The sequence below is a fragment of the Mytilus galloprovincialis genome, chromosome 1, assembly GCF_965363235.1.
Source record: "Mytilus galloprovincialis chromosome 1, xbMytGall1.hap1.1, whole genome shotgun sequence".
In the NCBI taxonomy this organism is placed as follows: Eukaryota; Metazoa; Mollusca; class Bivalvia; order Mytilida; family Mytilidae; genus Mytilus; species Mytilus galloprovincialis.
In genome coordinates this window covers 35,876,716-35,994,983 of record NC_134838.1, presented here as the reverse complement: position 1 = coordinate 35,994,983, position 118,268 = coordinate 35,876,716, and the positions used below count along the sequence as shown (strand labels likewise).

At 31.1% G+C, this 118,268-nt stretch overlaps 1 protein-coding gene across 1 annotated transcript; it reads left to right on the top strand.

Moving 5' to 3' along the window:
* The first annotated feature begins 13,191 nt into the window (after nucleotides 1-13,191).
* Nucleotides 13,192-85,040, top strand: LOC143072966 (G-protein coupled receptor 54-like). The gene is made up of 6 exons (XM_076248157.1): nucleotides 13,192-13,966; nucleotides 69,982-70,105; nucleotides 74,308-74,528; nucleotides 80,767-80,890; nucleotides 82,617-82,742; nucleotides 84,248-85,040. Exons 1-6 carry the CDS (start codon nucleotides 13,557-13,559, stop codon nucleotides 84,524-84,526), a joined length of 1,284 nt encoding a protein of 427 aa, XP_076104272.1. The 5' UTR covers nucleotides 13,192-13,556; the 3' UTR covers nucleotides 84,527-85,040.
* Nucleotides 85,041-118,268: the final 33,228 nt, after the last annotated feature.

Sequence of the window (118,268 nt, the reverse complement as noted above, 5' to 3'; positions counted from 1 at the left end):
TTCTAGTATTTATATATATATAACGTGAATTTTCCCATTTACTTGTATACTTGGCAAACATATACCAGCGATAACAACTTCTGGCCTCTCAATCCAACTTTTGATTTTATCAATGGTAAAAAAACCAAATTATACTGTAGAACTTACATGTTTCAAAGTCATACTGAAAAATTATTATCTTTATTGACTCCAAATCGATTTTCTATGTTTTTGATCATCAAATAGTTTCAAATGGAACGTTATTATGAGCGTCATTTCAATTAAACACTACACAACCGAGGACAGGTCGTAATGCATTCGTTCGTCGTAATATTTAAGTGCATATAGGTCATTATCGAAGTAAAATAATACACCACGTACAATATTTTTTTTTATAAACAATTGGTGTACATTTGAGTCCTGGGTATATTATTTCAGCAATTTCCTTTTAAAATAATTTCTATATTAAAGATAAGGGTATCTATACGTACAACTCTCTTTAACGAAACAAATAGGTAAGTTTTCTTGCAGTTAACGACATTGCTAGAATTATATGATTTTTAAAGGTGTAATACCACCAAATCATGGTACGTCACATCCGGTTGTATACGAAAGTAGGTCCAAACAAATATTCCCTTGCATTTGACAGTTGTAGGTAATTAATCCTACATTTTATTGCACTAAAACCATTTCTGTGTCATAAACATATGTCTTGGGTATTTCAAAACACCATTATTTTTTATTTGGGATTTCTATAGAAAATTTTGTAATCTTGAGGTTACATGGTGATTAAACCTTGTACACAGATAAAATAAGGGGAGAAATTTGATTGCTTAACTTCCAATGATGTTTATTTTCTTATATGCAATGAAGTGTTATGTGAATTTTTTTCTATAGAACTATAGAAATCAATGGTGGTATTACACCTTAAAAAGCTCATAAAATGTCATAAACTCGAATAATAAGTTTGTTCTGATTTTTTTTTCTTTAACTGCAAATTTTGGAAAACTGATTTTTAGTTTTTAGAAACATATGTTTCGAAGGCTTTCAGTGTTTATAGATTTTGCTCCTATGAGATGTAATCCACAAATTGCATAAAAATGTTCAGGGAAATAATTAACGCTTACTGATTTATCTTATTCTTATTATAGCTGTACTTACATTCTTACTTTTAACGTTGATTACTGAATTAATAAAGGTAACAGTAGTATACCGTTGTTCGAAATTCATAAATCGTTTTAGGAAAAAAATGAATCCGGGTTATAAACTAAAACTGAGGAAACACATCAAATATAAGAAGAGAACAACTACACAACAGAAACAATAAAATGCAACACACACAGAAACGAACTGAATTTGTTGTTTTTGTGTTACATATCTTTCAATACTTGACCTTGTTTTGCAGATATGAATTCAATTAATTAAAGATGTATAACGTGAGGGTACACAAATTGCACCTTATTTGACAGTTTTTCATCGACGTTTTTTTATGCTCCAAACAAAAGTTTCCATTCTGAGTTTATTTTGTAGATGTATCCTAAATAACTATATAGTTATACCGATTTAATTTTGAATCCATATTGAATCATACAAAAATAGGTCTGAATTGACCTCCAAACGATCCATGAATCTGTAATGGGGAGTACCTAAATTGCATCCATGCTTAAATTCACATCCTTAAAAATCGTATAACAGATAGTTTGTTCTAATTCTTCAAATATTTAGAACAATTTTATATTAATTTCATGCTTACTATTTCTTTTTTTTTAAGAAATGGATGCTTGTAACATATTTTATTTGCTATTTTTTTGTGAACGTCACATGACGACGTTTCCGTAGATTTTACTTTAGCAGTAAATACTTTATCTGTTGAGATATACTGTGAACGTTTTGTTCATATTGAAATATATTTACTTATGCTTAAAACGTGTATAATGTCAAGTCATGCAAATACAAATACAAATATTTTAGTCTCAAATCAAACTTATAAGATTTCCGCAGCTGTATTTGTTCAGCAGGTGCAATTTGGGTACTGTGACGTTAAGTTACATATCTTAAATACTAAAACAGAACTACTTTTTGGGTAAATATCTATAGTTTAAGTGTCTTTTATACGCCTCCTCGAGAGGATATGCAAGATAATAGATTGAAAACAAACTGACGCTACAATGGCAAAAAAACGTAAAACAACAAAAAGAACATTGTTCATTCGGATACAAATGACAGCTTGTCACACCTCTGTGAACAAAGGTTCTAGCTGCAGACTTCCCTAAAATAAATATTTTTCTTAGAAATCTATTTACAAGCCAGCAATGTTTCATGCACTAGAGATGTATGTTGGATTTTACTTCAATAAAACATGGTATCGAAATGAATATCCACGTGGTATCTGATTGTGCCGCACCTGAATCCCGTCCAGAGGTAGACATCATGGTATATATAAAGATCATTACCCTGTACCAGTCTCGACATTGGGTGCCGTTTGTCGTATTTTACTTCTCTATGTCCTTTTAGGGAAAATTTACTTTGTAACGGACAGTCTGTTGAATGTATTTAGAACTTCAAAACTCGTGGAAGAAAATGAAATTGACATATTTTATGGAGATCAATTTATTCCGTCTATCTTATGTGTGTGTTTCTTAGAAAATTGCTTGTATAACCACATTTCCGTTTTTTTCCTAATGAAACGTTAATTTTGCGTTTGGTTAACACTGCGACGCAATACATATTAAAATCAAACAGACTGCAAAATATATAAAATCAACATCAAATTATTAATGATATTTATGGCAAAGTTTTTTTCATGAAACCAAATCTTTTAGAGGGTATTCTCGCTGTTCCAAGTTTCATTAGAAGAGTCACAATAAACAGGGGGAAATCCTCAAAACATTCAAATGTTTATCGCAGTGATGTTCACATGGCTTCTTAAATAAGATTGATCTATAAAGATTTAATAATTGAACATTTAAAGTAAACTACAATGTTAAAAATGAAAACAACACGTAATGAAATGTATGCGTCCGAAGCGCGTTTCTGGATTTACCTTTATCAGGAGAGATGAAAGCCCAATTTTGAAAAGTTTTAATTACTAGGAGGTAAGTTCAAAATCTCGTCTGCTGAAATTATATCATGGAAAAAATATTCATATGCAAACCTTGCATTTCAATAAATGTTGTCAGTACATAGACCGAATATACATAGGCATATGAGAGTACTATTCCTTTTATTGTCATGGGTGATTTAAAACACTTTAACTTTCTTTTATGAAGCAATTTTATGAAGAGAAAAATCTAACATCGTTGTAGTGTTTAAGACGCTTGATAACAGCCAAACAATGTAGATATAATTCATCTCAATAACAGCCCAACAATGTGTAAATTTGCGGAGTCAAATGTTTTGTTCTTCTTTTGCCGGGACTCGAACTCATGCAACTGAGATGTCGTGGCACAAAATCGCTCTGCACGATGGGACCTGCGATCAATTGCTTAATCGACTACGATAACCAGTTTCCATACCAAAAATTGGTCATCTTTCTATTTCCCGACATCAATAAAAACTGGCCGTAATAATATATCAAATGGTGCTGAAAGAGGCATTATAAGTATTATCGGGTTTTCTACACTTTGATATCGTTAAATATCAGCCGCGAGCCACAATGTGAACCTTTTTGGCGAGTCAGCGTAGCGAACGAGCTAAAAAGTTTCACATTGTGTCGAGCGGCTAATATTTTACGATATCTATGCGAAGAAAACCCGATTATCTTTTTATCGTTCTATTACTGGTCGTTTCTTTCTCCATAAGACAGTTTTACGCTTAACAAAAGCAAGCTTGATAACGTCTCCTCTCGCATTGTGACGTCGCTGATAACTTCTCCTCTCACATTGTGACGTCGCTGATAATGCCTGGTCTCGTTTTGAAGTCTTGATACGAAAATTACGGAGCAACAGAGCAGGGTGATATAGGCGGAGGGAAGAACGATAATACCATCAATCAATCAATCGATACGTTCGAAATCAAATGTGAGTCGACTATTACAGTATTATACCCCGTATATATCCTGATAACATTTTAATCTTGACCATCTAATGTATTGATATTAAAATATTGTTAACATTTTGATAAATCGTTAGCTGATATTACAAACAAAGAGAGACAAAAGATACCAAAAGGGACGTTCAAACTATTTCATTCTATAGAGCTTGGTTTAATTATACTTTTTAGATTTCTAAATTTTAATAGCGGCCCTTCGTTTCGGCAAATCAGTACTACGCAGGAAAATCTGTGTACTTTATTGTTTTGAAATGATTCATACCGATTAATACAGGTAGGCAATACCACAATACAATTATATAATAGTTTGTTTATCATGAATGAAGCAAAGTGACTCATCTTGTCTTTGAAATTTATTTTGTTTGTTTTGTAGAATTATCCTAGATCGTGTAGATATACTTATCTTTACTATAAACAAACACTAAATCAAACTGAAATATTTCATATGCTGTTTTACTTTTGTAAGATTTGTTATACATTAGATCTATTTTTTAATTGTTTTATTTTTTTATGTCTGTGCAGGAGATTTGCTTCCGAGTATCTACGTTATGCAATATAATGTTTCTTTCATTGATATCATGCATCAAATTTGTTTTCTTTGGGGCGCAAATGTTAAATCTTATTTACTGTATATACATAAATAATAAAGATACTGTTATTAAATATAAGGTTAAACGTCTCTTAATAACAACAAAAACAAATTTAAAAAGACAAACAGTCTTACTGACAGATCGATGAAACATAATCAATTTGATGAAAAAAGTAATTAAAATCATTCTTAGGAGAAATGAGGACAAATAAAAGAATACGAAAGATAGATAGAGGAAGGATGTATACGGACATAAAACTCTTAAAACAAGTCTCATAAAAAATACTTGATAATAAGTACTCAAATTTATAAATCATAAAAACAGTATTTTTATTTTCTAAGACAGAACAATGTACAGCGCACTTCCAAAAAAGGCAGAATAACACAAAAAGTGTTTCAGATATACTAAGAACATATAAAAATCTTAGGGTGGTCTAACGAAATGTCGAGTTTTATTTCTAGAGAACATGTATGTATGAAAAGTAAAAATTAAAATTGGATTTGAACATTATATTTGTTTTGTTTGCATTTTGAGGTTATCACAAGTCTTGTTCTATGATACTAAATCAGTAGACCTGAACATAGTCTTTGTGTTTTGTTTCTCAATCTCTCAAAATAATAAAAAAAAAACCATGGCTGTATTTACAAATATGTATTTATAGTACTCTTTTGGGTTACTTTTAATATGTACTAGAACACACCCGCGAAATCGCGGGCATATACAGCTTGTGAACTGTTGTAGGATGAAGTTTGTAAAAGATAATTATGTATCATGGAGAATTTCAGAAAAGGTATCAGAAGCCCTCTCCCTTTTTCCAAAGTTCGATATTTGTTTCCTTTCTGTTAAATTCAACTATTTTCGTGTTTCTGGCCTCAGACCACAATTAGTCTCCTCCTTTGCTACAATGCATCTTTTGGTAAAAGTCAAATTAAATTAAAAATTTGCACCGCTTCAAACAAAATAAATGTAACTACTTATATATAGACCATTATTAGTCTAATAAAAAGCTTCTAGGACAATCGGATCCATCAGTGCTTTTTTTCTTTTGAGAGCCTTATTAACATGCCAATGGTAGGATATGAATCTTTTATAAATGACTAAGACCGACTTAGGCTAATTTGAGGGGTGGTCGGAGGAGTCCTGATCCCGAAACCCCGGTCTTAAAAACATGAAATCCCGAGATGCAGAATTTAAAGAAATTCATATCCCGAAATACCGAAATCGAAAAATATATTCCCGGATCCCGTATTGATCAATCCCTAGATCCCGAGCTTAAAAACACCCGATCCCGAAGTCCCGAAAAAGGTCCTGCCTCCCTCTAGTCTCTACCCTACTTTCATTTTTTCCAAATCACTACTTTCACTTTCAACAATATATTTTTATGCCCCATTTATGTGCATTTTATTTTCTAGTCTACATCCGTGCGTTCGTTCGTGACGTCCGTCCGTCTGTCCCGCTTCATGTTAAAGTTTTTGGTCAAGGTAGTTTTTGATGAAGATGAAGTCCAATCAACTCAAAACTTAGTAAATATAGTGCCGAAGTGGCATCTGTGTACTATTGATACATTCTTGTTTCCACATGTTTTACTTATTTTAATATATAGGCAACTGGTATGACCCCTTAAATAGTAAATATTTCAAAGAAAATAGTAGACAGAATACAGAGAGGATCTATTATATATTAAAGAAGCATAATGGCAGTTTACATGTAGATAAAACGTGTAAAATAATTGTCCTCTCTAAGGAGGTATAATAGTTGTGGTTCTTGCGATCTAAAAATCACGATATGGAGAACGCTCTGATTGGCTTATTTATTTTTCGATTTTTGTTATATATCATACGATTGGTTGTTTTAAACTGGAAATCTTATCTATGACTAAAAGTCAGTCTGATAACGGAATCAATATGCGGATTCCTTTTTTGTCGTTTTTCTCAAAAAATAACTCAATCTGAAAAATCATGAGAATGGATGACAAATGCGACTATGCATGTTACCTATAGAACACAGAGGCATGGTGATTAATTAATCGTGAAAGGAAGAGAAGCGACACACAAAATGAGGTCTTCTCGTTTAATAGTATAGATATATATAACGCAAAACTTTCCACAAACAAATGAAAAAGATAACCATTTTTACGAAACTTCACCTCTAATTCCGTTTGTTTTTGTTATCAATGGTTAAACAAACAACTTATACTGAAGAACTCATCTGTTTCAAAGTCAAACTGAAATTGTGACACTCTGGCTGACTATAGATTATCACGCTTGGTGGTGTATAGTAGGAAACGCGGAACTTGGTAAATGCATCAAGCCCCCATGAATTATTTCTATTCTAAAAGGACAAATACGGCAATTCATTTATTATCTCGAATCACTCGAAGGCGGCTTTCTATGTTTTTGAGCATCAACTAGTTTTAAAGGAAATGTTATACTGGACGTCATTTCAATTAAACACGTCAAAATTTCAGATGCCGCAATGTATTCATTCTTCGTACTATTTAATTGCAAAATGGTCATAATCGAAGTAAAATGATGCACCACCTACAATGGATTTCTTTATATATATCTTTGATATATTTACTATAAACATAAAACATGTTAAACAATTAAAAACTGTAAAGGAATAAGCAATTAGAAAAATTTGAAACATGTTCTGAAGAAAAGAACAAATGCATTTATGTCAACTCTAGATAAATCCAGACGAATAAAAAAAGTTCGAAAGTCACGTAAAAGTGCTGACATTAATTCCTCGGCTTAGTACGGATGTATGAAGGAGATTTAATGCAAATTAGGCTAAGCTTAGCCGTATAAACTTCGAAAATTAATCAAGATAACAATTATGTGGAACCATATTCAGCAGCAAATGATCAGTAAGTTAAAACCATGGCAACATTGCATGCGGATCTTATTTCTTCCTTGACTGTAAAAGGACATAACTCGCAAACTCGAAAGCAGTTTATTTTCAGTCACACAGTATTACACAGGAATTTCGGTGTGCATACCTTTGCTTTTTCATGGTTTTAAACTATTTGCATTTCATATTGCTTATTTCATATAGGCAACACAATTATATACATTGTTAGTTTACTTTGAGTTGAAAGAGTCATTTAGCCTCTGACGTATTCTTATGTTGTGGCTTAATAACAGAACGTAAAGATATAATTGTACAGACACTAAATCAAACTGAAACATTTCATATGCTATTTTTTGTAAGATGTTCTAAATTACATCTACTCATCACTGTATAAATATTTTTTTATGAATGTGTAGCGGGTGGATTTTTAGTAGCTACAATATGCAATAGCGTGTTGCTCCCAGCGATATCATATATCAAATCAGGTTTTCCTTACTATATATGAATATGTTTATTTAAGTTATGTACACACCGGTATGTAAACATTGCCATGTGTATTTGTTTGTAATTATACACTTGTTGAAAGTAAATAGTACGTTGAATATTTTTCATTGGTCGAGTTAGAACTGACATTAATATTTTAATCAGGTCAATTCTAATATTTTGTGCTATACTTTTGGCGGTTTTATGAATTTAGAATATTGTCAATCGAGGTTTGCTTTTGGTGCAGTAAACTATTCCACTCTCCTACCTGACTTAATGAATTTTTGTTGTGTTATTTTTATGTAAATATCAATGTGTGTACGAACAGAATCTTTTATTTGATTCATAATATGCATTTGCGTACATAATGAAATTTGTTTTTATTTTTCTAGATTATGTTTGTTACCTACAGTGGCATAGGTAGACAGTAAAAAATGCACATTTGGTATATTGAATTTGTCTTTAAAACTAAAGCTTTGCTTTGCTGCAGACTATCATGCTGGCTGATCCCATACAAAGGTGTTGAGTTATGTTTGTAAATAATTTATGTTCGCTTAAAGTTATGAATTAGAACATAAAAATAAATAATGTAGATACTGTTATTAAATCTACGGTTAAACGTCTCTTTTTATGACAATATTTTTAACTTTTTTAACGATCAATGCATTTGAATGGGGAAATATAGTTGGAAATCCATCCTGGATCCGCCTCCTGTTAACATCTGTAAAAATAATTCATTTTAGTTTTGTTGGGGTGTTATTTGGAAAACCTCTTGATTTCTGTATGTCCTTTCCGTCTTTTTTAAAAATATGTTTTAATGTTATCAGTGTTGTGTCCCTTTGCATCTACCATGTTATAAACATATTAGGATACGGTTTGGAAAGTTCAATTTCCGTGATATTAAACCTATCAAAGGTCTTTGATAAACACTTAAGATGGTTGTTTGAGATGTGACAATATGTTTTTTTACTGACATATTCGTTTAACCGATATTAAGAACGAAAGAGAATTCTCTATATAAACAAATATCTATTCAAAGTATTCTCTTGGGTTTCTTCTAGTATTTATATACAAAACGCGAATTTTTCAGTTTGCAAATATATTTGGCCACCATATACCAGAGATAACCATTTTCCCGCCTCTCAATCCAATTTCTGATGTTATCAATGGTATAAAAGCCAAATTATACTGTACAGCTCACACGTTTCAAAGTCAAACCGAAAATTTATTATCTTTAATGACTGCAAAGGGGGTTTCTATGTCTTTGAGAATCAACTAGTTTTGAATGGAACGTGATTATAAGTGTCATTTCAATAAACACCTCAAAATCTAACATGTCACAATGTATTCATTATTCGTACTATTTTAGTGCAGAATGGTTATAATCGAAGTAGATTGATGAAGCAAGTGCCATGTTTTTCTTCGATATATTTACTACATACATGAAACATATTAAACAATGAACAAAATATAAAAGAATAAGCAAATAGAGACTTTTGAAACATATTCTGAACAAAAGAACAAATTAGTTTATGTGAACTCTAAATAACTCCAGACTAATAAAAAAGTACAAAAGTCACGTAAAAGTGCTGACATTAATTCCTCGGATTAGTACGGATGTATGAAGGAGATTTTATGCAAATTAGGCTAAGCTTAGCCGTTTTAACATCGAAAATTAATCAAGATAACAATTATTTGGAACCTTATTCAGATAGAAGCAAATGATAAGTAAGTTAAAACCATGGCAACATTGCATGCGGATCTTATTCCTTCCTTGACTGTAAAATATTTTTTAACCAAATAAATGTGATGTGACATCAAAATGTTTATGCTTTTTTAAATGATGCAATTTGATAAATTTTGTTTGACCAACGTGTCAAGCTATATAATGTGATGTCGAAAAATCTAGTGATTTTAACACCTGAAGAAAAAGATAAATTTTACGACCCAACACGACATTCCGCTTGTCATTGGATTGTAGAAAGACACAATTTTTAAAGTTGCAGATAATGAGTATTTGTGAGCTACATTTAAGTAGTGCGTATACTTCCCGAAATGTCAAAAGGTAGTAAGTACTTTCTTTAAAAATGTATTTTAGTTTCTTTTGTACAATTTGGAAATTAGTATGGCGTTCATTATCACTGAACTAGTATATATTTGTTTAGGGGCCAGCTGAAGGACGCCTCCGGGTGCGGGAATTTCTCGCTACATTGAAGACCTGTTGGTGACCTTCTGCTGTTGTTTTTTTCTATGGTCGGGTTGTTGTCTCTTTGGCACATTCCCAATTTCCATTCTCAATTTTATTTATTAAATAATTGAGCAACACATCTATGTAAAGCGCCATTTTCCCTGTTATTACTACTTGAAAAAATCACATTCTATGACTTTTTTTGCTGCCAATCTATTGTCCAAAATATATAACCGAAAAGATTTTTTTCACATTTCGATACTTGAAATATATATCAAACTATTAGAGAACGAATTACACAATTAATTTCAAAAATATTTATTCTAATGGCCTGAATGGTCCATAAACACCAAAAGTTTTCTTTTAAATCCTGTGACATCGCTAGCAAAAATGAAAATATTCAATGTCTTCATTATTGCAAAAAGGCAATCGTATAACACCAATCTTGTTATTTGTTATCTTTCAATGATATTGAGATGGGACATTAGCTGTCAAATACATGTTCACGGATGCAACAATTGAAAACCCTTATATAGAAGTTCCGTGAATTCCAATTCCTTCTATCGAGGAAACCTTGATAAACAATGCGAACGCCAGCAAATCGTATTAACAGACATTTTATTTTTCAACGGCAGGTAAATAAAGTAAAATTGGAACCATCTCGTTTTGTCTTTCAGTTGAGTCACCCTATATCGAACTCATAATTCTATAATAATAATTATTCATGTTATTTTTTATTCTTTTTATATTTAGAGAAAACTAACAGCGAGACAAACGACACAGATGGTTCCTATAGAACAGTATTAACCAGTTAAATATATGTTAAATGATAAAATGGGAAAATGAAGAAATTTGGATGATTTGATATATATAAGTAAATTATAAAAGCTCTATAGAGTTCATATTCTCTGTAAGTCTATGTTTATATAAAACACTCTACTTAAATAATAATGGAATACTTCCGTATGTACTATGAATATAAAACGATAAACAACTAATTTTCATTACATTATGATAATTTTTAACTAACTGTGCGAAAAACTACGTTGTAAATGTCATTAGCCACAAACAAATTTGTAAAATATGATTGGAATTAAAAACGATTTATACACGAATAACCTTGTTGCAGTTCATTATCAAAGTTAACTAGTAATGGGGATATCGAATGTTCAAATACATTTCATTGAGATTTATAATACGATTCTGCCACAAGGCTGTAAAAAAGTGATGCATTACAGACAGCAAGTTACATTGCGAGGAAATGAAATGGATTATAAAGTCATCGAGTATATAGTTTAAGTTCTACTTGATTTACAATATTCCATATTCGTAAACGAATCCATTAATCTTTTAAATCAAGCGTTTGGGCTCATTTTTTATAGATAAAACTTATCACGAGTAACCTGAGAACGAAAACTCAAAAACAACCTCATAGTTAAAGAATAATTCATAATACGGAAGTATTTTGTTACTCTATTATTGCTTAATTGATAATTTTCAGCACGTTTCTATCTGTTTGATCAAGTTATTCATAATGATATTTTTTCGTTAACAGTTTTGTCAAACCGTTCAATTCCAGAGCAGTCTTTAATGTGCCTGTATATAGTGTATGAAAAGATCCGTGTAATCTAAATTAAGTATCAGCATGAGGGTTTTTCTGTCGTATGCCGTCGATCTGCAATAAATTGTAGAAGATTTCACGAAAGGGTAGATTCAAATATCATAAGTAGCAAAAACATACATCATAATCAATAAAACAATTATCCACAATCTAAATTTAAGCTCAGAAAAACTCACCAAATGAAATTAAAATTGACCGCAATTATTCTTAAGGTTTCCAGTTTAAATTTAATGCAGAAACTCTCATTCATCAACCGACGTGGCTACGATCACTAAAATAAACCATAAGGGTTAAATGAAAATAATTGTTTAATAGCTTGAAAATCATAACTTCATTCCACCATACCATAAAAACCATGCTAGAGGAACGCTTTTATGACTGATTGGCATAATATAAACGCAGTAGTTCAGACTGACTATATGTGTTAAATTCAAAATAAAAATAGAGAAAATTGGGAATGAAAGCCTACGATACACAGCTCCACCAGAGACCAAACGACATTAACATTATCAACTATAGGTCACCGTACGGCCTCTTACTATGATTAAAAGCTATAAAAGACCCGGAAATGACCAACTAGAAAATCTAAAGGTCTGACTTATGGACAAAATAAAAAAACAAAAATGATATACCACAACAAACGACAGGTTCCTTACTTTGGATGGTTGCAGGTGTAGAGAATATTACACTCTACGTTCAAATGAAAAAGTACAATAGCCTTTAAGAGGGTCTGTATTTGATGTGAGTTGGGTGACCGTTATGGCATAACTGTTTCACAGGTAATATCGAATATGTTCCTTACGTCGTAACTACAATCCCCTTCCCTTTTATGAATGTGACCTACCGAATTAAACTATTAACCAGATTTGTTATTACATGAGCAACACGACGGGTGCAACATGTGGAGCACAATCTGCGTACCCTTCCGGAGCACCTGAGATCACCCCTAGTTTATTTTCGATTTATGAGGTTGACTGTCCTTCTGGTATCTTTCGTCCCTCTTTTACAGATGTAAGACAAGGAATTATTAACCATTCTCGTATTCTTTTAAATTGCAATAAAAATGTCGTTTACCAACTTTTTGTAACAATGAAATTTCCTTTTTTCTACATTTTTGAATATTTGCCACAAACAGAATTTTTATTCATAATGTTTTAACATTCTCAAATGTCTGTTTTTCTGCTAGGTAATATATTAATCTCTGTAACTATGTGGTATGAATATTTTGACTAATATCGTGGAGGATCATTCAACTTTGAAGAAATCCTTTCACTATTTTGGAAAACCATATTTAAACGACGGACGCAAATTATTGAAAGCATTGCTTGTGTTATATGTGCCTAAAAATAATCTAATCATGAATTTTCTGTGTATCCAAAAAAAGTAAACCGTTATTTATTCACCTGTCGTGTGTGAAATTTATATTGAAACGCTGAAATGATTTCTGTTAATTATATTTTATAAGTTATATTTGTTGCATATTAACGTTAAACTCTTCTTTTGATATAAGTCGATCTCAGTATAGAAAATTTATATTGGATATCCTTAAAGATAACTTTGTTTTCCCGTGAAAATAACTAATACAGGGAATCAATAGGAATCCATCAGTTCTTACTTAGCTGTTCATTGGACAATTTCTGGAACACTAGAATAAGCATCTGTCTTAAGTTAAACATTTATTAAAGCAGATCGGAAACGAATCCATGAAGAAAGAAAGTATGTAAGATATTCATCTCAACTTATAAAGTTTATTTTATTTGATATAAGGACTTTACAATAGTTTTAACTAAAAATGGCTAATAATTCGTTGATGGATTTTAAATATATCAACTTTTCATCTGAAATGTTGTTTGAGTATGATGGAGACATAGAAAATTTGAGAAAGCCATGGGTACGTGATGCTCATTTTATACCCACGGTAACTATATACAGTGTTGCTTTCCTTGTCGGATTAATAGGGAATGCATTGGTTATTTTTGCTGTATTTGGAGACAGAAAGTCTAGAAGTGTCACGAAAAACTTCATGGTTAGTTTAGCTGTGGCTGATATACTTTTTCTTTTGGTGTGTGTTCCTTATCAAACGATAGGATATACTATAAATAACTGGTCACTAGGATCCGTTATATGTAAACTTGTTGGATTTGTGGAGATGTTAACAGCCATGGCGTCCATCCTCAATCTATCATCTGTAAGTGTTGAAAGGTAAGTTCGTTTCATTTTTTTTACTCTAGATTATATTAAATTTTACGTTTTGTTTTGTTTTAAAGTTCATATTTATATTAAAGTATGTTCGTGTAATTAAATTTGATGCAACGTGCATACGATTTAATCAAAGGAGGTAAACGCCCAAAGCTCAGTCATCCAGCACTAACAAGTCTGAATGCTTTTACAGTCTGTATAAATGACTTCAAGTCTATATTTTTGAATGAATGAATGAATATTTTATTGTTTGAATACTATATGCATACGACATTGATATCATAAATGCAGATTGTATACAACATATGGTTCAGCTTAAAGTAAATAACAAGTAATGCATGCAATCATTTAATTGTTCGGTCGGTTTACTTGAACACATATTTTTTCAACCTTACGTGGTCATTTGGAGGAGATTTCTGGTAGATGAGATTTTGTAATAAAACATTGTTTTGACTACTTTCTGCTGTCTACGTATAACCTCTGATCATTATTGCTAAGCTGCTTAAGATATAAATCGGAAATGGTAATGTTATTCTCTTGATGTTATATAAGGTAGCAGTCCAATGATATTCATGTATTTATTCGTTATTGAAATTTAATAAATAATAAACGATCGACCTTCACTACATATGACGTATAATTGATTTCAAGTGGAGGGGTACTCCTTTCATCGGACTCGATAATTTCTACAGAAGTATTGTGTTTGAAGTTAACTTTCAGATTCAATATGTTTGTATTATTATTTTTATATCGAAGATCTATTAATGTAAGAATTGAATACTGTTTTCAAAATTTATAAAAAATGAAAACGCTTCTGTTGCTGAATTCATACAAAATATAAAGGTTGCATATGCTATCATTTCATACGAAGTAAAGGAAGAAAAAACAGAATGCGATTCAAGTCAATTTGTATTCATTCAAATGTTTGTTTACGCCTCATTACAAAAGAAACAATCAAGCTACAGACAAAAGAACTATAAATACTTGATGACCGATAACAATGCATAAACAAAATTGAAAATTTGTATTGACATATCTGCTTAAATGAATTCTCCAGATATATAAGCGAACTAAATTGTGTGTGTCTGTAAAAATAGAAAAATAAATATATAGAAATTAAGGATACTATCGGCTTAATTACATAAACTGTAGAAACATTAATTTTCGTGGGGTTAAAATGTGGTTTTGTCTCTATATAAGATTTCATTGGGATTTAATTTCGTTGTTTAAAAATAAAAGGAACTGAAATTATATGTAACTTAAATTTTATTGTTTTTTGGGGGTTTTAATTTTGTGGATATATTCTTCCCACGAAATAAACGAAATTAAATCCTCCACGAAAATTTTTGCTGTTCTTACTTGAGTAATGTATGCAGTTCAACAGTATTACAATAGAATTATAATCTAAGGATGTTTCTTTGCTACGGGTGATCTATGAATACCATTAATAGCATAACCGTGCAGGACTTGAACTAACTAAGATTTTCCCATAGAGATACTGTGTGTAGGGTAGTTTATGTATATCACTTGAAGTTAATATGCCGGAGTTTCTTTATCATTAGTTTCGTCTTGGAAAAACGTTAACACTCATAGCTGTATCATATGGGCCCCGAAGGGTTACAGAAGTACGGTATGTGTATACAACATCTTATATAAGATACGTTTAAAATTGAACAGAAAATTAAAATACAAACAAAGAACATCATTCTTATTCTTTTTTCTTAAGAAGTTTGAAGATGTTATATAGTTCATTGTGTCTGTTCAAGTCTAGAGCCTACAATCTAGTGGTTGTCAATAGTTGATGTCTGTCATATTTGATTTTCGTTTACTATTTTCTCATAAATCTTTGTTTTTTCTTGTTTGAATTGATTCACATTTTGTCATGCATAACTGACTTTACGTTATTGGTTTTTGCTCATTGTTGTATAGTGACGTATAGTATTCTTCTTCCACGTCATTAGACTCATTGGCATTCATACCACATCTTTTTCCTTTGTATTTATTTGGTATTGACCAAATATAGGAGTATATGATACTGTGTAAAATCTCAACGGAAACATGAGAAATTATCAGATTTATATTTATATTGCATATTTTAAATCTAAGATACAATTGTCAAAGAATTCTGCATTTACCAATAATTGTCAGCAAATGGATTTAATTCTTTTCCCTAAATCAAAGATCTCAAATAGTACGTGAAACTTAATCTGGATGATTTGACTTTTTTTTTAAACTTTGAAGCAATCTCAAATTAAATATCCATCAATTGACTATCAAGGCATAGACTCACTCAAAACAACAATATATGTTTAATTAAAGGAAGTTAAGTTAAATTTAAGATAAAATGGAATCGATCATCCTTTAAAATTAATCCTTTAGCATTTTTCTGCCGACAACAAAGGGAGTAATTGAGTAATGGAAGTGAAAGTCAGTTTGACATGGAATATATATTTATATCAAATTAATCCGTGCAGAAATTTAATAACTCTGTCGCAGAAGAATACAGATACATTAAAGTAATATATTATACAATGCATCATCGTCATGATCTTTGAGGTAGGACTTGGATATAACGATATGGTCGTTTAGACTACTCCTGTCTGTCAGCATCATCAATGCTGAATTGAAGTTCTTGTAGATATACTAGATATTAAAGTATAGATTATCGTGCTGATTCTGATTTCCTCCCATTCCTTAGACTGTTTACACATCAATATTTTTCTTGATAACAAATTGAATATGGTTACAATCTTTGTCATTATAATATATACAATCAAATATCAATTACAATCAATCCGATTTCAATTATGTGTTTTATTTCTATCTTGCAGGGTAAAACATTTGTATAGGTATCTTATAACACTTAGTCTGGATGAAAGTGACAATTTTTTCTTACATACATTTTATGAATATTAAAACTTACTCTACGTGCTGAATATTTTTTTAAAAAATCAGAACCAAAAATCTTAAGTACATATTAAAGAAACACTCATACACGTATCTTTATTAACATATTTTAGTTTTAACCTACACATTATCGTGAATGTAAGACTTGTAAAAGAACCAGACAAACCTAATTGACAACAGTTTACATATTTGCTTTGTAAATGACATTTGAAATACAAATGCTTTTTTCAAATCTCAAATAATTAGAATGAAACCCTACTTGAATCAAGATTCCGTGAGCACTAAGTAAAATGCAATCCTTGAATTACTGCACTGGCGCTCACTTGATTTAAAAACGTTTCTGCTAACATGTGAATATTATGTTCAGTATCAATAAACAATTAGGTACACGTCGATGAGACAGTAACTCAATAACACAAGTTCATCAATAGGATAAAAGTCAGCGTTTGTTTGTTAATACAGTTAGAACTAATGTAACTAGAACGAGATCTCTTTTATATATTGCTTCTTGAATTACACAAAGTTCCTTACAAAGAATTGTCCTCCACTAAGTGCTTTGAGAAACATAAAACTTTGGACGGATCCCTTGACAGAAGATTCAAAAGTAAGATCCAGAGTGACAGTCTATCTTAAACTAATTTATTTCAAGAAATATTTTCAATTCTCGCAATTGTTTTAAATGACATTGTAGTAGTTTTTGAGAAACTAAATCATTAACATTTTTTTTAGCGGGATAGGTCTTGTTTTTCATTCATCACCTTAATTGTTGTAACTATATATATGTTAAATATATGTTTACCAGTTACCCGTCTTTATTAACAATTCTAAGCTAGTTCAAGATTGTACCATCATGTAACACGATTCAGTTTATTGCACGTTAACGTCCTTTTAAGGATTTCAAAGTAACGTTTCTTTATTTGTTAATTAACTGTAATGGCAAAAACAACAGGACATGTATTGAATTTACAATTATTGGACAGATAAATGCTGTATTATTGATATTTTTGTTTCTTTTGTAATCACAACGAAGTATTGAATTCCTGTCTTTATCAAGCACTACATTCTTTTAATGATGCTGTGATTATCTTGAATATCAAGAAGCATTGACTTTCGATATGGAACGAATCTGATCTCCGCAAAGTAAAAAAAGCAAGACATTATTTAATTAGTTATCATAATTAATTTAAAATGTTACTCTTCAATAGCTGTCACTTGATGACACTTAAGAGCTAAATGCTTTATCTTAATTCTGTTTACGACACTTTTCAACTTGTCCTATCAATCCCAAGTTCCTAATCAACATTTTCTTTAAATGTTGATTGTTATTCAATATGTATCTGAGACTTATACAAGCTGTTGATATTCTATTTTAAATGCTTAGACGCTTGCATTTAAGGAATTCGATAAGAGAAAACAAAAATTTGTTTAACAATTATGCAAGACTGTGGAATGGAAATGAAACAAAAGCAAATCAACCCAACCCATTCACATGTTTTAATATTGTAAAATAAATGGATACACAAAACACGAGGGGACATTATAAACTCATAGTTGTAGGTAAAACGGACAACACCAAAACCAAAAGCGAAATACAAAGAAAAAACAAGAAAAATCCACAAATCTCTACACAGGAAACTAAAGACTGAGCAAAACGAACACCACAAAAACTCACAAAAAGGTGACACCACGTGGTTAACTATTATAATCCGTAATGTTGGTCAGGCAAGTACAAATTCAGTTATACTTATACTTCTTATTCGACTACGTTACAATCGAGGAAAAAGGGAAGGACTTGAGATTAATTTTAATGGAACATATCAGTGATATCAGTATCATCTGTGATACTGAGTATAGTTTGTCAACTGTTCAATCCACCATTTTTTTTTACGAAAATATTATGTACCAAGTCAGGAATAGGATAGTTGTTGTCAAATTGTCTTTTTATATGTATGTTGGTGTTTATTTTTGTTGCATTTTAGTATTTCTGTTGTGCTGTTGTTTCCTCTTATAGTTGGTATGTTAACCTGATTTAGTTTGAAAACCGGATTTGTCTCGACTAATCGATTTATGACTATTGAACAGCGGTATGCTACTGTTGCTTTTATTGTCTACATATCGTCTAAAATCATTAAGAACTGATTCCAATACCAAACCTCGGCCAATACGATATTTCCACACTCGACATTAATAGTACTTAAACATACATTTATTAACAAAACTAAGTTAAGTCGTATGTTTCATCCCCCATTATATTTTATGGAACCCGGTAACCCTCAAGCTCTTTCATGTCCCAGGTATGGTCCGACCGACAAAATTGCCAGTGATCAATTTGGTAGACAGTCAAATTCAAAGTCAAATTCAAATATAACGTTAAATCCGATGCCTCGTACAATCATACATGATGTTTCGCATATGCTTCGTAATTTGTAAAGCAGCAATTAAATTTCATAATTTATTTCTGTATAGATTAAAAAACGCGATAGAACAAGCTTATATTTAGGAAGAAAACAAGTAATTGAAAAAAAGGGTATTAACCGAAAAACCGAACTGAAAGGAAAATTCAAATCGGAAAATCCCTTATCAAATTGAAAAATCAAAAGCTCATAAACATCAAACGAATGAAAAAAAAAACACTGTCATATCCCTGACTGGTATAGTCATTTCCTTATTTATACAATGGTGGATTAAACATTGTTTTATAGCTAGCCAATCTTCTTACATGTATAAAAAATATATTAAAAATAGGGGAACCTCAGTCATGTTTACGTCCACTTTTGTGTATCATCATAACGTTTTCCATTCATGTCTAAATAGGACTTCTACATAATATAGGATTCATAAGATGTGCAAGTTTTCCTTATTTTATTCAAAAACTATAGTATCTTGATTTCTTTCTTATTCTTTAATTTTGTTTTCTACTACATTACCCGTTTAAGATTTAAGAAATTCCCGAGTTGAAATATTGGAAGCTAGGTCACAGACTAATAATTATTTAATAATAACGGGTAGAGTGTTCTAAGAGCTTTATATTTAGTGATCGCTAAAGGCTGTAATCTCTGAGTTTTTTTTTCTCCATGGGTACACAGGCTTCCTGAAACAATAAAACATGTACGTCAAAATATAGTCGCTGAAAATGGCATTTAATATAAACAAAAACGAAACAAAAAGAACAAATATCATCGAATTTTGGACTTAACAGAAGATAAATAACTTAACCCAATTTCACTCTAGATAAATTTGAAATTAACAAGATTTTGATTACATAATATTATTTGACTCAATATGTATTTGGAATTAGCATGAATATAATAGTTTTATTTTAATTTCTTTACATAATTTGACTCAATATGAGTTTAACATGAATAAAGGGCTATATTGGGTATATCTCCACGACCCAACTACCAAACACCACTATAATACAAATCACATGTATGTCCACATAATATCTTTTACAATGCAAATGTTATAATTTGTCAGTATCAAAATGTGAAAAGCTAATTGTTTCCTTATGTCTATCCACTGATAGAAATTAAATTGGATCTTTTCCCATCTCAATGAAAGTTAAATATCTTGTGTAACTGGATCGGCAGTTGTGATCTTAAAATAGCGATGACGAATTTTAATTTAATGGATTTTAGATTACTGTCATTTACTTAATTCAGTATAATAGATTTATTCATTTTATTATTGGAACACTGCTATATTTCAGATTTTCATAGGGAATTTCTTTGCTTTAAAAAATCTACTGCAAATGATTTTATTATGGAAATTATAAATACATACCATTCTGAACATGCCATTAGAGGTTTTTACATGTAACCATTTAAATGACATTAAAAATACTGGAATAAAATTAAAAGCATATAAAATCGAATTAGTACAGGATGGGTATGAGTGGGTTAAGTAATAACATTTAAACTTGATTTCCGGAATAACTAATGCCCTTTACGATGATTTGTTTTTATTAAAGTACTTTTAAAGCTTCAGTTTCCATGCACTATTATTTTCAGGTTACAATATATTATAATCCTGGTTCCTTTGATAAATATTTACTTGGCAGACATACTTGTGATGAGCTGAATGCAGGTCATTTTGTCTTTCATTTTCTTTATTTTTTCAAGACTGGTGCAGTTTTCGTTTAAGATGGCCAATGAATTAATTTTGACTAACTTCTCTCAGACCGAGTCTTTTTCAGTACATCTACTTAAAACGTGAAAAGAAGATAAGTAAATGCCACAGTAGTATATTGGTGTTCAAAAGTTATCAATAGATTGAAAGAAAACAAATCCGGGTTACAAAGCTAAAGAGAACATATACTATAAGAGAAAAACAAAAAAACAACAGGAACAACAGGAACACACAAGTCTAACAAAATAAACCCCAACATACATACAAACAAATTATTTGATAACAACTGCCATATTCCTTACTGTGTAAAGGACATTTTAAAACAAATTGTGGGTTGAACCTGGCTTAATGGCTATTCAAACCTCCCGCTTTATGACCTGTTAAGAGTTGTCATTAACTTATTTTAAAGTTAAATGTTATTTTGAAATTTGTATTTTTTTAAGAGAACACATAAAAACAGAAACAATGTTATCTGAAAGTCAGCTTAAAAATTCAATGTGAAATTATTGTCAACAAACAATCAAACCAAAAAAACCTAAAACTCAAAAGACATCTAGTCTGAGCCTAATATACTATCTTCAATAGTCATGGGTAGTTTTCTCATTGATGTATATCCCACATATTTATTATTTTTATTTTCAAATGTCATACTTTGCATCAAAAAGTATTTTTCATGATACCACATATCCATTTTTTTTTAGGAAAGGCGACAAATTGTCAAAATAGTTTAGGGAAAGGGTATTTTTAATTTGCCAAAATGTACCAAACTACAATTGAAGAAAAGGCGAAATACATAATTACTCTTTCCGCGTAAAAGTGTACATTAAAACAAAAAACACACCAACATCAATAACGTAAACACAAACTTTTTTCCTTGTCAAGACATGCTAATCAAACACACGTTTGTCTAGTACCCCAGACTTTGATACCGATTCTTGAAGGATTTATAATGGTTAGTAACCCATAATAGTAACGTCTATGTAATATTAAATTTGCTAGATAAGATAAAGACGGTAATTGCAATTTTCACAATAATGCTTTAGCACATTTAAATTGCAACATTAATTATCACGTGCAAGCAGCATGCAATGTATGATGTTATATAAACAGCAGAAAACACAATTAACACGATAAACACTTTGTTAATGAAAAAGACAATATATATAACTACATTAATATGATAATTCTCAGTTTTCAACTTTCACACAAAAAACATTAAATTGTAAATATCTCTTTTTGTTTGAACTTATAGTAGATCTTGTTTAGCTGATAAATGTTGGTGTTTTAGTTTCTTTAAAAGAAAACAAAAATGCCGAAATTGATTCAAGTCAATAACTCCTATAAAAATCAATTGATGGTATCATCATATAAATAATATAGAAGATCTCATTTCGGTGATTAGTTTGTGCTGTTTACGATCATCTGCGTTTAGAACTGTTTTCATCATGACAAGCAAACACGTTATATTGGTATTAAAATAATCGACATTTTAAGGTTAATAGCTATTTCAATCCACCGATTAATGGTTTCGGTCATATTGTTTAAACAATAAACATATTGTTTCAGTTTTACCCTTTTTTGTTGTTGTTTTCAATGCCATTTTTAAGGACTGCTTTTGGGCTACTTCGTGGTGGCGATATTTTATTGGTGGAAGAAGCCGGAGTGCCCTGAGAAACCACCGAACTTCGATAGAAAACATGAGAATCCTAATCAATACACATAGGAGTCGAATACACCTGCACGAGCGGGATTTAAACTTCATTGTTGTCTGTACAGGGGTAACTACTAAGACCACTCGGCCAACGATGTCCCTTTAGTTTATCGGAAAAGTAGTTTATATTTAAATGCTAAAAGTTTAATAGGTTTACAATTTCTATATTAACCCTTTTAATTTTGAAGACAATAAGAAAACAATCTCTGCTTTACTGTTTCAAATCGTTATTTAAGAACACTACCTCTTTTCTTATGTTGTGAAGAACCACACTGATGCTAAATCAAAAATATACTGCCGATGATATAATAAAAATGCTGGACTTTTTGATCGAGTTTGGAGGATTGATATTCTAACAGACAATCAGTTTCAAACGGGTACTGATTGTGCACTCCTACTGGCCAACTTGTTTTTATATTCGCACGAAGCAGAATAATGTTCCGAACCTTAAAATAGACAAAACAAAAGCTCATTGCGAAATTATTCAATTTAACTTTCAGATATATTGCTGATGTCCTTTCACTGAATAACTCATATTTCAGTCAGTAATTACATCCGATATATCCCTCTGAACTTGAAATTAAGGATACTACTTATATTAGAAAGACTGCTTTATGCCATAATCTTTTCCTACTATTGATGCAGAGGGACGACTATTTCCTTTATAAGAATTTAAGTTAGAATTAAACGGGAGGGATTGTACCTGATATTCATATGATGAAGACATAATCTTTCAATCAGTTTAATTGAGGTCTGGAGCTGGCATGTCAGTTAACTGCTAGTAGTCTGTTGTTATTTATGTATTATTGTCATTTTATTTATTTTCTTTTGTTACATCTTTTGACATCAGACTCGGACTTCTCTTGAACTGAATTTTAATGTGCGTATTGTTATTCTTTTACTTTTCTACATTGGCTAGAGGTATAGGGGGAGGGTTGAGATCTCATAAACATGTTTAACCCCGCCGCAATTTTGCGCCTGTCCCAAGTCAGGAGCCTCTGGCCTTTGTTAGTCTTGTATGATTTTAAATTTTGGTTTCTTGTGTATAATTCGGAGTTTAGTATGGCGTCCATTGTCACTGTACTATTATGCATATTTTAGGGGCCGGCTGAGGGACACCTACGGGTGCGGGAATTCTCGCTGCATTGAAGACCCATTGGTTGCCTTCGGCTGTTGTTTGCTCTATGGTCGGGTGGTTGTCGCTTTGACATATTCACCATTTCCTTTCTCAATTTTAAGTAACATCGATAATGAATTATTCACTTGCAAATGAATTATTCGACCTAATTGAATCGGTATTCATGTGAACTTCAATTTGATACCTTAGCTAGAGATGAATTACTCATGATTTATGCGTGTTCAGTTATTAAAAGAAAAGAATCTCAACTTTAAAAGTGAAACAAAGGTTGAATAATTTCATCCACAAAAAATCATTCAGGTTAACCCGAAAATTATCTTATTTGTTTTAAGCTGTAACAAGAAAGAATACAGACTAAGAAAAATACAATTACACAAGGTCGCTATCCATCTAGATATGAGTTTATGTTTATATCGTGTTATTTGACCGTCGTTAGTTATCAGAGGTCATCTCAATAGTTGATTAGCCTGGACTAAAATAAAAATGTATATGCATTGTTAACTGTTTCCTTAAGATTTATTATAATTTGGATATGTGTTTCAAGTATGCTTTAAATCATATATGAGAATTGGATTCAAATCGGTGAACATGATTTTGACAGCTAGTGTCCCTTTAAGGTTATAATGGAATAACTTGCTTTTAACATTTTTATCTATCTTTTAGTGTAATACCATCAATGCATAGTCACCTCGGTTACATACGAAAAAGGGTCGATCTAAATTTCCCTTTAAACTTGACAATTGTATGTAATAAATCTTACATTTTATGGCAAAACAAAAATTGTGGGTTATAAAGGTTTATCTTTGGTATTTCAAAGCACCATTTTTTTTATTTGCGTATTTTATAGAATATTTTGAAAACTTGAGGTTACATGGTAACTTAAGCTTGTCTAAAAGATAGAAAAGAGGTGAACATTTGATTGGTTAACTTCGAGTGATGGTTACTTTCTTACATACAAAAAACTATCATGTGAAATTTTGTTTAAGGTACTGAGCAGAATAAACTTTACTCGTGTCAAGAATTTCTTTATTTAAAACAGAGATGATATTTGTGCAAATTTAACATAGGCTAATAGAGGGAAATCAATGGTGGTATTATACCTAATTTTGGAAGCTACATAAACATCTTTGACCTTGTAAGTACTCTCATTTGTAAAAATTTCTTGAGTGAAATATTACTAGATGAGATTGCAGGGTTCTTGAAGCTTGTACACATGTAGACAAGAGGTGAACACTTGATTGGTTAACTTCTTGTTATGGTTATTTTCTTAGATGCAATGACATATGATGTGAAATTTTGTTTAAGGTACTGGATAGGATAAACCTTGCTCATGTTAAGTATATCTTTATTTGAAACAAAGATAAATTCTATACTTTTGTTTTGAAATTTAACAGATTAGGCCTATTATAGATGACCAAATTGTTTGAAATTTCTCACGTTGTTGAAGGCTTTAACCTTATATATAAATGCTGTTAACCGCTCAACAAGACTCTGAGTGACAGTATTCTCAATAGCAGTCATACAACATCTCCCTATTTTATAGTGTTTATTTTAATTTGTTAATTGAATTTGAATTCTACGGCGTTGATTTCAATAGTCAAAACATAGAAATGATTTGATTTAAAAAAAATTATATTATATTTAAGTTTCCTTTTTCTAAATGAGACACATGTGACATATAGTTAATTAGAACTACAACAAACTCCTCGGTCTTAATGAAATTTCATTATTTTCAGCAGAATTGTTAGTAATTAAGTTTGGTATATATCGAACATACTGAACGTTTTATATTTATCTTATAGTTTGGAAGCCAAACTTTAATGATTCTCAGATGCAAGAAAGATTTAAACATGTGTAATTTGATATCAACTATTCGTGCTAAACCGAAGGTTTTAAATTAAACAACAAATTCAACGTTACAAAATACCTTGGGCACTCTTTCATTCCTTTTTGTAAGTTTTGCCAATTCATAACGAGTGTGATTTCTTAAATTGCTAGATTTACGTGCTCTCTAATATACACGCAAAATCCTTCTTCTAGGCTCAGGTGAATTAACAATCAAATGACAAAAAAATGTCCTTTAGCCATTCGTCCTTTTTTTTTGAAGTTTCACGAAAAATAAAAATAAAGTTTGCCTGGTTTAGTTGATTATTTTTTTACCAATTTATTTGCGTAAGAAACTGCCAAAGGCAATGTAACACTTCATAATGTGCCAATAAATTATCTTGTACTTTTGCAGTGGTCGATGAACTTACATCACTTTCGCACGAAACGGAAGTCCCTTACACTTTGAAAAAAATTCTATGCAGACATTATTTCTCGACAAACTTCTATTCTACTTATTACACATTATGAACCATCAACAAGGAATTTTCCCATCACAATGTTTAACACCTGTAGCGATGTGAAAAGATTAAACGTTTAGAACTGTTTTTAGCCTGGCGAACATTTAAAAAAAATGAATCTTATTTCAAATTATCTTGCAAATCATTTCTTTTGTTTTGAAGATGAATTGTGCCATTAGATGGTATTTCAGATAGGGAACATAATAGAGCTTACCATACAATATGGTTCTAACGATGTCCTTTTTAATAGTGTTATATGTAATTACAATAAATTTCCTTATTCCTTATATGTACAGTGAAAGAAAGCATACTGTTGTAGAAATCAGAAAGCATATATTTTGTTCGTATCAAAAGACTGACTTGATATGGCATTAACTTTCATTCACGATTTATCTTGGCATTTTAAAGCTATTGTTGATAGAAATCCAATTAATTTCCCATCGATCAGTATTCTAGACCACAATGACGATTTCCTTAAGCTTAAAACTGATCAATATAAACATTTACAGATTAATTGTAAGTGCACATCAGTTAGATAAAAAAATATCAACTAGACAAAAGCATGCCAACGACAAACATGACTAGGGGACGACCTTTTTAATGTTGGAAAGAAAAAAATGAAAGGAAATATTGGTGCGAGTAGATTTTTTCTGGATTGATCATTTGCTTCTGTATGTTGCTACGCATGCCTTTTCACTTAATTACACATTTCTGTTCTCAACTATCCTGATTTACATATTGCGCATAATATTTCTTTCTCTCAAGTCATTTGGTACCGTTAATTTTATTACTACCACTGGGTCGATGCCTCTTCTGGTGGACTATTAGTCCCCGAGGGTATCACCAGCCCAGTAGCCAGTACTTCGGTACTGGCATGAAAATACGTTTTTTTTTATGTTATTAAATTTGCTGTTACAAAATGATTGAAATTATTATAAATTAAGGAATGTATCTCCTTCATGCAAAGCTCTAATTCCTTCCACAGATTTGGCTATACTTTTTGGAACTTTTTGGATTATAGCTCTTCATCTTTTATATAAGCTTTGGTTTTCGAATATTTTGGCCACGACCATCACTGAAGAGACATATATTGTCGAAATGCGCATCTGGTGCAAGAAAATTTGTACCGTTAATTTTATCATTAGTTTCGGTACTCACCAAAGTATTTAAGTGTTTCTTTTTTAAAATCCATCCCCTCCCCGTTCCGAAAATAAAATGGTCGTCGCTTTAAGCTTTTTGCACTACATGTATAATTCAATGACAAACCAGTTTTACTAAATTGCATGTGATTCTTAAACTCATGTTTATTCTACCCACCACCCTTGGATTATTTATTATCTATATGTAGGAATCTATTCTATTTGTATTTTGAGGTCAATGAAAAAGGGCAAAGATACAAATGGACAGCAAATCGGTTAAAACAACAACGAAGATAAGACAAACAATGGTGACCCAACGTGCATGTTTGTACATAATATTTCAATCATTTATTCAATCAGCTATAAGACTAATCATTAGGGCTACAAACTTACGTTTTGTAATAACAAATGCAGAATTCATATACTGCGCAATAGAGTAATGAGCTACCTCAACCCAGACATTGTACTTTGTACATACAAAATAATCAACTTAATGTCTTGTCTAAAGTGAACTCGACGTTGGAAGTTAAAATTATATAAAATGAAAGGATATAGATCTTACCATTATTGTTTAATCTGCTTGTACTATTGTCGTCCTATAACGATAACTTCCTTTGTGGCGATTTTTTTAATTATTATTAGCGCATTTTGTGATGTCCAAAAATGAAGAACAAATTGCAATAAGGTGTACTGTAATAAGAAATTATCTAATTGTAATGATAAAAAGTAAAATAACAGAAATACCGAACTCCGAGTCAAATTCGAAACGGAAAGCCCCTAATCAAATAGAAAAGTCATAAGGTCAAACACATCAAAACGAATGGATAGTAACTGTCATATTCCTGACATGGTACAGGCATTTTCTATGTAGATAAACTCGTCATAGATACTAGGTCCAAATTGTATATTTACGCCAGACGCGCGTTTCATGTACAAAAAACTCAAAAGTAACGCTCGACTCCAACAAAGTTTAAAAGGACAAATAAAGTACGAAGTTAAAGAGCATTGAGGACAAAAATTCTTACAAGTTTTGCCAAATACAGCTAAAGTAATCTATTCCTGAAGTAGAAAGCCTTAGTATTTCAAAAATTGAAAAGTTTTGTAAACAGTTCATTTATAAATATAATCATATGAATTATCAATGATAATTCATGTCAGCACAAAAATAATGACTTCTGGGCTGGTGATACCCTTGGGGAATTTAAACTCCACCAGCATTGGCATCGAACCATTGATTGTAAATAAACTCATCATAGATACCAGGATTACATTTTGTATTTACGCCAGACGCGCGTACGTTAAAAATAATCGCTTAAACCTGGTTTAATAGCTAGATAAACCCTTCACTTGTATGACAGTTGTAAAAAATATCTATTATATTGACAACACTGTGCGGATAAAAGGACATAATAGGTATAAATATCAAAACTATGGAAAAAAAAACAGTGAAAAGGCTTACACACAAAGCAAAAATGAAAGACAAAAATACAAACATTTACAATAGCACAATTATATAATGACGGGATGTACCAAGCCACGTCAAATGGATATATTTAATATTTTTAAAAGAGAAATAAAAGAACACTATAACACGTAATCAAGATGATAACGATGTAATACAAATTAAACTTCACAATCATCGTGTATTATTTGTGCAGTTACTGTGTATAATTATCAACGAGGTCTTTGTATCTTCCGATGAATTTTCAAAAAGGGTTTTGTCTCACCTTTAGATACCTTGACAGGAGAAAAGATGTATCAAAGAGAACATTCGTTTGCTCTCATTAGATTATCAGGTCACATTCGTTTGCTCTCATTAGATTATCAGGTCATAGTAACAGGAAACTGAAAGTGTATTATATTGATGTTGATAACAAAAGATGGAGCAAAATAAAACCTAAAAGCAAAAGTAAAGAATATTTGTTGAACTCAGTTTCTCTGGAAGGTTAGTTCCTGCTCAACCAAGACACCTGTCATGTTGCTTTTGACAAGTGAAAATCCGCTCATCAGTTGCGTTCGTTGATTTCTCAATCAAAGTAACAGTAAAGTGATTAAGACTTCATTAAAACTCTTTCAACTCTCTAAAGATCATGCTCTATTTTAAATCTGGCAGATATTCATAATTAAATAGTATACAATGATGCCAAGGTTAATTATGTTGTCAGCTTGGAGAATTCAATTAAAATCCATGGCAATTACAAGATCAAAGTTTGGAAGAAAATCGTATTTGGTTTGTTCATCTATTTATTCTTCTAATAGATTTCGAAAAAAGCAGAACACTTAAAGCCAAAAAGGACAGAAAAACATCAAAGATAGAACATTTACCATATTAAAAAACAACTAAATTCGAAACCTAAAGTAATCTGAATACTTTAGTATTACCCAGATAGGTTTTTACTACTTAAACAAAAAGTACTACCGGTTTGCATGTTTGTTTATACTTTATTTATAAAGACAGTGACTATGATCAAATGTATTTAAAGACCTCGAAATCAATTTAAAATTATCTGTTCATAGCCAGGGTTTTGAACTATTACTATTGTTGAAATTGAAAAAGAAAAAATACACAGTTTTGATTTTGTTTTGATAATGTATTGTGACATCTTATGATTAATTGCCAAAAATGATGTTTAAAGAAGTTACTATACGCTTTTTTCTAATGATATTCATTGTCTATGATAAGTAAAAAGTAAAATCACAAAAATACTTAACTCCGAGGAATATTCAATCGGAAAGTCCCTAATCACATGGCAAAATCAAATGACAAAACACATTAAAAACAAATGGACAACAACTGTCATTTTCCTGACTTGGTACAGGCATTTTCAAATGTAGAAAATGGTGGATAGTGTCATTCGTAATTTCTAGGGAAGGCAACCAGTATTCCAGTACTCGGGTCCTCGTGATCGCTTATTAATCTTGCTTTCATTCCCCCCTGACCTTAGTTCCCTTTGCAATATCCTTAGTAATACTAATAAAAATAAATATTTATTCACAATGTAAATTCGTTTATCCTAACTTCTATGTGTTATAGCTTCGTCTTAGTTTTATCTATCATCGCAAAACGTGTTTTAGCAGTACCAGCCTGTTCCTTTCGAGAGATTTTTCATGTGCAGGACTTATTGTAACAAAATTTAGAAACATCTTTTATTTGAAGTTGTGGGTACAAAAACAAAATCAAAGTGCCCTTCGATGAACCTTAGGCAATTAACTGATTAGAGACATTTGTAACGGTGTTTGTACACTTACATGAATTAATAACTCTCAAGCCATAAACTTGGTATTATCTATATAGTTACAACTTGTCTTTGATCGTTAATCAAGACTTCTTTTTAAACGGTATCTGTATGAGATATGCATTTAATGTAATAAAGGTTTATTTGAAATTTTATTATTGTTTAATTTATAATTAAATATCGTTTTAAATAAGTAATTTGAAGATCAATATTTTTTTGACAAATTATGAGACAAGTCGTAATATAAAAAATACTTACTCAACGCGAACAGCTTACACAGAGTGTCTAACAAGCCGGATTGTATGAACATTTCGATGGTTTTATTGTCATGTTTCTGATTTTGTTCGTGAACACACAAACAACCATTGCTATTATGATAGATTACTTTTTAGAAATGGTTGTGCGTTATTCATTGTTTGATTTACACAAAAATGACTACCGATACACATAACCAAGAATCAAATTATATTTTGTAGTTATTCAGCTTGAGTTTTGCAACAATATGTAGGTCTTTCGTTAAGATGTCTAGCGATGTCATCATATAATAATTCAGTTTTAGTAAGGTAATAACCAAATACCACATTCCAACAAAAATCGAAACTTTTCACTGGCCGCTAAAGATTTATCCGAGTACTCGAATACTCGCGAGTATCATGACCGAGTTCCCGAGTATTATATTTCAGATTTTTTTTGACATCCTTAGTAATTTTAGTATCTAAAAAAGTCGGTAGAATATCGAAATCATATACTTTATATATATATAAAGACACATTTGACATTCCATTAAAGTGTCAATATCTTGACATGTCTAAGCCTACCTTGTCAGTTATGTGTTGACAAGAAGCCTCTCGGTCTTGGATCTCGATCAGTTACGATATTTTCGAGGTCAATATATCAATATGATAAAGAAATAGTTTAAGTGCAGTAAAACTCGTTATCGACAATAAGGATAACATTTTGATCGCCAATCGCGGAGTGAAATTTTTTATCACAAAAGTAGCAGGACATTTATCTCGTCCAGCTTTAATGCAGCTTTGATTTATTGTCTTCGAGGAAATTAATTTTGATCTTTTGATATTAATTGATACGATAGTTGTTATAGTACAATAAAAATATGAATGACGTATTTATAGTATTTTTCATAGACATTTACGTGACACAGCGATCGTATCTTTTCGACTTGTATGTGTTTATTAGTGTCCTGAATTTGATACTTGTTATTTGGTGAAGCTATACAACTTCAAAACTTTGGTCGAGATCATCAGTTACAACGAACACATGACTGACTGAGTGGAATCTTTATTCTGATAAGTAAAGTGTCGTTTCCCAACTGCAATATGTAATTTTTCACATTATAAACGGTTACAGTTTTGAGAATGTCTACAGAGTTTTGTCTTTATAGAGGTATACATGATTGCTCTGGTGTTCGTATAATTGAGCTTTAATATTGAACATGTGGAAAAAAACATTCTTACACTATACTGATAACTTGATAATTACCATAGATTAGCTATCTTTTATCATCAATTTCGACGACTCTATCTTATAAATGATATAAAAATCAAGATAGATAAGTATTGCTTGTTTTTATTTTTCAACAAAACTTTGACTTTGACTTTGAATGAGTTGTTTTATCTTTCTAGTAAAATATATTTTCTAAACGAAGAGCTTCAAAATGTCTTCTACGCACTTTACGAAAGATAACATCCTTTTAAGTGCTTGAATTGCAATTTTTTGTCTAACTACGGTGTTGATACATTATTCTGTGGGGTAGAAAGCCCCAAGTGATCCGAATTATTCAACATTTTATAAACAATCACTTGGAGAAATAGTAGTTATATACATGTATCTCGATATCAAACCTACCGTTGGAAATATCATTATGAGCTGAAATGCCCATTTATGCATAAATATCAGGAAAGTGTAACACTTCTAATGAGATGATTAGAATTAATGGCACTTGTAATTTAAGTGGTAATATTCCTGTGAGTTAAGTAATCACAGTTGAAAAACAGAAGTGAAACATATGTAGGTGTTTACGCAATTAAAGGCAAATTATATTAATGATAATGTATTTTCCCTTATGATTTGTTAAAACTTAGTTCATATTATATACTTATACTGCTTACATCCTCGTATACTTTATATCTTGTGAAAAATTGTTTCAATTGCAATCATACAACATATAAATTTTATATCAAAGATCTACCGACAAGAGCTTTAACATTTTTTGAACTGTTTTATAGAAAACAACGATGATGAGCCAAATGAAACACTTTAATAATTATATGCTGTTTGACGTATCAGTAAAATATGGGGTCAGATATCTTTTATTTTAAACAAAAAGATCAGTATTAGTGTGACATTTATTATTTCAAAAAAATACTATTTTTCTCTGAACTTTGTACTGAATTTGGTGTTTAAACATATATGATTCGAGCGTCACCGGTGAGTCTTGTGTAGTCAAAACGCGCGTCTGGCGTACAACATTATAGGCCTGGTACCTTTGATAAATATATATACATTTGGTATCGATGCCACCGTTTTATCCCCAACGAAATCACCAGGTGACTTTTCAGCATATCAGTGTTAACATGAAAAACCAATGGAATGATCATTGTTATAAACTGGCTGTTTTCGAAACTATAATTTATGGAAATGCTAAGGATTGCTTACTCTCGGTACATATCACAGTAGCTGATTTTGACATGACTTTGACGCATTTTTGTTCCTCAATGTTTTTCTTCAACTTTGTACTTTATTAGGCCTTTTAACTTTTTAATTCAAGACTCACTGATGAGTCTTGTGGAGACGAAACACACGTCTTGCATACAAACTTATAAGCCTAATACCTTTGATTAATATTCTATCAGACCATTGTTAATACATCATTATCCACAAACCTTTGATGAGGCAGATATTTCGCAAATAAGATAAATGTCTCTTTAGTTTGACTGGAGGCAAACACATTTCCAGATTCAAACTAATTTATGAGGCAGATATTTCGCAAATAAGATAAATGTCTTTTTAGTTTGACTGGAGGCAAACACATTTCCAGATTCAAACTAATTTATCAAATTTTGAAACAGCCAATCTAAAAGATCACAATAACCGAATTTTTATGCTAGTATCGTAGTATTGGCTACTCGGCTTGTTTTCACGTACACTTGTTTGAACAAATGAGTGAATGGACCGATTTTGTTCTTTCCTGACTGTGCAGACTGGGTGCAGACTCGTTAACCGGGTAATGTATGCATAATAGGTGAATGCTCTACACACCTGGTATCGATGAATTTAGAATTCATGACATTCCCTGAATTTTTGTTTTTACATTAATATATTTGTATCTTTGTAATAGATTTGTTAGAGTTGACGTTCGGTGGTTAACTTCTGGTGACTTTAATTATTCATATCATAATGTTGTATGTATGACGCGATGGTTGTATTATCCTGTCAGTTTTATGAAAAGCATTGATGATTTATTAGGGAAAAACGTTAACAGCTTCCTAAAAACACTTGAATACACTTAAAATGGTTTTATTTAAACACTGTCATGTAAAAAGTAAGTTCTGTGGTAATAGACGACACAAACGTGATAAACATTCCTAGGAAATTAAATCAGGAGTGCATTATAAACATTAAGATACGGTAGTGTTGAGAAACTCTTGGGATATAAAACAAATAAATAAAGAGCAGAGTATTACGTTGGATGGAGATTTGATGCAGTTGCCGGAATTTGTAACTTTACATAGTCGTCAATTCTGGAATTGTCTTATATGCCTTTAACCTCATATTACATTATGATTACAACATAATAGATTGCGTTTTATTTATTTTAAGCGTAGTTTCATGCAGACAGAAAATTGGCTTATACATGTAAGGCAAGATATGACAAAGTATTTAAAAAAATAGCTTTATCTACGATATCAAAAAAAAAGTAAATTTGACATTTAAAGTGGATTCTTAAAGAATGTTTCAACGTAGATATCGTTTTTACAATCTAGGTATCAAAAGGTTATAAGCAATACCTGCCAAAATTTATTTGATATTTATAAAATCGTCAGTTATCATTTCAATTTAAAGACACATGCGATTCATGATCTGTCAATCATTGTGGCTTTGTCTACAAAATGATGTTGCAATAGTTATTGTATCGTCACAGTGAAACAATATCACGGAATGTTTTGCAATCTTACTTTATATGGATAACTCCCTTATTATAAGTCGTTGTTTTATTTTAAAGCTTATTTTTAACTCTCAATTAATTGTTTATTTCATTTGTTACCTGTCAAAACCAAGTCGATACCTAAATTCTCATCAAAGATACCAGGCTTATAATTTAGTAAGCTAGACGCATGTTTCGTCTAAATAAAACTCATTAGTTGTGCCAAATCAAAATCTTAACAGGAAATACATTTCAGACGCACAATAGCATAAGTGGTATTATGTCTGGAGTAAATGGTCAAATGATTTTCTCACCTTAGTCGACAGTAAATAGACGACTTCAAAAGACAAGACGGATTTCGACCAAGATCTACGATTATATTAGAAATGTTCTCAAGAGTAGGTAAAACGCAACAAAATAAACATTGGGTTAACTTAAATATCAATGATAAAAAGAAAATTCAATTTATTTCAACAATATATTTTATGATTATAACCATTGTTAAAGCGACTCATTGCAATAAACCATATCGTATAATATAAATACTATTTGATAGAAAGCATTGTGTTTTTAAACAGGAAAATTAGATTTCAGCACTCTTTTTATGAAACACAGGAAAACTGATTTAGATTACAAATAGTTTGGAGTTAAGGTTTGATTTTGAACACGGTTTTTGTAATTAATCAAATGTTGATGAATTGTCAATGTTAAATATGAATGATATTGGATAATATGATTGTAAAAGTTTGATTGCATCATATGTCTAAGATTAAGATGAATAAAGAAAATAAAGAATGAAAAAAAATATATAAAATATAAAATAAAATGACGTTTCAGAACTCGAACCATATAAACAAAAACTTGGTGTATTAAGATTATCAGAAAGACTCAAAATTATCGTATCAATTGTGAGTTTTCATTAATAACTTTAACGTTAACAATGAAATAATAAGAAAAGGACAGAATGAAAACCAACTGTTTACATGGCAGAACGATTATGTTTAATATGGTATAAGGTACACGTCGTCTCTAATGAAATGAAAGATACCAAAGGGACAATCAATTACCGTTGTAACGTCGAAAAGCAAAACAAAAGTCACAAGCTATACAGAAAATTAAAAAGAAAACAAAACGAACCATCCTGAAAACCGAAATGAACTCATGTGCTCCCGGCGAGTCTGCACTAGTGACACTCTCAAATATTGGTCACTTTTTTGACCGAAGAACTATTGTTTTTCTTCTGACACAATAATCTATATTTTTAATAGGTTTGTCAAAACAAGAAGTATACCAGAGGAAAAGGTACATGGTTTTGTGTCAAGCCATCGTGACCACTCTTCGTGACAAGTAATTGAATTTTACTGTTGAGTATAAGAAGCTCATGTGGTCTTACATGATGCTTATTATTAAGTAAACAAACAAGTTATTTATGTATACGAAGAGTAACTTTTCTCATAAATTCCAACCTTGCATATCAATAATCTGTACCTATCACCACTTCAAAGATTTTATAACTATCCATAACACTTAATAGTCTCTCATCGGGTAAATTATAAGATACTATGAACTTCTTGAAAAAAAAATTAGATGGGATAAAAAGTGACTTTAAATTTTAAAAAAATACGGTATTATTAAATCGTTCTATCATATAACACGAATATAAAAAAATCAATTGTGTCCAGATGGTGGCCGATCGAGTCACTTAAAAACACAAAGTGAGTAAAAAAATATCAATCTAAAATCAACTTAAGTTGGTAAAACTAGTCGTCTTGCTGTTGGTTAGTATTTAATATATGTTTTCTCGAATGTTTTAACTTAACATAACTGATATAAATAGATTTTGTTTATGAAAAACACACATGTGATACAATATTGTTTGTCCTTCAGATAACAATAATCTAACAAGGTTACCAGACAGAAAAATCAAATTTTATATCTGGTGTAATAAAATTAGTGCCGTTAATGTTATAACATGATAAATTTGAGGCAAACACTCTCTCAAATAGTAAAAGAGAAATAAAACATTGGTTTTATCTTTCTCGTGTTAGTATTGGATCGCAAATATAACTAATTGCTATATATTCTGGGAATAATAGCATCACAGCAAAATATATCACCTTCATTTAATTCATTTAACGAAGAAAAAAGGCAAATCAGCTTATAAACAATTAAAAAAAAAAACAGAACAATGATGTGTTGATTTGTAGTCTTATATATAGTTATCGTTCGGTGCAAAAACCGAAACGAAAATGATGTTTACTTCTAAAATCTACATATATGTTGACTTTCTGAAACAAAAACATAACAAGTAAATATGATTTTGAGATAAAAAAAAATCTTAGTCGGACATAATAATACCACATTGATGTGATTAGGGACTTCCGATTAAATTTTCCTCTGAGTTCACTATTTTTGTGATTTTACTTTGTACTATTGACCAGTACCCTTGCAAAAACAAAAATTATATTGTATCATCCATTTGAAAATCTATACAGACAGTAGGACACTTTCCGTCATTCACTTTTTTCTAAAACAAATTTGCAAAGAGAAGGAAACATTCCCTTAAAAAGGCTATAGTTGTATACCGCTGTTCTCAAGTCATACATCAATTTAACTGAAACAAATCCGGGTCACCAATGGAAATCGAGGAAAACACATGAAATATAAGAGGGAAACAACGGAGCAACAGAAACACTGAACGACTACAAAAAAAAAAAAAAAAAAAAAAAAAAAAAAAAAAAAAAAAACCAACAAAAATCAGCATACATAGAAAGGGGCTATTTGATAACAACTGCCATATTCTTGGTACAGGACATTTCAGGAAAAAAAAAGGTTGAACCTTGTTTTATAGCTAGCCAAAACCTGCTGCTTATACGGCAATGTTGAAAACAACAATGTTTCGTGATAAGAAGACCGTACAAACAAACGCAAATACAGAAAGAGACACAAAAGATACCAAAAGGACATTAAAACTCATTAGACAAAAATAAATTGACAATTCTATATGTGAAAATGGAAATCTCAATAGATTGAAAGAAAAATAAGAAAATTACAATACACAAAACACATAAAGAAAAAAATTTGTTTTATCAATCCACATTTCACAATATTAAAAATATACGAAATATGGTTTTGTCAATCAAATCCCCGCCAGGCAGTATATAAATATGAAGGTTATTCATTGAATTCGTTTCGAATTTATTATTATTGTATAGCAATATAATATTTCCCATAACGTAACCAAAAGTTAGCGTGCAATAAATTCTAATATTGCACTAGTGCAATAAATCTTCAAAATTCATGACGTCATCAACGTTTAAATCTTTACTTTCAAATATTATATTGCTATACAATAAAGGGTTATTGCATGAATATTAGGGAATATTGTCCCTCGTAGAACATATATTGCACTCGCAAGCTCGTGCAATATAAAGTTCTACTCGGGACAATATTCCCCAATATTCATGCAATAACCCTATATTACCGGGTGCAAACAGAAATGAAATGAGAAGAAGTTAGAATCACATAAAGACAATTTTTATTTTATAACTAATGGCATGCCTCAGGTGAAACAAAAGTCGTTAGATTACATTAATAAAGATGCTTGACACAGTTGTTTTGAGAAGAAATCAATTAGGTAAAAAACATTTTTTTTTACGAAAAAGACTCAATCTAACAATATTTATGACACTAGAAAAAACAGTAACAAAATATCGCTGAAAGATCTTTGATCCAAGAAATAAATTTTAAACGTTGACTGTTTAGACATTTTTTATGCAGTTAATAAATCAGCTTGCAAAAGAGTTATTTATGATGATGAAAAATTCATAATTCATGGCATACTCGGATTGCTTATCAATAAATAAAGATGCCGTTAAGATGACACTTTTAAAAACACATATGTCTTGCAAGAAAAGACCTGACCTCAAAATTAAGATTTTGCTAAAGAATTACTTTTCATTTCATTTCTGTAATCAATTTTAGTATTCCATGCTTAAATGTTCAATTGTAAAATTCTTATTTTTCCCTCAACAATCGAATTTTCAAACCCTGAAACAGACTGCGGTAGTGGCTTTCATCATTGTTGAAGGCTGTACGGTGACTTATAGTTGTTAATCTCTGTGTCATTTGTTTTTTTCTGAAAAGTTGTCTCATTGGCAATCACACCACATCGTCTTTTATGTTAATACATATTGTGACCTTAACAGTGAAATATTACCATTCCCTCATAAAAAATATGATACCAAAAGACGATACGAACACATAGATCGCCAATGTCGATACAGCAAATACAAAAGATTCAGATTATATAATAAGATAACACACCTAAGATGCAACTACAGCTATGTCTTTTCTATATTAAGAAAAAGCAACATAAGTAAAGATCTACGTCATAAATCACTTGGTAATTGAAAGTATTTTTTACGAAAATGGTCAAAGTAGTTGAACTTCGTATAAACATTAGTCATTTGCATCGGAAATGTATTTACCACCGGTGTTTATTTTTCTAAATGAAAATATCAATTTCACACTGTTAAAGATCCAATTAACACATGTATGCATAATTTCCTAGTCTTGAAAAAATAAACAGAGAAAGTTATGTCGTTTGCATTATGGTCCTGAAACAATTGATTTACCACTGTTCATGCTGTGTGAGGGCATTTGATTTTGTCACAGTTCAGGTAAAAATCAAATAACAATACTACTAAATTCTCCAGAATGGAATGATTTTTTATTAATAATGTTACACATTACTTGTTATAAACAAAACCATTCAAATGATCTGTAAAATTGAGATTTCGTTTGACTTCTTAAGAGGCAGAGACACAAATATCAGATAGTGGATTCTTTCGAGAATTGAGACATGTTTATACAAACGATTCTTTTTTGTGTTATTTTAATGAATTACATTGACATGTGTTTTTCGCCAAATTTAAGCAAATTTTGTCTTTATTCTGTATATGGAAAAACCCTCTTCAATCTAGTTATATTGTTATCATTTCATTTCAACTTAACAAAATATAGCTGTTTATTTCAAGTATATTTCAACTGACTGAAGATTTTACCAAACTGCTCTAATAGAGTGTATAAGTAGTATATGTATGTGTTGCTCATGTAGGTTTAACTCTGTGATGATATTTTTTTTTGATATTTTAGGTTTCTAATCGATTCAGTTATTTATATGGATATATATCATACAAGGAATGATATGAAATCTTAAATTTCCCGGTTTTTGTTTAACCAAAAAAAGAAAAAAAGAAAAGAGAAAATAACCTTACTATTCATACATCTGATCATTCAGAAATCAAGGTTTACTCTGATAGTAAAGATGAAATGGTAATCAATTATCATATCATTTGATTAAAAAGTAATCCTTCGATGAATTATCAATAAGTTAATTCATGTACTTTACCTGTAAAGACACTTTTTTGTCTTGATTGTTCAAATGCAGTTTTCGATCATCTTGTTTTGCAGAAGCATACAATAATTCATTTTCTCTTTGATTGTTTCTTTTAAACACAATGCAATTGTGTATCCAATAAATGGATATATTGAAAACAACATTAAAAGAAATGTCTATTTAAGGTGGTACCTAACACTACAGGGAGATAACTCTGTAAAATCAGCAGAACGTTTTAATGACGTTGTGTTGTTAAGGGAATATTAAGCTTCTCAATGATCAAAATAAGTGTTTGTCAAATTGCTATATAACCAGTGTAATTTTTCTGATTAAACGGTTGGGTCAAATTTTTTGAAAATTTTATATTTTTATCATACTAGGGTCAAAGTAAATATTTTGTCAAAATTTAAAGAAAAATAAACGAGCCAAATTAATTTTAGTTAAGGTGTTCGGTACCACCTTAAAAGTAAATAACGAAAAGTCTAATATTCTGAACATAATCTCAAGTAAAGTCGACAAATAGAATATAGAGAGTTGTTGCAAATTCAAGCCAAGCTTATTTTTAAAGTTCATAATGTCAGTTAATCTATTCGTGTCCTGGTAGTTATAAACGTGACAGATTTTCTCACATAATTGCAGCTTTTTAGACATTGCTTGTAAGATGCAAAATAAATGAGTAGTGGTGACAAGAAATGTACAATCCAACACCAGCAATAAGTTTTCATCCACGTTGAGTCAAACTGTCACAGCTTATTCGTGTTGGATAAACTTCAATGAAACAACAATGACTTTTAGATTAGTAAAATACGTGACAGAATTTGCTTTTATAATTCGTTCTTATTTTCCGTATGATTCTCGAAATCACTTAATTATTTACTTGCTACCTGAAACTAATTTACACTTGTTGGGTTCTGCTTTCACTTCTACTTTAAATATAAAAATAAGAAGATGTGGTACATGTATGTTCGCGAAATAAGACAACTCAACACAAGACGTCCAAATGACTATGATTTCAAATATAGGTCAAAGATATTAACCTGATAGTTTGGATGTAGAAAGAGCGTTTCATCTACAAAATACTCATCAATGAAACTCGAACGAAAAGGGTTAGAAGTTCAAATCAAGTACGAAGTTGAACAGCATTGCTGAACGACAATTCCGAAAGATTTGCCAAATACAGCTGAGGTAATCCTTTCCAGGGATTGATATCGAAATTCGATGAAAATACATAGTCATTTAGTCTGGCTCCTTTTAGTAAAATGCAATATTCATAGAATAATACGTTTTTTGGTACAGGAATAATAAATGCATATAAATCTTTATTTCGAATAATCATTACAATTACATCAACTAAATAGAAGAATTTAAAAGCTTTTTAAGTGCCTACTTGGTTAATTGAGGTTTTATATGGATAAATATTTAAATATTAACTACGTGTGTGTGGATTGAATTCGGAATGGATGACAACTTAATTAGATTGAACATGCACTTTCCAAGTTTAAAACACTCATAAATACATGTGCAAAACCACCAATTACAGTTCAATGCTTTTTGTCGATTTAATGTATTTTAGAAAGCATAGCAATACATTTGTTCTTATCGTTCAAGAATTGTGTTAGGAATGCGTTACTGCACTATTATCTGAAAGATCTGAATTAAGAGAAGAAGAAAAATTCGAAATAATTGTCGAAATTTATTGTAAGATGTTGAAAATCAGACGCTTATTAGCGTATATAAATGTATTTTTTTTATGAATGAATGTAAGTGTGAGTATGGCAATCGGTTAGAGAGAGAGATCAAATTCAGGAAATCACAAAGGGACTTTCTAAGTAAATAGCTAAGACAAACTTATTACATTGTTTATGTTCAAATTTCATTGGTTATTGCTACGTAATTACAATGTCCGGATTAGCTTGCGTGCTTTTCTGTTATGTATAATGAAAAATGTAAACAATTGGTTTATTACAAAGCATTTTTTTCAATAAGGTGTAGGTAGCTTAGAACCAAATTATACTTACCAAATACATATATTTGCATTTAGTAATTAATGAAATAAACGTTTATGTTAATACCACTTTATACATGCGCCCATTATTTCATTCAGCAACTAAACGGTTGAATACTATTACTTAATACAACCGGATTGCATTGATTCAATAACAGTTAGAATTATGTATTATACACAATACTGATCTCTTCTATTTTTGATTGTGATTATTTACGAATATTTATTTGTATGACCATCACAACGCGTTCAACATGTGGAAAATAATCACATCAGCCAACAAGGGCACATATTACCGCCAGTTTTTCTTTTGTGGGTTTTTTATGCAGTGTTTTGTATACTAGTGTTTTTTCTTTCGTCAGTTTTCAACGGTGTTGTTGGTCTCTACTCGACCTACCAGTTTAAATTGTCTCTTTGATATCTTGTGCTTTTTGTTATGTAGAAGAATAAGATAATGAGAATGATCTCGTTCGCTTTCCGACAGAAAACAATTATGTGCACATTCTGTTAAAATCATTATCTTTTTTAAACTTTGTTTTTGATTTAGTCGTACAACTGTTTTAATCGGAGCACCATTAATGAGACGGATGTAGACAAGACGCGCGACTGGTATACATAATTATAAGTATGGTATCTCTGGTATGAGTTTGCTTCACAATTTCATTTACACACACAAGTCCTTGTATAAGCCATTTCTGCAATATATCACTACAATCATATTAAAAAATCACTTGTAATTGACAATTATACATTTTTCATATCATAACCTAACTTAAGTTTTTGCTGACTTTTTAAAAACTTCCAGCCAAATTTATTTTGCAAATTATAGAACCAATAAGCAGTCAATGATTATGAAGGTGACATAATGACGCTTATGATCATGAAAGTGATAGATTGGCGTCATTTTTATTTCTCAAGGTCATGTACAATCACACATGGGATGAAAAAGGATCGAAATCGTATGAAGACAGCAATATCGTGGATAAAACATAACATGTCTTAGGTAAAATTATAGATTCCAGAATATTCAGAATTTGTTGGATGTAAATCGAATACGGAATGTCAAAAAAGATGATTCCAAAAGAAAACCCCTTGTAAAGGAGAGGAAGACAAAAACTGCCAATATCGGTGACAAAATCAACTGGGTTAAACTGATAACGATTTTCTATTGAACGAGTGTTTATATGAATTGACTAATGCGAACTTGTGTTGTGCTCCGCTGCCAATACAACAGCAATATTTATTATAATGAAACATTTGATAACTTGTAATATGCATGAACAAATCAGTGCCGTTTGATTATTTTATAGTTAAGAATTAAACTCATGAGTAAAATTCATTTATTTAGAATAAAAATATCACTTTATCATAAAGACTTTTGGGAAAAGGCCATATCTATTTTCATACTGAAATGCTCAATTGTATAATTACGAATCTCGTAATAAAACATTAAATGAAATGAATTGTAAACAGTATTTATTACAATTCCTTCAAACAACAGCAGGATTTGAGTGATGGAACCAAAAACCTTGTATTTCCATGGTAACATAGCTGACAGCAAATAAATCATTGTCCATGCTTCCCTGGCATTGGAATATAAACAATGCAAAGTGAGAAATTTAAAATAAATATAAATTAGTTCAGGTTATGTAAGGAGATTGCTGACAGCAATTCACAGTGCACGATATTCAATATAAAATCAATGGAATATAGTTAAAGGGCTCAGTTTTTGTTCATTTGGAAATTGTAATTATTTTGATGAAACTATTTAATTCATTGAATCTCCTATGGCATAATAAATTAACGCCAACAATGTTAACCACAAGTGCTTTTCATATCTTTTATTTCTGTGAAGATATAATTTCACGCTATGTTAAAGATTCATTAAACATCACCCGATATCTGCTCCTGTTTCCGTTTGGTAAAACGTTGTTCACACTAGTAACCCGAATTTAACTTGATCGGACAAAAACGTGTTAACGCTATTTAAATGAGATTGATCGTTATTTGATAAAGATTGACAAAAATTAAAAAATATATTTAATTCATTTCAATTCATATCAATTCATTTTAACGCCAGTCAAATAGATTTCTCTGCAGTCGATCAATTGAAATCAAGTTAGTGGTTAGTTGCGTCAAACTAATAGGCCACGCCCCTGTTAAGCTATTTCAAACATGCATTAATTCGTTTTAAACATGGATGAGACCCGGACTTTTTACAGGTAAATCACTCAAGCAAAACGACCTCGATGTATCTATCGTTTGGGCAGAATCAGTTTTTTGTTTCAAACTTTAAATGCATACAGTCTTAGTAAAGTCACATGTTTCACAATTTAAACAAGCGAATGAATAATAGGGCGCCCGAATAATACACGTGACATGTTCATATATATAAGGAATTATAATAAAAAACATTAAAATATATATGCACACGCGGTTTAAAAATGCAAAACTTGTGAATCTGTTGAAAATAAAATAGTTAGATATATAACATGATTTTAATTTGCTCAAATGCACTAGATCTTTATCGCATATATACATGCGTTTCAAAAATTGCCAAATTCTATGAAAACTCGTGGCATGTAGGTTACGTGTGGTCCTTTGCAACTATTTACAAAACTTTTTGTATTCCTGTATATTTACCGTTTCTCTTTTTTCTGTTTTACTATAATAATTCTTTATTCCGTAAGAAAATATACAGCTCATAGGATCAAATACATACACAAATTATACAGTTTACTGTATTGTACTCGTATGTAAATGTAGACACGGAAAACTACACAGAAATTATTTATTGTGTACATAATTTAAATCGATGTATTTCATATTTTCGGTATTGACTGTAAAAAGAGCTTAAGTGCAGTATGAGTAAAATACAGAATTAACTCTACCTTTTTTATACTTCTTTATTTTAGAGGTAAGCTGCTGGCCATGTTTCACTTATTCTGTCGCAAATCATTTACTTCAAGATTCAGATTCAGATTCAATATTTTATTAAAGTCTCACCACATACAATTACATATATTTACACAATAAAATATTCATACAGGTACGTAAAACATACATGTATAACAACAAACTTTAAATTCACATTGTATGTGCCAATCTTAAAAGATTTATGAGAGACTGTATAACCAATATTATTTAAAAAACAATAAAATATCGTACATTTTATATATATTATATATTTGCTTATGAATACCATTAAAATACAGCATAATCAATTATATAAAAAACCATTCCTTCTGATTAAAATACTATAGCAGGTTCTGGCGACACTGTCAAAAACTTTATCATTATTGAATAAAAAAAATAATTTTTCATTATCTGATAAAATGTTAAAATCCACATTAGAATTTGAAACTTCATAAAACAATATATGTCTAAGATCTTCATATAGTGGACATTTCAATAAAACATGTAGTTCATCTTCAATACTATCATTACAATAAAAACATGTTCTTTCGTGTATTTCTTTTCTTTCATATCTACCCGTTTCTATTCTAAGGGGAGCAACTCCGCATCTAAACTTAGCAAAAGAACTTCTAAATTTAAGTGGCATTTTATACTTTAAGTAAGGTTCAGTACAATAATCATGTTTAAATAACTTATAAGTTCTTAATTTATTACCTTGAGCATACGCAGATACTCTATTACTCCATTCTATTTTATATTTATCAAACATTATTGTTTCTAATTGTACAATAATACTCTTATTTAATACATTAGTTTCATAGTTACAATAATTATCAAAATTATGATTTAACCAATCAATTAAATTCTGAAAGAAGTTGATTTGTTCTCTGTACGAATACATGAAATATTTCTCACTGAACGTTATGTTTGCAATCGATGATCAAATACAAATCTACAGTATTTATATGAAAGAGACTTAATGATATATTTTTATATTATTATTCTACATATATTTGAAGGATCGAAATAATCAGTTCTACAAATGGATGTTATTTAAAGACTTAACATTTTACAATTATCAAGTGCATCCATGAAATTTTTATCGACGCACCAAACTTTTCCCTTTCATCGTGCATAGCTCATTTTCCGATTCACTTAAGATTTCTAACGATCTTCTTACTTGTTCATTGCATTCTAAAATTAAAATCCTACACAAATTGCAAAAACTTTTATTCTCCGGCTAGACTGCGTAAAAGATCAATATTGCTTTGTTTGTGTATACACAATGTTTTGAAGGCCGATATCCAGTTTGGCTAAAAAATAATTAATTTGCGCCACAAGTTAATTACGCGAATTCTTTTTTTTTTTTTTGTATCACTTTATCATAAAAACTGCAACATTCATTTGCGCCAATAAAACAATCATTTAATTGTGCAAATATTATAGACTTGTTTTCAAATGTTTCTTCTTAGAGCACTGAGGAGGTCCTTTTCGGTATTTACATGTAGGTTCAGAATTCGCAAACTGAAAGGGCCTCCTTAGTGGACTTAGACTGACAAAAAAAGTGCACAATGGACCTGATGGAAAGATAGAATTGACACAAACAACATGGCATACGGAAGGAGAAGTACATAATTTCGAATTTTAGTAATTATAAAGTTATTTAACAGTAGAAGTAAGTATTCTAATGTTACATGTACGTGTAAATATGTTAATAGTTTGGGCAATAGTTTCGAGGTAAATATGACACAATTAATAAAATTAAGAATGGAAATGGGGAATGTGTCAAGTTCCATTTATTGGCGCAATTAATATTATAAAACAGAAGAGATGAGCGCTATTCAAACGTTTACAATATGACAAATTACACCTAACTGTTTTCACAAATCAGTATTTTTTTCGCCCGGGGATATACACCTGCCAGTAATCTAACTTCAGTAACTTTACAATACCCAGCCGTGTCATTTCCGTATATTGTACATGTAGATATCACGTGTTATACATGTATATTATTAATCGAATATTTTTAAGAATTTGTGATTCGTTAAAACTTGATAACATGTACATTTGTATTTACTCAGATTGCACGCCAATACTGTAAGGTTAAGCTTTTCGTAGGTCAAAAACATCATATTGCACAGGGCATACAGCATGTTACTTAAAAAACATTCTAGAAATCCCCAATTTTACATTGTTCATGCAATAGTTGTTGATTAATAATATAACAATTGTAGCCTTTAGTAGAAAATTCACTATAATTTCACTTTTTTTAAATGACAACTTGTAATTACCGGAAGATTTGCAGATATTGACACCTGTGCGTTTGGATTAGCATTAAAATGTTCCTGTATTTTTATAAGAAATACTTTATAACACAATCTTGGACTTGTACAAGTATATATATGCATCTATAAGTCCAAGCATGTGCATACAATAATGCATGTATGTATACGCATGAGTTTCTCGCTACATTGAAGACCTGTTATATAGGCCTTCCTCTTTTGTCTGCTCTATAGTCGGGTTTTTGTCTCTTTTACACATTCCCCATTTCCATTCTCAATTTTTGTAATATACGACGCTATATTGGGGAGCGTCTAAACACCACCTCGGCCGCCTTGGTGCACTGTCAGTCTAAGCTCAAGAAACTGCACTAAGCCCATGATGGGATGGTGCTATGAATGTAAAAAAGATACCATCGGACGCTGTTTTTCATGAAGATAATGTATCTGATTTTTTTAGTCATTAGAAATTGTAGTTAAGTCGTAATTTGATTTTTTCCGGTACGTCTAAACACTGCTAAGGACTCCTTAGTGGACTAAGGACTATACAATGCCACTAAGGACTAGAAGGAGTGTTGTTATGTGTATTATTTTTACAAATTATGTTAGAGATCGATATTTAATGCATAAATTTCAAATTTTATAGAAAAATAATCATAAATAAACAAGATATTCAACATTATTTAGGCACATGCCCGTTTTTCTCTGATATGCATGATGGTATACATGATGTCACGTGACTTAGAGTGAACGTGTTGAATTTAGTGCTCTTACAAAAGTTTGCAATTTACGAGTATTTTAGTGCATAATAAGTGATTTTTGTGAAGAAAAGTATATACAATATACTCCAGATACATTTGTGAAGAACAATCAATAGTAAATAGCAGTTTAATGATAGAAATGGATCAGTATACACAATACTCAGTGTGTGGAGTTAATGGAGCGAGTCCGGCATTCTTACAGGAAAATGTAAACAATCAATTGTCAAGTAATTCATCGATGTATCAACACAATGGTCATGTGAGTAGTGAACTATTTAACAATACACAAAGAAAAAGAAATTTGTCATTTCAAGACGCATATTACATAGAAAATTCAAGTGACAATAAAAGAATGAAACCGACAATTTCGAGCGCACCCATGATTAACGAGACGTCCCAAAATAGAATAGAGACCTTGATCTTACAATTGTCAACAAACTTATGTGATGTGAGTCAAAAACTAGAACGTCGCATAGATGAAATGGAGAATAATTTTGAACGTAAAATTACAGAAAAACTGTCAGAGAAAATCTCGGAAATGATCGACACAAAATTAAAACAGAAAATCGACACTGTGCGAGATGAGGTTAAAACCGATATGATAGCAATGCAAGATAAAATACAAGCGCTGGAAAAAACGATGAAGGAAACAAACACTGTAAAAACTGAAAGTAACAACAGAAATAAATTTGTCATCAGAAATCTCATATACGACCAGACAGAAAAAGATAACAATGTCGTCACAATTAACAAGGTACAAGGACTTCTTAAGGACGGGTTAGAACTTCAGGACATAACACTTAAATCAGTGCACCGAAAAGAAACAAGAGGCCAACACCCTGGCATTGTTATTGTTGAAACGAACAGTTATGATGATAAATCTAAAATTATGAAGAACAAACGCAAATTGAAAACTGTGAAGAAATACGAAAATATTTACATAGACAATGATCAGTCATATGAAACAAGAAACTTACAAGCCAGTTTCAGGACAGTTCTGAGAGAAATGGGTAAGGAGAAAGATTATAAGATAGTTGGCAACCGTCTCGTCAAGAAACAACAATAGGAGTTACTGCGGCTTGGAGTTTGGAACGCACGGGGATGGTCACTGAAGACAAACGACAACTCGCAGTTCCGGAAACTGGTACTGGAGTATTCAAATTGTGATGTGTTTGCCGTCACGGAGACCTTTTTACGTCGTGACGAAAATTTGGAAATAAATGGTTTTAAATTTTATGGAAATAACAGAAAAAATCTTAACAGAAATGCTATTAGGGGATCCGGTGGAGTAGGATTACTAGTGAAATTAGACCTGTTAGAAAATTTTGATTGCGATATTTTGAGTTCAGAATATGAAGGAGTATTATGGATTAAACTTAATTCTAAAGTGAACGATGTATGCTTCTGTATAGCAGTTTGCTATCTGCCACCTGCAGAATCAACTAGGTCACTGGAATCGGATGTATTTTTTCAAAATTTGTTGAAGGATATATATACATACCAAAATATGGGTAAAATTATGATATGTGGTGATTTTAATTCCCGTGTTGGATATAACTTAGATTACATTGAAGGAGTAGATTTAATTAAACCCCGAACAGTTGTTGATGCTACTGAAAATCATCAAGGAGATGTTTTTATTAATTTTCTATGTGATGTAAATTTCGCCATGCTAAATGGCCGTTTTAATGATAGTGATTTTACATGTATTTCTGGATCTGGTAGATCCGTAGTGGATTATATATGTGTGCCTTATGAAGATACCGAGTCTATTTTAGATTTTAAAATTATGTCAATGTCAGATTTAATCGCTGAAATTGGTTACGTCCCGGAGAAAATACCAGATCATTCTCTTTTATACTGTGATATACACGTGCCTATGTGTGATGCTAAATATAACGAGAAATCAGATCACGCGTTCAATCAACGTCGGAAATATAAAGTGTCAGATATTCCAAATGATTTTTTAAAAACCGAAGAGATTTCAAGTAAAGTGCACGAAACCATCCGTAATATTGAAAATTCGATGAGGATTACAAAAGATGTTCAAAATGCATACGACAACTTTCAATCGCTTATTATTTGTGAAATGAATAACAGGTTACCAAGTATTAATTATTCAAACGGAAATATGAAACAGAAAAAGTCTCTATACAAGCCGTACTGGAATGAAACTTTAAGCCGACAATGGGGTCAAGCGTGTATAGCTGAAAAAAAGTGGTTAAAAAGTAAAGGATCGAATTCAGCGAAACGTTATCTAAAAGAGGCATTCTGCGCAGAAAGGAAAGCGTTTGACCGTATCAATCGTAAATTCAAACGTCGGTACCAGCAAGAGGAACGTCAAAAATTAGAAGATAAACTTTACTCCTCGAATCAACGTGACTTTTGGCGATCGATAGGTAAAGTGGGAATACATAATGAACGCTCGAAATGCATTCCGTGTGCAATTGTTGATGATAACGGGGTTGTTCAGACAGATAAAGCAGCTGTTCTTGACCGGTGGAAATATGACTTTAAAACTCTGTTCTCGTCCGACAATACAGCTCAACTACCTACAGATAGCGATAACGTTAACACTGAAAGAGACGTATCTGAATTAAATGCGCCAATTACAAGAGATGAAGTATTACAGGCCGTGATCAGTGCAAAAGACAGAAAAGCGACAGGAATCGATGACATTCCGGCCGAAGTGTTGAAGAATGAAGTATCTGTAGACTTACTTTTCGAAATTATAAGTGGATGCTTTCGTATGGGAAAAGTACCATCCCAATGGACAATGGGTGTTATAAATCCGATATTGAAGCCGAATGCAGATGATAATCGGAATCCGTTAAATTATCGCGGAATCACATTAATTTCAGTACCATGCAAGATTTATTGTATTATATTAAATCTAAGACTCAGTCAATGGCTAGAAGAAAATGACTGTTTATGTGACGAACAGAACGGGTTCCGGAAAGGAAGAAGCTGTGAGGAACATATTCACTCCTTATTTTTGACTCTAAACGACCGAAAGATATCGCGTAAATCAACATTTGCGTGTTTCATAGACATGAAAAAGGCTTTCGACACGGTAGACCGTATATTACTCTGGTATAAGTTACAAGCGTTGGGCATCCGTGGTGAATTCTTAAGTGCAGTTCAATCTCTTTATACAGATGTACAATGTACTGTACGGGTTAACAGTGACAATACCCCGTGGTTTGACGTTTCTAGCGGTGTGAAACAGGGCTGTATACTGTCTCCCACGTTGTTTTCTATTTTCATAAACGATTTAGCCAGCAAAATCAACGATCTTAAATGTGGTTTACAGATGGACAACTCTATGCTTAGTATTTTATTATATGCAGACGACATAGTGTTGCTGGCTCCTGATGAAATTAGTTTACAGCGAATGATGGATACGGTCACCGAATGGTGTGAAAATTGGAAGTTAACTATAAATGGTCATAAGACAAAAGTTGTCCATTTCAGACCTTCTACAATGACAATCTCAAGAAGTACATTTTCTTGTGGTGGACAATCGATACAGTTCACAGACTCGTACAAATATCTAGGTGTGTGGCTTGATGAGCATATAACGTTTCAAAAGAATGCAAAAGAGCTCGCAAAGTCAGCTAGTCGAGCTCTTGGAGCGGTATATGGAAAAGTGATATCAGCCGGTGGTGTGACCCACAGTGTATTTAATAAACTTTATTCAACTATGGTAGAGCCTATACTCCTCTACGGAAGTGGAATTTGGGGCTTTAAAAACTTTAGCCAAATCTCGACCGTGCAGAATAAAGCATGCAAACTCTTCTTGGGTGTAGGAAAACACACTTCGAATATAGCGACGCGCGGAGATATGGGCTGGACCTCGACCAAGACTAAACTAAGAAAATCGTGTGTACGCTTACTATGTAAACTTTATAGACTTGATGAGAATCGACTCCTAAGTAAGATTTGGAGATGGTCATCCAGAAGAAGAAAAGGTTGGACTTTTGAGGTGAATAAAATTGTGGACAAGGTGGACAGTAATATTGTTGTACAGGACATTGGCGTTTCTGTGAACAATGCAATGCAAGTGGTCCATGAAAAACTCATCAACTTGGACAATGTAGAATGGCGAAATGAACTTTTAAATGATAAAGGCAACCAAGTAAATGGAAACAAACTTCGTACCTATCGACTTTATAAAGACAATGTTAATGTTGAAACATATACCAGAATAAACATTCCAAAATATCAGAGACGATGCATGGCAATGTTTCGCGCTGGCTCGTTACCGCTAGCCCTGGAGACCGGGCGTTACTCCAGGCCGCCTACTCCGCTTGAACATAGACTTTGTAGATACTGTGAACTAGATGAAATAGAAACAGAAAAACATTTTCTAATGACATGTCCATTATATTCAGATTTGAGATATGACTTTTTACTTGAATGCGTTAAATATATTGAAAATTTTAACAGTATGAGTTTAAATGATCAATTTGTTAATATCATGAACTGCGAAGAAATACAGCAATATTTTTGTAAGAGTCTGCATAAATTCTTTTTACGTCGAAAACTTTTCACTTTTAACTAGTGTTAAAACAAGATTAAGGTCAACCTGATTTTTTCTTTAATTTTAATTTATAACTTTATACTGAAGTATTTTTATTTAATGGATTGCAATTTTATTAACTGTGATAGATCTAGTAACATTATTTTACTTTATTTTTATTCATTACTTTTTAATCGCCAAGTTTATTTTGTTTTTACTTAACAGATAACGTATTTGTAAATTAGTGTTAATACAGATTTTTATAAGAATTTAGTGTAAATATAGAGTTTTAAAAGTGTCTCATAAGTCAATTTTATGGCTGGGTATTGATTGAATGTTTTATGTGATGATATGTATATTGTGTACTTTATTATGACAATCAATATGTGACACTATAATAAAATAAATTTATCTTTATCTTATCTTATCTTATCTATGCCGAAAATCAATGAACCGTTTGACACTGGCCAATAACATAACAACTGATTAAACAATCATAATCTTTTTATTTAGTAATAAACAATAGTGTTGAAAAGATTTATGCTTAATATTTATAATTATATGTTATTCTTATCAAAAATGATTAAAAGGACAAATGATTTTGTTTTTGTTTTATTTCTTTTCCAACAAAGTTATTTGCCATAGGTGCACGACTTTGATGTGTGCCAACTAAATGACTGATAAGTTGAAGGGTGGTTAGCTTGCTATGTAAGAGAAACGGAGACAAAAAGAATAGATATATTTATAAGTGTTTTGATTTATTTTGATTTCGACAAAGATGCGTGTATATACAAATGGTTTCAGTAAAAAAAATACGATTGAATTGAGAGAAAAAAATTCATGTGGCGTCCTTGGGTTTATCATAACAACTTAGCTTTCAAACAGTTTGATATCTGTTTACAAAGGCTTCATGCGGTACTTATTTGTGTGTATATGTTCGATTTTTTTTTCTAAAAGTATAAAAGAAGTTGAAAAAATCATTTCCAGATTTTTAGTCAGATTTAGTTCATTTTCAAATATATAACAAAGACATTTTTTTTTTAAATGTTCCACAGTTTTTAGTGCATTATTCACGAAAAAATTTCAGTATGTGTTAATTTAGAGCTAAAATTATAATTTTGACAGAGAAAGAGATTTCTTCGTATGAACGCCTTGAAAACATGTCTTTACCCCATGATGTGTAAACAGTGTATATAAAGTGCGAATCCAGCTAGTTCATTTTTACTGTCATATGCGGGTATGTCTATTGTAGAATAAAGGATCATGGGAAAACTGTATTTGTTTACGTTTTAAAAATACCACGCTTATACCCCAACGCGACCCACTAATCTATACTCTTCTCTGACTCATATTAAGCCCATTATAAATATATTAAAAAAAGGGTGTTTTTTTATCCCTTTTTATCCCGTCTCGTTTCGGTTTGAGCCATAGATAGATAAGATGTCTTATGTGACAATGAGACAACTCTCCATTCGAGTCACAATTTATAAAAGTATACCTTTAACGTCAAAATACGGTCTTCAACATGGAGACTTGGCTCACACCGAACCGGGCAAGTTATAAAGGGCCCCAGTGTAAAACCTTTTAAACGGGAAAACCAACGATTCAATCTATATCAAGATGTACGTAATTAGTGGTGAAGTGTCATGGAAATGGATAAAAAAAACAAGGAAGGATATGGAAATGGATAAAAAAAAACAAGGATAAAGATCCCTATACGATTTATAAGAAATTAAATGGAATACATTTGAAATAAATGTTATTTCTATTGAATTTATTTAGAGTGTTTTAAAACCAAACTTTCCTCCGTAAGTTAAATTTTATCAAATCCGTCTCTTACTTTATCTATATTTGTTTCTGCAAGTCGGCTAAATTAAGGCTTTACAGCTAATTTCCTAATGCATGTAAAGCAAAACTTTGGTTGACTTGCTTGCTAAGTTTGTATATTTTTTTATACAAACTTTGTAAATAAGATTGACATCTTTAAACCATATGTATCGGCATAGTTTAACCTGTATTTATATAATTATTATATTTGAATTAAATTGGGTGGTATCATAATGATTGTACAAAAAAAAAACCTCAAAGCAAGCACGCTAACTAAAGTCTTGCATTACATGCTTAAAAAAATACGCTGTAATAGATAAAAAAAAAAAAAGAATATATATAATACAGTGAAAATGCGCCGCATATACAAAAATAATGAATCGCTCTACAGTGAAAATGAAAGAATAGTATCATTATTCGGCAGTAAACATGACTCGCATAAAGAAAGCATCTAAGTGGAATTCAGTTCAATATAAAGAAACTGAATGACAAATTCTATTCTACGTTATACAACTTTAATAATTGTGTTGAAATGAATATTTTTTCTGCAACAACATCTTACCTGTTAGTTATAAAACACCTGCACGATCTGTTCGTGAAATGTACTAAATATTCACCTATTTTGGTATATATTTCACAGCTATTTGGATTTAGACGCGAAAAAAACCCGTTCGCATCTCTTACTTTGTTTTATTAGTATTATGTGTTTCTTAACATATACTTTTTAACTATTTTTCTTCATTTTCTTCAAAAATAAAAAATAAAAAGTCGTCTGTTTATTTATCATTCTACATCAAAAATTTCTGTCATATACCGTGCAAATGATATTTTAGGATCCACACTTTACATACACTGTGTAAATAATAATTTTTGTAATACAATATAATCTGAATATTTAAAGCATGAAAAAATGAAAATTTTCAGCCGACAGAAATATTTTCAACTATAATTTCTTTAAATCTGTTTTTCTTAAAGAAGAACAAGTATGTCAGAAGATAATCCGATTTGCATTTTTTTTTAAATTGTATGCTTAACATATTGTATGAAATAATTTATTAAATAATAACTATGTGGTATGTGCTTTTAAATAACGCATTTAAGATAATCTCTGCCCAAACAGGTCATATATAGACTAAGTGGGATTGCATGTAGTAAAAATGTATTATCTTATTGGTTTCGTTTTGTCCAGCAATACAGTGCTTAACGTCTTCATATATGAACTTAAATTTTGAAAAGTGCACCACAAGAAACAAACTTAAGTGTTCCAGTTACATAATAAATACTGTCTATTGTTCGAACGCATGTCTGTCGTCGCCTGTCATCACAATAAAACACGCTTGCAAGAAAAATAAACAGTAGAGAGATACGTGTACAAAACACATCATAGGTCATGTGGCCGACCACCTGATAAATAAAATAATTTCCAACGACAAAGAAGGCTACGAAATATAAGATTCAATTTTAGGTTTTACCGGACTTAAGGCAGCCAAGATCAAGATGAGTTTAATGAAAAAGCAACAAATATCTCTGCCGGCTATCCAAACTTCAACACGTACTTTCACAATATATATATGTGAATTAAAAGATTTAAAAAAATACATATTTCAGTCACTTATTAATATGAACATGATGATGGTCATTAAATAAATAAAAATCGCAAAAACGTTGCACGGAATATAAAAATCGGAAAAAACGAAGCACGAGAAGTAAAATCGTAAATATTTATGGAAAAAGTAAAATAATATATTTATTAGCCGTTCTAAGAAATCATCTTGTCATTATTAAATGGACATGATGACCCTGCAGTCACTTTTAAGCGTCCGCTAGTTGCAACCAGAGACATCTCTGTTGCAACTGATTTGAAAGAAACATATTATTCATAATAATTAATTTGATAGCAATTTTAAATATTCTGGGAACACGTAATTTAAAACAATTTAGTCCCGTCAAATAGTGCTGTTGGTTTCTGCCGAAAAAAATCTTTCAAAAAGTTGTAACCTTTGGAACTTTTTCAGATAATTTGACCACATGACAAGAAATTATACAATATACATTGGTCACGCACGATAGATTCTGATGTAAGACACGTACCGTTACAATACCCAGTTAACACGCATCAGCGCACACATGTTTATCGAATAGGCCAGTTGATTGGAGGAAAGTTACCAAAAACCACGCCTACCTTTAACTATTATCCAATCAAACGCCTTTGACATAAACATAAATAATACATGGGTAATATTACAGAGATTTTGAAAAAAGTTGAGACTCTAAATTCTAACTTAAAAGTATAGATTAATGCTCGTAATTTCGCAATTTACATTAAATTTTATTCATACTTTCACCTAGTGAGGAAAAAATTAAAATTTAAAACAATTGCAAATTACAACTATAATGCACAGCAAGGACGTATATTAGTTATCCGTCCTTGTGCACAGTTTGTGAAAAATGGTGTCAAAATGTATTAAACAAAAACCCAAATACCAGTTTCAAGAAGAATTCTTTGCTTTTATTGCAGAATCGCATAAAACATAATGTTGTCGTATTTTCAAAAAGAATTATCAATTTGAAAACTACTTTTCCTTTTTACCTTTCTAAATTCATATATTACGCAGATATAGATGTGGTAGTTGCCGATTGAGTCTAGAAGGTGTCAGGATTTACACAGAGAAGACAGAATATGCCGTCTCTGTGACACAAACAACATTGATGACGAGTACCATTATATTATGAATTGTAAAACATTTAAACTATAGAAAAAGAAGGAAATGTTTAAGGAACTACTGTTAGTCAAACCCTTATATCTTTAAAGCTGTTCAACAGTTAAACTCATCAAATATTGTAATATTAGAAAAACCAGAGACATATATGTGTATATATGTCTCTGGAAAAACTATGTAAAAGTTATAAATGTGAAAGTCAGTCCTCCAAGTTAATTTAATTGTATCGTTTACACATGCATGTACTAATTTTACCTCATAGTTATGTTTATGTATGTTCTTGATAACTAGTAATTGAAGTTTTATGAGAAATAAAGTAGTCGTATTCCTTTAAAGCATAAATTACAGTACACGAAGACAGCCTACGGGTAAAGTACAAGTGAATATATCACAAAGATCATCCGTACGCGTCCTTGTAAATGCAAAACTCTGGATTTTCTTTGATAATTACCCGAGAGGTTAGAAAAGACTTCCAAAGGTGTTTGCCAAAAAATTAATTGAAATAAAAGATTTTTGTGTAGACGAGTTACAACATTGCATAAGCATAATTAGGAAATTTGAACAAAAAATGTAAGTGCACATCTTTCTAGTGGCGAAAAACACGCATATCGAGTTACGTAGACGAAAAAGAATAAGTACATTCATAATGATTATGATGTAAATTCACGAAATTATAAGGTTATAATTAGAAAACAATCTAAAACACGATTCGTCATTCCCCATGTGTATAGATTAAAACAGAATTATAATTTTAATTCTTAAATTAAATTCTGAAATTCAAAAGACATGTTTCTGATACTTGACAGTTCAGCGAACACTATTACATGAAATGCACGATGATATTGACCGAAAACAAAGGTGAAAGATTCAAATTGTAAAATCAGCCGCTGAACGGTAGAATTTCTATCAATCATTCAACGATATAAAAAGACTTTTGAGTGTAAAAGTATGATAGAAATACTTTTAATTTATTGAAATGCCTGTTAAATTAATATTGTTCCAGTCATTGGTTACTAGTGATTGTCAGTCCATTTCGATATTTCATAGCACTTTTACAAATTCTGAAAAAAAAAAGAAAAAGAAAAAACTAATATTCGCATGGGAAAAATATATCTTCCCATGAGAAGAAATTTGTCCCGCACAGTGTTCAACTCCCAAAAAAGGGAGTCTAACCAACAAAGAAATACTTTATCATCTGTAGATTGATTTTTATATATGAAACGATGTGTATTGATTTTACTTGGTTCAATGTTCAGTGGCAAGTATTTTATGTATGCACAGGTCCAGAGACAGAAAATCAAATTATTCATTCACTTATGGTCTTCAAAAATAACGATTGCGGGATGACGGACAGGAAGACTTCAAACGTAACAGTGTGAACTAGCTGTCAGAAACTTAAGTATACTCTTAGATCCTTTCGTGCTATTGTCGTTTTGTTCTTCTGGTAAACAAGTGATTCTTTCATTGTTGAAGACCCTCTAGCGACTATAAAGATGAACAGGAATAAAACGCTGACCATTGATAATTTGTTTTTTTGTTAAGCTCTGACTTTGTGTTCGATTTAAGGTCCCGTGTACTTTTACTCCATATTCCTTTATTTTTTATAAAGGCGTCTGTCTTGACAGTAAGTTGACACGACTTAATACAAGTTAAACCCTTAAATGTAAAACACCAGATGGAAATACTCAAAAAGGAGAGCCAGTTTGGTATTCTGTAATGTTAGAGTTCAATTCTTCATGAAGAAACGACTATATGTTTTCTGTATTCAGCATATAATCATATCTTCTAAACTATATTTTTTCGCACAATGTATGAATATTGCGAAACCAGACATTTACAAATGAAAATTAACACTTATACTATAGCCATTTAGTAGGAAAGTAAATGCACAAAAGACAAGTAATTCAGAAACATGCATGATCATGGATGGATCACGCAAAATTATGCAGGGGCGACACCGGAGTAATGGGAGTTTTCTTCTTGCAAGACATTCGCCGTGAAAACAATTTGATATGAAGACAAGCCTTTATTTCAACTTTGTTTTAAATTTTCAAACATGAGGCTGTTACGGCCCAGCTCAATGTTCTTAAGCAACACATATTTTCCTTTCATTTTGCTGTTAGCTTTCTGATATACATTTTTACATATTATAGACTATTATGATTCTTTTTTTTCAATTTCAGTGAAACACTATTTCTGATTTGCTTTTAAATAAATTTTAACATGTTTAAATGTCTTTTTCTTTTTCTTCGTCTTTTTGAAACCCTGGTTTTGTATTACCACTGACCAGTTCAGTAAAGAAACAGCTGCTTCATGTTTGCATAAATGTGTTTGTAACCAATCTAACATGCTATTATTTCCTTATTTTTTATTCCGTGTCTATAGATAGTCTTCATCGGGGAGGCAAGATTTATTTTGTCTGTTGGTTGCTTGGCTAGCGTAAACTAATCGATTTACCTCACATTTTGAAGTTGGATGGAGACTGTTTTTAAATAAATGCCGTACCTTTGTACTTTGGTTTCCTGTCGGATTTTTCTCAATTTTAAATTGGGAAGTTTTATCATTTGTTTTGCATAATTATTATTTTTGACTTACAAATGAACGATTAATAAATCTAGTCCCATGTGTGCTAGCGAAATGTCTTTAGTGTAATCTCGGAGTGTAATTTTTATTTCAACTTTTACGTTTGCATCAGGAGGACCTAAAACACGAAAATTTTTTTTTTTTTTTTAAGAATAACATTCTTTACTTCAAACAAAAATCGCTTTTATCTTTTATTTTTTGCAGTAAAAGACCGGTTTCTTTAAAAAAAAACTTTCATACAATCGACTGAACGAAGTATTAGCTTCGGGAAGGTCAAGGATTATAACATATTTTTTGTCATTCTGAAAAATTCAATGGTCGAATTGAAGCTTAATACCTACAAAAAAAATCTCAATGAGCGAAAAGACTTTCATTTTAGTAATCTCTGGTGTATTTATGATGGCTTGGTTTGAAGCGAGAACAGACGAACTATGCTTACTAGTGCTGCATAAAAAAACATGAGGATATGGTTTGTCCTTTATTACAAATTTGACTCCAATAAGGATAATTTTTGTCTCATAGAAAAATCGGTATTTTTTACCGATAATTTATTTTTCGATTTTTATCGGATATAATAGTTATTTGGAAAAATACAAACCGGATAATTATTTATTAAAGTTTCGTATGCATCATAAATCAAGCTCCGGCAACTTTTGACTTGTTCTAATATAAATAGTAATGATTTTCATCGGAGAAAAAGATAGATATTTTTGTCGTGATTGAAAGAATCGTAAAAGTGTTATTTTTCTAAATTCTGTTTGTTTAATCGGACATCGTAGAGTCTGAATTTGATTTCTTTTTGCCGAACTGGACTTCATATTGTGTATTGATTTAAAACATGAACGCGGACCTCGATGAGAACACCTGGATTGAAAGTTTGCAAACGTTCCGACCAATGAAATTCATTTTAATATGTAACGAGAGAACTTCAACGAGAGCACCTAGAAGAAATATTTTAACCATACTACAATCAGTTTTAACTTAGAAATTTCCGCTCAAATATATAGGAAATAAAATTATATGAAAGCAACAATGCAGAATGTTTCTTTTCCATTTTTTGTTTTTTTTAACAATGTATATGTTCATTTCAATTTGGTAAGTAGACTTATATTAAATGCCCAAAACGTAAATGTATGTTTTCTTTAAAACATTAAAAAACGTAAAAGTATGCCGACAAATAGCCTGTCAAGGTCGTTAAACTTAAATCAACTTACCCATCTTTATCGTAGACTAAAATTTATCTCATATATACAGAATACATGTTCATTTATTACAAGTACGTCAGGGTGCATGACAGCACAATAATCTTTTTACAGAATCGTAAGAACAATATTTTTGTTTGGTATTTGTTTCTCTTCCACAATTAACGCCCGATTTGGCCATTGACCGGTATTACAATTTAACACAGTTTTAAAAGTTCAGTGGGCTGCTACTTCATTTAGAATTTTCAGCATGCCTTTCTGCTTATCATATTCAACGTCAATATTATCTTTTCAATTCTATTATTCAACAATATCTTGTTTTTCATTAGAAGCTTTTCCAAATATCAATATACAGCAAGAGAATGCATACATGTTGCTTCCCGGAAATATAAGACACATCGATTTAAATTATGTACACAATAAATAATTTCTGTGTAGTTTTCCGTGTCTACATTTGATTTACGAGTACAATATAGTAAACAGAAAAAAAGAGAAACGGTAAATATACAGGAATACATAAAGTTTCGTAAATAGTTGCAAAGGACCACACGTTACTTACGATAGATACATCGAGGTCGTTTTGCTTGAGTGATTTACCTGTAAAAAGCCCGGGTCTCATCAATGTTTAAAACGAATTAATGCATGTTTGAAATAGCTTAACAGGGGCGTGGCCTATTAGTTTGACGCAACTAACCACTAACTTGATTTCAATTGATCGACTGCAGAGAAATCTATTTGACTGGCGTTAAAATGAATTGATATGAATTGAAATGAATTAAATATTATTTTTAATTTTTGTCAATCTTTATCAAATAACGATCAATTTCATTTAAATAGCGTTAACACGTTTTTGTCCGATCAAGTTAAATTCGGGTTACTAGTGTCAGTCTTTAGTTTTCTGTGTTGTGTTTTTTTGTAATTGTACTATTATTTGTAGGATTTTCTTCATTTTTTGCCATTGCAATGTTAGCTTTTTTATGACTTATTAGCTTGAAATATCATCACCGGGTTTGTTTTTATATTAGCTACATGACGGGTGCTCATTTGATGTGGGCCAGATTCTGTGAAACCTTCTGGAGCTCCTGAAATTATTCCCATATATTTGATGGAGGCTATGTTTCTCAGTCTAAAAGAGGGACGAAAGATATCAGAGGGACAATCAAACTCATAAATCGAAAATAAATTGACAACGCCATGGCTAAAAATGAAAAGGACAAACAGACAAACAATAGTACACATGACACAACATAGAAAACGGAAGAATAAACAACCCCACCAAAAACTATGGTTGATCTTAGGTTTATATATCTAAAGATATCTATGTTGTGTTTTTGTGTACTACTAGTATTGTTTTTTTATGGGAGTCTTTTACGTTTATTGTCATGGCGTGGTCATCTTACTTTTGAAGTCACTTTGTTATCTTTCGGCTCTCTTCTCAAACGTTAATAAGATACTAGCAAATTGACAATTTTTGTTCAGTACCAACAACCACCATGTTCTTCGACTGACGAACAACAAAAAGTCTGACTTATGCATAGGATAATAACCTTTGTTTAACAATATGGGTCTTTAAAAGTGTTTAGTTTATGTAGTATTACAGTTGTCAAAACCAATAATAATAAATGGTCAGTTGAAATACAAAATATTTCAGAAAATGCCTCCATTGAAATGTCTATGGATTCATTGCGCAAATAATTGTCATCCATTCTTTACATTATCTTAATTTAAATCGACATACAGATGATGCAGAGCTGTTAAGAGTTAAAGCCGATCCTATTTTGAAACCCATTATGTCAGTTTATATATTCGTATTCGGATACTTTTATAAAAACAACCATGAATTTGACGCAAAATAAATGCGTGGTTGTTATTATCAAACGTCATGACTAGTTATTTACCACCCTTTTTAGCGAAGAGTTGCACTGTGTTTTCGTTAATGGGAACCTCATGAATATTAAGTAGATTAAGTATCATCTTAAATTTATTGTTTTATCTCATTTAAATGATGTAGCATAGTAGAAAATAATTCAGGGAGTTGCTACACTGACTAGAAGTACAGGAATCAACAAGTGTTTGTGACACTTAAAACAAACTGAAAGAGTTGGTATTGCTTTGCTTCATAAAAAAAATGACCAACATAGATACAAGTATCTTGTCTTAGGGAGGGATAAATCCTACTTTGTAAAGGATCACTCTGATTCAAACAAAAAATTCTCTGAAACTGATATTATCAAGATACTTGATTTCTTGATTGACAACATATTTGTTACGTTCGAAGGACATGTTTTTCAACACACTGTCGGCATTCTAATGGGAACAAACTGTGCCACTCTACTTGCCGACATGTTTCTTTATTATTATGAGGCTGACTTCATGCAGGAACGTCCTAGGAAGAAAGACAAGAAGTTAGCAATATCCTTTTACTCTACTTTCCGCTATACAGATGATGTTCTTTCACTAAATAATTGAAAATTTGGTGACTATGTGGAACGCATCTATCCCATCGAACTAGAGATAAAGGATACTACAGATACAGTTAAGTCAGCCTCATATCTTGACTTACATCTAGAAATTGACAATGAGGGTTGGTTGAAAACAAACTTTTACGACATAAGAGATGATTTCAGCTTTCCAATTGTGAACTTTTCATTTCTAAGTAGCAACATTTAGGCAGCACCTACATACGGGGTATATCTCCCACTTGATACGATATTCCCGTGCTTGTATTTCCTATCATGATTTCCTTGATAGAGGGTTGCTGCTCACAAGGAAGCTATTAAACCAAGAGTTCCAAATGGTGAAGATGAAATCATCCCTTTGTAAATTTTACGGACGCCATCATGGAATAACAGTTTCACAAATGATATCGGATATGTTCCTTACGTCGTAACTATAATTCCCTTCCCTTCATGAACGTGACCTACCATATTGGACTATTTACCGGATTTGTTATTACATAAGCAACACGACGGGTGCCACATGTGGAGCAGGATCTGCTTACCCTTCCGGAGCACCTGAGATCACCCCTAGTTTTTGGTGGGGTTCGTGTTGTTTATTCTTTAGTTTTCTATGTTGTGTCATGTGTAGTATTGTTTGTCTGTTTGTCTTTTTCATTTTTAGCCATGGCGTTTTCGGTTTATTTTAGATTTCTGAGTTTGACTGTCCCTTTGCATGGTATCTTTCGTCCCTCTTTTTAGGATGTACTTAGGTGAAAGTAAAATAATTAAGAATTGAAAATTGATACTTTTAATCAGAAGAGCATTAACACTTTTACCTTATATTTGCATTGGTATTATTTTGGTCTCAAATCAAAACAAAATAAATCAAGTATTTGCTTAAATTTTTGCTTAAAATTACCGTTCATGAGCTATTAAGTCTTATATAAAAAGGTAAATGGGTGTTATGGGGCAAAATATTTTACCTTGTATCATATGGTAAAAAATCAAGGATTCCGAACATCTAACACAAATTCCAAAATCTCACCTAAGTACATCCTTAAGCTCTGTAGAGTTGATTTCAGTCGTTCTTCTTCATAACTCTATCATAGCAGTTTTCGGTGTGTAAAGATCACACACATGTAAATGAAATCCGTAAAGTGATAACATGCATGCATGCGTATTAACTGCGGTAAGGATAGAAACGGTGTACAATGAAGCAGGGCATATGTGACTGCTGAAAATATGCCAAGTTCACTGGGATATAGGAGTTAAAAGCGCTCATTAAAGTGTGCTATTTAGTGACAGTTCATCATCAATATATATAAAATCCAAAATGAAACAAATATTGATTGAAGTGTTAATGTCAAACATGTTCAGAAGTATATGATTATATAGCTCTAATGCACATCATATATACTTTGTTCATTGTTTGTAAGAACCTCATTTTTTATCACTTTTATTTTATATTATGTAATTAACAAAAATGTATTATTTGGGGCTTTGACCTCAACGTATTTGTCTTGATGTTCGAATAGACCTTTGTGGTGCTTATAGAGCTGTCTTTTTTTTTTGGAATTTCGCTTTATATCAGCGACTTAACAAATTATAATATCATTCTTATATTGGCACCAATTGCGATAAGCTCTTTTCATAAAGTCACAGTATAGACAAACCAAACCTAGGGTTATATTATTTCAACGAGTGTTCTTGTTCTTATACTATTGACAAAAAACTAAATGTAAAATATAAGCGTTACTGTTAAGCCTTGCTGAATATTGGTTATTAAGATGAAGTAGAACCTGAACGGAAAATAAGAGGGCTATCCATAAAAGCAATTCAACCTACCATTTATTATCAAAATGTCATGTACCAAGTCAGATATACGACAGCTGTTATATAATAGGTGTTTTTTTTTTATATGTTGGTTTTTGTTTTTGTTGCAGTTCAGTGTTTTTTTTTGTTTTGATGTTTTCTTTTGAAAGTTGATGTGTTTCCCTCTGTTTTAGTTTGTAACACGGATTTATTCCTCTTAATCAATTGATGACTATTGAACAGTGGTATACTATGGTGCCTTTATTTGAACTATAACCCAATCTAAACTTACAGCAAGATGACAGCTATTGACATTTGCTTAAATCATGTCAGGCAATTAGAAAAAAAAACCTTATTTCTATGTGGCAATTATGCTAAATTCATTTACGCTTAAACTATTTCCTGCAATGGATAGACATTGTGTTTTTTCCTTAAAAAAAATCCTTCTTATATTTTTGACAGCTGTTTTTGTTTCGCATAAAAATACGCTTTATATGACCTTGTTTTACATTTTAATACCTCTAGAATCTTCTGAAGAAAGTTATATCCTACGAGATGTTAAGCAAGTAATATGCATACATGAAGGCATTTTTCATGCATTTTACATTATTTAAGAGACAAAAGCTTTAGGTTGTACATGAATTAATTCATAAAAGTATTATATAATGGCATTTATCAAATGTGCAACTGTTTCATGTTGCAAACGTGGAATGCTGCTAAGAAATATGGACCCATAACATGATTGGGTCATACATTACCTGCCAAACTGTGCCTGATAAACGAGACAGTCGTGCAATTATTTGGTATTTTCAATGATCATTATTGGGTTGTAGCAATGATCAAACTATTATATCGAAGGAGGAAATACGATTAGAGCCCCTCAAATTTCAAGACAGTGAATTTCTTCAATATTGTCAAATGTATATTAACTTTAAACGTAGGATGATATAAGCAAGATATTTTAATAACAGTTGTGATGTCGGATTCATTTCCTAATTATGACAAATGGATGGGGGTTTTGGTCCAATATCAGCATATACATATAATATTTATATAAAACATCTCGTAGGGAAATACATTTCTGACTGAGGTTATGGAACAATTCTGAATTATTAAATTAGAAAAATTGGACTATTTTGACAAAACATATTTATAAGAAGGTGATAGTACCATATAGGGTGCAGGGAATAATTGGGAACTCAAACAATGCCATGTTTTATGAACATAAAAAAACAAATTGAAACATCAGTTCGCTTCATACAGTTGTTTAAGTAAAATTATTTTTGCCCATTTCATTAGGGGCACATGGTATAAAATATCAATACATTAATTTCTCCATGTCTATCCTAGTAACAGCCTGTTCTAAATTGAAACCTTGGACTAATCCCTCAAATGACATGGTATTTTTTGGAGGATACCATGTTAGAGCTAGAAACTGTATCATGTGACAAATATAGTACAGGGCAAAAATTATCAAGAAAGTGTTCAGGTTGACCATAAAGGAGAAATATACTGCTTAAATAAGAAGAATACATTATCCTGCTTCAGAGTAATTTCTCGCAATTTGGTTGGCTGATATTGCCCTAATAAATTTCAGTACAAATTTTTATCGTCAATTGGAATTATCTCCCTTATTTAATACGTCAATTGGAATTATCTCCCTTATACCATTAACCTAATAAAACAAATAAAATTTGAGTTGCTTTATAGTCCTAATACTAAACAAATTTCACAGTTTGAGATTAAATATCTATAATATATTTGGTTGATATTGTCCTAAAATTGAATTTGAATATGATAATATGTAAAATAACAAAATCAGGATAAATTCGTTACACAGTGTTCAATTGTCCTAATACGGAATTTATCGGGTCAATAAAATTCATATCGTATTAGGACAATTGCACACTGTGTAACTAATAATATTAGTGTCCTAATCGTCATAATTGAGGTAACCACTATCCTCAACTTCTAGGATAGTACTCATGAATCAGACTGAGAAGGTTTTAGACAGTAAACATCATATTTAATATAAACTGATTCGTGTGTGGATAAAACTAAATCGATTCTTCAATCTTTGTAATGGCACTCATTAAAGGTCGTATATCATATAACTGAAACACGGTTTTATTAAAAAGAGAAAAGAAGAATCAACAACATTGACTCTCTTTTGCTATAATTACTGCAAGTTCATAAAAAAGACTCATTATTTCTCATTTCATTTCCTTTGCTTGTATTAATGAATTGAAATAACACTCAATTCGTTTCCATAATAAAGGTTAAGTTGGTTGTCACTTAAACTACAAGATGATTTTAACATGTAATACACCGATCTGTCATTACTGTTCTAATGTAAATTCGTTAATTACGCATTTAACTTGGAATAATTGTAAAGACTACATGTTTTTATTTATGAACATCACAAATAAAACCAATGCTTGATTCGTGCATTGTGACAAGAATTGATAAAAGGTTGAAAATGGTACTTGATTTCTTGAAAGAAGTAAAACTTAAAATGTAACAAACAGTTTGAAATGATATGATCGAAAAAAAAAATTCCATTGGTGTTTACATATTTGTTATTAAAACATTTGATTTTATGAAGACCTGTGTGTCCAGACTGTACTATATAATCAGGGTACATGTTTAACCCCGCCACATTATTTATGTATGTGCCTGTCCCAAGTTAGAAGCCTGTAATTCAGTGGTTGTCGTTTGTTTATGTGTTACATATTTGTTTTTCGTTCATTTTTTTACATAAATAAGGCCTTTAGTTTTCTCGTTTGAATTGTTTTACATTGTCTTATTGGGGCCTTTTATAGCTCACTATGCGGTATGGGCTTTGCTCATTGTTGAAGACCGTACGGTGACCTATAGTTGTTAATGTCCTTTGTGGATAGTTGTCTCATTGGCAATCATACCACATCTTCTTTTTTATATTTATATTTCACGAGACCTTTGTTTCTGTAAAATATTCATATATTGAAATTAACGAATAGTTTTCCTTTCTCAAAACGATCTACGAAATACAAACAATGCTACTTCTCAACAAACCTTATTCCGTGCTGATCCTTTGTAGCTATTTCACCGGAGAAATCATAGGAGCAATCCCATATAAATGGATATCGATTTTTAAGAATACACCTTGAAACCTACATATAACAGTAGAGGATACTTCGGTTGTATCATTCATTGGGTAATGCAATATAAATATCATTGTTTATACTTCTGATTCAACTTCTAAGTAATGGAAAGAAAAAAAAATAGACCCAACAGATGTATATTATAGGATTAAACACATGTTTCTAGAGGTTATTGGTGTGTAAACCGGGGCGATTAACTCACAAACTGAATAAAAGTCCGAAGGACTTTTATGTCAAGTTTGTGAGTAAGAGACCCGGTTTACACATCAATAACCTCTAGAAAAAATGTGCTTAATCCTTATAATTCTTCAGCCAAACATACACGATTATTAATTTACATTATTTGTTTGATGGCTGCTATATTTACCATCAAAAGCACAATGGCATGTCGTAACTAAGGAGTACGCCGCCATCTTGACTTTCTTAAAACAATAAATGTCCGACAAATGCAACAGAATCTAAAATGAAATAGCACCTACCTCAAAAAACTTCATTTTAATTAAGTATTATCCGAATTTGAAGCGTACACGTAACGAAATAGTCTTTCACTTGAACATTTTCATTCGTATGACGTCGTGTTTTGCCATGACGTAAATTCGCCAAATCCTTCATGAAATTTCGCGGAATTTTATTTAAAAATGATTTTCTTATATTTTCGAAGCTTTTGTGCATTTATTTTATTTCTTTTTTTGTTATATATACTTTAGAATAGAAACAACTGTTATGCAATTATTGTATAATCTCAATTTGCTGAAAATCCCAGTATCCCTGCAAGAATGTGTATCGCGCATGAATAGATTACGAAAGTAGTTTCGAACTGTAAACCAAGCGAAAAATTCTAATTGACCAATCCAATTCTAGTATTTATAGATATGCAAATGATTTAAGAATTATTGTATATGTAGGTAAACATAGTAAGCTTTCCAATTGTCATTTACAACTTAGCTTATTTAAGAGCGTTTGAAAGTCTAAACCAGAAATAAAAGATAGGTGCTTGAATCTTATAACAATAATATATTCAATCACCAAATTTGACAAGTTAAATATTTCTTAGAGTAAAAGTAGGAAAATTAATGAAAATGTGGTATAAAGCTCGATTTAAAAAGAAATATTAATTAAGTGCACAGATTAGTGTATACCATTGCAGTAATTTAAAGTTTTAATTTCTTTTCAGTTTAAAACTTTGGATTCATTGAACGTTTTCCGTGCATTTCTAAAAGAACAAATCGTACATGAACACCAAAATTAGAACCGAAAAATACGATCTCCTTTAAATATATTGTGCATCTGCAACAATTGATTTGTTTCTTATTTTAGTATTAATCACAGAGTTCCGTTTTTCTGTTGAGTTGTTCCTCTTTCTTTTTATTCAACAGACTTTTATATCTCTTTTTACAGTATGGTTTTTGTCATTGTTGAAGGGTGTAAATCAGTGTGTACATCGTAAGAGGTAGCATTATTTATGAGTTGATAAATACCAAATATTTAAAGAAAAAGAATTCTTATGTTTCATACCCATTCAATCGTTAAATTTTTTTATGGCCGATGTTTTTCTTCATCCTTAAAAGACTATCCTAGTAGTATCATTCATCAAGATTAATGTCTAGTTTTTATGTTCTGAACTTAAATATCTATTGCAGATTCATAGTCATTGTATTACCTATGAAATCTCGTCGATGGTGCACAGTCGGGAATACTAAAAAGATTTTAATAGCTGTGTGGGTTGTTGCAGTAGCATTGTCGTCACCAACCTTTAAATTAATGGTAAGTGTACCTAATGGTTGTCTTTGTATGACATTTATATCTTAACAAACAATTATCAAACGAAAATATACACAAACAATGGAATATCATATCGTCTTTTTTTTTATTTAAACCACTATGACATTCGTCTCGTTATATGATTTTTTTTTCTTGGATTTTGTTTTATAAGGAGATCATAAATTAAAACAAACTACCAAAGGGAAAATCAAATTGATAATTCAAGTCGAAAAATACTCACAAAATCATGAAAAATACGAAAAAATGACACATACAAAAACACAATCCTTAACAACCACAAAGTTCGATAGCATATGCTCTGGAAAGGTAAATATATTTTGCGTATATAAGCGGGAGGTTTGGCTAGTAATGAAATGAAGGATTAACCCACTATTTTTTTGTATCAAGTCAGATATATGGCAGTTGTTATCAAATAGTTCCTTTCAATGTATGTTGGCATTTGTTATTGTTGCACGTCAGTGTTCATATTGTTCCTCTGTTTTCTTCTTATAGTTAGCGTGTTTCCCTCGGTTTTAGTCTGTAATCATAATTTGTTTTCTCTCAATTGATTTATGACGTTTTAACTTAAGTATACTACTGTTGCTTATATTGCAACAAGTTTGTTGTATGTGGTAAGTAGATATTTGGTGTTAAGTCTTAATGTTGTAATCGAGGAAAAGAAAACGTGATTAATAACTACGACAATTGGTACGTATCGGTGCTTACATGTGGCAAAATATATTATTTTTCCAGATGACAACTAGGTTATGAAACAAGACTACTTGAGTATCCTTGGACAAAACCGATCAACATCGTGCCCAAATATTTTGTTATGAGAGAAGTTTATCTAAAACGTTAGCTTAAAGTAAAACGCTAGCTTCTTTTTGTTCCATAGACGCCACTCAAACTTAAATTCCTCGGAAAATTGTTCTAATAAGAATTCATATGCGAATTTCTAGAACAAATAGCTTGAAATTAATTGTGTCTCAACTTGTAGATTTTTTCATTTATGCAACTTTTATACATCATTGTTATTTTCCAAGCAGAATTGTGAATATACTACACCAATTAGCGTATATCTACACCAATTAGTGTAAACAATTAACTATTTCAATCTACTTGTTTTTTTTCATATTCAGCTGGCGTTTAATATTATATGCATGTATTAATAATTTTGCCACTGTACATTCTATCATAGTAAGGCATCTGTTTTTGTTTGGACAAAAAAAGGAAAGCCGCAAGATACCAGAAAAACTTTCAAACTCATTAGTCGAAAATAATCTATCAACGCCATGGCTAAAAAAGAAAAAGGATCAGCAGATAAATAATCTTACACAAAATATATCATAGTAAACTATAGACTAAGCAACACAAACCCCACCAAATCGTGTTGTGAACTCAGCCATTCCGGAAGGGTAATCAGAGCGTGCTCCAAATTTCACAAGCCGTCGCTCATGTACAACATTCTCAAATTATCCGTGTTCAGTAAAAAATCTGGAGAGCATATATCAGTTTACTATCAAACTATTGTCAACGAAATAATAAATTATTATAATCGGAGGTATATCGACAATTGATTTGGACATTTAGATCGTAATTACTGCTAGGAGTCTGCAAATTATGAATATCCAAACAATTCATGAACCATCAATCAATCAATTATAATCAAACAAGGCTGAATATTTATATCAGCTTAAACATGAACTAACACCTTTCGACGTTACGACATTGTTTGTCCATTTTGATAAATGGCTGTATGACTGATTCGATATCGAATTAATCTATTGACCAGAAAATAACAATAGCAATACCAAGATGATAGACGGGTGATTTTATTACGTCATGTTAATGATTAAAAGATAGATGTAAATAACAAAGATAAGATTCCAGGGTCTAGACAACTTCAACTAAAATTAAATCATCGTCAGTGTCTTCTTTAGTGATTTTTTGTTTTGCCAATTTAATTTGCATTATTTGTTTAAAATAGTTTGTCAATTTATCAAAATTATCATGCTGGTCTGTTCAAGCGCATTACAGTATATTTTAAAGCCGTTTCTTATGAATGTCCAGTTAAAAATCAAACTATGTATAGCGATTAACTTGAAGTTCAGATTTCTTTCTAAATATATGACAAGCTCTCATTACTTTGTATTATCTTCATTTTCATTCCTAAGTTGTGATGAAAGTTTTGAAAAAAGTAAATCTTTCATTTTAACTTGATTAAAAATAGTTCGCTTAATTTGGTTCACTGTCCTCGAATATTAAACAATCAATCATAAGTAATGCTCTTATTTCCCAAAATTATGTTTTTGCCAAGAAAAACCATACACTTTGATGATCTTGTTTTCCTTTCATTGAAGCTAAATTTTTATTTATGTGTTCAATTGACAAGGGAGCTGAGGGTTTTTCAAAAGGTAAAAAAAAAAAAAGAAAAAAAAATAGATTTTAGAAGAAACTAAATAGATTTGTTTTTCTTTATCCGTCTTACTCAATTGGTATAAGCACTTTCTCTATAAAATTCGCAGAAAATGAAAATTATCTGACCTGCAAAAATTAACGTGTATTAGCAAGTTTTTGAAGAAACCCGTTCAGAATTCAAAACAACTAGGGTTTTCCATACACACCTGGTTTCAGTGAAGAACATTTGTTTATGTAATTATGTTACATATCACTGTAATTCCAAAACGATTCCTATTTTTCCCTGAATTAAAAAAAGTTTTTTGGAAATTGCATTATGTCGTGTTCAAATTAATCCCCAAAATGACAGTTTTATAGAAACTTGAGTATTTATTAAGAAGAAAAAACATGTAAGAGAATTTTGATAAAAAATCAATTTATAAGGATTACAGCTAGATACTTTTTTCCTATGTATCCTTATATTACATTTATATCAAAATATCCTGCAATTAGGTGTTCTACTATACAGATACAGGTACAGCCCTACAGATATCGCTATGCTGTATCTGTATACAATACAGATATCGCTTAAAAGTTCCGCCCCCTGCCGGACTGAGCATTGTATGAACTTGTGTATTGCAGTTGCATTCCAATGACGTATCAATTGCGAATTAACGATTACTTTTATACGTTCTCTTTGTTTTCAAACAATACTTTAGAGCTATAAGAATCACGCAAATTTTCTGATAACATACACACATACACACATGAACAGCAGTCTTTTCTACGATAACAATTGTCGATTTCAAAACTTGAATGTGTATGATTGTGTAACAAAAACAGCCATGTCAATTTCCGCATGCATGTTTAGTGAAAGTCGAGTCTGAAGCGTAGGACAACTCGTACACGCCTGTTCCAAATTGGACAATGTTTTGTTATTTGTTTTTACTGTTGAAATTAGTTGTCATGTTAACATAGATAATTATTCACCTTGAGCGATGTATTATTGTTGACCAATCGAGATTCGTTTTTGCGAACCTGTCTTCAGCTGAACATGTGATTACTGTATCGTATTACTACACGGGCCTCAAGGGATTTCAAATCGAAAATAAATGCAAAACATGTGTTTTTGTGTCTTTCAAAAAACAAATAAGATACAGAATTAATTGCAGGATAAAGACAATAACTGTTTAGTGTCTTTGAATATCAGCTGTATTTGTACTCGGCTCAAAACAGGTGTAATATCTCGCTAAAAGCTCGCATAGATCTTGTTTCCTAGCCTCGTACAAATACATCTGATATTTAAGGACACTAAACAGTTAATGTCTATTTATTATAAAAGCGATTGATACAAATACATTTGTCGGTATAAAGTTTGTTAAGAATTTTTCACAAAACAGTAAACCGGTATGAATTTCCCGTTTAATAGTTTATAACAGTTTAATACTGAATTTTTTACGCAAACCTTTTGGTCAGTTTTTCTACATTTCTCCGTCACAACGTTATGCTTCTTTTAGATTTGTTTTATTGGTTTTGTTATCACATTGTTACCAGAAAATTTTTTATTCTATATTCCGAAAATTTATTTGGTGACCCAATTTAAAGTCTATATTAAAGATAAACTAACAACTAAGCAAAATCCGCAATCTTTCTGTAAACCGAAAATATCCAAAAAAATTGTACCGCTTAAGTTTTTATATAAGAGTTCCTTGCTGGTTATCATGAGTTTATCTGGAAAGATCTGTTAAGGTGTCATATCAATCGTGTATTAAGCTTAAACGATTTTAAATATTTGTTTCTACTTTCAGGATACAGAACATACTTTATTTCACCAGAATGGAACCATTGTACCAATAAGTCTGTGTTCATGTGTAACAGAATATGAATCATCAAAACTGACTTTTTCTGTTTACAAATTAATAATCATGTTTGCACTCCCTACACAGATCATGATTATATGTTACAGCGCGGTTATATATTCGTTATGGATTAGTTCAAAACAATTAACACAGCTTGTACCAAGTCAAAGGTAAGGATTAAAATGCTTTGGCAAGACATTCCATAATCTATGTTTTGTTTTGTTTTTAGTTTTTGCCATAGCATCGTCAGCCGTTGTCGAGTTTAGTGTTCCTTTGATATATTTCGCCTTTCTATTTGCAAAAGCATATCGTAATGGATAAAGTCCATACCATGTGGTTCGTACTGACGAAATGTCTGTTATGTTCTGGTACCTAAAACTATATTTTGTATTGGATCATTTATGCCAAAAAGTGACCTTATGAATTTTTGGTTTTCACAGCATTTCAATTCCAATTTTATTTTATTCTACCAAATGCAACACTAATGAGTCTAATATTGCTGAAAAACGCATCTTGTAAAATTAATTATAAGCATAAATAAACTCATCATAGATACCAGGATTAAATTTTGTATTGGCGCAAAACTCGCGTTTCGTCTACAAAAGATTCGTCAGTGACGCTCGAATAAAAAAAAAAAAAATAAATAAAAAGGCCAAAGAACGAAGTTGAAGAGCATTGAGGACCAAAATTCCTCAAAGTTTTACCAAAAAGCATCTTTCATGAGTTTTCTCCTACTTTGTTTCTTAAATCGTGTATGAATGTTTAGTGTACACGAATTAATACAAATAGGTTTGCTTTTCTTATATTGTCAAAAAAGTATATGTTAATGAATTTGTAACTGCCTACCCTTGCAGTGTTCACTTATTTTACTACGATTTATACATTTTTTATTGCCCCCATGGCACCGACTAAGCCAATTAATCAATGTTGACATCATAAGTCATCTTAAGAATACCTAGGAAACAGATTGAGAATATTAGTAATTTTTATACGATGTTTATTAAATATATATGTAGAGCATAGAGCTTTAAAAATCTGTTATCCTTATTAACAACAAATTAATGCTTCATCTGGATAAATCAAAATAACACGTTGTAATTGGGATACCTTTTAGATGCAAAAGTAAACATTGGATTCGTCTTTTAATAACAATAGAGTTAAGTTGATAAAACTGCCAAGAGAACATCATCACAATATCATTATAAATATTTTTCCTTTATGATGAATAATTATTCTAACTTCTTTGTAGTTGATGTTTATAATTGACCGCTTTTCTGAATGTAAATTCTTAAGTAACATATATTGGCTGAAGTTTATTGTATTATTCCTGATGATTTATAGCACAATTCTTAAGAACAAACATAACATTGAGGTTATTGAGCTTCATATATAATCAGAACATGACTTTTTGTACAATAACCATCATTTCCATCAAGGTTTAGCGGAAACATAATCTATACTTCGCACATTTTGTCATGTAAAGTGATGATATAAAACCGAATTGATAGGGATCTATATAACAAAGTGATAAAATTGAAGTGAATCAGTGCGAAATAAACGTTAGGAATAATTCCCCTAGAAAACAAGATCAGTGTAACAAACATAAATAATTTTCCTTTGCATATTGCCAACTATTATATTCAGTCATTCACTTCGAAAGTTCTTTGATTTATTCTATATATCAGACTTGAAAATTATGTGCACTTTTCCAAGAAGTAAATGATTAGTAAATTTCAAATGACTATGATTATTGACTGTTGTTCTCTCGTTAATCAGCACTAATGGTTTCTATTTTTAACACCTAACTTCTACCATTTTTCTATGATATTAACAATGATGCAACTTACAGCTTTCATTCAATTTTATTTTCCATGTTAAATAATAAATCAGGCATAGTATTGGACGGGATGCAGGTCAAATATATTTTTTATACATTCCAACGTTTTCGCAGCATATCAATATAGACAATAACTGTTATGTGTCTTTAAATATCAGCTGTATTTGTACGAAGCTAGGAAACAAGGTGTATGCGAGCTTTGAGCGAGCTATTACACCTGTTTCGAGCCGAGTACAAATACAGCTGATAGTTAAAGACACTAAACAGTTATTGTCTTTATCCTGCAATTAATTCTGTATAATATTTGTGTTTTGAAAGACATAAAAACACATGTTTTGCATTTATTTTGGATTTGAAAGACATTGAGGCCCGTGTAGTAATGTAGTAATACGACACAGTAATCACACATTCAGCTGCAGACGGGTTCACAAACAAAAAGAAATTGAATGGTCACAATAATACATCGCTCAAGGTGAATAATTATCTATTTTAACATAACAACAAATTTTAACAGTAAAAACAAATAACAAAACATTGTCCAATTTGAAACAGAAGTGTACGAGTTGTCCTACGCTTCAGACTCGACATTTACTAAACATGCATGCTGAAATTGACATGGTTGTTTTTGTTACACAATCATACACATTCAAAGTTTAAAATCGATAGTTGTCATCGTAGAACAGACTGCTGTTCATGTGTGTATGTTATCAAAAAATTGGTGTGATTCCTAGTGCTCTAAGAAATGTTTGAAAACAAACAGAACGTATAAAAGAAATCGTTAACTCGCAATTAATACGTCATTGGAATGCGACTGCAATACACATTCTGAGGTCACGCAGGTTCAAACAATACTCAGTCCGGTAGTGGGCGGAGCTTTAAAGCGATATCTGTATAGTATACAGATACAGCATAGCGATATATGTAGGGCTGTATCTGTATAGTAGAGCACCAAATTACAGGATAAATATAAATATTTACTAGCTTTGTTAGTGAGAATTATTATGATCTTATCTACTACACTAAATATAAAACAGCTTCATATTTTATATTTAGTGTTTAATGAAACTGCCGTCGCTAACTCTTCAAATTCTTTTTAAACCCTATAATACTGAATCAGACAAAGGCATATTTTTTGGGTCTTTTGCCAGTGAGGTGGCGCATTTTGTAAATTGTTTTGCCGGTGGTACATGGTCTTAATATGGTTAAAATTATGCACAGTACTAATACACATACTTCATATTCATTTTACCCATGTGTATGATTTGAAGAAATCTTTTCCCGATAATTTGTAGAATCAAACGCATTAAACCTCTTGCTTGATAATATGCTTGGTTTAATATATCTCATCAGTGAGGAAATTTAATAGGTGTCAAAATATCACAATTTGTGTTAAAAATAAAGAGCTAAACAGTTTCTCGGTTGTTAGTTCTATTAAAACCAATTTTCTAATGTTACGTGTAGTGGAATGTTATATCATGTTTATGCTAAGAACTGCCAAAGCACCACTCTTACATACAACGTACGTGGTTGTTGTCACAAATAAAGGCAACAGTAGTATACCGCTGTACACAACTCATAAATCTATGGACAAAAAACAAAATCGGGGTAACAAACTAAAACTAAGGGAAACGCATTAAATATTAGAGGAGAACAACGACACAGCATTAAAATGTAACATACACAGCAACGGACTACGCATTAGACAAAATCCGATGAAAATAACCAACATAACATCAAAACCAAATACATGAATTTGGCATAGAAAAGTAGAAACCATTAAACAATCACCTAATCATTTATATGTTAAATTTCTTTTCATACAAAATATATCGCTCCATGGCCTTCGAATCAAGGTTGAAAGATCAAATATGCAAAATAAAAAATTCACAAGAAATCAATAAAACAATTTTACAGCATCTGAATAAAAAGCTAATTGATTGATACATGAATATTTTCAGTTGATAAGTTTTATTTATAGCAGACAATGTTTTCTTTTTTTAAAACATTACGGAAATATATTGTTTCTGAACTGTAAATGTTTATTGATAACATTTAACCATTATTCATGCAACCTATACAGTTTCAAACGTTTGCGCCTATGTTTAAAAAACACACAAGAAGTGTTGTCAATTCGGATTGATGATAACTTCAAAGAACATTTAAACACATCTTACTTGATGAACGATTTAATTTGTTATAACTGTAAGAACTTTTAGTAATTATTATTGTTTAACACTAAAATAATTCAGGCTATTCTCTATCACAGGGTCAATAGTACATTGACAATATGGAACCGAAAACTTTTAAGTTATATTCAGACTGAGTGTTTTTTCTCCTTACTAATATAAATATATGCCTTTCTTTTACCATAGGCATTAATTTAATTGTGTTAAAATGTGAAAGCTAATTTCCGTGAATTATGTTTGATAGGGAAACATTTTGAATATTATATTTTTTTTTCTTTTGATATTAAATAAACGATAATGTCTATCAAGATGTTAAAAAGTGACTTTTATGATTTTCAGAATTAAATTTTAAATAAATTGCTATATAATTCATGTCTTATGTCGAAAAAGTATCGAAATTGTTCTGAGAAATAAAGTTCCTAATGACATTAAATTTAATAATCCATATGTTCCTATTCACACACAGAAAGAAAAACCAAAACGAATGCACAAAGAAAACTAATCATGTAACGATTGGTAAGTGGTTTGTTTACTGAATAACAAAATCAGTACGAAAATAAGTAGATCAGACACTGTAAGTTATCAGATGAAAGCATAGACATGATAAAATGTAAAAAAAAAAAAAAAATAGGCTTGCTTATACTTTCAGCGTTAACTGCATTCATAAGATTCATATCTTCAATTATTAAGTCGTTTTTGTTTTTTAATTTTTTAATCTATAGACAATATAACAATATTGAAAATATACCTATTATGATTTTGACTGAAATATAATAATTAACAGATACTTCAAAATCTATTTTTGAAACTGAAATCTAGGAACAAACATTTTTTATATTTTCTATACTTTTATTGAAAGCTACAATTACAATTAACCATTTACAGACAATTCGCAATTCTATTCAGTCTATACAGTAATGTTCATTAGTTTTTCAGTATGTTAATGATAATTTACAGGTTAATAAAAAGTACTGAATAGTCTGAAAAAATGTAAATCACAAAAATACTGAACCCCGGGTAAATTCAAAACGGAAAGTCCCTAATCAAATGGCAAAATTAAAACCTCTAACGCATCAAACGAATGGATAATAACTGTCATATATTAATATAGACCGAGTAGATTTCATTCCACCTGAAGCCAATGATCTAGCAGTTCTAACTTAACTGCTTTGGATACGTCTGTAAATTCAATGAAAGATTAAAAATTACTTGAACATGTACTCTTTCGTCTTTTAAAAGCTGTAAAGATAAAATCGACTGTTTCAGATCAAAATTGGTTTACATGTATCTTCACGAGGAACTCACTAAGCCGAATATTTGAAAGCCAATAATACATATGAACCGCATTAATTAAACAGCTTTTTGACAGTGTTTTTCAGGCACATGATCATTTTTTTTTTATCTTAAAATTACCGTTTCATTTCAATCTACATTCTGCTGAGCGTTGTTATTTTTAAGTTTTTATACATATTTTCATTAGAAATAAAGATGTTAATCAGTTCTTAATGTATACATGATGTGTTCATATATATGGCTTTTAAGAAGATTTAGTTTTTTAAATTTTAACTTTAACGTATCCAGTAAAAGTAAAAGAATGCAAGACTTGTATTCCGGATAATGAACATTGTATGCCGTGAAAAAAACCTTAAAGCTATAATTAACTTTCTCGTAGAAATCAGACGACTTTTGCTTTGATTGTGATTCCAATATAAACTAATCAACTTAAATTCAAACAATTTTGTTTTTGTTACTTCAATTTCTGAAAATGACATTTTTTAAAATATATCCTTGATATTCTAATATAAGTTTATTTTAAAAAAAAGTTAATTTGCCGAGAAAAAAATATTCAATTATCAGTCACCAGGCAATTACTGTTGATTTCTTTTTGGTTTTGTTTTACTCTGATTTGATTATGGCACAATCGTTCATAAAAAACAATATTTCTTCGTTGTCGATGCACTCAATATCCTTATTTAAGAATATATAGTCGTTTGTCAGTGATTTAACATCAAAATTTCAAGGAAGCTTTTTCTAAAAACAATATTATAACATGTAAAACTATAAATTGGAGAACAATAAGTGTTTATTTAATGCATCACATAAAACCTCAATTAAGGGACTACATACGGCATCTCCATCCTATGTTTAGCAGAGAGTTATATTCATAAAAAAATATTGACATTTCCTCATAATTTAGATACATTGTTATATTTCTTTTCGAATCCAACCTTCAAAAATATTTAAATGGTCTTAATATATCAGACTTGATATTTCCTTGTTTCGTATAATATTAAAAAAAAATACCAGACCAACTGTAGATAATGTTTGATTGTTTTAACTTAGTGACATTTATTCGTATTGTATGAATATTTTGTTCTTTTTCAGATCGTCGAATCCATCAATAGAACGAATAGCAATGCGTCAAACATATCATGGGGTTAATTCAGGGGTACGGAAGTGCAACGTTCTTCACAAGAGCAACAACGATATTCTGAGGGCAAGAAAACAGGTAAATATAAAAATTTCACCTGCATTTTAGAATAGAGCCAATAAAACAACTTTGTGGTGTATCAATCTACTTTTAAACAAAATAAAATATAAACACATTGAAACATATAGTCGCGTTTTTTTTTTCGTAGAGTTGTGTTATGCTTATAATGAATAAATATTTATCAAAAGTACCAGGATTATGATTAAGTACGCCAGACGCGCGTTTCGTTTACACAAGACTCATCAGTGACGCTCGTATCAAAATAGCCATAAAGTCAAACAAGTGTAAAAATGATATGTTGGATATACGTCATTGATACACCAGCAAATTGACAAAATTTGTGTCTGTGCAGCATACCAAGCTATAATTCATTCCGGGTGTATAAAAATGTGAATAAAGTTAACAAAAACAAAGATAAATCTGTCATCATAATCTAGTTTTCCGAATAATGAAAAACAAAAAAGTATCATCCGAATCATGAAAATGTTTCATGTGATACGTTCGGAGTCGAAATAGAAAAACAAAGGACAATTTATAACACAAAATCAGTTTATGAACAGCAAAGAATCACACAAAAGTCAATTAGCATTTTTAATATAAGCGTCATGTGACTAATAGGAAAATCAATTGTCGTCACTTATCTGGACCATTAAGCGTAAACATGTTGACCGTCTTACTTCTTTCAAAAGAGTTTTCCCAGAATAATAATGTTTGATAAGACAGATATATTTTCTGTTAAAATTTCATTTAATACTGACTATTACCATACCTATATTTAGCAAACCTTTTTAGAATTTTTGGTCCTCGGTGCTTTTCAACTTCGAACATTAATTGGCCTTTTTAACATTTTTTGATTCGAGCGTCACTGATGAGTCTTTTGTAGAAGAAACGCGCGTCTGGCGTAAATATAGAAAAATAAATTCTCGTATCTATCAAGAGTTTATTTTCACATTATCAAATTGACACTTTCAGTTAATTGTTATATGGAAATATGAAATTCGAAATATAGAAGTATTTTACCAGGTCTAGTTACTATAAATATTTTAATAGAGATTGTTCCATAAAACGACAACGTGATGTCGCTGTATATGTTCCATCCTATCAAAAGTAAAAAACAGAAAAACGGTATACATGTACATGTTTCATATTTGTCTGATGTTGTATTTATGTAGCATTTCGGATATTATTTTTACACTGCATTTATAAAAGAGGAAGATAAAATGTCATTACAATCCCTCATGCCTTCTGATTCACATATATCTTTAATATTATTAATTGTCAAATGCAAAAGTGCATTGATTTTGTTTCATAGAAAACGTTTATATTGCTTTCATGTTTGATAACAGCAGAGATTGTTGACAGTTCAGACTAATAAATTACATTTTGACAGTAAATATCCAAATTTGTATTCCTGCCTTTGAACATCTTGTCAGTGTGATGTAATTTCAGTGCCAAAAACTGTATCTATAATGACATACTTTTAATTGACAACTAATAAATAGCTTAAAGACGTAATATATAAATTGCCCATAACTCTTATAGAAATACATCGTCATGATAAGCATCTATTTCAATAATAGACTTTTGTTAAAATAAACTCATTAAAGAAAACAGGATTTGCGTCAGACGCGCGTTGTGACTACATACGATTCATCAGTGACGCTAGAATCAAATGACCCTTTTGATGTATGTATTAAATTGAAATATTTGAATTTCATTACCAGGAGAATGTTTACTTTTATAGGTAATTAAAATACTAGCTGCAGTAGTTGTTGTGTTTCTCATAGCATGGGGACCAAAACTGATTATACAGGTTATGCAGGATATGAAGCTTGATATAATATACACCCAATCAGCATTTTCTACACAGGTTTGTATATTTTATGCGTATTCATAAAAAAATAATTTCTAAGTGTGATATTTAAATTTAAATAGTCGCAGATATAAAAATATGATAGTTACTTTGACCCATTTCGACACATTGTGTGTAACAGCAATCAATCTTAAAAATTCCTATCAATCTAAACACATGTTTGTTCACATTTTTACAGAAAATGTTTTCTTAATAATAGTATTAAAATTATAATAGTTTACTGCCAGACATTTCTGATTAAAACAATACAACGATGTGGTATAATTACGAATGAGACAAATCTGCAACAGAGACCAATGATATTGAAGTTAACATTTATACGTCTCAACAATGAACAAAATCCAATTCCGGAAAGTCAACTATAAAAGGCCAACGAAATGACAAAATATAAAACCGAAACAATAAACTAAAAAAAACTCAACACAAACACTGAATTACAGGTTCTTGAACGATAACCTGTTTTTATGGCCCTGCAACGAAGTTGGTATGTGAGTTAACCATGATGAGTTACAGATCAAGTTTAAGTTTCGTTCAGCTCCTCTAATTTTTGCCAAAATTACGGGCTTTGGACTTTGATAAATTGTTGAAAATCATAGTAATAAAGACTTTTTTCTAAACGCTTTCAGATTATGGGCTGATTTTTGGTATGTGAGTTACTCATGATGAGTTACAGATCAAGTTTAAGTTTTGTTCTGCTCCGCTAGTATTTGCCGAAATTAAGGGTTTACAACTTTGAAAATTGTTAAAAATCACATATTACAGACTTTTTTCCATATGCCTCCAGATTTTGACCTGATTGTTGTGAGACCACCACCATGTTTGTGTCCACATGTGTTATGGAAATTGCAAATTTTTCAACTTTTTCCGACTAATTCGTGTCGCTTTGGCCCATCCAGTTTTTATATTATATTCTAACGAATTAACGTTTGGCTATTTTTCAATATCTGATAACAAAACTCTGTGGAATATCAATGTGTAACATCTATTTTCCTAAAATGACAATATTTTGAGAAAAAAAAATTCACTATTGACGAAATTTTTGAAATTATTGATAAGTTGTATAACGTCTCCGTTTATACGTTAATAATTTTACTGTCTCTTATGCAGTAACCAAACTTAATTTGACGTTGCAATGAAGCATAATGATAACCTCATAATTCTTTAGATCCGAAGAATAAAACACGGGAGATTTTTGAAAAATACAAAATCATTACTCAACAAAAAGAGATCTTTAAAAAATACATTCAACGTCCTTTGTTCTAACGACTGTTGTATATTGTTTATCAAATACTTTTATAATTGTTGGTTTTTCATTCATTTGTTAGATGTGCAAAATAAACCTAGTTTTGAATATGTTATCATAATGCATATTACAACCCACCAACTCATTACGATGCAATAAACTGATTTTGCTTAATCTTGTTTGTGTTTATATGATTATTTTACTGTGATGAAGTTCATATTTTATTTTCGAACATACAATTGAAATCTTATTTTTACAGGTTGTTTTCAATTGTCTACCATATATACAGTCTTGTCTTAATCCAATCATATATGGATTTATGTCAAAGAACTTTAGAAGAAGTATGAGTTTAGCTTGTAGACGATATTGTATTTTGTGCAGACTATTGAGGTGCTTCAGGCACAAAAAGAAAAACAATTTCAATGACCTTGAAAATGATTCAAAGTACAGTAATGGCTTAACAGTGCAAACAAGGATCGTCTGCAAGACCAGTGGTTCGTCTGACGAAGACAAATGTGACTCCACCTATATTGCATAAAGTGAAACCCATTGGTTTGCGGTAATCATAACCGACCGTGCGAGGGCTGTATAGCCAGCCAAGGTCGTTAATAACTTCCATTTGTAACGTGAAATGCAGATGTGAACATGTCTCAATACGTCATTACTTAATCTATTCATTTAAGGGTTAATGGGATATAGATTTAAAATATTGGTGAACGTCATATACCAAAGTATTTAACGAAACAGTAAATTTATCTAATGGATTTCACTTGTAAGCAGTAGCTTTTTGATTGACCATCTACATAGAGTAAAATTACAAATCGAAATTTAACGGTGCTAGATTCTTCCTATTTTAAATCTTTTAACCTCCAGCTGAAGAATAGAATACAGTGCAAAGTCATTTGGACATTTCCTTAATTATTTGATGTAGTTAAATGATATATTAAACTTGTAAAAAAAAACCAACTCTGTCTGCTTTGACAAAACAATTCGTTAACATTTTTTCACAATACTGAATATACATATTGACAAGAGATAATGATTTGTTTTCCTTTTTTGCTTATCATATAACATAAAAATTGTCCATAAAAGACTTCGGAATTGTTTAAACCTTACGAGTTTAAATAAGACTGTTAGCTTTTCATTGTGATATATTATTTATTAATACTGAAAATATATTTTTTGACATTTTCATATTTTAATTTCCCACACAACACATATCAAAAGAGTTAGATGTATTGCAATGACAGACAATAATTGGTTTCAATGTTTTTGGTTTTTCTCTTTGCTCGCCTGCACTGGGTCGAAATATCAATCGCCGAAACTAGGCTACAAACAATGCTTTCGTCAATCAGTTGATAAAGATGAAAACGGACATTTGGTCAAGTTGTCTCATTTGCTCATTGCTAATGAGCAATGAGGCAGCTATCAATCAGAGAACAAATTATGCGGATTCAAATAAAAAAGAAAACAACGAACACAAGAATTGGTACGACTTTTAGCAATGAAGAAAAATCTTACCATTTAGAGTAAACTATTGAAGACAATTTGAATAAAAACACAACAGATCAAACACATTGTCTAAAACAAAAACTGGGGGAATAACATGAACTCAAAAATGAACGAGAAAAAGAAAGTGTTAACATAGTTTAACTATATACATCATCCGCCATGGGAATTCACACTAAGTAAGAATTTAACAATCGACGTCTTGTGTTGTATCTAAAGAACAGAAAACATGTCGTTAGTGATTTGAGAAAAATACCCATCGTATAGGTCAACAAAACATGGGATGGTGACCGTAAAAGCTTTATAATGTCGATTTAACTTTTCATTCTTCATATATAAGAATATGAGTGTCACTGAAAAAACTAATCCAGGTCTTAATTTGTAAAAGTAAACCATTATAAGTCAAAGAGTCTTCAACACATATGTCTTTTGGAGCAGTGCTTTTTTTGGATATCAGAATGCCCCTGATAATTGTGTCCATAAAGTCTTAACAAGCAGGAATTCAAAGTAATAACTAAGAAAGTAATAACTAAGATATGTCATGCTAGACACAGATGATATGTTGCTTCTGAGAAATAGGAAGTTTACATTTGGCGAATTATCACGTTTTTTTAAGGAATTCAACTTTTTTTTAAATTGACAAGTCGGTTAAGCTATAAGATTTTTTTTATCAGTTAAAAAAATCATTGTTTAGAAAAGCTTATCAATATACTACTAGCAGAGCAATTCAGATTCGCTGAAGAACAATTTTAAAACGATTTTCCGCAAATTTCAATGAGTGCTATCAAAGGCGACATATAGAACCAAGATGACTATGTTGTCTTCTAATCCTTTTAACAAAGGAAAAATATTCATTTACCTTCAGAGGGGATTGTCACAAATAATCATTATTACCTCTGGCGGTAATGCTTAATATTTCTTTTAAAAAAATCAACTAAAAATACCAAAGTAGTATGTTGCTGATATTGTTTTCTTTGATAAATTGGTTTTCCTCAGGCATCTACAGTTGCCACTAATTTTCTTATTATTCATAACTTAGTTTGATATCATTTTTTTAAATGATATGATTGCTTTACTATGTTTTGATCTTGTATGTTACACTTATTCTTTAATTTTTGTTGAGAAATGTCATCCGTCAAACATCATTTTTGTGGTAAAATCGGTTATCATTAAAACATTTGATCGACTACTTCTGTTGCAATAATGAACACTGATTAAGGAATAACAGTAATTTAGTTCAAGAGTTGCCACTGTCAATTGGCGATTTGATTCTCGCAAATGCAGTTTAACAGGAGACGTGTAGCGGAGACAGTAAAACGGTTTGAGACTATCGAATCAAAATTAACTACAGTATTGTTATTCATATTCTAATACATCCCAAAAAAAAAATAATACGTTAGATATTTGAATAAATCAATAAATCAAAATTCCACAAAATTTCTAACCCGATTAATTCAGTCGTTATATTCCACTGATCTACGATGGTTACATTAAGGAAACCGAACACGGAGATGGATTGACATATTTTAGGTACAAACTTCATGAATGATTTCGGCGCAAATAGTTATCAAAAGTACCAGGATTATAATTTTATACGCCAGACGCGCGTTTCGTCTACATAAGACTCATCAGTGACGCTCAGATCAAAATAGTTAAAAAGCCAAACAAATACAAAGTTGAAGAGCATTGAGGACCCAAAATTCCAAAAAGTTGTGACTTCATAGCTAAATGTGACGTCATACAAATGACTATTTACAATCTGACGGTTGTTACGTTACTTCTACGATATCGTATTTTAACAAAATCACATTAAAACAGAGATGTTGAGGTAATTGTTGTTTTATTTTCGATAATATGGTAATATCCTATAGTTGTTGGTCCAAGCAATTCAAAATTTGTTGATCCTTCCTTATTTACGATATGTCACCTGTGGATTGGATAGTAACTTCAAGCCAATGAAAACAATTGTTACATATACAAGTTGCATTATAATCGCTGTTCACCGTTATGAAGTAATTTTGGGATTATAGCATAGTTGTATTGATAAACATCAAGATTGCTAGAATACAAAATTTAACTTGAACACATTAGTAATGACTTTAAGCGATAACATACCTTTTACCCCGTTTTTACATTATTTTTTTTTCTATAATTAAGAAACGTATCATAAGGATTTTGTATATAATGTTTTTACCTAATAATACTATTCCTTGACTTGTGATTTGTATCAAGATTGCTTTAATAACAAAAACTCATTTTGTCCTCATCTGTCTGACCAGTGGGGATAAATCACAAGCGATGACTTTCACAATTTCTCAAATCATGTGTTAACAAATACTAATTTAGAACAAATTATCAAAATTTCACTTCAGTTCTTGAATAAGACTGGGTTCGTTTGACAGAATCGCGAATAATAGTGAATAATTCAAAGTATCGTATAAAGATACGTAAGGATTTGTTTTTAGAGATAATTGGGCTCATATAAGTGTTAAATGTTATCAACTGAAAATACATTATTAGATGAATAAATAATGTATCAAAAAATAAATATAAAAAATAAAAAATATTGTTTCAAAGTATACAATAAGTTTTATATTACTGTTGAAGCAACTTTAAATGTTTTTATGTTAGTTTGGTTGGTCATACCTACGGTCTTATCTGTTTTTTTACCCATTATTGGGCTTGTATGATGGCCATTTCATTTACAGGGGAAAGAAGATTTCCACAAACTTGCTATGATTTTGCGATTCCATCACCAAATTAAGTATATTCTGATCTAAAAACACATATTAGGCTCTTGCAATTCATGCTAAAAATTCTATACTTAAGTATTTTATTTTGGATCCGAATTAGTGAACGTAGTCGACCAACTACGAATTATTATTGTTTTGGGAAACACGTGCTATTCTTATATTGATCTGTGTACGCCTGCGCTTTTACGAGTTACATGAACATTGGTGGGTTTCAAAATATTTTTTTGCCTCAGACTGATAATATTCAACTTCTTAAAAGAAATAAAATTGTCGTGACAAATTGGCACATAGAACAAGTCATTCGTAATTCATTTACACAATGTATTATATTATTGACAACATTGTCAACCATTTTTTGAAAAACGGCATTGACACTGCCTTTTTACGAGTAAATAGCAATTATTGCTTTCGCTTTAATCTCTAAATTTTGTACAGTCATGGGAATAGAGAACAAGTTATGAAAATTTCTGAAGTTTAATTGGAGAATTCGTGATTATTAAACGAGAAATATAATTAAGGTAACGGAATAAGTTGTCGAATTTACTGAGTTTGGTCATGAGCTGTGATTCATGACAACTTGGGAATAAGTCTACTATAATAAAGGGCAATTGGTGTCAATTAGAATAATCGAAACGTACACATATCTTTTCGCGAAGAAATTTACAGCTTGTTATTTTCTTAACAGGATCTGTCGGTTTCTAGTAGATACATTCTAGCAGTACCTGCATCAGTATATTCGATATCCATAACTTGCATGTTTCCAATTATCATTTTCTTAATAGAAATTGTTGTCAATAAAATTGAATTTTATGCGACTGGAATACAAGTGAGAGGTTAAGTTAGCTATAAAACAATGCTTAATCTTCCATAAAATTGAGAATGGAAATGGGGAATGTGCCAAAGAGACAACAACCCGACCATAGAAAAAACAACAGCAGAAGGTCACCAACAGGTCTTCAATGTAGCGAGAAATTCCCGCACCCTGAGGCGTCCTTCAACTGGCCCCTAAACAAATATATACTAGTTCAGTGATAATGAACGCCATACTAATTTCCAAAGTGTACACAAGAAACTAAAATTAAAATAATACAAGACTAACAAAGGCCAGAGGCTCCTGACTTGGGACAGGCGCAAAAATGCGGCGAGGTCAAACATGTTTGTGAGATCTCAACCCTCCCCTATACCTCTAGCCAATGTAGAAAAGTAAACGTATAACAATACGCACATTAAAATTCAGTTCAAGAGAAGTCCGAGTCTGATGTAAGAAGATGTAACCAAAGAAAATAAACAAAATGACAATAATACATAAATAACAACAGACTACTAGCAGTTAACTGACATGCCAGCTCCAGACTTCAATTAAACTGACTGAAAGATTATGATTTCATCATATGAACATCAGGCACAATCCTTCCCGCTAGGGGTTTAGTATCATACCATAGTTTACATAATAAATGCCTGTACCAAGTCATGAATATAACAGTTGTTATCCATTTTGATGTGTTTGAGTTTTTGATTTTGCAATTTGGCTAGGGACTTGCCGTTTAGAATTTTTCTCGAAGTTCGGTATTTTTGCTGCTTAACTGTTGGCACCCTACAAATAACAAACAAAACAAGTGGAATGTACTAACGGGATATGCTAACTGACAGACAAAAACAAACTGACATAACAAAAAAATACGAAAGGACAAATAACAGTATACAAAAGACAAAATAGAAAACTTAAGTCTGTGCAACATTTGAGGGATCTCAGGTGATTTGAAACGAAGCAACTTGTAAAGCAGAGACTGTTTTCCTTCGGGAGATCCTGATAAACGATTTCCAGTATCTCATGTCATGAGTACATCAATTGGTAGCGTACGTGTTCGGGATTTTTCGGTTTTCAAGGATCATTAACTTCGTATTTAATTTTATCGTTTTTAATTCCAACGTAACGACGTACGACATACGAAGTAATAAGCACATTAGCTTTGATGATTTTAACTGTTTGTGTGCAGATATCTTCGATTAAAACCAACAACGTCCTGTACCTATGGTTATATTTAAAAAGGATTTTTTACAATGTTGGTCTTCCATAAAGAAATTCATGACAACAATTATTGTTATACTATGCAACAATTATTGATAATTATGGAAAATATTTACCCTCGGTTTAATTTGATTGGCATGACACATAAGTGTCCGACAATACAGCTGATTCCAGAACTTAAGTTAGCATGAATCTGCATGAACGAGTGAATTAATTGTCGAAGATGTTTGATACCTTTAGAAATTTTTTATGAGAGAAACTCGGTAGTTTTGTTATTTTACATTTTAAGTGACATTTTGTTGAACTAACTTATGAAATTATATTCTTTCGAATCACATATAAATATTATATTATATTACAAGAATATGAACACATCTATCATGTTCAAATATCCGTTGACAGAAAAAAGTAAAACTACAACAATTTTCAACTCGAAAATTCAAAAAGGACAATCTCTAATGAATTGGCAAAATCAAAAGCTCAAACACATTTAACGAATAGATAACAACTGTCATATTCCTGACTTGGTACAGACATCTTATGTAGAAAATGGTAGAGTAAACATGGTTTTACAGCTAGCTAAACCTCTCACTTGTAAATTTTGTATGGCAGTCGCATCAATTTTCATTATATTGACAACGGTATGAAAACAAAACAAAAAGACCTAAAAGGTAAAAATGTCAAAAATAAGGGTAGAGCAGTCAACATTGTCTCAAACACTATAAAACACACAAATATGTAACAAAGAGGTTCAAAATTGCATATTGACCAATCAATTAGCAAAAATTAAAGACAAGCATTTACAAATGTACCATAGTACAATAACACAGTGACGGGATGTATAAGTACAGAGCCACGTCATATGTATAACAAAAGAAACATACAAAGGCATATAGACAAAGCACATTAGCAATAATGAAAGACAAGAATACAAAAATGTTTTACAATAGCACAATAATGAAGTGCAAAGGTGGAAAGTTATGAGGCGAGAGACGTAGGATATTCCATAGCAAGACTGGTTTTGTTTCAAAATAAATTTTCTGAACATAACATAGCGGTTTGACTGCTACGAATTTTCGTTTTATTTCAATACACTAATCTTGTCTTAATATAATTCTTAAGTAATTAAACGTCTGTGTTAATGATAAACATACTAAAAGAGGGACGAGAGATACCAAATGGACAGTCAAACTCATAAATCGAAAATATACTGACGACAAAACATGGCTTAGCAAATTTCGCGCATTTCGATTGATTGAAAACACGTCATTAGAAAATCTATACCTAAGACATGTCTTGCCTTTATCCATAGTAACTGTCCGTGTTTTTCTACGCTGGAAGCTTTTCTATCGAATACAGCCAAGGGTATGGTGACTTACTCGAAGATGAAATTCAAGAAATAAAAATGTTTTATAAATCATTGCATAATCAATAAGAAAGGACAAACAAAAGAGCTATAGCTCTACAAGGAAATATGAAACCGAAAACATTGACGTTATATACACGTTTTCGGGACGATATGACGGTCTTTTTTGACTAATTGTGTTATATAACAAGAGTATTAACAGTACTATCATGTTCAAATATCCGTTGAAAGAAGGTTTATAGTCATGAGGCACGAGGTGAAGGAAATTACTTTTCAAGAGTTGCATTATTTACAAACACCTCTTCTGAACATGACATATCTGTTTACTTACACCGCCGAATATTTGTTTTATTTCAACATACCATTTTTATCTCAATAAAACGCACACAAATGTAAGCCGCCTTGTGAACGATAAACATATGTGTAAACGGCTTAGCAAATTTCGCGGATTTCGATAAATTAAAAAAACGCCATGAGAGAAGACATGTCTTGCCATTATCCATTGGAATTGTACGTTGAAAATTGCCAAGCCTATAGAGTCTCACCCGATGATGAAATTATTGAAAAAAAAGTTTTATAGATCATTGCATAATCAATTAAAAAGAGCAAACAAAAAGCTATAGATCAAACAAGGGAATATGAAACCGGAAACATTATAATATACACCTGTTCCGGATGGTGACGTACGTTTAAGGCTTATTCCTGTGGTTGCTCTCACTAACATAGGATTCTAAAGATTTTCATAGACGTCTGTATTTAATTGTTGTATTCTATATGAGTTTATTCTAGCATGTCTATCATTGGTATTTAAATTATTGTTATCTGAGTACAACATCGTTTGGCTTCGTCGTTCATTAATGGACTTCTGACGTAGTTTTGCAAATTACCCATACTACTCTTAGAACGCTTCTATTTAGAATTTATGCGTTTTCACTTTCATATTGGCTTGTTTTGAGCCTTGGAGTCTTTAAAAGTAACAGCAGTTTATCGATGTTGAAAATAAACAGATATGTGTATTGACCTAATTGGCCTATTAATCTTACATCATATTTAATATTCGTATCAAAAACCTCTATGTATTTGTATTGATACTTGTGAAAGTGGCTTGTTTTGTTTTCACAGACGTAATCTCCACATCTCGTTTATTTATATTTCCAAAAGAGTCTTAAGAACTGGTACAATCTAAAGAAAAAAGTATAATTTTTGTTCTACATGTTATGCATGCAGAGTTCTATACTAAAAGTGAATTCACATAATTTCCGATCTCAATAATACCCATTTTAGCAGTCATATCTTACAACGTCCAAAATAATATCTTATTTGTTTACAATCTTTACTCATTTAACTGAACAGAGATATGACTGGAAAATACGTTTGGTACACTTTTTTCACATGGAATAGCCAATTTGCCAATTACCGATTTGATTCTGTTAAACCACACTTTTTAAGCAAATTACTTCCCTTTGTCAATCGACGACTGGTTCCACACCGGACAAAATTGGCATTTTTCAATGCAAAGCATGATGAATTGAAAGTGAATTATTGTCGGTTTAACTAATTTTTCATTAAAAATAATTTCTGATGTCAAAAGTATTTAGCTGAACAACAAATTAATGTAATTATAAGATTTAAAAACCTTAAAGATTACTCACATTACGCACAGTTAAATTTGCTCTTTCTGTTGGCTCTCCATTGTTAATAAAAACTAATGTCCCTCATAACAGAGACAATTAAAATAGGGATCTCAAATTACAGGGTCAATTACGGGAATTGGCAAGTACTCTATTGTAAAATATAGATCCAGGCATATATTGTATTTGCAGACACACAACAAAGTAATGGCAGACTTACTCTGTAGTATGTAGAGAGACTTGGATAATAATATTCACTAGCTAACACTCTTGGCATATGGAATTTATTAATTGAAATGAAAAACTTTTTATTTAGACATGCATCAAAGTAATTGATGATCTATTTTTTTCGAAAAAATGTGTTTGATCATTAAGGAATACCTTTTCATTCTGCAGATTTTTTCTGTATTGCAAAGACAAAAGTAAAAACACAAAAATACTGAACTCCGAGGAAAATTCAAAAAGGAAAATCAAAAATCAAAAGGCAAAATCAAAAGTCCAAACACATCAAACGAATGGATAACAACTGTCATATTCCTGACTTGGTACAGGCATTTTCTAATGTAGAAAATGGTGGATTAAACCTGGATTTATAGCTAGCTAAACCTCTCACTTGTATGACAATACATCTCAAACATAAACATAAATTACCAAGGATTTTGTTTTATCAAGTTATATTCAGTTCATTAGTTTTTGCGAAAAATTTTGTTGGATTAACATTTAGTTAATTAAATAATCTTTGATTGCAAAGTAAATTATATTTCGTGTTCCATCATTTTTCACTTATCAGTTCATCTTATCTAGAAACTTTATTTTAACATGCTGCATCTGTATGGAGACATTATATTTTTAAATAATATAAAAGTGAACAAATTGGCAAATTGGTATGATTGACAATGACAGAAATATCCACCAGAGTCCAACAAACGTGGATGTAAGCAAACCCGTTTCTTCTTTTGAATTGAAATAGCTTATGCAACCGTTGAAATTGTCTAACTTGTGTCGATTGATTAACAGTCAGGAAAATGATAACATTTTTAGTGTAAACTTTAAAAGCACATCCAATAACTATCAAGTTAACAACGAAACAAACGTTCAAGGCGCCTTTATTATGTAAACCTTTGCCATTTTACATATTACATTAAACATTATTATACTAGATGAAAATTTTACGTTTGAAATTATTAACGAAATGTTAGACAATATATTTTTTTTGTTTTACTCGATATAAGACTAATGGTCCTTGTAAGACAAAATACTTTTGTTCAATAGTAATAATCAAAGGTACCAGGATTATAATTTAGTACGCCATACGCGCGTTTCGTCTACATAAGACTCATCAGTGACGCTCATATCGAAATATTATAAAGCCAAACAAGTACAAAGTTGAAGAGCATTGAGGATAAAAAATTCCAAAAAGTTGTGCCAAATACGGCTAAGGTTAATAATTTTAATAATACATCCTACTATATTGGTGAAAAAAGGTACACAGAAATTTATAAGTATCGAACGGGCTGGGAACCATAAGATCTACAATAATTTCAATCTGACTGAAACCATTTGAAATCAAGAAATACCTTTACCAAAAAGTAAAATTACAAAAATACTGTGAGCAAAATCTAATCGGAAAGTCCATAATCAAATCAGGGTTACGGCAGTTGTTTTCCATCCGTTTGGTGGGTTAATGGTTTGGTTTTTGTTAAGGGACTTTTTGTATGGAATTTTTCTTGGCGTTCCGTATTTTTTATGTTTTTTTAATTAACTTTTTAAACACCTTTTATCAGAAATGCACTATTGATCTACAGAAATTAATCACTACAAAAATTATATTAAATATATATTAATATCAATCACCACCTTGAAACCTCAATCCAGATAAACTGAAAAAAAATATTAATTAGCAATATAAAATCTTGAAGATGCTTATATGACTGAAACCATAAATAGAATCATAATAGGACATGTTTAAATATGATTTTTCTTTTTATTGTTTATGATTTTGATGTACGGAAATTTAAATATTGGAATGAATTACATGTAAACATGAAATGAAGAGGGACAATATTCATGGAAACATGATTTTCTATTTAATAAACAATACTGTTCTAGTAACTTTATCATATTTGTATATCAACTTTTTCTATTAATATCAGTAGCCGACCCCTCAATCGTGGCAAGACTGCGCATAAAGTGGTGGTAGTTTTTAGATTATTGTATTTCGTAGAATTGTTTTAATTTCAATGTTGTTTTTTTATTATTTGATGATGTTGTTAGAATCAAATGATGGACACTAAAAAATAAAATTGTTAGCATAAAATCACGAAACATTTAACGTTTAAGTTTGTCTATTGTCATAATTCATTACAGACTAACACTTAATTGAGCAGGCAAAACTATCATAAACGCACCATCTATACAAATGTAAATATGAATGAAATATTCAATGACCCTTTATACGGCTAATTTTTCCTTAAAAAGTTGTTTGTCGTCAAAAGACTTATCAGATATTCCAGGATTAAATTATTGTACCACAAATACGCATTTTGTCTCCAAAAGACTGATTAAGAACGATTGAATAAAAAAATGTAAAACAGCTAAATATAGTAGTAAGTTAAAAAGTAAGCCTACAACGACATTCAAAAGGAAAAAAAAACAGAAGATACCATCTTAGAGTATCGAAAGATAGTTCAAAACCAAAACTTATCAATAAAACTGTAATTGTTTTATGTTGTGTTTTATAAACTGTTGTTTGTTTTTTGATTTTTGTTCGGTTTTGTCATGACGATGTCAGTTTGTTTTCGACTAAAGGGTTTTAATATCCCTTTGTTATCTTTTGTCTCCTCTTGACAGAATAAAACAAGAATTACTTTAAGGGATCTCAATTGTTTTGTGGACTTTATTTATTCAATAAAACAATTATTGATGCAAGGATAAATAGAGGTTTTTTAAGGAACGTAATATGTTACAAAGTTAATAAACTTGATTAACAGTATAAAGAATTACACAAGAGCTATATAAACAACTAAAAGAACCATTATAAACTTTATCAGAAATCAAAGCATTGTGACTACTTTATTTTAAAAACTTACGATATTAACAGCATGGCATTGGACTATCGTATAATTGTAGTACTAGTGTCTGGGGATAGTAATACTCAGTAAATATAGTTAACCATAAGTTTTTTAGGTCTTGCTTGTTCTTTAGTTTGCTGCGTAATATTTATAAATTAATGTTTATATTTCCGTTGATCCCTTAATATATGTCCACCTATTTGTAACAACACTAGCTCGATTATCATTTGTTTTGTAGAATTGTACTCACTTCAGATTGACATTAACGATATTAAAGCTTCGATAATCCAATATATAAAATGAAAATTCACGAACTCCATAACTTTTGTTGTTGAAATTTTTTCAATCGGGGAAAAATATGCTTAATACCAGAACGTTTATGCCAGACTAACGAGATATTTTTTTTTGTCAAACTTGTCAAAATTATCTGCAATATTCTCGTTGTTTTCAGATTACAATTGACGTTTGATTTATATTATCATTGCAATAGTCTGATCATATTAAGCTTCAAGTTATACCGCATTATAAATTAATTTTGTTTTGATCCTTATATTTTACTTGTCATTATTTGTATCTAAATTCCGTGTATAAGCTTGTGAATATTACAATAACAACAAAATCATTGAAAAGTAATCGTTATTTTAATAGTATCAAACATGATTCTGTAACTTTTCCTTCAGACAAAATTTACATTCATGATATCTAGCATTCAAAGTACTTTGTTCAAAAAAGACAGACAGACTATTTATTATTCAATTCATAATAGTCCTGCATTACGTGTTGAGGTTTAATAATTCAATCTGAAACGACATATTAAAAACGTGTAAAGTACAAACAATAATGGATGTTAAAATCCAACAAGATTAAAAGAAGGTTAGAAATTTGCCTCAGTATGCAGATGTGTAACTATTAATAATCGTTTGATAAGGTAGAAAGTAATCACGTTTTTTTATCAATAGTTTATATGTATTTTTTGTTATGGTATTAAACTAACAAAATGTAAAATAACAAAAAACCGACCTCCTGTCATAATTCTCACTTGGTACAGGCATTTTCGTATGTAGAAAATGGTGGATTTAGTTTGATTTTATAGCTAGCTAACCCTCTCACATGTATGGCAGTCGCAATAAATTGACAGCAATATATTGACAGCGGTACACAAAACAGACAAAACGGGCATCAGTCAACATTGTATTTATAATCTTAATCACAACAAATTAACAATGATAATATGAAAAATTTAGGAAACAAATGTATCTCTATATTTTTGACACGTTCACCTATCAACAGAGAGAAAAAAATGTTTATGCATGCATGAACCAATTCTGTAACATCACGCTAATAATACGAAGTATCAGTACAAATAAGTTTTAAAACCTATTCAAGCATACTACACTGAACAAATTTCCGTGAAAATCAGTATCAATTTATAACAGGATATAAACTGATTCATGGAAAGATGCCAATTTCCGTTTTTGTATTAGAGGTATTTAACATTTAATCCTTTCTCGCTAGGGTAAATAGGCCTTTAGTTAAACAAATACAGCATACATATAACAGTACATTATTTATTCTATGTATTTATTTACTGTTTAATACATGCCCATCATTTAAATTCTCAAGAAATGTTTCAATGTTTGCCAAAATTCTATATTTATAGTGCGATCATGTCAAAAAGACTTACACTTTTGATTGATAAACATCGTGGTAATGATTATCATTTTGCAGAAAAACCACAATCACTGAATCCTCTAAAGGATTTTTCTCTTTCGTTGAAAATTTTGCTTTTCCTGGATAGGAAAATAATGAATTAACACGGAAACACGATTATGAATTCTCTTTTCAAATTTGTTACGATATGAATGCATGTTAAATGTTTATTTTATGGGAAGTCTGGTTGATAAATGTTTTTGTGATATCTTTCATTTTTACGCCATCTGAATAAATTCTTCTTATGTAAGCAATTTAATATAGACAAATTAGTACATATCATTAAAAGTTTACTAGAGAAAAACACTTAATTGATTGAGTGTTCTACTTTTCGAAATTTAGATGAATGCAGTTATCTTGAACAATAATAAAAGGCGCTATTTTGTTCTTCAATAAAGGCGAATCTAAATAAAAAAAAAACAGATGTCTTTGCATCTTGATAGCATTATATAATGTATCTAGCTCCTTTGTTTTATTAATTTTGTATTAATATTGTGTCACAAATCAAATTTATTCGTTTAGCGTATGTTCACTAGCATTTGTTAATATGCCTTTTGGTTGAGTTAAGTCATTTCAATTAATATTTTCTAGTGTTTTCTATTCTGTCTTTCTATTTTGTGATGTTACACTGTTGTTTCCAGTTAGGTTGAAGGTTGGTGCATATTAACAAGTTGAAACTCGATGCATTTGTTTCACCTGTTCTAATTCGGAACATAAAGTACAGTGGTGTTTGTTTGTTAATGTTGTTCATACTTTTTTTCGTTGTTCGTTTTTATATAAATCAGATGGTTTTCTTGTTTGAATGGTTTTATACTAGTCCTTTTTCGAGCCCTTTATAGCTTGCTGTTCAGTGTGAGACAAGGCTCCTTGTTGAAGGCCATACTTTAAACTTCAAGGATTTATTTTTACAATTAAATTGTGATTTAGGTGGTGAGTTGTCTTTTTGGCAATCATACCACAACTTTTTGTTCTCTACATTCTATTTTTGTGACAACATATTTGTCATGTATCAAATAAAATGTTTTTATATAGATGTTTGTAAATGAAATTCTAACTCAATACTGATCAATAACCGTTTTGGGTTTTACATTGTCCACGATGGTGTGGCAGCACATTATCCATCAGCAATACTGTGGTGACATATACAGACACTGATAAAGTTATTTTCATTTACTTCACTATACAAAAATAAGAAGATTAGTATGATTGCCAATAAGACAATTCTCGCAGTGCCACACATTATTAAGAATTTTTGTTTTTTAATATTTTCATATAAGTGAAAGGTTTAGCCTACTATAAAATCAGGTTCAGTCTACCATTTTATACATAAGAAAATGCCTGAACCAGTTGTTGTCTATTTGTTTGATGTGTTTGAGCTTTTGATTTTGCCATTTGATAAGGGACTTTCCGTTTAGAATTGTCCGTGGACCATGTGGACTTTGGTATTTTTATAAGTTTTCCCATCTTATTTGTCTGTTTCAAAAAATGAAACAGTTGTTTTGTGTATTAAATTACAAGCCTTGTTTATTTTAAAAGATTTTATTAGAAAAACTTTGAATAAGGAGAGGACGGGATTTTGCAATGAAAAATTAGATATTAATAGAAAAATATTACATACTATTACTGCACATTTACTAAAAATCTGATTTGTTTCTCCTATAAGAAAGTCAATGGTCGTATGTAATCTAACTCAACAATATCTTTATTGCAGTTATTCTACTAACAATTTGCTGACTTCCTGACCTATTCCAGATGAAGTCTAATAAAGCGAGTGTTAATTTCCTTCTGAAATCATAAAAAGTTGTAATGGTTTAATTCTGTTATGAGTTTTTCATTAGACTCGGTAAATACATAAAAGGAACGGCATCATCATCATTAAAATATAAGAAATATCGATCTACAGAAATGCAGTTTCCCATTTATTTCTTTAAAAGAACAGATTATATTTGTTTTGTTTTTTCCTTCACAAAATTGATGTAGTCAGTACTCAACTCATTTAGTACATACCTTTGGTACATTCTCGTTTAATTAACAAATAAAAGTTGGTAAGAAAAATAATGTCCACTCCGGCAAATTTGACATAATATGGCTTCGGCTATTCTTCCTATTTCCACTTTGATTATTAAGTGACTCCTCCGTGTGCGGGAGTTTCTTGCTGCATTGAAGACCCATTGGTGGCCTTCTGCTGTTGTCTAATGTATGGTAGGGTTGTTGTCTCTTTGACACATTCCCCATTTTGATTCTCAATTTTATTGTACTGTACGATATCCCTTTGACCATAGGACTTATAGCTGACAATCGGATGTATAAGTGTTCAAAAGCCTTTTCGATGTTTTTCCCAATTAAGTGCTCTCAAACTTTCAAATATCCTAAAACATGAATATTTTGATTTAAGTACGATTAAAGAAAAATGAATTTTCAAAGCCAAAAATCTTTTTAACAATATATCCCAGTGCACTACACGAGATTGTTAAAGTTACAATTACAATACAGTTGTATTGTAAATGATGATAATTTCGCGAAAATTGATAACAACACGTTTAATAATTCTATCCGTTTTTCTGGATCTACCTTCATCAGAAACGCTCAAAACCAAACATTTGAAAGTACCGAAACTGTTGAAGAGCTATATGACACAAATACCGAAAATAGATAGTCAAATTCATCTAAAGCCAACTTTGCCTGAGTGAGTTGAAACTTTAGTTTCTTTATAATTTCAAAGTTTATAAACGGACAAATTTAGTAAAGTTTGTTAAATAAGGGTCAAACTACTGTCAATATTTATCATTGATGACAATTTTTATCTAAATAAAGGCAACAGTAGTATACCGCTGTTCAAAACTCATAAATCCATGGACAAAAAACAAAATCGGTTTAACAAACTAAAACTGAGGGAAACGCATTAAATATAAGAGGAGAACAACATTAAAATGTAACACACACTGAAACGGACTTAGCATTAGACAAAAACCGATGAGAATAACAAATATAACATCAAAACCAAATATATGAATTTGGGATAGAAAAGTACCATGACACGTCTTATAGTAATGTGAATTCACACTCAAATATGAGAGAAAACAAACGACACAACGGAAACACAACGTAAAAATGTTACACACACAGAATTGACTTACAAGGGCTCTAGGCTCCTGACAGGCGAAAAGGTGCGGTGGAGTTAAACATGTTTCGTGGGATTTCAAAAGAGGGACGAAAGATACCAGACGGACAGTCAAACTCATAAATCGAAAATAAACTAACAACGCCATGCCTTAAAACGAAAAAGACAAACAGGCAAACAATAGTACACACGACACAACATAGAAAACTAAAGAATAAGCAACACGAACCCCACCAAAAACTAGGGGTGATCTCAGGTGCTCCGGAAGGGTAAGCAGATCCTGCTCCACATGTGGCACCCGTCGTGTTGCTTATGTGATAACAAATCCGGTAAATAGTCTAATTCGATCACATTCATGAAAGGAAAGGGGATTGTAGTTAAGACGTAAGGAACATATCCGATATCATTTGTGAAACGGTTATTCCATAACGGTCAACCAACTCGTGATGGCGTCCGTAAAATTTACGAAGGGATGATTTCAACTTCACCATTTGGAACTCTTGGTATAATATTTTCCTTGTGAGCAGCAACCCTTTATCAAGAAAATCATGATAGGAAACACAAGCATGGGAATATCGTATCAATTGGGAGATATATACCCCATATGCAGGTGCTGCTGGAATGTTGCTACTTAGAAATGGAAAGTTCACAATTGGAAAGTTGAAATCATCTCTTTTGTTGTAAAGTTTTGTTTTCAACCGACCCTCATTGTCAATTTCTAGATGTAAGTCAAGATATGAGGCCGACCTAACTGTATCTGTATTATCCTTTATCTCTAGTTCTATGGGATAGATGCGTTCAACATAGTCACCATATTTTGAATTTAGTGAAAGAACATCATCAATATAGCGGAAAGTAGAGTTAAAGGATATTGATAACTTCTTATCTTTCTTCCTAAGAAGTTCCTTTATGAAGGCAGCCTCATAATAGTAAAGACACAAGTCGGCAAGAAGAGGGACACAATTTATTCCCATTGAACACTTTCTTTACCTCTAGCTAATGGAGAGAAAACCAAAGAAACAATCACCAATACGCACAGTTTATAAGAAGTCCTACTAACATACACGAGCGAATTAAACAAGTTGATATACATAAACACCATATGATATTGAAAAGGGAACGTCACAATCTAAAAACGTATAATAATAAAATCCAAATAAAAATCGTCTCTTATACCGTAAATTGTTCTCAAGCTTCCCGTTAAAGATACAGATGTCAAGATTCAGGAACGGACAGTTTTCATTCTTAGTATAAGCTTTATTTAAACAAAAAAAGTGTGATTACATTTTTGTATCAGATGTTGTTACCATGGGTCTTTACTGATTTTAGTAATAAACTCTTAACAATTTTGTATAATCAATTTCAACCTCATGATTTTTTGTTAATACATTGTTTTCTCTGAATCATTTCGGCATGACATGTAAGTCATTGGGTGCAGAAGGTAGACATTTGATAATTTATATATTAAATATCATAAATACTTTTTGTCAATCCTCCTGTTTCTGACTTCGGCCTTTCTACGTAGTATTTATTGTTTATTTATCTTTTTGCTTGTGGTCACGGTGTTGTCCGTATTTCTCCAACTTATGATTGTGTTACCCCCTCTTATTTTCTCCCTCTTTGTACTAAGAAACTTTTCTGTACTCTTTTCGACTCTGAGATAGCATTTTAATTGTTTTGACATTTATTTGTTCATGAAACCGTACGATGATCTCTCTATGCTAATTATTGCATTAAATGATAAGTCTAGTCTAGCGTAATGCACTGCAAAATTTGCGTGCAAATCGGAAACAGGTTTGTCACATAGAATAAATTAATCCAAGGAAAAGCCGTTGTAAGAAAAGTATTAGTTATTTAGAGTTTTATATGGTAAGTTAAATGTCAATTTCTCAATACTATATTAGTGACATTTGCAACTTAATGTTGTCAGTTTATTTTCGTTGTCAGGTTATTTGCGATTTATGAGTTTGACTGTCTCTCTGGTATCTTTCGTCCCTCTTTTAATTCTTTCTGATAAGGGTCAAAATGTCTTAAAAAAAATCAAATGTAGCTGACAGGTTTCTATGTTTACACTGTAAGTACAAGTATCATATTTAACAATGAAATGCATTTCATTATTTGTGTTAAATACTGCACGTGTTAAGCAAAACGAATATTATAATTTATGTTACTCTTGCAATTTACAAACATTGCACATATAGATACAATAACCATATTGCTGAAAACCAGTTTGTCTTTTTATGTTGTGATGTTACACTATTGTTTCAGATAATGATGAAGGTTTGGTACCATTAAAACGTTAAAACCCGCTGCAATTGTTGGCACCTGTCCTAAGTCAGGAATCTGATGTTCAGAAGTTGTCATTTGTTGATGTGGTTCATAAGTGTTTCTCGTTTGTCGTTTTTTTTTTTAATATAGATTAGACCGTTGTTCATCATATGAATATCAGGCACAATCCTTCCCGTTAGGGGTTTAGTATCATACCATCATAACATATATGAGAAGAACATAATCCGTGTCATGCCAACAACTGGTTATAAAAAATATCTACCTTATGCCATTTTGAAATACTAACCGGTATTTACCCGTTCATCTAAATCGATTTCCTTTTGTCAGACAGTTGTATACTCTTCTATACTAGTAGAGGAAAGTAAAAGAGAAATCATCTTAACAAATAGCTTTTCATTTATTCTCTTTTTTGGACATGTATCTTTTTTGGAACACATTCCTTAATATTGCAGTATATGCCAGGGTCCTCGATTGCCGAGTTGACTTGTCTAACTAGTCAAATTAATGTTTCAGCAGTGAGTTTGTGGCTTTTTTTACTTCAATGAGCACCACGACGGGTGCCACATGTGGTGCAGAATCTGCTTACACTTTGGGAGCATCAACAAGTGTCTGTAGGACTCTAACGCATATAACAAGGGGTGTGCAAGAAATGATGTCTTTTAGGTTACAATAGTTTCCCTAGTTCTCAACAGATGAAAGACCCAGACATAAGAGAGATGACTACTAGGCCAATACGAGTATTCATTTTATGCGAGCGGTACTTGTAACATTGTATTCAATTCCTCTTTCTAGGGTGGTTGGCATGCCATTAAACCAGGTTCAACCCACCATTTGTTTTTCTTAAAATGCCCTGTAACTTGTCAGGAATATGGCAGCTATTTTCAAATACATGTAAATCGTTTCTATATGTGTTGACGTTTGTTTTTGTTGCACTTCGGTATTCATGTTGGGCCTTATTTTTCCTCTCAGAGTTGATGTGTTTACTTTTCTCATTTGAATTTTGACTTTGATCCTAAGACATTCCTATATTTGTTGTGTTTTCAGGGACCAAATAGCGATTTCTTTTTCCAGAATAAGGCATTACCCCAAAAGCTCGTTGATATGTTTTCACATATGGAATTTTTTTAAAATTCAGTTCTTTTTTTGTATATATTAATGTTCAGTCTTTAGTTTTCTATAATGTGTTATGTGTAGTGTTGTTTATCTGTTAATCTTTTTTTAGCCATGGCGTCGTCAGTGTATTTTCATCTTATCAATAAAATTGAGAATGGAAATGGGGAATGTGTCAAAGAGACAACAACCCGCCCAAATAAAAAACAACAGCAGAGGGTCACCAACAGGTCTTCAATGTAGCGAGAAATTCCCGCACCCGGAGGCGTCCTTCAGCTGGCCCCTAAACAAATATATACTAGTCCAGTGATAATGAACGCCATACTAATTTCCAAATTGTACACAAGAAACTAAAATTAAAATAATACAAGACTAACAAAGGCCAGAGGCTCCTGACTTGGGACAGGCGCAAAAATGCGGCGGGGTTAAACATGTTTGTGAGATCTCAACCCTCCCCCTATACCTCTAACCAATGTAGTAAAGTAAACGCATAACAATACGCACATTAAAATTCAGTTCAAGAGAAATCCGAGTCTGATGTCAGAAGATGTAACCAAAGAAAATAAACAAAATGACAATAATACATAAATAACAACAGACTACTAGCAGTTAACTGACATGCCAGCTCCAGACTTCAACTAAACTGACTGAAAGATTATGATTTCATCATATGAACATCAGGCACAATCCTTCCCGTTAGGGGTTTAGTATCATACCATCATAACATATATGAGAAGAACATAACCCGTGTCATGCCAACAACTGTTTTTAGAATAAATGTGTTTAGTTCCGATGCAAAGACCTTATCAATGACTCAATATTAACGCCAAAATATGCAATCTTTAATGACTTGACAACAGTATCGTAATTATATCCCTTCTTAATAAGTCTATTCAAAGGTTTTGTAAGTTTCTGAGGTGAATACTGACACCTTTGTGCTTTATAAAGAATATTACCATAAAAAATTGGATGTGAAATACCTGAACGTATTAAAAGTCTGCATGTTGAGCTATATTTACGAATAATGTCTTTATACCGATGATAAAATTTAGTAAATGTTTTGACTAGTTTGTGATATCGAAAACCCTGGTGTAATAATTTTTCAGTAATACATAAATTTCTCTCGTTAAAATCTAAAACATTGTTACATACACGAGCGAATCGTACAAGTTGAGATATATAAACACCGTAAGATGGTGACAAGGGAACGTCACCATCTAAAAACGGATAATTAACGATAGGAAATGAAAAATCATCCCTTTTATCATAAATTTTAGTATTCAGCTTTCCATTAGTGATATAGATATCAAGATCGAGAAAAGGGCAGTGGTCATTGTTAGTATTAGCTTTATTTAAAGTAAGTTCAACAGGATAAATTTCATTAATATACATACTGAAGTCGTCATTATTGAGAGCCAAAATATCATCCAAATATCTAAAAGTATTATTAAATTTGTTTATCAGATGTTGTTTCGATGGGTCTTTGCTTATTTTTGTTGGAATGTCCTTTCGGTATTTTTTGTCTCTCTTTTTCGAATAACTTCATAGTTTTTGTTTTTAAACTTTTACCATATGGTCCTTTGCACTACAAGTCATTGCAAATGGTTAATCCCATTCACTTGTTAAAAATGTTAAGCATATTTGAGTACCTAAATTAGGTTTATTCCTTGAATGCCAACATCCTTTGATCTTTGATGGACAATTTACCTGTAAAATTATGTTGGCTTTCGAGGAATAGGTGCAAGTTGTTATCACAACAAAAGTGCATGTTTATCAAAACAATCATACTAATTAAACAGAAACCTTAAGGTAAATTCCAGGTGGCTAAATCACATTCATGTTTGTAAAGTTGTTGAAAATCATTTTTTACTGTAACTGCTTAGACCAATATACTCTTCTCTAAAAATAAATAATTGAAGTGTGTTTCATCACAAAGTTTTTGGACTTGGGTACTTTTTTCCAATATTTCTATAGTTGTGTGTGCTGTAATATCCTCTTGTATTACTTGATTGAATTTCTCAAAACTTTGTAGTGTTAGATTACTATGTTTTATTTTGTTTAGTTGTTCAGGATATTTTCTTGGGTATAATATTACTCCCTTTTTTATTTATTGTATCAAGTGATTTATACCGTATTGTTCTGATGTTTGTTATGTTGGCAATTCATCAGAATTATTGTTACCCTATTTTATGGAAATTTTGTAGAGTTAAGGAAGATATTCTCATACTTTTTTCAAAGCATAAAAAGAAAAAAAATGAATAGTATATTATTTGTTTGTAGATGGAGAACAAAGAAAAAATACATATAACATAAATAAACATATAAGCAGATTGACAAAAAACACTAATCTTCATATGTGATCTGATAATTATTGTTGAATATTTTATACAAGCAATTTTCACATTTAAGAGTCTATTACAAGTGTAAAGTTTAACTAATTGTAAAAAGGCTCAAATAGTAAGTATTTCACTTAATTAATAAAATATTTAAAATGATATAGATTTAAATAAATCTTTAATATCCTTTTTAGTTTGAAATAATTGTATTTAACTAGAATTTCTTTCATTTTTTTAGATATGTCTTTAAAATGTTATTAAAAATTTCAACTCCTAAAATATTTATTTTTTCTAAAGTAAAAAATAATGTTTTAATTTCTTTATAATGAAAATTTTATGAAAATTCATGATAAATTTAACCCTAAATCTACTTTTTTCTCATCAAAAAGTAATAAAATGTTGCAATTTTATCAAGTTCTCTATAATTATTTTTTAGATTTAGATACTTATAAAATCATTTAAATAGATATGAAAGCAACTATCTATACTATTAAACGAGAAGACCTCATTTTGGGTGTCGCTTCTCTTCTTTCCACAATAAACTAATTATCATGCCTCTGTGTCCTATAGGTATAGTGCATAGTCGCATTTGTCATCCATTCATATGATTATTCAGATTGAGTTATTTTGGGAGAAAAACAAGAAAAAAGGCGTCCGGATATGTTTCCGTCATTGGACGAAATTTTAAGTCAAATTAGACTTCCGGTTTGCGTTTTTAACATACATATACTACGAATACAGGACCTTTTACGTTCTTAACAGTTCTTGTCCATTCGTTTTTGATGCGTTTTGTTATTTGATTTTGCCATGTGATTATGGACTTTCCGAATTGATTTTCCTCTGAGTTCAGTATTTTTGTGATTTTACTTTTTACGGGTGTTTTTAAGCTCGGAATTTCGGGATGTTGGGATATCTAATTATTATTAAATTCGGGACCTCGGGATTTCATGTTTTTAAGCCCGGGATATCGGGATCGGGACCCCTCCGACCCCCCCCCCCCCCCCGGCCCCTTTATGAATGTTTATAATATACAGATAAGCGCTAAAATTATTTATGTGTTATTAAAATTAATAGAGAACAGACCAAAAAATAGGAATTTTTGGGGAAAAAGGAGGAGCCGGGCTAGAAAAACAATTATCCTGTCCCAAAGTACCTATGACTTTTTATACCTTTTCTGAAATTCTCCAGTCATTAAATCTTTAACAAAAATTCATTGATTACAAAAAAAAAGAAGATGTGGTATGATTGCCAATGAGACAACTCTCCACAAGAGACAAAAATGACACCGAAATTAACAACTATAGGTCACCTTACGGCCTTCAACAATGCGCATAGCCCATACCGCATAGTCAGATATAAAAGGCCCCGAAATGACAATGTAAAACAATTCAAACGAGAAAACTAACGGCCTAAATTATGTACAAAAAATGATCGAAAAACAAATATGTAACACATAAACAAACAACAACCACTGACTTACAGGCTCCTGACTTAAATGTTCATAATATACTAAATGTATGTTCATAATGAAATTAATAGAAAAAAAATGGGAATTATGGAAATAAAAGAGGAGGGATAAAAATTCTCAAGTCATTAAAACAAAATTCTTCCTACAACACTTTACATACTTTCAACCACGCTCTGAAAGCCCGCGATTTCGAGGGTGTGTTCTAGTTGTTCTTAAATAAATATCTATTGAAATATTTTTGTTGGCGTTCCAGGAATAGGTAACTTATAAAATGTTGGCATTCAAGGAAGACACCCTAAATTTGAGGCGCATCAAGATTATTGACGCATTTCCCAATTTAAATGACACGAAACCAGAGAAAGAATATAGCAACCCTCCACTTTCGTTTATGCAAAGTTACCAAAATTAGTTACAAGTGAGAGGTTTAGCTAGCTATAAAACCAGGTTCAATCCACCATTTTCTACATTAGAAAATGCCTGTACCAAGTCAGGAATATGACAGTTGTTATCCATTCGTTTGATAAGTTAGAACTTTTGATTTTGCTATTTGATTGTGGACTTTTCTTTTTGAATTTTCCTTGGAGTTCAGTTTTTTGTGATTTTACTTTTTGCTTACAAAATTTATTTGTATTTTTCATACTCCGTAAAAAAATCATTTTTTCTTGCTTCTGATTATCAAATGCAAATGCTAATTGTAATGGCATGACCATTAAGTTTAACCGACGATTGGGCTCAAGCAACAAGACTATCAGGTGCTGATAATTTATTCTCAAACCAATCTAACAAATGGTAAAAAGCTGAAAAACAAATAAAATGCAATTTTACAATGTGATGAGTAAATGTTATTATAACGAAATGTCAAAGGTAATTGATAGCACAGTCCGTTGAATGCGAGGAAATTTTGTATTTTCAAGAACAGATAATTCCAGGTATTTCACGGAGAAAAGGTTCAAATATGTAGAGAGCAATTTGAAGGGTTCAAATACAATGTTATAGATTAACTCACTCTGTGGTTAGCCACGAATTATGTCCAAGATGACGTTTGTCCTTTGAATGTTCTCCAGTACTGGTATGACCTTGCAATTTTCAGTTTTAGATACGGAACGATGTAACAGAATACAAATACAGTAATATGTTTTATGTAACTAGCCATAGACAACGATTTTAACGTTGACATCTATATTGAAGAGTATTTGATGAATAAACAAAATACTATGCTACGATAATGCAATCTTATTCACTTCTGACAAAACAAATCTGGTTGTTATGAATTTAGTTCCAAAATGATGTTGTCAACATTAAGCTTATTAATAAGTGTTGGTACTCGCATAACTTAAAATGTACTATTCTTAACTTTTGCATTCATAAACTATACAATTTAAAAAAACAAAACAAGGTAACAACTGACTGAGGCAATGCTTTCTTATGTGAATTTGTCATTCTTTATCACTATGTTCCTTCAAAATGAGCAAAGTAGTTTATTTTACGATGGAACTTTTCTGATAGATATATAATTATATATATACAATGTATATCAATTTTTGTAAATTTTCAAGTAATGTTACGAATCTCCTTTTTATTTGTATTGTAGTCCTGTAATATTATGTTGTCATTTCAATGTTATATTTAACTTTGCCATTAAAGTGCGAGGTTTGGCATGCCATAAAACCAGGTTCAACCCACCACTTTTATTCCCCTTTAAAAGTGTCCTGTACCAAGTCAGGAAGATGGCCATTGTTATAATATTGTTCGTTTCTGTGTGTGTTGCATTTTAACGTTGAGTCGTTGGTGTTTTCTCTTATTTTTGAGATAAGACGTGGCACGGTACTTGTCTATCCCAAATTATATATTTGGTTTTGATGTTATATTTGTTATTCTCGTGGTGTTTTGTCTGTTGCTTGGTCCGTTTCTGTGTGTGTTGCGTTTCGGTGTTGTGTCGTTGTTCTCCTCTTATATTTAATGCGTTTCCCTCGGTTTTAGTTTGTTACCCCGATTTTGTTTTTTGTCCATGAATTTATGAGTTTTGAACAGCGGTATACTACTGTTGCCTTTATATAGCACTGAGTCAATCTGATGGTAATGAAATCAGCAGATAAACTGGAAACATTTTCAATTTTAGCACACGCTTAGCATTAGCGATTGTTCTACATATATATATGGATGAAACTGGATTGTATTTCTTGTAGTTTTGATAAGTGTACTTGATTTCATCGAATTACCACCCGCAACTCATTAATTCTTGATTTTCAGGTCTTAACTCTTGAAAGACACAACTGCACTGATAAAAATATAACTTCTCCTGTAATTTATAGTCATTAGTGATTTTATAGTGATTTCATTGAAAATTATATAGCAAACAAAATAATCACCGGAAACTATCATAATTATCATGAACGTTTTCCCCATTTCAAGGACATTCTCAATTGTAGCAGTCATATTAATGGCAATCCTTCTTAATCTGACATTACTGTTGTGGTGAACAGTGTTTACACAAGAATAACACCAATCAAAGCGGTCTAAACTTATCATTGAAAAATTATTGTTCAGGTCAAAAAGTTCAATATGTATTAATAGTGGAAGATATTAGCAAGCAAAATCGAGGGAATTGTGCAAATGATGATACAAGCATGAAAATTACCACAAAGCATCCTTATTATATACTTTGTAAGAAATAACTGCTGGCCATTAAAAAAAATATTTTTTTCAAGATGGCCACGGCCATTTTCTAAAATGGCTGTTTTCTTTAGTTTGAAAAAAACTGATTTTTCTGGAAAACTTTTCTTTAAACTTCTTTTAGTAAAAAACAATTACCAGGTTTGGTGGCTACCTTCCTTGCATCACATATTTATTAAAAATGAATATTTGACATATCCAGTATTTGCGCATGCGCGAAAATGTAACAAAATTCTTTCAAAAACATTTAAACTATTTACGATATATTTAGTGTTTTTGGATTTCTAAGATATTATGAATTGGTTTAATAACAATTTTTAAGGTTATGATACACATGTGTTGCACACTTTTGCGCATGTGCAAACTATTTATAGACATCAAGAGCGATTTGTATGCCCTACCAGGCTATTCTCAGGTATTCGATGGTTAAGGCGAAAATGTAGTTAATATGGAGAAACATCAAATGTAACTGCAGATCAGCCACTTTTGGAAATGCCTAAGCAAATTCAGTCTTAATGGCCTGATTTGTAAGGAAAATATAAGTGTACCGTCATGTTTGGTGGATTGCACATTGAAATGACTTGTTATAAAACTCTGGGTGATATATTGCGTGATAGGGGATAGACATGTTGTCTTACTGAAGCCAATATTGCAACACCAAGAACGGCAGATTCTTTTTATGTATGTTCAAATGTACCTACGACAAGACAGGCGCATCAGACAACTGCATGTATTTTGCTTAAAAATTGTTAATTTCAGATTACTGCTCTTCCGTCTTTATCTCAGGATGTCACTTGAAATAGTGGTATTAAATCGCTGCAAATGGGTTTACTTGAAACATTCTGCGATTTGCTGATCCGAATTCGGACGCATTTATCGTTGGTGGGGCAGCAATGGTTAATTCCAGGTAACTAAGTATGTCAAAAATATTTGATGATTATGATAATGGTGTCATACTGCCTTATCATATGTAAAATCTTGCATCGATAAGTATTCAAAAGTAGACATTGTATTTGATGTTTACTAAATGAATAATGTAAAGGCTGTGACAAGACAAAGGCAAGGTTCTTGTGCCAGATGGAAAGGTGTTGGTTCTGGTAGAACACCAAGGGTATGGAGTAGTTTTCTCTGTGAAGATGACAGCAAAACGAAATTGTTCAAGTTTCTTGCTGACAAAATTGCTTCTTAAGAGACTAATACAAATGTGTATGTTACTCATGGTGAAAATATTCTTTGAAATTTCAATAAAGATACTTGCTATCTATCCCCATGAAGAAGCAGATACACGAATGTTTGTCCATGTTCGGCATGATTATGAAAAGTGTTGTAAAATGTAATTTTAGGTAGTACTGACACAGAAGTAATAGTATCAAGAATTGCAGCAATCGCAAAATTAGGTAGAACAAATTGCGGATAGGTTATGGAAGGAATAATGACTTTTGATGGCTTCCTGCACGTGACATATCAAATGCGTTTGGTCCTTGTGTTGCTGATTTTCCTTTCGTCCATGCATTTAGTGGATGTGGCACTTAGTCGAATTGTCATGAGAAAGGCAAAAGGTCAGCTTGGCTAACAATGGAAGGTTTTCCAGATGTAAAGGATGTTTTTTAGGCTTAAGTATGGAGCGAGGCACGATGTGAATTGTTTGCCAGGAAGCAGCGGCATTGTGATGCAATTCCGCCTACAAGAGGTTCTTTTCCAGAGCACATCAAAAGAGAAGTATATCAAGGAGGAGTTGCTTGGGCTCAGCCTAATTCATGTATTCTACAGGTACGTGTTCCAAGTCATAAACACTGTGGTTGGATGAAAGAAAGAATCAGACTGCCGTTGCATCCTCGTGTCAGAAAATTTTGAAATGCGGAGCCGAAAACCGAGCTGTGTTGGTAACTGTAGATGCTATCGTTCTGGCCTTCCTTGTACGGGTTGTTGTATAGGCAACTATCAGATAATTATAAAATAAGCAACCTGTTTTTCTAACCAAACAAGGCATTTAAACTTTACAAAGAGTGTTTACACTTGTTAAGTTGATGGAAATTATAAAAATATTTTCTACGTATTTGCCGCCATTTTGGAACCGGAAGTCACTATTTTTCTTCATTTATGTGTTGTTTCGTCGTACTTAGGAAAATTTTTTTTAACGTTTTATCATAACTTCCATTGGATTATACATCCCTTGTGAAGTTGCTTGAAAGTATAAAAATTGAATTTTTTTACTTTTTTGTCGGCATTTTGAAACCGGATGTCACCTTTAGTTTCATTAATGTATTGTCTAGTCGTAATTTAGGAACTGTCATTCACTTTTTATCAAATCTAACATTGGATTTTACATATAACACACCTTTTAAAGGATTATTGAATTATTGTCAATTTGTAATGACGCCATTTCCGAAATGTGTGGTGGCCATCTTGAAAAAATGATTTTTTTTTCTGGTCAGCAGCGGATTTTTTTTTAGTATTATTTAGTCAACCTTTATACCAAATTTCATGCTTGTATCACGATTTGCACAATTATGTCCGTAATATCTTCCACTATAACACATTGATGACTACATCGAAACTGATTTTCCTGAAATATGAAATAAGAAGACTACATGATTAACGGTAGAAGAGGGCCAATATAACTTCAAGCTTTCTTAAAAACGATTTCATTTGTCAAACATTGTACATTTATCTGTTATTGTTGACTTTTAAATCGGAATGAAACACTTAAATGAGGTAATCAATAAACCAATGTGTTTCATTCGTCTATCTCGAATCGGGAAACTTGTCTGTGGTTGTCTTTAATCATTTCTTATTTTTTGTCCGTAAGAACATGAAGTAAAGAACACATATCTTATAGAAAGTTCGTTGTTGATTACTTAAATATACGTTTAGTTAAAACTCTTTATAGTTTGTCCTAATGTTGTTCTGTTAAAAAAAGCCATTAATATACACAGGTAAAGGGGAATGGGTGGATTAAATGCCTGCAACCATGTTTAATTCCGATACATTATATATGCGTCAGTTGGAAGTCAAAAGCCTATAATTTGGTGGGGGTTTTGTTGCTGAATATTATATTTTTTTTGCACATAAACCTGGCGAAAGTTTTCTCACTTCCTATGTGGATGTGGTATGACTTTTGCTCATTATTGTAGGCCGTAAAGTGACCCATAATTGCTAATGTCTACGTCATTCTGGTCTCTAATCGAAAGATGTCTCGTTATCTTATTTTCATACACATTAATAAATTTAGTACATATGCAGGTATTGGTTCAATAATCTCCTTTAACATAAGAATTACCAGGAAGCTTATTTCAAAATGACATTTAAATTAAGCACTGATTTGCGATTAAGTTCGTCTAAATGAATTAAAATCTTGAATATGTATTCCCAGCAGAGCATTTATACTTTTATTCTGGGTAGTGAAGAAACTTTAAAGGCGAAAACCATTAGGAAATTTCGAGAGGTCTTTTTATCAATAATTGGATATTTTCTTGTTCTTCATTTTCATGTGGATTTTTTAAAACTTTTAAGGTCATTTCCACTTATTTCGTACGTAGACAATATGATTTATGTACTTATATTCAAGTGATAGCATTTGCATACATTAATTCTAAACAACTGCTATTCTTTAATGCATAATTATAGTTTGAAAGACAGAAATTTAATTTTATAAATTTTCCTAACTAATCCAATAAAAGTGATTGAAATGTTACGCAAATTAATTTACTGTAATAAAATTATGACTTGAATGAAATTAACTGACTAGCTATTTGATGTCATGTTACAATACAATGTATGACCTGGTTTACAATTAATTGGATGAAAGAGAGTTTTTCAATCTTTTTATCTGTTTGTACACGTATTTGTATTCCCTCAGCATCACACTACCAATGACAACACAGCATGGCGAAGACCATTAGTCGAAATAGTTACGATTTAATAACATCTTTTTCGTAGATGAGAATTCTTTGTAGGTATTGTTTTTATATAATAAGACTTACAATTTGCTTGTTTGGCCACGGTTTTCCCGGGGGATTTATCGTTGGTTGCTTTGTTAAGATTGTTTTTATAAGAGAGGTCATTTTCATTAGTTTTAATGCAGTATGGTGGTTTTTAAGGGGCTCCTGTGTATAAATCATTTTTTTTTCTAATATAGGATTTTGTTATATATTTTTATAAATGAACTTTATCATATACTTTAAAGAAAAATTAAATAAAAAGATGGAGTCACCGTTCATTTAAGCTCAAAATCTGCCTCTGGAAGAAGCATACATTTTTGTTAATGTCCTTTTTTTTCTGTTGAACTAATAGGAGAAATAGATGTAATATCGAAATCAAAAAATAACCTAATTACAGAAATCGCTTAAATTTTACAATTATTTAGTTTATGTAGAGCTTATTTGAAAACAATAATAAAAAATATAGGTCACCGATGAGTTAAAAAAGATATTTCAAATTTAATGCCAAAACATGGCATTTTTGCACCAAAGGGAGATAATTTGGAGCTTTTTCAATGATATAAACATTTTAAAAGTCATCTGGTGCCAAACTGAATCAATTTTTTGGGTTGATTTTTGTACCATATCATAAAGTAATAACTTATAGTGTAATAAATAAAACTTGTAATGAAAAAATAAAGGTTAAATTTTTTGCTGAAATTTTTGTTCCCAGGAGCCACCTTAATGGCAAATGACAATTTAATGAAATTCTTGAGTTCAACTGCTTTAAAAGGTATAACAATAACAAATCATTACATCTACCAGTCTTTGAAAATTTTAAAGCTACAAATATATCCATGGTTTTCTCTTAAACACACACCATTATTTTGTTTTCTTTAATGATCTATACAGATCTAAAACATATAATATCACAAAATGGCAATTCTAACATGACGTGCTTCATTTGTAAACAATTAACCGGTTTGTAAACAGTACCGTGTGAAAATTCTCTGTATATATTCTCGATATATCTATACTTAGTGCAGACTCAGAGATATACATAATAATGGATGCTAAATTACAATATACCTCTCACGTAAATCCACATAAATTTGAACCTATTTGCAAACGCTTTGCCGATTTTATTGTATTAGAAATTGTAAAAAAACGAAAGACAAAAGAACTTTTATTCTTATTCGGATGCATAATAAAAAGACTTATTATGCTGCAACTAATTGTGTTTATTTCCTAAATATAGTAACACAGCTATATTTTGTGCAATGTTAATTTCATCATGGAACACTTTCTCTACAGTCAGGGGTTCATTAAGGGATGAAGCTTGATCTTTATGTTACGATTTTATGTCACAAAAATTCAAACTATTTTGTAACCATCAAAGTTCGTATAATATTGTATTAAAATGGAATTCTGAGGTAGTTTTTATTTTATTTTCTATTCTATTGCATTATTTCCATCTAAACTGATTTCAGCGAGTTAACATGGCAACTCCTTCGTTACTAAATGTCAATTTTGGATTTAACAATAGCTAACGAGAAAACATGTAAATTAAAAATCGCAAATATTGGGTTTGAGAATTAAATTTTTTCAAGCGGTTATTAACGAACTAAACAATGCAAGCTAAAGATTTATGAAAATATTTGAACTTTATCTAACAAGGAGTAAAAAAGAACAGCGACACACACGGCATACCCACCCTCGCTTCAGTATTTGAATGAACTTATTTGTCCTATTATAATCGAAATAATTCATGGAAGCCATAGATTTGTTGTAAATTTACATATGGCCTGGGCCGTGATATTCGTTGATATATTCCCTCGCTTACGCTCAGGATAAAATTCGAATATCACGGCCCAGGCAATGTGTAAATTTCCAACAAATCTATGACTTCCATGAATTGTTTCTTAATTAATTGTGAAACGGTACGTGCAGCATGAATACATCCTTATAGGATTTATTAAGCGTCAGGTAAGTACACACATGTTCAGACTGGTCAACAATTCGAAGTAGGATCAGGATGCAGTTCAAGATATCTTTTAATGATGTGGTATAAAACGTGCCATAAACAAAGAAAGAATTATAGCTCTTGATGGATTTATTTTACATAAATCGAGTGCAACAGTACTCCGTATTCGATAAATTTCAAATGTTGGCTTATGTTCTTCAAATGGTGTAAATTCAAGTGGACAGTATGGTTTCCTGTATGTTTTTCATTATGTGTTCATGATCTTATTCAGTTTATCAAATTTTAATCTTTTAAAACTTCTTCTTTTTTGTTGCTTGTGTATATGAAAATGATGTTTTCCATATGGTCAGGTCGTTGTGTGTGAAAGTTTACAGGCGCTATGGGAATTGAATCTATTGATTTTCGTTTCCCAAGTTTCTTTGGTGTTTTAAATTTCAATTTTTTGTCACATATTTAATCTGTTCTTGCTCAAATCAAAAAAGTTCGAATGCCAAAACAGGTACAAAGTTGAAGAGCATTGAGGACTAAAAGTTTCAAAAAGTTGTGCCAAATACGGCTATAGTTTTTTGCCTGGGATAAGAACATCCTTAGTATTTATAATAATTTATACTTTTGAAAACAGTGAATTTATAAAAATGACTAAATGATAAATATACATGATAACAACGAAGATGTGATTAACTACAGACTAAAAGCGATTACATAAAACAACCTAAGCAAGCACATAAAAAGTTACAGCCGAGTTAGCCGAAGAGATCGACGCACAAAGTGACGTCATATTTGAATTTCTAAAATTTCTAAAAATAAGATAGAATAAGGATAGAATTAAAGATTAGTTTTCCAATACTGCTACAACATTTATTATTACTAGATTTATTTCACTTGACTGGGCGGAGTTTAACCGGTTCGCTCATAATAAACCAGTCCATCTATAGATAGGTGTTATAGGATAAACTCATTAATGAAGTGTCCAGTCATTGTTTTGTAAATTCTTTTGATGACACTGATAGGGGATTAGAAATCAGTAATAATTATAACGGCAATCATCCTTATCACACACATCTTCAAATAGACTGTCCTTATACAAAATAAAACGTAAGCTCCGCCCGATCAGTTGAAATAACATTGGTAATAATAACAATGAAAATTACAATACTTATTGATATAAAATAGTAATAGTAATTAGAAAACTAATTGTATTATCTAGCTTTGTCGGTGTTTCTTCTAAATCAAACTGTTAATCAAATATATCGTATAAATTTAGTTGACCCAAACTAATATTTAATAAATGAACTGGGTGTTTAACTATA

Excerpts from the sequence above, each read along its gene's own strand:
- LOC143072966 (XM_076248157.1), top strand. The coding sequence starts at position 13,557 with ATGGCTAATAATTCGTTGATGGATTTTAAATATATCAACTTTTCATCT. Across the intron at positions 13,967-69,981 it reads TCATCTGTAAGTGTTGAAAG|ATTCATAGTCATTGTATTAC; the intron begins GTAAGTTCGTTT and ends TATCTATTGCAG. Across the intron at positions 74,529-80,766 it reads CAGCTTGTACCAAGTCAAAG|ATCGTCGAATCCATCAATAG; the intron begins GTAAGGATTAAA and ends GTTCTTTTTCAG.